The 144,179-nt window shown below is 39.3% G+C and overlaps 1 protein-coding gene across 1 annotated transcript; it reads right to left on the bottom strand.

The window, feature by feature from the left end:
• Positions 1 to 47,828: 47,828 nt before the first annotated feature.
• Positions 47,829 to 105,631, bottom strand: LOC127082172 (uncharacterized). Its single transcript, XM_051022397.1, has 6 exons — positions 105,365 to 105,631; positions 105,104 to 105,277; positions 48,386 to 48,451; positions 48,238 to 48,297; positions 48,019 to 48,133; positions 47,829 to 47,941 (listed from the first exon to the last, which is right to left on the bottom strand). The coding sequence occupies exons 1-6, from the start codon at positions 105,629 to 105,631 to the stop codon at positions 47,829 to 47,831; spliced, it is 795 nt and encodes a 264-aa protein (XP_050878354.1).
• Between the last annotated feature and the right edge of the window lie 38,548 nt (positions 105,632 to 144,179).

The following is a 144,179-nucleotide window of genomic DNA, read 5'->3' as shown; positions in this document are numbered from 1 at the left end:
GAATTGAAAGAGTTAAGGAGTTTGACATCTTATGTATTAGAGCCCTTGGAGTTTAAAGCACGCCATGGGAAGCTTCTGCCCATTCTTTCTACTCAGGTGGATGAAGGTCTGATGAGTGTGTTGGTGCAGTTCTATGATCCTCTGTATCGGTGCTTCACTTTTACGAATTTCCAATTGTTGCCTACACTTGAGGAGTATGCATATCATGTGGGTATACATATCTGTAGCGGTGTATTCGTTACCATTGGAGATATTGACTAAATCCAAGGTAAAGCATACAAAGTCGAGTCGCCACCGCACTTCTATTTATCCAAAGGAATGGTTAGAAAGCGAACAAAAACCTAAAAGTTTTATCGAATCAAAAACTAGTAAAAATGTCAGAGATCTGGGTAAGGGGGTTGGTTATGCAATGGGAAGGTGTTAGGCACCCAAAGCATCCTAGGTACTCCTAGGGAGCCCTTTTCACATTTGTTGTAAGGTTGTTGTTTTTTTTTGTTGTGAAAATTCATTTGTGCAAACATGATTGAAGGAATGAGAAAAGAATATACAAATTTATTTACATTTTGTGTTTGAATGGATGAACCCATTGCCTACGTACCATCTTAAAAAAAGATTAGGATCAAAACCTCGTAGTTCGGGGTAAAAAATTCAAAAAAAGTTGGTGAATTGATTGGTCCAAAAACCTTAAGGTCTTTTGTTATCAAAGGGAGAAAACTCAACCTAAAACCACAAATCCACCATGTGAGGATAACTTCAACATGCTAGTGAGGGGTTAACCCTATAATAAGCATGGAAGACTCATTGTCCATCACTAAGGATAAAGGTGAGTATTATATCTACCTCAAGGATAATTCAAACCTAATAGCTAATGGTTATAAAAAAAGGGTTTGATTAAGAAGGTGGCCATTGAAACCATAAAAAGTATTTGAATGGGTTATATTTACCAATTAAAAGTATTTACAAAAATATGGTTAAAGTGAATTAAAAGGTTCAATTCAAAATAAGTGTTATGAAAAATAAGTTTTAAAAATCAAAAGCATAAGGCTTAGGTTTCTAATGTTGAAAACAAAAGTTATTGTTTGCACAAAAAGTTTTGGCTTGGGTTAGAATGGGGAAAAAAAAGAAGGGAAATTCCTAAACATACAAGAGATAAGGGAAAAGAAAATAAAACCATATTAGGAGTTCCCCTCTTGAGATCATATTGATGATCCAAGTAGCTCCCATCCTTTGGAATAAGCAGTCACAAACAAATATCTCAAGCCATTAAGCACAGGTAATCGGAATAAACCTCCAGGGGGTATCCCACAAATAAAGTGGAATACCAGGCCATCTCTGCAAGAGTCATGTGAGCCCTCACAAAAAAAAAAACTCAACAAACAGGTTAGAGAAAAAAAAGGGTAATCAAGGGTTGCCCCCAAATCAAAATGTAACCACATGAATCATGCCCTTTCAATTCACAAAAAAGCTCACAAAAAGCAACCAAGGGCAAGAGGCCTAAACCTCTTGTCAAACACATACATTAAAAGGGTATCAAAAAATTTCAGGTTGAAAGTATAAAGTAGTGGAAATAGGGCATACCTGATTGGGGAGGATCGATTGAAATTGAGTTACACCCGTGAGGTTTGCAGAGCAATCTAAGGGTTTGCCTCTGGAGGTTGCTCTGAACTCTGTCAGCTCTTCTCTCACTTTCTTTTTCCTGCCAGGGTAATAGGAATGACCTCCTTTTGTTTCACTGAAACTCTGAATTTATAACCTGATTTTTGTGGACCTGTGGGCTCAAATGAGAGAGGCCCAAGTCCAAAAAATTTTGTTATATTTTATTTATTTATTTATTTATTTTCGTTTTCCTTTTTTTAGTTTTTTATTAGTTTTTTTTTTAGTTTTATTTATTTATTATTATTATTATTGTTATTATTATTTATTTATTTATTTTGTTTATTATTTTTTTTAGTAAACAAAAGTAAGGGAAACAATGATGTATAATTCAAGCATGCTTGGTGATCTCAAACCAATCACAAGGAGTCCCACCCAAAGACAAAGGGAACCAAGATGCTCATGATCCTTGAGGCTGTGCAAATGCAATGTTATGATGCTGTGAGGGATCTTAGGGTCAAAATTGGGGTCTTACAGATGCCCCTATTTAAGGTCATTCTAGCCGGAGAAGTGAAGGTTAAAATCTTCGTCTCAACGAGGTAGAATGGGCTTAAATAATAACAAAGAGACAAATTTTGGTCCCTAAGAGACCTCATGATGTGGATGTATGTATGCAAATAGTACGAACTCTGTGGGGATATGTGTCCACAAAGAAGAAAAGACATCCGGAGAAACTGACAATCCATATGAGAAATACACTCAATGGGACAGAGACTCTGGGGACTCTTATGGGGATAGGAGAGGGAATAAAATGCGTGAGCAGGTCATGACTCAACGCTTGGGGAACAGAATTCCAAAGGGAACATATCCAATGGAAAGACCCGAGCTGACTCAAAGGTGCATGTATTGGGGGATATTCCAATACAGCAAAAACTATCCACAACAGATACTTCGGATAAAAATCCGGATGAAAACAATCCATTAAGGGACTTCGCTGGGGATGCCTAAAAGGACACTCCTGGGGAAGCAGCGGGACGAGGTAATATCGGTTACTGGGTAATAAGCTCAAGGAGACATGTGATTTGATCGCCGGTATGAGGGTGAGATACAACATGTTCGGGAAGAATGAATATCTAAGACCAGTATAAGGGTGAGAGATATCAATCAACCAAATCATCTGAGGAAGACCTAAAAAGGTGTATCTCAACTCAGGAAAATCTGACTCCACAGAGGACAAAAAGTCATAATAGGGAGCAGAGAGGAGGGAACACCGGGGATACCGGTTACTGGGCATATAATAGGTGACCAACTAAGGTGTTAATTGGGGAATATTCCCAAAACACTCATCATCCAAAAGAGGGCTAAAAGCAAACTCGATGATACGATGGATATTCGACTCCGTAAAGGGGGTACGAATCTTACTCGATTGGGGAAGAACAAAAGCTTCGACCAAAGAGTGCATGAGATATACTATCTATTACCGTCAGAACGTAGATAATATACTCGCATGGACGATTATCCACAACCGGTTACTGGGTTAATAAAGGATAAATCGACCGAAAAGAAAAGGCATCGGGATACCGAAACTAGGTATATAATGATGACCAATCAAGGCGTGAATTGGGGAATATTCCCAAAACACTCATCATCCAAAAATAGGGCAAAAAGCAAACTCGATTATGGGATGGACATTCGACTCCGAAAAGGGGGTACGAATCTTACTCAACTGGGGAAGAACAAAAGGCTTCGACCAAAGAGTGCATGAGATATACTATCTATTACCGTCAGAACGTAGATAATATACTCGCATGGATGATTATCCACAACCGGTTACTGGGTTAATAAAGGATAAATCGACCGAAAAGAAAAGGCATCGGGATACCGAAACTAGATATATAATGATGACCAATTCAGGGGAGGAACAATCGTTACTAACAACAACAAGATAGACGAGAGATGACCCGCTGGGGATAAATTGCGTAATTAGAGCAATTATCCAAGAGATATATCACCTATGGATGATTATCCACAACCGGTTACTGGGTTAATAAAGGATAAATCGACCGAAAAGAAAAGGCATCGGGATACCGAAACTAGATATATAATGATGACCAATTCAGGGGAGGAACAATCGTTACTAACAACAACAAGATAGACGAGAGATGACCCGCTGGGGATAAATTGCATAATTAGAGCAATTATCCAAGAGATATATCACCGGTTACTGGGTGGTATACTAAAAAATTAAGGAATGTCAATATCGAATTTTGTATAAAGATAACCAACAAGGAGGGAATTACATCTACCGGTATGAGGGTAGAGAACCACAAAAGAGAGTACCCGTCATCGGTTAGGATGAACAACAATCAAGGTTTAACTCTGCACGGGGACAAAATGGGGTTTACAACTATCGGTTACTGGGTAGTAGACCACAGAAATATGACTTACAACTACCGGTATGAGGGTAGAGAACCACAGACTCCGCCGGGATAATAATTACTAATTATTGAGCGATTATTCAATTACCACGAGAAACAGGAAAAGAGTCTCAAGAGACCGATCTAGGATCAAACTAGATAGGCACACCAAATCAAGACTTGTCCCGGTGAGGATATAACTTAATGGGGAAAACCATCCCAATATATGTGTTGGGAAGGAACAAAAACAATCAACATCCACGAGGATATAACCCGTGGGGAATATGGAAGAAAGGATAGACGCTTTCTGCTTATGGAGCTGACTCTATATGGAGAGATCAGACACACATGTCTGCTTGGGGAAGTATATCACCAAATAGCAGGAGACAACAAACAACGATATATGGCAAAGAATGCAACATGAATACCTGAATGTTATAATTATGCATGAATATGCGTGGTTTATGTATGATGTATGCTGACAGACAGACATATCTAACACAACCAGGTCCAGGAATTAACCACTCGGTGCTACATCTCAAGAGAGAAAGCCAAGTTCACCGGAGAGTATCCAATCTATTGGGGATCAGAGATACCAGGAAGCAAAGAACTCTGCAAAGGATGAATCATCAATCATTCCAGCTGGGGACGAGAGTTATCACAGACAAGGTCCACCAGACCAATAACTCTACTGGGGAATCTATCCGAGGAGATAAAGGATTTATCGGGATCAACCACCAAATACCGCTCTTGCCCAAAGAGATCCAAGCTGTTGAGGAAGAAAGATTGCTATTCTGCCGAAGGGAAGAGAGGTGACTCTCAACAAGCAATCCACTTGGTAGGATACACCACAAGGGGTTCCGGAGGGAGGAGATACAGTCATGCCAGGAATGTGGACAAAAATCTTACCCTGTTGGGGATCGTACCACCCTTGGGAGAGCACTGAGGATCTCCTAAGTATCCTTTCGTCATTGTGAATGTTCACTTTGTTTAAAAACAAATTATAAAAAATTTGATCGTTTAAAACAATGATATTTTCTTAATCAAAACATGCAAAACATTTTTTGAATAGAAACAGATAAGAGTGCCAATAATTGGATAAAAGGCTCAAATTTATTTGATAGAATGGTAGTCTGCGAATTGCAAGACTCCATAGATCTTTACAAATTTGAAATTGGTGATATATATTGGAAAAGGGCTACATTGAACATAATGACCATTTCTCCACCAATTCTGAATCTGATGTATTTGAAGCTTTGGCTGATAATGAGCAAGGATCTCTGACGGACGACAGTTGTAGAATAAAGTCTTGTTAGGATGCAGTTACTTGCCAAATCCCTAATTTTTGCCTAGATTGCCCCAGGATGAGGTACTCAATCTAGCGGGATACATATATCATTATTATATATTTTTTGTGTCTCTAACTTTTTCCTGGACCGCCCTTTCGAGTTTTCAATCCACCGAGACGCTTATTTTTGCCTAAGCCGCCCTTTCGGGTTTTCAACTTAGCGAGCTATTCAGTTTTTTTTCTTTTTTTTATTATTATTTTTTTTAGGCGAAGTATTTCTTGACTGCATCTGAATTCACAGGACGAGTGAAATCCTCCCCATCCATAGTTGTAAGTATCAAAGCACCGCCTGAAAAGGCTCTCTTAACAACATACGGACCCTCATAGTTCGGAGTCCACTTGCCCCTGGAATCAGGCGCGAAAGACAAAACTTTCTTGAGCACAAGGTCACCTTCTCGGAACACACGAGGCTTGACCTTCTTATCAAAAGCTTTCTTCATCCTCTGCTGATATAACTGACCGTGGCACATGGCAGTCAATCTCTTTTCTTCTATCAAGTTCAGCTGGTCATAACGACTCTGAACCCATTCAGCATCAGTCAACTTGGCCTCCAGCAAGACTCTCATTGATGGGATCTCCACCTCTACAGGGAGTACAACCTCCAATCTTGACTTAGCGATCATATCATCAACGTACACCTAAATCTCCTTATGCATCATGTCATGGAACAAGGTAGTCATAGCTCGTCGATACGTGGCTCCGGCGTTCTTCAAACCGAAGGGCATCACTCGATAACAGAATGTTCCCCAAGGTGTGATGAATGTTGTCTTCTCCATATCCTCGGGTGCCATTTTAATCTGATTATATCCGGAAAATCCGTCCATAAACGAGAAGACATTGAATTTAGCTGTATTGTCTACCAACATATCAACGTGTGGTAGAGGGAAATCATCTTTCGGACTAGCTTTATTCAAGTCTCTATAGTCCACACACATCCGGACTTTTCCATCTTTCTTAGGCACGGGCACAATATTGGCCACCCATTGAGGATACATAGAAGTCACCAGGAACCTCGCATCAATTTGCTTTTGAACTTCCTCTTTGATCTTCACTGCCATATCAGGATGAGTTATTTTGAGCTTCTGCTTTACAGGCATGCACTCAGGCTTTAGAGGTAGGAAATGTTGCACAATATCAGTATCTAGACCAGGCATGTCTTCATATGACCAGGCAAAGACGTCAACATATTCTCGTAGCAACTTAATCAACCCCTTCTTAACAGATTCTTCCAGAAGTGCCCTAATCTTTACCTCTCGCACACAATCTTCAGACCCCAAGTTGACTCTTTCCAGATTCTCAAGATGCGGCTGACTGATCTTCTCTTCATGCTCAAGTAGCCGGGTGATCTCATCAGGAATCTCTTCAACATCATATTCCTCTGCCTCAAATATAGAGAATTGAAAATTGGAAGATGGTGTTGGGTCATTATGTTCAATGGGTCTAGAAATCAATCTGCATAATGATTTTGGATATGAAAAGATTTAGAATTCAAACAAGGCAAATCCTTATGCAGATGAAAAGATTGATTTTATTCTATTTTTTAGGGTTTTATGTGATCACCAATTTCATGCAAAAAGCGAAAAGGGAAAATAAATGGAAAAACAAACATTTAACATGAATTTATTGAATGAAAATATCATTGTGTTTATGCGCCATCAATGTTATCACTCCTCCTTTTGGCATGGGAGAAGGTTTTTAAACAAAGTGATTATTACGTTGACTTGTGGACAACTGTTGGAATATCCACAGCGACCCAATTGTTGCAGACCCCACCAGGGATGATGAAATTGCCAGAATCCTTTGTATCTTCTTCTAAGACGGCAACAGCCTCCTCATCTAGACCAGTGTGGGTAAAACCTCCACTCTTGAATAAACCTTGCTTGTTGAAAGTACTAGAAGAAAAACCTATGCCAGCCCGGGACTCGTTGTCTTCTAACTCAATCATTTTTTCTAAACCAGTGGTTGCACCACGCTCAATGGCCTACTTTACATCTTTGTAGGAAGCAAATGAAGGAGTTCTCTTCTCAATAGGCTCAGCTATAGATAAAGCTTGGAAAGGAGTTCCAATTTCAACCTCAGCATCTATATAAGAGAAGGAAGACAAATGGATAACCAGGAGAGCCCTTTCTCCCCCTACCACTACCAGCTTCTTGTTTTTCACGAATTTCAATTTCTGGTGTAGGGTGGACGTCACGGCGTCTGCCTCGTGAATCCATGGTCTTGAAATATTGGCTCTAGTGTAGTACCGGTGAGTCAGCTTGTCTTCAAAATAAATGAAGGACACAGAGTTAGACCACAGGGCAAGGGACCGGAAACAAAACATGTTTATGCATATGATGCATGCAATGTTTATGCATATGATTCGTTTTTTATTTCAAAGGAACTTTAGAGTTTTATTTGCAAATTTTTGAAATATTAAGCATTTTATCACATATGGAAATATCTCATCAAATAATATCAGGGAAAAGAAGTGCAGCATCGTCAATCATGTAAGACCCCAATTTTGGCCCTAAGATCCCTCATGGCCCATATCATATCATATCATGGCCTCAAGGATCATTGCATGCCCTAGCTTCCCTCCTAGTGGGTGGGTTGCCTTGTGAGTGTGGTTCTTGATCACCAAGCATGTATTGCCTTTGTATATCTTTGCTTTTCATATGTTTACTAACCAAAAAGTACAAAAATATTGTCATCTAACCATGTTACTTGCAGCTGAAGCAATCATCAGTTAAACAGTCAAACCAGCCATTAAGCAGTGGATGGTGGCCATTCTTGAAGAATTTGGGCACCATGATCAATAATCAAGAGTTCATATATGTTGTGTTATCATTTGGAATCAAGATCTCAAGGAATTAGGGTCTAGAATTCATCAGAAGGTGGTTCAGTCAAGCAAAACCCTAGAAAGTCAACCCTTGGTCAACTGTACATTTAATCAGTAATTTGATGATGGGAATTGGTCTGAGAGATCTCATTCATGTCCATATAAGCCTCATATAACATGTCAAACATCATCATGGAAGAATTTGAAGTCAAACAAGAAATTTCCAAAAATAGAAAGTTGACCTGTAATTGGAATTTGCCAAAAATGGAAACTTCTTGATCCTAAACTTACATCACGATACAAGCTTCAAATGAATTTTTTCCCAACATGAAAGTTGAAGATCTTGTTCTCCCATTTCCAAAAAGTCCAAGAACACTCAATTCCCATGTATGGTTGGCAAGTTATGATCAAATCAATCTCACAAATTTTTGAACTTCAAAAGGCCATATCCCTCAAACCATTTGGCCGAATTGGGTGGGGTTTTTTTGCAACAAGTCACATTTGATCCCCTCTTTCCAAATATGTCATCATCATTCACCAATTCATCACCAATCAAAATGGCACTTTTGGAAGTAACTTGAATTATTTTAAGTGAAGTGAAAAATTGACTTTTCAAAATAACCATTTTCAATCACTTTTACCAATTGGAATAGTTCAGGTATCATATTTAGACTTTGTTGGAAGCCCAATTTCGTGCACTTTCATGCACCCCCATGCAAATTGGTGGATTTTTAGCAAAATGGCAAAAACACTCAAAATTACCAAATTTGGATTATCACTTTCACTAATCAAACTTAGCATGTTAAACAGCATATATATTTGCCATTTTCTGCCAAACAGAACCCTAGCAGCCACACATTCAAGACAGAAAAAACTCATCTCTCTCAAAAAGCTCTTTCCTTCATTTTGCATTTTCTGCCAAAAAACCTTCAAAGAACATAAGCTTTGGTCGATGGCTTCATCATATTCCAACCATTTGGAAGCACTTTTGAGCACCAGTTTTCAACTGTAAGCAAAGCCTACCACTGTTTCATCAAGGAGCTCTCCAATGGCAGATTTGGTTTGAGGTCGTTTCAAGGGTTGCTGAGCCAAAACTCTTCATCCATTCACTTCCTGAAGCCTCCCTGTGCATCTGTTTTGAGCCAACACATCCAAACAACACCTGTTTCATCATTTTCTTCCAAATCAAGAAAGTTATCGAGCATCACCATTCGTTAAACCATGCTATGTATTAGATAGATCTCCTTGCCATGAACATGTTGAGCTTTGAAACACTGAAAATGGTGGTGTATTTTGGAAGATATGTCGACATGAAGTTTGATATCCAAACATGTTTTTGCTTATTTCTCTTATGATAACTCAAATTGATGTTAATGATTGCTGGCATGATGATGTACGTGATGAGATGAATCCATTCATATGTTGTTTGTTGATTTTGGTTGCACATTGATCTTGCTGAATTTTTAAGTGATGAACACGATGACTGTGCCCAGAAACCCTAAATTTTCCACCCAGATTTCTGTTTGATCTGAAAATCGTGTTTGTTGGTTTTGGTTTTCTATTTGCATGAAGGAACACTGTTGCATAGCCATGCACAAATCAGAGCGTGACACCTCCCTAAACCATACGCTGCGTTTCATTAAAACGTTCGGCTAATTACCATTATGCCACCGGTCACTTAATTATTTTAATTAAATCATTTGTTTCTTCAATTTTTATTTCATTTGATGCTCAATCTTACAAAATTCATAGCTCATCCATTTTTCATCCAAAATTCATGAGAATTTTTGCTAATTGTTCATCTGGATCTCTAGTTTTTAATCATGATTTTTCCTGATTTTTTGGATGAATGTTTTTTAAATGGTGCTAGGGTTTGTGATATGTGCTCATTTTTTGTACCCTTTGCCAAAACATTTGTGAAATGATGATGCTTTATCCAACGGCTTCCAAATGTTTTGTGCTTAAACTAGACACATTCATGGTGATTTTGGTGTAGAGTTTATGAATTTATCATCTCTGGTTTTTGAGTTATGATTTTTTGAATTAGGGTGTGACAATTTGTGTCACACCATTGATGTGCAACTTCATGATTTTCAATACCATGCTTCGTGAACTCCAATTGGCTTGAATTTTTGCATGATTGTACTTGTGTATGTCTAGTTTACATGTGATTTTTCTTGGAATTATTTGTGGCATTTCCCATTTGTTTGAGATTTTTCTCACCTGTTTGGTCATATGTTGACTTTTTGTGACACATCATGCCATATTGTTTGTGAAATTCTCATACTTTATTGGATGAACATGAAATTTGACATGTGATTGGTAGACATCTTAAGCTTTGTCATGGTTTTGATCCCATTCATTTCTCATATGTTATCACTGATTTATGAATTATTGAAGTTGGTACATGTTTGGTTGACTTCTTTGAGCATGCTTAAACTTACCTTGCCTTTCTGATTTTCATTTACCATCTTCCCATGATCCAATTGAGCTGAAATTTGGTGTTCTTACCATGCTATGGATTATGTTTGTTCATGATTTATTTGATGATTTTTGGAATTGTTTATGATTGGTTTTGAGTTGAGTCTTGCTGTTGACTCCTATGAGCTTCTATATACCATGCCTTGACCTAATTTGTTTATGAAATCATGATGATGAATGATATGAACATGAAACCAATTGAGTTTGTTTCTTGATTGTTTGAACTTGATTTTGGTTGACTATCACTTGCTGTTTTGACTTTCTCATCTCTTTTTGACCCTAGGCTTGTCCTAGTGGTCTTGTTGCTCATGTTTGAGTTCATGTTTTCAGGTTAAGCAACATTGCTTCAAAGAGATCATACAAATTTGATTAAGCTTGATTGTTTATCATGACTAATTTGTTGTTTTTGTAGGTTGCTTGGTTCACAAGCCTTGAGCCTTGTGCATTGCACCTTTTAATCAATTGTGTTGATTGTTGATCTTATCTCCTTTTGATTTAAACTTTGAGTTGTGTACTGATTCTGTTTGACTATTTCAGGTACCCTTAGTTGCTTAGTTCTTTAAGAACTTGCTTTGCTTTGCTTTAATAGCAATTTGCATTGAGGTATAATCCCTTTTCTTCATGTAGTCTGGAAGACCTGGCCTGTTACTTGGCCAGGCAACTGTCTGAAGTCCTCCTTAAGAGGCAATGCTTGTGTGTGTTTACATTTGTCCCAAGCAGGAAAAGTCCTTCAAATAAGGCAATTGGTAGAATCCAAGAGATATGCAACCTATCTCCTACTATTCTGTGAGTCTTCTCCTTGCTCCCATTACATGGTTGTAGCATTGAGATTCAAGCCCAAGATCTATAGAGTCTTATCTGTGGAGAGAGTTCCTACTTTCTGAACTCCCACACCTTCTGATATTTAATGCTCTCCCTGACCAGAGATAAGAGCAATGAGGCACACCCCTCATATCCTTTCATCTGTTTCACCTTAGCCCCTCAATGGCAAGGTTAAGAGCACCATTGACCCTATTCCAGTTGGCTTCAATGCCTAACCCTTTTGTATGAGCCTCATTGTTTGGTTATAGTGTGTGCTGAATGATTTCATTGATTGATTGTTTGCTTCATATGCACATGTTTGCTTGTATGCTCTATGCATTTATCATCATTGATTGCTCATTAATGCATGATCATCTCATTTGTCTTTGTGACATTATTCTTGTTGATTCCCCCATTGAGGACAATTGTAAGACCATTCATTGGCCATTGCTCCTATGATATGGAAGTGAGTATAAGACCATTTCATTGGCCACTCATTTTCTCTTTGCTTGATGCATTTGCATTTGTTGTATGTGAGGATGCAATTGTAAGTCCCTGCAAGTTGGCATTTGTATTCCTAGGACCATACTGTGGAGGTTAGAGTAAGCCCAGATAGATTGGCATCTGACATCCATGTTTTGCTTTTGTTTGTTTATGTGAGGATGCAACTGTAAGTCCCTGCAAGTTGGCATTTGCTTTCCTATGACCATACTGTGGAGGTTAGAGTAAGCCCAGATAAATTGGCATCTGACATCTAAGTGTTTGCTTCCTTTGTTGGATATTGGTATAAGTCCAGACAGATTGGCATCCGGTATCCAAGTTTCATTTTGTTTTAGGAGATTAGTGTAAGTCCATTGAGTGGCCTCTGATATCCATTTCTGTTTTAGGAGATTGGTGTAAATCCATCTATTGGTATCCGGTATCCGCTTTTTGTTTGTGAGATTGGAGTAAGACCATTGAGTGGCATCCGGTATCATTTGCTTGCTTATATTATTATTGCCCATTCCAAAGGACACACTTGAATCATCTTCTATATGATTTCAAGAGGTGAACCTTCTAAGAAGTTTTACAATCCATCTTCATCCATTCATCCCCATTATGTCCTAAACCTTTTCACACATTACTTTCAAACTTGAGATAGATATTGTGCAAACATCTTCATGCTTTTTAAACTGAAAACCTGGACCCAAGTCCTTGACTTTTTTCAAACTCCATTTTCATAACACTTCTTTCAAATCAATCTTAATCATACTTTGACCCTACTTTCATAATCACAATCAATTAACTTCACCCATTCAATTGATTTGGCTTTGCCCATTGTTAATCTTTTCACATTAGCCATAGGTTTCAATTATCATTGTGGTTGATGTAAACCTCACCCTATCCTTAGTGAGTCGACAGTAAGACTTCCGTACTGAAAACAGGGTTAACCCCTATAGTACGTCGAAGCTATCCTCGCATGGTGGATGTTGGTCTTGGTCGAGTTTTCTCCCATTGATAATGAAAAGCCTCAGTGCTATTGTTTAAAATTGAATCCACCAACCTTTGGAAATCTTTTAGCCGAACTACGGCGTTTTGATCCTTACCTTTGATGGAAGGTACGTAGGCAACGGGTTCATCCGTTCAAACCCAATAATAAATTGTACATTCTTTTCTCATCATCCCAATCATGTTTGCACAATAAATATTTCATAACAAATAACAATTTAGTACAACAAGTGTGAAAAGGGCTCCCTAGGAGTACCTAGGACGTAGTGGGTGCCTAACACCTTCCCATTGCGTAATTTACCCCTTACCCAGACTCTCTGATCTTTTTATTAGTTTTCTATGTGTAAAACTTCTTAGGCTTTTGTTCGCTTTTTAGCCAGTCCTTTGGATAAATAAAAGTGCGGTGGCGACTCGAATTCATTGTATGCTTTGCTTATGGTTTAATCGATAAATCATATAGCGACGAATACACCGCTACAGAAAAGTGGCGACTCTGCTGGGGACATAATCGATCCTTGGTGGTATTGCCTACTTTTCACCCTTGTTGTGCTATATTGTTATCTGTTATATGACATATTTTTGTACAATTTGGGATGACTGTATTGATTGTAATGTTTGAATTGCTTGATATACAATTGCTGTTTGCTTTGGTGATCTGTGAGATGAGTTCTATACCCGAACTCGAGTGCACTCTAGGATAGGAGAATGGCATAGTCTTGTTGACTGGTGTGGAGTATTCCTTAGCCAGTTGACTTGCGAGCCCATTCACTTGGTGGAGGTCATGTTGGACTAATAATGTCACACAAGTTATTTGTGGTTAGGCATTATTCTTTCAATCATGTTCCGCAGAAGCCAAGGACCGTAGTTTACCAAACCCCTCTTGGCCTATTTTTAGGACCGTAGTGCGGAGGTCGTTCAGATGTCAGTTCTGATACGATTGTTACGCGATACTACACTCATAAGAGTTTCTCTTGAGAATATTCTTGGAATACGAGTATTCGTTCCTCCGATAATATTCGAAAGATGGAACGATGATTATGGGAACCTCTGATAGAACATGTCTGGCAGGTTTAAACCCTAGTACACTCCCTTTGGGTGGTTCTTAACCGAGACTCCATGCTCGTGACTCTCAACAAACCCGTGATTCATGGTTGAGTCGTTCAGACACCGTTAATATCAATGGATCCCGGATCAGGTGTAAAACCTAAAATCCACCAAAGCGGTTGGTTGATATTAAGGATGTCCGAGCCGGTTCATGTACCGTTAATATCAATGGAACTTGGGTGTCGATAAGGTGAAAACCTAAATCCACCAAAATGGAGGATTGATATTAGGGATACATAGAGCTTTCCCATGACCTTTGTTTGGTGTGCTTTGCTTGATCCTTGAGTGTGATTGTTGCATTCATGCATTCATCTGCACTTCATGTCATCAAAAAAAAAAAAAAAAATTTCAAGGAACTTAAAAGGGTTTATTTGCAAAATTTTCAGACATGGAAAGACCAAAAAGGCATACAAAGAAGTACAGCTTTAGACAGCCCGATGTAAAAGAGTTAAGGAATCTGACATCGTATGTATTAGATCCCTTGGGTTTCAAAGCTCGTTATGGGAAGCTTCTACCTCTGCTGACTACCCAGGTGGATGAAGGCCTGATGAGTACCCTGGCTCAGTTCTACGATCCGTTGCATCACTGCTTCTTATTTTCGGACTTCCAGTTGTTGCCGACCTTGAAGGAGTATTCTCATCTCATTGGGATTCTGATTCTGGATCAAGTGCCGTTCAGTGGCCTAGAGAATATTCCATCTGCTCGAGAGATTTCCAGCTTGTTGCACATAGATGAAGATCTGATTAGAGCTAGTTTGACTACCAAAGGCGGAATTCAGGGTTTTCCTTCCGAGTTCCTCATTGATCAAGCTACCTTCTATGGGAAGGCCATGAGTGAGGATGCCTTTGAGGCTCTGTTTGTGCTGCTCATCTATGGATTAGTGCTGTTTCTCAACTTCGACAAATTCGTGGACATGAATGCTATTAGGATCTTCTCAGTTCTTAATCCAGTTCCGACTTTGTTGGGCGATGCTTATGTTTCCTTGCACTCCAGGAATGCGAAGGGCGGAGGAGTTATTGTCTGCTGTCTACCCCTGCTGTACAAGTGGTTTATTTCGCACTTGCCGCAGACAGTTGCTTTCAAGGAGAACAAGGGATGTCTACGGTGGTCTCAGAGACTCATGTCTCTCACCAATGATGATATCACCTGGTATGATCGTGTGTACGACACCGTCCAGATCATTGACTATTGTGGTGAATTCCCTAATGTGCCTCTTCTTGGCACATGTGGTGGGATCAGCTACGATCCTATTCTCGCACGTCGTCAGCTTGGGTTCCCCCTAAAGGATAAACCCCATAACATTCTGTTAGAAGGTGTATTCTTTCTGGAGGGTAAAGATCCCCAAGGCCCGAAAGCCAGATTTGTCCGTGCTTGGCGCAGTATTCGCAAGAAGGGTAGGAACGAGTTGGGTCCAAAGAACTGCATTGCTTTGGAGCCTTACACCTCTTGGGTCAGACAGAGAGCTGCTACCTACTTGATGCCGTACGATCATCCGAGACCTACACCGTTGGATGTGGCTGGGCCTTCAACCCTCCCTACCCAACGTGAAGAGGAGTTGAGAGAAGAAGACCTTTCACGTGCTTGGATCCGTGAAAGAGAAGAATTGTTGCAGCAGCTCAAGGAGAAGGACGCTATGATTGAGTTCCTCGAGCACCGAGTGATCGACGATCCAGACGACGCTTGGACTTCTCTGCTTCCTCAGTCTTCCAAATTCTGGAAGAGGAAGTATGATCGACTTGCAAAGGAGAAAGCTGACATGGAGGCGGCCTATGAGAGAGAGATCAAGAAGTTGTGCACTTCTCGTCTTCCAGCATCCCGAGCTTCTAGGGATCCATAGGATGTCATTTGCCTTTTCTCTTTGTAATAATTAAAGAATGATGTACTTCTTTGTCTCAATATTTTGAATGAAATATTTTCCATGAGTAATTAAAATGCTTTAACAATTCGAAATATTGCAAATAATACCCTAAGGGTTCCTTGAAAACAAAGCATTTGCACAAGCATTTCATGCATCATTTTTGCATAAGCAGGTACCCTTTGTTTCTGGTCTTCTTGTCCTAACCTCCTTTCTTCATTTATTTTGAAGACAAGCTGACTCACCGGTATTACACGCGAGTCAACTCTGCGAGAGTCATGGAGCAACTAGAACAAGAGAACAGAGAATTGAAGGAAGAGGTCGCCAGACTTGGCGCTTTGATGGAGCAACTCCTCGCTGCTCAGAATCAACCTACTCCGCCTCCCGCAACTCCTGCTCAAAGGACAGTCATCTCAGAAGTAGCCACTTCAACTGTGCCAGTCAGCGCTCATGCGCCCAATGCTATGCCAGCCGGGTTCCCTTGGGGGATGCCTCCAGGTTTTATGCCAAATATTCCTGCGCCAACCTTTGCTCACATGCCGGCATCTAGCCCGGTCCCTGTTCCCGCTCCTCCTGTCGTGCATACCATGCCAAGGGTAGACGACACTATCTATCACTCTGAGCCATCTGAGGGCTCAGACGTTCATGAAAAGATGGATGCCATGAACGACCAATTCCTTGAGCTGAGAAAGGAATTGAGGACTCTTCGAGGCAAAGATTTATTCGGCAAGTCTGCAGCCGAACTCTGTTTGGTTCCCGGTGTGAAAATACCGATCAAATTCAAGGTCCCTGACTTTGAAAAGTACAAGGGGAACACCTGTCCACTTGCTCACCTGGTCATGTACGCCAGGAAGATGTCTACTCAGACAGATAATGATCAGCTCCTGATTCATTATTTTCAAGACAGTCTATCCGGTGCAGCACTCAGATGGTACATGAGCCTGGACAGTGCCAACATTAGATCCTTCAACGACCTTGGCGAAGCTTTCGTCAAGCAATATAAGTACAACGTCGATATGGCACCTGACCGAGATCAACTCAGGTCCATGTCACAGAAGGACAAGGAATCTTTCAAGGAGTACGCCCAGAGATGGCGAGAGCTGGCAGCTCAAATCACTCCACCGCTAGAAGAGAAGGAAATGACCAAGATCTTTCTGAAGACTCTTGGCTCATTTTATTATGAGCGGATGGTAACGAGCGCTCCCTCTGACTTCACCGAGATGGTGAATATGGGGATGCGTCTCGAAGAAGGTGTCCGTGAAGGACGGTTGGCGAAGGATGATAGCTCTTCCTCTAAACGGTATGGGGCGTTTAAGAGGAAAGAAGGCGAAGCACACGCTGTGCAGTCTCAGCCAAAGCATAGAAGACCCTCTGTTCAGAGGAAGCCTGCACGTCGTGCCGGTCATCAGCACCAGGTGGCTCATATAGCACCTGTATTCAAAGATAATGCTCAACAACATCAACATCAACAGTATCAGCATCAGCAGCAATATCAACAACCGCAGTACCAACAACAACAGCAACGTCCACAGCAACAGGCTTACCAGCCTCGTGGAAGTACAACCAATCAAGCTAACATGAATTATGATAGGAAGAAGATCAGCTTCGATCCAATTCCTATGACATATGCAGAGCTTTATCCTTCCTTGTTGGAAAGGAAATTGGTTTCTCCCAGGGATCCTCCTGCCATTCCTGCAAATCCACAATGGTGGTATAAACCCGACCAGCATTGTGTCTACCATTCCGGTGCTCCGGGCCATGATATAGAAAATTGCTTCCAGCTGAAGACCAAGGTACAAGACCTTATGAGATCTAGGATTCTGAGTTTCGAGGACTCAAGCCCGAACGTCACCAAAAACCCATTACCTTCGCATGGGAAGTCTGTTAATATGATTCAGGAATGCCTTGGGAAGTACAAGGTCAGGTATGTGAGCCATATCAGGCAGTCGTTGGTTGAATTACATCGGATGTTGTGTCAGTACAGCTACTTGGAGCATAACCACGACAAGTGCCGCGTCTGTTCGGTTAATCGCTGGGGTTGCGATCAAGTGCGAAGAGAACTTCAAAAGATGTTGAACGAGGGTACCATTGAGATTCTGCAGAATCGCAATGTTGATAGAGTTGAGCCTGAAGTGAATGTCATCTCGCTAGTGTTCAAACTGCCTGAGCCCGTTGTTATCCGCTACAATAGCAACAAGCCTAAGGCTTCCCCTTCTTTGATCATTAGACCTGCCGGCCCTGTGCCCTATTCCTCTGACCGAGCTGTACCATTCAGATACAATCCTGTTGCTGTCCAGGATGGGGTCGAAGTGCCTTTGCCTTCCACTTCCGTGACCACTATTGCTGATGTAAGTGGGTTGACCCGAAGTGGTCGTGTATTTTCTGCGCCTCCAAAGGCTATTTCTTCTGAATCTGCTGAACGTCCGGTTGGGATCGCCGTAAATGTGCATAATCCGGCACTTGATGTCGCTAAACCATCCCCCTCCGTACAAAAGACTCCTGTTTCTTCAGTTGGCCCGAGTGGCATTGTTGATGAAGAATCTGATGAGATGCTGAGGCTCATCAGAAAGAGCGAGTACAACATTGTAGACCAGCTTCTACACACGCCATCCAAGATTTCTATTCTTTCTCTGCTGCTGAATTCAGAACCCCATAGGGAGGCTCTGCAGAAAGTCTTGGACCTGGCGTATGTTGATCATGACGTCACCATCGAGCAGTTTGATAGTATCGTTGCAAACATTACCGCTTGCAACACTTTGAGCTTTTGTGACGCTGATCTCCCTGAGGAGGGAAGAGACCACAACATGGCTTTACATATCTCCATGAATTGCCAATCTGATGCAATGTCCAATGTGCTGGTGGACACTGGATCTTCTTTAAATGTATTGCCAAAATCCACACTCTCTCGACTGTCATATCAAGGTCCTCCTATGAGGCAGAGTGGGGTTGTTGTGAAAGCATTTGATGGGTCGCGCAAGACCGTGATTGGGGAAGTTGATCTACCAATCAAGATAGGACCAAGTGATTTCCAAGTTACTTTCTAAGTAATGGATATCCACCCATCTTATAGCTGTCTCTTAGGCAGACCATGGATTCACGAGGCTGGCGCCGTGACATCCACCCTACACCAGAAGCTGAAGTTTGTCAAAAACAAGAAATTGGTTGTAGTAGGGGGAGAAAAGGCTCTCCTGGTTAGCCATCTGTCTTCTTTCTCGTACATTGACGCTGAGGATGAAGTTGGAACACCGTTCCAAGCTTTATCTATTGATGAACCAATCGAGAAGAAGACTCCTTCATTCACTTCCTACCGTGATGCAAAGCTGGCCATTGAGTGTGGTGCAGTTGCTGGTTTAGGGAAGGTGCTTGAACTTGAAGACAACAGATCCCGGGATGGCATTGGCTACTGTTCTGGGGCGTGCAATGAGCAAGGTTTGTTCACAAGTGGAGGATTCATCCATGCTGATCAACCTGAAGAAGAAGAAGCTGCTGCTATCATTGAAGAAGACGCAGAAGACATGAACAATTTTGTTATTCCTGGTGGTGTCTGCCACAATTGGGTCGCTGTGGATGTTCCTACAGTTATCCATAGATCAGAGTAAATTGCTTACTTTGTTTAAAACCCTTCTCCCATGCCAAAAGGAGAAGTGATGACATCGTTGGCAAAGCATTTAAAACAATGATGTTTTCATTCAATTAATGCATTGTCAAACATTTGTTTTTCCATTTGTTTTCACTTTTTGCTTTTTGCATGAAATCAGTGATCACAAAAAACCCTGAAAAACGATAAAACAGCATTTTTCTCATCTGCATAAATGATTTGCTTGTTTAAATTCAAAAGCCTTTCATTATCCAGAATCATTATGCAGGGACTTCTAAACCCATTGAACATAATGATCCAACGCCATCTCCCAATCTTGAATTCTTTGTATTCGGAGCAGAGGAAGATGATGTTGAAGGGGATTCCTTGATGAGATTACCCGACTTCTTGAGCAGGAAAGAAGCTCACTCAGCTGTATCATGAGAATCAGCAGAACAGTCAAGCTAGGGCATTGCAAATGCAATCAAAAAAAAAAAAAAAAAAAGAGAAGAGGGTGAAAAAATAAGAAAAAATCAAAAAATCAGAAACAAATTTCAAATTTTTTTTCCAAAAGAAAAAAGAAAAATTATACCCTCAAGTCCCTAGTTGACTGATGCTGAATGGATTCAAAGTCGTTATGACCAGTTGAATTTGATTGAAGAGAAGCGATTAACTGCCATGTGTCATGGTCAGTTATGTCAGCAGAGAATGAAGAAAGCATTCGACAAGAAGGTCAAGCCTCGTGTGTTTCGAGAAGGTGACCTCGTGCTCAAGAAAGTCTTGTCTTTCGCGCCCGATTCCAGGGGCAAGTGGACTCCAAACTACGAGGGTCCATATGTTGTTAAGAGAGCCTTTTCAGGCGGTGCTTTGATGCTTACAACAATGGATGGGGAGGATTTCACTCGTCCTGTGAATTCAGATGCAGTCAAGAAATACTTTGCCTAAAAAAAAAGTATATGCAAATGAAAAACAGAATAGCTCGCTAAGTTGAAAACCCGAAAGGGCGGCTTAGGCAAAAATGAGCGTCTCGGTGGAGAACCCGCAAGAGTAATCCAGGCAAAAATTAGAGACTTGAAAAAAAGAATATATTTGCATCCCGCTAGATTGAGTACCTCACCCTGGGACAATCTAGGCAAAAATTAGGGATTTGGCAAGTAACTGCATCCTGACAAGACTTTCTGTTTTCCAGTCGTCATTTCGTCAGAAGATTCTCGATTCGTCGTCAACTGAAGCTTTGGATACATCGAGATTCAAATTGGTAGAGAAAGGATCATTATGTTCAATGTAGCCCTCTTCCAATATATATCACTGATTTCAAATTTGTACAGATCTATGGAGTCTTGCCATTTGCAGGCTACCATTCTATCAAATCAATTTGAGCTTTTTATCCAATTATTTGCACTCTTATTTGTTTCAATTCAACAAATGTTTTGCATGTTTTTAATTGATAAAATGTCATTGTTTAAACAAAAATCTTTTCAAAATCATTTTTCAAACAAAGTGAACATTCACAAGATTGAAAGGATACTCAAGAATATCTCAGTGCTCTCCCGAGGGTGGCATGATCTTCAACAGGTAAGACATTTGTTCATATTCTTGGTTTGGTTGTATCTTCTTTCTGCAGACCTTTGTTGGGGTTGTTCCTCAAGCAGATTTGTTGTTGGGGTTGTTCCCCAGTATAGTCGCAAGCAGAGTATTGTTGAAGACTTCATTTTCTCTAGCAGCAATCTTCCCTAGCATGGGTGTTTTTCTTGTAGAAGTTTCGGCGGTTGATGGTTTGTCATCTTGGTGCCCCGTCACTTTCTCCAGTGGGTCGACATTCCCAGACCTTATTTGTCTCCTCAGCACAGTCACGAGTTAGAGCTGTTGTTGATATCCCCATCGGATTCGCGAGCAGAGTTGTTGTCACTCTTCCCAGTGCAGTTGCCAGCAGAATTGTCTGTCTCCTCAGCACGATCGCTTTCTTTTTTTTTTTTTTTTGAAGATTTGGTAAGTCAGCGGTTTGATACCCGGTACTTTACCCTTTCCCCGGCGAAGTCGTCTGTGGAATTGTTGCTATCTCTCCATCAGAGTTATTCTCTTAGCAGAACAGGATTTATTTTCCTACTCAGTGGCTGATTTGGGTTGACATCCCAGTATTGCATTCATCTTTTCCTCAGCTTAGTCTGCAGAGTGTTTGTTGAGGCAGTTTTGCCTATTGAATATTCCTTCAATCCCCAGTATGGTCGGATGACGGCTCTAGCATCCAGTGAACGGATTGATTTCCTGACTGCTTGTGATCCCCAGTAGAGTGGCTTATATCGCAGAATCTACTTGTTGTGATCAGTTTGCTATGCGTATTCTCCCCAAGTTGAGTTGGTTTGTTGCAGAATCTACTTGTTTGATCTGTCTTCCCTCAGTGGGTTGATCCCCAAGAGGGTAGCCGACAGTTTTCCCCAGTAGAGTTGCTTATGCAGTTAGATTCTATTTGGATGATTTCATTCTCCCTTAGTGGGTTGTTCCCCAGCGGAGTTATGTGGAGTTTGCTTCTACAGCAGTTCGTGCGTGTGCAATGCACCTTTTTGTTTCTCAGTTGACACTGGGATCCCCTGCAGATATCTTGGATTTTCTCTTGTTCCCCGACAGATTTGTCTTGGTGGCTGTCTTCTACCCGTTGTGACTTTCTGTACCCTAATTGGGTTGTTTCCTGATATCTCTGACCTTCTGCTTCTTCAGCAGTACTCGCAGATCTTTGCTGCTCAGCATTTAGATCTCCGCAGATTGGCTCTCCAGTTGGTTTTTCCTCTGGAAGTATAATACCGAGCGTCTGATTCCTGGACCTGTTTGTGTTAGAACTGTCTGTTTGGTCAGCATTCATCAAACATAAATCACGCATTTTCATGCATATTCATAAAACATTCAGATATTCATGTCGCATTTCTTGCCATATATCCTTTGTTTGTTGTTTCCTGCAATGGGTGATACAGATCTTCTTTATAGATCTTCCCTTAGCAGATGTCGGGTGTTATAAATCTCTCCATATAGAGTCAACCCCATAAGCAGAAAATGTTTGTCTTTCCTTCTGCAGTTCCCCACTGAGATATATCCTCGTGGATGACGGTTTCTTCCGTTTCCTCCCGACACATATAGTGGGATGGATTTTCCTATTTGAGTTATATCCTCATTAGGACGTGTCTTGATTCAGTCTGTCTTTTCGAATTATTCCCGAATTGGCTATTTGTCAAAAGTCTTGTGCTTCCCAGTGGGTTGTTCCCCAGCGGAATTTTTAGGGCCTCTACCCTAACAGCCGGTAGTTATAAGTCCTATTTCTCCTGGCTTTCTTGGCAGAATTTGTGGTTATACACCTTTTATTCCCCAGCCAGAGTTGTTGGTCTCTACCTAACAGTCGGTAGTTGTAAATCCTACTTTCCTGCTCTCCAGCAGTTTGTGGTTTGTTATAAACCCTATTTTGGTTTCCCGTGCGGATTTGTGATTTGTTCTATCCCCACACGGAGTTATTGGTTTTCTACCCCGTATTCGGTAGATGTAAACCCTAAATTTGTGGTTATCTCCATCTAGTTCTTGATGTTGAGTTTCCTTTGCTCGGATAAGTTGCTCAGATAAGCACTTATATCCCCAGCAAATCTTTTGTGGATAATTGCCGTATGCTAGCAATTTTATCCCCAGTGGGTCCTTTCACCTTTTGACAGTGATTGCGTTCCCCGGATAGTTGATTGTCATCATTGTATCCCCAGCCTGTTGTTGTGGATAATTGCTGTTTATGCAATTCCTCCCTGGATCATTGATTTTCACTAGTGAATCCTCAGCGGATCGCCTTTCATTTACCCTCTTGTTGGTAATGTCTGTTGCTCCTCTTGATTGGTCATCATTATACACCTAGTTTGGTATCCCGATGCCTTTCTTTTCGGTTGATTTATCCTTTATTAACCCAGTAACCGGTTGTGGATAATCTTCCATGAGAGTATATTATTCACGGTCTGCCGGTAATGAATAATATATCTCATGCACTCTTCAGTCGAAGCCTTTTGTGTTTTCTTTGTTGAGTAAGATTCGTTATTTCCCTTCGTGGAATCGAATATTTCTTTGTTGTCGGATAATTGCTGGATGCTTGCAATTTATCCTTTGAGTTGTCTTTCGTTTACCCGGATGCTTGGTGTCGATTGTCTCTCTTTGTTGGTTAGTCACCTATTATATACTTCGGTATCCCTGGTGTCTTCTCCTTTCGAGTATATTATTCACGGTCTGCCGGTAATGAATAATATGTCTCATGCGCTCTTTAGTTGGAATCCTTTCTTGATTTTCCCCAGCTGAGCAAGATTCGTATTCTTTGTAGAATCGAATATCCATCCTTTAACCAGTTTGTGTTCTGGATGATGAGTGTTTTGGCATATATACCAACTCACGTTTTCGGTAAATCACCTATTATATACTTCGGTATCTCTGGTGTTTCTTACCATGCGAGTTTGTTATCTACGTTCTGACGGTAATAGATAATATATCTCATGCGAGTTATTCTTATCCATGGTCTGCCGGTAATGGATATTATATCTCATGCACTCTTTGGGTTTGTGTCCCCAGTTGAGTAAGATTCGTTTTCCCTTTGTGGAGTCGAATGTCCATCCTGTAGGTCGATTTGCTTTTTGAAGCTCTCCTTTCGGATGATGAGTGTTTTGGCATATATACCAACTCACGCCTCGGTTAGTCACCTATTATATGCTTCGGTATCTCTAGTGTCTCTTCCTTTCGAGTATATTATTCACGGTCTGCCGGTAATGAATATTATATCTCTTGCGCTCTTTGGTTGGAGTCCTTTGTTGACCTTCCCCAGTCGAGTAAGATTCGTATTCCTTACAGAATCAAATATCCATCCTATAAACAAGTTTGCTTTCGCTCTCTTCAGGATGATGAGTGTTTTGGAACACAAACCAATTCACGATTTCGGATCTTATCCTATAAACAACCTACAACCCGGTTCAGGATAATCTTCCATGTGAGTATTCTATCCACGTTCTGACGGCAATGGATATTATATCTCGTTCACTCTTGGGTCAATCTCTTGATTGTTTTCTCCGCAGAGTAAGTTTCGTATTCTTTATAGAATCGAATGTCCATCCTATAAACAAGTCTGCTGTTCTAGCTTTCTTCAGGATGATGAGTGTTTTGGAACACAAACCAAATCACGATTTCGGATCTTATCCTATAAACAACCTACAACCCGGTTCAGGATAACTTTCCATGCGAGGGTATTATCTACGTTTTGACGGCTATAGATAATATATCTCATGCACTCTCTTGTCGAACACTTTGTCTGTTTCCCCAACTGAGTAAGATTTGCATTCTTTACAGAATCAAATATCCATCCTATAAACAAGTTTGCTTTCGCTCTCTACAGGATGATGAGTGTTTTGGAACACACACCAATTCACGTCTTTGGTCGGTCACCTTTTACATACCTACAACCCGGTATCTTTGGTGTTCCTTCCTTTCTGCTCCCTATTATGACCTCGGTCCCTTGTGGAGTCAGATTTTCCTGAGTTTGTTACCCTTATGCCGGTAACACCTCATTCCTTGGTGCTTCCTCAGTGGAATTTCCTTTTGCTTCTCCCCAGGAGTCAGCTTGTGTCTTTCCAATGGATTTATTTTCCTTTGGAATTCTTTTCCCCAATGAGGTCTCCAGTCAGATTTCATTCCCTAATCAGAGTCGTGTCTTGTTCACGCATTTCTTTTTCTCTTACTATCCCCAACAAGAGTCTTGTTAGAGTCTCTGTTCCTGGTGAGTGTATTACTCTGATGGATCGTCTTTTCTTCTGTGTGAATCATATCCCCACAAAATTTGTGTCTTTTGCATGCATACATTTGCATCATGAGGTCTCTTAGGGACCAAAATTTGTCTCATTACTGTTATTTAAGCCCATTCTACCGCGTCGAGATGAAGATTTCTAAACTTCACTTCTCCGGCTAGAATGACCTTAAATAGGGGCATCTGTAAGACCCCAATTTTGGCCCAAAGATCCCTCATGGCCCATATCATATCATATCATGGCCTCAAGGATCATTGCATGCCCTAGCTTCCCTCCTAGTGGGTGGGTTGCCTTGTGAGTGTGGTTCTTGATCACCAAGCATGTATTGCCTTTGTATATCTTTGCTTTTCATATGTTTACTAACCAAAAAGTACAAAAATATTGTCATCTAACCATGTTACTTGCAGCTGAAGCAATCATCAGTTAAACAGTCAAACCAGCCATTGAGCAGTTGATGGTGGCCATTCTTGAAGAATTTGGGCACCATGATCAATAATCAAGAGTTCATATATGTTGTGTTATCATTTGGAATCAAGATCTCAAGGAATTAGGGTCTAGAATTCATCAGAAGGTGGTTCAGTCAAGCAAAACCCTAGAAAGTCAACCCTTGGTCAACTGTACATTTAATAAGTAATTTGATGATGGGAATTGGTCTGAGAGATCTCATTCATGTCCATATAAGCCTCATATAACATGTCAAACATCATCATGGAAGAATTTGAAGTCAAACAAGAAATTTCCAAAAATAGAAAGTTGACCTGTAATTGGAATTTGCCAAAAATGGAAACTTCTTGATCCTAAACTTACATCACGATACAAGCTTCAAATGAATTTTTTCCCAACATGAAAGTTGAAGATCTTGTTCTCCCATTTCCAAAAAGTCCAAGAACACTCAATTCCCATGTATGGTTGGCAAGTTATGATCAAATCAATCTCACAAATTTTTGAACTTCAAAAGGCCATATCCCTCAAACCATTTGGCCGAATTGGGTGGGGTTTTTTTGCAACAAGTCACATTTGATCCCCTCTTTCCAAATATGTCATCATCATTCACCAATTCATCACCAATCAAAATGGCACTTTTGGAAGTAACTTGAATTATTTTAAGTGAAGTGAAAAATTGACTTTTCAAAATAACCATTTTCAATCACTTTTACCAATTGGAATAGTTCAGGTATCATATTTAGACTTTGTTGGAAGCCCAATTTCGTGCACTTTCATGCACCCCCATGCAAATTGGTGGATTTTTAGCAAAATGGCAAAAACACTCAAAATTACCAAATTTGGATTATCACTTTCACTAATCAAACTTAGCATGTTAAACAGCATATATATTTGCCATTTTCTGCCAAACAGAACCCTAGCAGCCACACATTCAAGACAGAAAAAACTCATCTCTCTCAAAAAGCTCTTTCCTTCATTTTGCATTTTCTGCCAAAAAACCTTCAAAGAACATAAGCTTTGGTCGATGGCTTCATCATATTCCAACCATTTGGAAGCACTTTTGAGCACCAGTTTTCAACTGTAAGCAAAGCCTACCACTGTTTCATCAAGGAGCTCTCCAATGGCAGATTTGGTTTGAGGTCGTTTCAAGGGTTGCTGAGCCAAAACTCTTCATCCATTCACTTCCTGAAGCCTCCCTGTGCATCTGTTTTGAGCCAACACATCCAAACAACACCTGTTTCATCATTTTCTTCCAAATCAAGTAAGTTTTCGAGCATCACCATTCGTTAAACCATGCTATGTATTAGATAGATCTCCTTGCCATGAACATGTTGAGCTTTGAAACACTGAAAATGGTGGTGTATTTTGGAAGATATGTCGACATGAAGTTTGATATCCAAACATGTTTTTGCTTATTTCTCTTATGATAACTCAAATTGATGTTAATGATTGCTGGCATGATGATGTACGTGATGAGATGAATCCATTCATATGTTGTTTGTTGATTTTGGTTGCACATTGATCTTGCTGAATTTTTAAGTGATGAACACGATGACTGTGCCCAGAAACCCTAAATTTTCCACCCAGATTTCTGTTTGATCTGAAAATCGTGTTTGTTGGTTTTGGTTTTCTGTTTGCATGAAGGAACACTGTTGCATAGCCATGCACAAATCAGAGCGTGACACCTCCCTAAACCATACGCTGCGTTTCATTAAAACGTTCAGCTAATTACCATTATGCCACCGGTCACTTAATTATTTTAATTAAATCATTTGTTTCTTCAATTTTTATTTCATTTGATGCTCAATCTTACAAAATTCATAGCTCATCCATTTTTCATCAAAAATTCATGAGAATTTTTGCTAATTGTTCATCTGGATCTCTAGTTTTTAATCATGATTTTTCCTGATTTTTTGGATGAATGTTTTTTAAACGGTGCTAGGGTTTGTGATATGTGCTCATTTTTTGTACCCTTTTCCAAAACATTTGTGAAATGATGATGCTTTATCCAATGGCTTCCAAATTTTTTGTGCTTAAACTAGACACATTCATGGTGATTTTGGTGTAGAGTTTATGAATTTATCATCTCTGGTTTTTGAGTTATGATTTTTTGAATTAGGGTGTGACAATTTGTGTCACACCATTGATGTGCAACTTCATGATTTTCAATACCATGCTTCTTGAACTCCAATTGGCTTGAATTTTTGCATGAATGTACTTGTGTATGTCTAGTTTACATGTGTTTTTTCTTGGAATTATTTGTGGCATTTCCCATTTGTTTGAGATTTTTCTCCCCTGTTTGGTCATATGTTGACTTTTTGTGACACATCATGCCATATTGTTTGTGAAATTCTCATACTTTATTGGATGAACATGAAATTTGACATGTGATTGGTAGACATCTTAAGCTTTGTCATGGTTTTGATCCCATTCATTTCTCATATGTTATCACTGATTTATGAATTATTGAAGTTGGTACATGTTTGGTTGACTTCTTTGAGCATGCTTAAACTTGCCTTGCCTTTCTGATTTTCATTTACCATCTTCCCATGATCCAATTGAGCTGAAATTTGGTGTTCTTACCATGCTATGGATTATGTTTGTTCATGATTTATTTGATGATTTTTGGAATTGTTTATGATTGGTTTTGAGTTGAGTCTTGCTGTTGACTCCTATGAGCTTCTATATACCATGCCTTGACCTAATTTGTTTATGAAATCATGATGATGAATGATATGAACATGAAACCAATTGAGTTTGTTTCTTGATTGTTTGAACTTGATTTTGGTTGACTATCACTTGATGTTTTGACTTTCTCATCTCTTTTTGACCCTAGGCTTGTCCTAGTGGTCTTGTTGCTCATGTTTGAGTTCATGTTTTCAGGTTAAGCAACATTGCTTCAAAGAGATCATACAAATTTGATTAAGCTTGATTGTTTATCATGACTAATTTGTTGTTTTTGTAGGTTGCTTGGTTCACAAGCCTTGAGCCTTGTGCATTGCACCTTTTAATCAATTGTGTTGATTGTTGATCTTATCTCCTTTTGATTTAAACTTTGAGTTGTGTACTGATTCTGTTTGACTATTTCAGGTACCCTTAGTTGCTTAGTTCTTTAAGAACTTGCTTTGCTTTGCTTTAATAGCAATTTGCATTGAGGTATAATCCCTTTTCTTCATGTAGTCTGGAAGACCTGGCCTGTTACTTGGCCAGGCAACTGTCTGAAGTCCTCCTTAAGAGGCAATGCTTGTGTGTGTTTACATTTGTCCCAAGCAGGAAAAGTCCTTCAAATAAGGCAATTGGTAGAATCCAAGAGATATGCAACCTATCTCCTACTATTCTGTGAGTCTTCTCCTTGCTCCCATTACATGGTTGTAGCATTGAGATTCAAGCCCAAGATCTATAGAGTCTTATCTGTGGAGAGAGTTCCTACTTTCTGAACTCCCACACCTTCTGATATTTAATGCTCTCCCTGACCAGAGATAAGAGCAATGAGGCACACCCCTCATATCCTTTCATCTGCTTCACCTTAGCCCCTCAATGGCAAGGTTAAGAGCACCATTGACCCTATTCCAGTTGGCTTCAATGCCTAACCCTTTTGTATGAGCCTCATTGTTTGGTTATAGTGTGTGCTGAATGATTTCATTGATTGATTGTTTGCTTCATATGCACATGTTTGCTTGTATGCTCTATGCATTTATCATCATTGATTGCTCATTAATGCATGATCATCTCATTTGTCTTTGTGACATTATTCTTGTTGATTCCCCCATTGAGGACAATTGTAAGACCATTCATTGGCCATTGCTCCTATGATATGGAAGTGAGTATAAGACCATTTCATTGGCCACTCATTTTCTCTTTGCTTGATGCATTTGCATTTGTTGTATGTGAGGATGCAATTGTAAGTCCCTGCAAGTTGGCATTTGTATTCCTAGGACCATACTGTGGAGGTTAGAGTAAGCCCAGATAGATTGGCATCTGACATCCATGTTTTGCTTTTGTTTGTTTATGTGAGGATGCAACTGTAAGTCCCTGCAAGTTGGCATTTGCTTTCCTATGACCATACTGTGGAGGTTAGAGTAAGCCCAGATAAATTGGCATCTGACATCCAAGTGTTTGCTTCCTTTGTTGGATATTGGTATAAGTCCAGACAGATTGGCATCCGGTATCCAAGTTTCATTTTGTTTTAGGAGATTAGTGTAAGTCCATTGAGTGGCCTCTGATATCCATTTCTGTTTTAGGAGATTGGTGTAAATCCATCTATTGGTATCCGGTATCCGCTTTTTGTTTGTGAGATTGGAATAAGACCATTGAGTGGCATCCGGTATCATTTGCTTACTTATATTATTATTGCCCATTCCAAAGGACACACTTGAATCATCTTCTATATGATTTCAAGAGGTGAACCTTCTAAGAAGTTTTACAATCCATCTTCATCCATTCATCCCCATTATGTCCTAAACCTTTTCACACATTACTTTCAAACTTGAGATAGATATTGTGCAAACATCTTCATGCTTTTTAAACTGAAAACCTGGACCCAAGTCCTTGACTTTTTTCAAACTCCATTTTCATAACACTTCTTTCAAATCAATCTTAATCATACTTTGACCCTACTTTCATAATCACAATCAATTAACTTCACCCATTCAATTGTTTTGGCTTTGCCCATTGTTAATCTTTTCACATTAGCCATAGGTTTCAATTATCATTGTGGTTGATCTAAACCTCACCCTATCCTTAGTGAGTCGACAGTAAGACTTCCGTACTGAAAACAGGGTTAACCCCTATAGTACGTCGAAGCTATCCTCGCATGGTGGATGTTGGTCTTGGTCGAGTTTTCTCCCATTGATAATGAAAAGCCTCAGTGCTATTGTTTAAAATTGAATCCACCAACCTTTGGAAATCTTTTAGCCGAACTACGGCGTTTTGATCCTTACCTTTGATGGAAGGTACGTAGGCAACGGGTTCATCCGTTCAAACCCAATAATAAATTGTACATTCTTTTCTCATCATCCCAATCATGTTTGCACAATAAATATTTCATAACAAATAACAATTTAGTACAACAAGTGTGAAAAGGGCTCCCTAGGAGTACCTAGGACGTAGTGGGTGCCTAACACCTTCCCATTGTGTAATTTACCCCTTACCCAGACTCTCTGATCTTTTTATTAGTTTTCTATGTGTAAAACTTCTTAGGCTTTTGTTCACTTTTTAGCCAGTCCTTTGGATAAATAAAAGTGCGGTGGCGACTCGAATTCATTGTATGCTTTGCTTATGGTTTAATCGATAAATCATATAGCGACGAATACACCGCTACAAATCATATACAAGAGAAAAGGAAAATAATCATCCTATGGATCCCTAGAAACAATCATCTAAAGCTCGGGACAGAGGAAGATAAGATGCGCGAAGCCTCTTCACCTCCCTCTCGTAGGCTGCCTCCATATCGACCTTCTCTTTGGCGAGTCGATCATACCTCCTCTTCCAGAACTTAGAAGACTGAGGAAGTAGAGAAGTCCATACATCATCAGGGTCATCAATAACCTGATGCTCAAGAAACTCAATCAACGCATCCTTCTCCTTAATCTGCTGAAGCAACTCTTCACGTTCACGGATCCAGGGACGTGAACGGTCTTCGTCTCTCAACTCCTCTACTCCTTGATTAGGGAGGGTTGAAGGCCCAGCCATAATCATAGGTGTAGGTCTCGGATACTCGTAAGGCATGAGATACTCAGACGCCCTCTTCCTAACCCAAACAGTGTAAGGCTCCAAAGCGATGCAATTCTTAGGACCCAAGTCTTTCCTTCCTTTCCTATGAATCTTGCGCCAAGCGCGAACCATCCTAGCTTTCAAGCCTTGAGGATCTTTACCATCCTGAAAGAATACACCCTCTAACAGAATGTTATTGGGTTTATCCTTTAAGGGGAACCCAAGCTGCCGACGTGCCAAAACAGGATTGTAGTTAATATCACCACATGTACCAAGAAGAGGTACATTGGAGAATTCGCCACAAGAGTCAATAATTTGCACACCATCATACACACGGTTATACCAAGAGATATCATCATTAGTGAGAGACATGAGTCTCGTGGACCACCGTAGACATTCCTTGTTCTCCTTGAAAGCGACCGTCTGAGGCAAGTGAGAAATAAACCACTTATACAACAGAGGCAAACAACACACAATGGCGCCACCACCCTTTGCATTCCTCATATGCAAAGAGAAGTAGGTATCGCCCAACAGAGTCGGAACGGGATTAAGAGTAGAGAAAATCCTAATAGCGTTCACATCCACAAACTTGTCGATGTTGGGGAATAACACTAGCCCATAGATGAGAAGTACAAATATGGCCTCAAAGGCGTCCTCACTCATGGCCTTCCCATACATAGTAGCTTGAGCGATGAGGAACTCAGAAGGGAGACCTTGAATTCCACCTTTGGTAGTCATATGAGCATCAACCAGAGATTCATCTATGTGTAACATGTCTGCTATCTCTTGTGAAGTAGGAATACTCTCCAAGCCACTGAACGGCAACTGATCCAGAATAGGTATACCCACAAGATAAGCATACTCCTCAAGGGTAGGCAAAAGCTGGAAATCCGGAAACGTGAAGCAATGGTACAAGGGATCATAAAACTGCACCAATACACTCATCAATCCTTCATCCACCTGAGTAGTCAGAAGAGGCAGAAGCTTCCCAAAACGAGCCTTGAAACCCAAGGGATCTAATACATAAGATGTCAAATTCCTTAACTCTTTCAAGTCTGGTTGTCTGAAACTGTACTTCTTTGTATTCCTTCTTTGTCTTTCCATGTCTGAAAATTTTGCAAATAAACCCCCTTAAGTTCCTTGAAAATTTTCTTATTATTTATGATATGAAGGCAAATGGGTGCATGAATGCATGAATGCAACAATCACACTCAAGGATCAAGCAAAGCACATCAAACAAAGGTCATTGGATGGATCATGGCATCTTTAATGTCAACCATCCATTTTGGTGGATTATGGTTTACACCTTATCAACACCCAAGTTCCATTGATATTAAGGATACCTGAACGGATCAACCATGAATCAAGGGTTTGTTGTAAGTAACGAGCATGGAGTTAGGTTAAGAACCACCCAAAGGGAGTGTACTAAGGTTTAAACCTGCCAAACATGTTCTACAAAAGGTTCCCATAGTCATCATCCCATCTTTTGGATATTATCGGAGAAACGACTACTCGTATTCCAAAAATATTCTCAAGAGAGACTCTTATGAGTGTAGTATCGTGTAACAATCGTCTCAAATCTTACACTTGAACGACCTTCGCACTACAACCTAAGCATAGGTCAAGATGGGTTTGGTAAACTAAGGTCCTTGGCTTCTAAGGTCTATATTGGAAAAGTAATGTCTAACCACAACTTACTTGTGTGATATTATTGATCCCAATATAACCTCCACCAAGTGAATGGACTTGCAAGTCAACTTGCTAAGGAATAACTCCACACAAGTAGACAAGACTATGCCATTCTCCTATCCTAAGTGCACTCGAGTTCGGGTGTAGAACTCATCTCACGAAGATCACCAAGCATACAAGGAATTAATATTCAAACAATTCAATTATTACATACAATAAAGTAATCCCAAATTGCACAAAAATATGTCACACAAAAAAATATACAATACAATACAACAAATATGAAAAGTAGGCAAAACCCACAAGGATGTTTCGATCCCCAGCATAGTCGCCATTTTTCTGTAGCGGTGTATTCGTTACCATTGGAGATATTGACTAAATCCAAGGTAAAGCATACAAAGTCGAGTCGCCACCGCACTTCTATTTATCCAAAGGAATGGTTAGAAAGCGAACAAAAACCTAAAAGTTTTATCGAATCAAAAACTAGTAAAAATATCAGAGATCTGGGTAAGGGGGTTGGTTATGCAATGGGAAGGTGTTAGGCACCCAAAGCATCCTAGGTACTCCTAGGGAGCCCTTTTCACATTTGTTGTAAGGTTGTTTTTTTTTTGTGAAAATTCATTTGTGCAAACATGATTGAAGGGATGAGAATAGAATATACAAATTTATTTACATTTTGTGTTTGAATGGATGAACCCATTGCCTACGTACCATCTTAAAAAAAGATTAGGATCAAAACCTCGTAGTTCGGGGTAAAAAAATTCAAAAAAAGTTGGTGAATTGATTGGTCCAAAAACCTTAAGGTCTTTTGTTATCAAAGGGAGAAAACTCAACCTAAAACCACAAATCCACCATGTGAGGATAACTTCAACATGCTAGTGAGGGGTTAACCCTATATTAAGCATGGAAGACTCATTGTCCATCACTAAGGATAAAGGTGAGTATTATATCTACCTCAAGGATAATTCAAACCTAATAGCTAATGGTTATAAAAAAAGGGTTTGATTAAGAAGGTGGCCATTGAAACCACAAAAAGTATTTGAATGGGTTATATTTACCAATTAAAAGTATTTACAAAAATATGGTTAAAGTGGATTAAAAGGTTCAATTCAAAATAAGTGTTACGAAAAATAAGTTTTGAAAATCAAAAGCATAAGGCTTAGGTTTCTAATGTTGAAAACAAAAGTTATTGTTTGCACAAAAAGTTTTGGCTTGGGTTAGAATGGGGAAAAAAGAAGGGTTAAATTCCTAAACATACAAGAGATAAGGGAAAAGAAAATAAAACCACATTAGGAGTTCCCCTCTTGAGATCATATTGATGATCCAAGTAGCTCCCATCCTTTGGAATAAGCAGTCACAAACAAATATCTCAAGCCATTAAGCACAGGTAATCGGAATAAACCTCCAGGGGGTATCCCACAAATAAAGTGGAACACCAGGCCATCTCTGCAAGAGTCATGTGAGCCCTCACAAAAAAAAACTCAACAAACAGGTTAGAGAAAAAAAAATAGGGTAATCAAGGGTTGCCCCCAAATCAAAATGTAACCACATGAATCATGCCCTTTCAATTCACAAAAAAGCTCACAAAAAGCAACCAAGGGCAAGAGGCCTAAACCTCTTGTCAAACACATACATTAAAAGGGTATCAAAAAATTTCAGGTTGAAAGTATAAAGTAGTGGAAATAGGGCATACCTGATTGGGGAGGATCGATTGAAATTGAGTTGCACCCGTGAGGTTTGCAGAGCAATCTGAGGGTTTGCCTCTGGAGGTTGCTCTGAACTCTGTCAGCTCTTCTCTCACTTTCTTTTTCCTTCCAGGGTAATAGGAATGACCTCCTTTTGTTTCACTGAAACTCTGAATTTATAACCTGGTTTTTGTGGACCTGTGGGCTAAAATGAGAGAGGCCCAAGTCCAAATTTTTTTGTTATATTTTATTTATTTATTTATTTAATTTTATTTTCGTTTTCCTTTTTTTTATAATTTATTTTATTTATTATTATTATTATTACTTATTTATTTATTTTGTTTATTATTTTTTTTAGTAAACAAAAGTAAGAGAAACAATGATGTATAATTCAAGCATGCTTGTTGATCTCAAACCAATCACAAGGAGTCCCACCCAAAGGCAAAGGGAACCAAGATGCTCATGATCCTTGAGGCTGTGCAAATGCAATGTTATGATGCTATGAGGGATCTTAGAATCAAAATTGGGGTCTTACAATATCTTGGATCAGTTTTCGTTCAGTGGTTTGGAGAGGGTTCCTTCTTCCCAAGAGATTGCTGACATGCTTCACATAGATGTATCTGATATTGTTGCTCATATGACTACCAAAGGTGGAATTCAAGGTCTCCCATCTAATTTCCTTATTGCCCAAGCTACTTTGTTTGGGAAGGCCATGAGTGAGGACGCCTTTGAAGCCATATTTTTACTTCTCATCTTTGGGGTAGTGTTATTCCCCAACATCGACAATTTTGTGGATGTCAACACCATTAGGATTTTTTCTACTCTTAATCCCGTTCCGACTCTGTTGGGTGACACTTATTTCTCTTTGCATATGAGGAATGAAAAGGGTGGTGGTTCCATTGTGTGGTTTTTGCCTCTGTTCTACAAGTGGTTTATTTCGCACTTGCCTCAGACGCTCGCCTTCAAGGAGAACAAGGGATGTCTATGGTGGTCTACGAGACTTATGTCTCTCACTAATGATGATATCTTTTGGTACAATCGTGTGCATGATGGCGTCCAAATTATTGATTCTTGTGGTGAATTCTCCAATGTGCCTCTTCTTGGTACATGTGGTGGGATTAACTACAACCCTGTTTTGGCTCGCCGTCAGCTTGGGTTCCCCTTAAAGGATAAACCTAACAATATTTTGTTGGAAGGTGTGTTCTTTCAAAAGGGTAAAGATCCCTAGAACTTGAAGGATAGGATGGTCCGCACCTGGCGCAAAGTTCATAGGAAGGGAAGGAAGGAGCTTGGTCCGAAGAATTGCATTGCTTTGGAACCTTATACCGCTTGGGTGAGGAATAGAGCTCTCGAGTACCGTATTCCTTATGATTATCCGAGACCTACCCCTATGGTTATGGTTGGGCCTTCAACCCTCCCTAACCAAGGAGTAGAGGAGTTGAGAGATGAAGACTGGTCGTGTGCTTGGGTTCGTGAGCGAGAGGAACTTCTTCAGCAGCTTAGAGATAAGGATGCAGTGATAGAATTTCTGGAGCACCAAGTTATTGATGAGCCTGATGATGTGGTTACTTCTCTTCTTCCTCAGTCATCCAAGTTTTGGAAGAGGAAGTATGATCGACTCGCCAAGGAGAAGGCCGACATGGAAGCAGCTTACGAGAGAGAGGTGAAGAGGCTTCGTGCAGGTTATCTTCCGATTTCGAGAGCTTTGGACGATTATTTCTAGGGCTCCATAGGATGTTTATTCTCATTTTCTCTTGTATTTTATTTGGTTACCAAAACTGTACTACTTTATTGGTGTAAAAAATTTCCAAATTTTATTGCTATGAGCATTTCATATATGTCTTAAAAGATTAATATTTTCAAATATTTGCAAATAGATCTCTATTAAGTTCCTCTGATTAAAAATAAATCATATGCACAAACATTGCATGCATCATATGCATAAACAGGTTTTGTTCTGAGCTTCTTGATCAGTGGTCTAACTCTTTGCTCTTCATTTATTTTGAAGACAAGCTGACGCACCGGTATAAAACAAGAGCTAATCTTCCGAAGATCGTGGAGCATTTAGAGCAAGAGAACCGGGATCTGAAAGAAGAGATTGCTAGGCTGACTGCCATGATGGAGTCAGTGCTAGCCGCCTAGAGCCAAGCTTCGCCTACTCCTGCAACTCCTTCCTAGAGGACGATTATTTCTGAGGTTGCTACCTCTACTGTGCCTGCTGCAATGACCCACTTTTCTCCATCTATGCCAGTCGGGTTCCTGTGGGGGATGCCCGCCAATTTTGTGCCTGAGGGTTTTGCTCCTACTCTCGCTTCCATGTCGACATCTAGCCCGGTCCTTTCTGTGCCACCTCCCGTTGTGCACACCTTACCACGAGTTGAAGACACAATCTATCATTCTGAGCCATCTAAAGGTCCAAATGTTTATGAGAAGATGGATGAGATGAAAGACCAACTCCTTGAGCTGCGCAAGGAACTGAAGACTCTGAGAGGTAAGGACCTCTTTGGTAAAAGTGTTGCTGAGTTGTGCCTTGTACCCAATGTTAAAATCCCTATTAAGTTCAAAGTACCTGACTTTCAGAAATATAAGGGAAACACATGCCCGCTCATCCATCTTGTGATGTATGCTCGCAAGATGTCAACTCAAACAGACAATGATCAACTTCTTATCCACTACTTCTAGGATAGCTTGTCTGGTGCCGCGCTTCGGTGGTACATGGGTCTGGAGAGTGCGAACATCCGCTCTTTCAACGATCTTGGCGAGGCCTTCGTCAAGCAATATAAATATAATGTGGATATGGATCCTGATAGGGACCAGTTTAGGGCAATGTCGCAGAAGGACAAGGAGACCTTCAAAGCATACGCCCAAAGGTGGCGTGAGTTGGCAGCTCAGATAGTGCCACCCCTAGAGGAGAAAGAGATGACAAAGATCATTTTGAAGACTTTGAGCTCTTTCTACTATGAGAAGATGATAGCCAGTGCTCCCTCAGACTTCACTGAAATGGTGAATATGGGAATGAGACTGGAAGAAGGGGTCCGCGAGGGACGATTGTCTAGGGATGACAGCTCTTCAGCAAAGAGATATGGGGGCTTTGCGAAGAAGAAGGAGGGAGAGGCACATGCTGTGTCTTCCCATGTTAAAAGAAGGCCCTCTGTAACGAGGAAGAACATGCGCCCTGCCGTTAACCAACACCAGGTGGCTCATATAACACCTGCCTTTCGAGAAGTTCATCATCAACAACAACATCATCCATAACAACAGGCCTACCAGCCTCGAAGCAATAATAATACCAACACTAGCTACGAGAGGAAGAGGGTAACTTTCGACCCAATTCCGATGACATATGCTGAACTCTATCCTTCTCTGATCGATAGAAAATTGATTACTCCACGAGACCCACCTGCTATACCAACCAACCCTCAATGGTGGTATAAGCCTGAACTACATTGTGTATATCATTCCGGTTCTCCCGGACATGACGTGGAAAATTGCTACCCGTTGAAGACCAAGGTGCAAGACCTTGTGAGAATCGGTATTTTGTTTTTCGAGGACGTAGGTCCTAATATGAAGAAGAGCCCATTGCCCGAGCATGTGAAAGTTGCAGTTAATATGGTCCAGGGTTGCCCTGCCAAATATAAAGTCATGTATGTCAATGATATAAGCCAGTCTTTGGTCGAGATACATAAGTTGTTGTGTGAACACAACCACTATGAGCATGACCATGATAGGTGCCAGGTGTGCACTATCAACGAGAGAGGATGCCGACAAGTTAAAATAGGACATCCAAGAGATGTTGGATCAGTGAATGATCGAAATACTTCAGAATCGTAACGAGGACGAAGTTGATGTTATATCCCTTGTATTCAGAATTCCAGAGCCTGTTGTCATCAAGTATGATGGCAGCAAGAAGAAGTTCTCTCCAGCTCTTGTAATCAAGCCAACGGGCCCTGTCCCGTATTCATCAGACAAAGTTGTTCCCTACAGGTACAACACAGTTATGCTAGGAGATGGAAAGGAGGTGTTGTTGCCCTCAACTTCCATAGTGAGCATTTCTGACGTCAGTGGTATGACCCGTAGCAGTTGTATTTTCTCGGCACAACCGAAACCCCATGAAGATGTCTTGAGAAGAACTACAGTTGTTAATCTTGACGCTCCCGTGGGGACTTCTTCTTCGAACAAGTTTGTTCCTACTGTGAAGGGCGTTGACCTTGTTGTTGTGAAGAGTAACAACACTCCTATCCTAGTGGGTCAGTCTGGCATAATGAGAGAGGATGGTGATGAGATGTTAAGGCTCATCAAAAGGAGTGAATATAACGTTGTTGATCAGCTGCTACAAACTCCATCAAAGATATCAGTGTTATCTTTGTTGATGAATTTTGAGCCACACCGCGAAGCTTTGCAGAGGGTGTTGGACGTGGCATATGTGGACCACGATGTCACAATTGAGCAGTTTGATAGCATTGTTGCAAACATAACCGCTTACAACAATTTGAGCTTTTGTGATGTTGATCTTCCCGAGGAGGGAAAAGACCACAATTTGGCCTTACACATTTCAATGAACTGTAAGGATGATGCCTTGTCCAATGTGTTGGTGGACACAGGATCATCGCTTAATGTGTTTCCAAAATCCACTCTGGCTAAACTTTCTTACCAGGGGCCTCCCATAGGCAGACTGGAGTGGTTGCTAAGGCGTTCGATGGATCGTGCAAAACCGTGATCGGCGAAGTAGAACTCCCGATAAAGATTGGACCTAGTGATTTCCAGATCACCTTCTAGGTCATGGATATCCATTCGTCTTACAGCTGTTTTCTTGGCAGGCCATGGATTCACGAGGCAGGCGCCGTGACATCCACTCTACACCAAAAGTTGAAATTTGTTAAGAATAAGAAGTTGGTGGTGATAGGGGGAGAGAAGGCTCTCTTGGTCAGCCATTTATCTTCCTTTTCCTATATTGATGCTGAGGATGAGGTTGGGACTCCGTTCCAAGCCTTGTCTATTGCTGAGCCTTCTAGGAAAGGACTTTCTTCATTTGTCTCCTACAATGATGCGAAGTTGGCCATTGAATATGGTGCAACTAGTGGTTTGGGGAAAATGATCAAGTTAGAAGATAATAAATCCCGAGTTGGCATAGGGTACTCTTTCGGTTTTTCCAATGAGCGTGGGTTGTTCCAGAGTGAAGGTTTCATCCACACTGTTGAAAATCAAGAGGCTGCTGCCATTATTGAAGATGATGAAGAGGAAGATCTTGGAAACTTTGTCATCCCTTGAGGAATCTGCAATAATTGGGTCACTGTTGATGTTCCAACAGTTGTCCACAAGTCCACGTAATATGTTCATTTTGTTTGAAAACCCTTCTCCCATGCCAAAGGGAGAAGTGATGACATTGTTGGCATATTTGATTAATACAATGATATTCATTCAATAATCACATGTTAAATGTTTGTTTTTCCAAATTATTTTCCCTTTTTGCTTTTTGCATGAAAAATGGTGATCACCATAAAACCCTAAAAAGAGAATAAAATCAATCTTTTCATCTGCATAATAATTTTCTTTGTTTGAACTCTGAAATCTCTTTTATACTCAAAATCATTATGCAGGTTGATCAAACCCATTGAACATAATGATCCAACACCATCTCCCAACTTTGAGTTCCCTGTATTTGAGGCCGAAGAAGATGATGTTGAAGAGATTCCTGATGAGATTACCCGTCTACTTGAGCACGAGGAGAAGATCATTCAGCCGCATCTTGAGAATCTAGAAACAATTAACTTGGGGTCTGAATACTGTGTTCGTGAAGTGAAGATTAGGACACTCCTTGAAGAGTCTGTTGAGAAGAGGTTGATTGAGTTGCTACGAGACTATGTCGATGTCTTTGCTTGGTCGTATGAAGACATGCCTGGTCTAGATACTGATATTGTGCAACATTTATTTCCATTGAAGCCTGAGTGTGTGCCTGTGAAGCAGAAGCTCAGAAGAACTCATCCTGATATGGCAGTGAAGATTAAAGAAGAAGTTCAGAAGCAAATTGATGCGGGGTTTCTGGTGACTTCTACATATCCTCAATGGGTGGCCAATATTGTGCCTCTGCCTAAGAAAGATGGAAAAGTCCGAATGTGTGTGGACTATCGTGACTTGAATAAAGCTAGTCCGAAAGATGATTTTCCTCTACCACACATTGATATGTTGGTAGATAATACATCTAAATTCAATGTCTTCTCATTTATGGACGGATTTTCCGGTTATAATCAGATCAAAATGGCACCTGAGGATATGGAGAAGACAACATTCATCACACCTTGGGGAACATTCTGTTATCGAGTGATGCCCTTCGGTTTGAACAACGCAAAGGCCAGATATCAACGAGCTATGACTACATTATTTCATGATATGATGCACAAGGAGATCGAGGTGTATGTCGATGATATGATTGCAAATTCGAAAATGGAAGTTGAACATGTAGAACACTTGTTAAAGCTTTTCCAGCGTTTGAGGAAGTATAAACTCCGCCTGCATCCAAACAAGTGTACATTTGGAGTCCGTTACGGCAAGTTATTGGGCTTTATTGTCAGCGAGAGAGGTATTGAAGTTGATCCTACCAAGGTCAAAGCAATACAGGAGATTCCTGCACCCAAGACTGAGAAACAAGTTCGAGGTTTTCATGGCCGCTTGAATTACATTTCTAGATTTATATCCCACATGACTGCCACATGTGCGCCTATATTCAAGCTCCTCCAGAAAGATCGGCGTCATGATTGGGCCGAGGATTGCCAGAAAGCTTTCGACAGTATCAAAGAGTATTTGTCTGAGCCTCCGATTTTATCCCCGCCTGTTGAAGGGAGACCATTGATTATGTACTTGACAATGCTTGATGATTTCATGGGTTGTGTCCTTGGTCAGCAAGATGAATTAGGGAAGAAAGAATATGCCATATACTACTTGTGTAAGAAGTTCACTGATTGTGAGTCTCGGTACTCAATGCTTGAGAAGACATGTTGTGCTTTGGCTTGGGCCGCTAAGCATTTACGCCAGTATATGCTGAATCATGCGACTTGGTTGATATCCAAAATGGATCCAATCAAGTATATCTTTGAGAAGCCTGCTTTAACTAGGAGGATTGCCCGTTGGCAGATGTTGTTATCTGAGTATGATATTGAGTATCGAGCTCATAAAGCTATTAAAGGTAGTATCTTGGCTGACCATTTGGCACATCAACCAATTGAAGATTATCAGTCTGTTCAGTACGACTTCCCAGATGAGGAGATTCTGTATTTGAAGATAAAAGATTGCGATGAGCCTACGCTCGATGAATGGCCAGAGCCAGGTTCCCGATGGGGCATGGTGTTCAATGGTACTGTTAATCAGTATGGAAATGGTATTGGGGCAGTGATTATTACTCCTCAGGGCACACATTTTCCTTTTACAGCAAGGCTAACTTTCAAATGCACGAATAATATGGCGGAATATGAGGCATGTATGATGGGTTTGGAAGAGTGTATTGATCTTAGGATAAAACATCTTGATGTTTATGGTGATTTGGCCCTCGTTGTTAATCAGATTAAGGGTGAATGGGAGACGAATCAGCCTGGCCTCATCCCATACAAAGATTATGCGAGGAGGATTTCAACTTTCTTTACTGAGGTTGACTTCCATCAGATTCCTCGAGATGAGAATCAGATGGCAGATGCTCTTGCTACGCTTGCTTCAATGATTGTGGTGAAATATTGGAATGAAGTCCCCAATATTACTGTAATGCGCTTGGATAGACCAGCTCATGTATTTGCAGTTGAAGAAGTGAAAGATGATAAGACGTGGTATTATGATATCAAGTGCTTTCTTCAAAGTCAGATTTACCCGCCTGGGGCATCTGTTAAAGATAAGAAGACTTTGAGGAGGTTATGTAGAAGTTTCTACCTTAATGGTGATGTGCTTTATAAGGGGAATTTTGACATGGTTCAGCTTAGATGCGTGCATAGACACGAAGCAGACCTGTTGATGACTGAAGTCCATGAGGTTTCATTTGGTACTCATTCCAATGGACATGCCATGGCAAAGAAGATGTTGAGAGCAGGCTACTATTGGCTGACAATGGAGTCTGACTGCTGCAAATATGTGAAGAAATGCCACAAGTGTCAGATTTATGCGTATAAGATTCATATTCCCCCCGACACTTCTGAATGTTATTTCCTCACCATGGCCTTTCTCCATGTGGGGAATTGAAATGATTGAGCCAAATGCGTCTAACGATCACTGTTTTATTCTCGTAGCTATTGATTACTTCACCAAGTGGGTTGAAGCGGCACCGTATGCGAATGTGACCAGGCAAGTGGTTGTGAAGTTTATCAAGAATTAACTCATATGCCGATATGGTGTGCCAGACAAGATCATTACTGATAATGGATCTAACTTGAACAACAAGATGATGAGAGAGTTGTGTAGCGAGTTCAAGATTGCGCATCATAATTCTTCTCCCTATAAACCCAAGATGAATGGGGTTGTTGAAGCTGCTAATAAAAACATCAAGAAGATTATTCAGAAGATGGTTGTTACGTACAAAGATTGGCATGGGATGTTGCCATTTGCTTTGCATGGCTATCGTACATATGTCCGTACTTCAACAGGCGCAACCCCTTTCTCTATTGTGTATAGCATGGAGGTTGTGCTCCCCGTGGAGGTTTAGATCCCATCAATAAGAGTCTTGATGGAAGCCAAGTTGACTGAGGCTGAATGGGTTCAGAGTCGTTAATGACCAACTGAAGTTGATTGAAGAGAAGAGATTAACTGCCATGTGCCATGGTCAGTTATATCAGCAAAGGATGAAGAAAGCCTTTGATAAGAAGGTCAAGCCTCGTGTGTTCCGAGAAGGTGACCTCGTGCTCAAGAAAGTCTTGTCTTTCGCACCCGATTCCAGGGGCAAGTGGACTCCAAACTATGAAGGTCCATATGTTGTTAAGAGAGATTTTTCAGGTGGTGCTTTGATGCTTACAACTATGGATGGGGAGGATTTCACTCGTCCTGTGAATTCAGATGCAGTCAAGAAATACTTCGCCTAAAAATAAAAACAGAATAGCTCGCTAAGTTGAAAACCCGAAAGGGCGGCTTAGGCAAAAATGAGCGTCTCGGTGGATTGAAAACCCGAAAGGGCGGTCCATGAAAAAGTTAGAGACATGAAAAAGGAATAATATATATATCCTGCTAGATTGAATACCTCACCCTGGGACAATCTAGGCAAAAATTAGGGATTTGGCAAGTAACTACATCTTGACAAGACTTTGTTTTTCAACTGTCGTCTATCAAAGATTCTCGCTCAGTCATCATCAACTAAAGCTTCAAATACATTAGATTCAGAGTTGGTGGAGAAATGGTCATTATGTTCAATTTGGCCCTTTTTCCAATATATATCACCAATTTCAAATTTTGTAAAGATCCATGGAGTCTTGCCATTTGCGGACTACCATTCTATCAAATAAATTTGAGCCTTTATCCAATTATTTGCACTCTTATTTGTTTCTGTTTAACAAATGTTTACATGTTTTAAATGATAAATATCATTGTTTTAAACGAATAAGGTTTTTATAAATTGTTTTTAAACAAAATGAACATTCACAATGACTGAAAAGATAGTTGGAATGTCTTCAGTTCTCTCCCAAGGATAGTACGATTTCCAAAAGGTAAGACATTTGTTCATTCTTATGACATGTCTGTATCCTCTTCATCAGCTTTCAGGTTGTCTCCCTAGCGAGCGTAGAAAAGATTGATATATCAACTCCCAGAGAGTCTGGAGTTTTGGCCTCGATCTTTTAGAGATGTGTATACCTCTATATCAGGCACTAGCATTTGTGTTTTATCAATTATATGGTTGTCATCCTGTAATACCCCAAAATTTACCCTTCATTTTTCCTGGAAGCATACGCTTTACACCTCATGCATGCATTCATTTTTTAGGTCATTTAGCATTTGCATTTCATCATGGCAATCAGAATCGGATCCAAGAAGCTTGAACATCATCCAGGACACTTTGTGGACTCTATTTAGATGATCAGTCAACACAAGGGAAAGACTTGAGTTACTTCCAACAGGGGTCTATTCGTCAGTCAAAACGTTAATCTTGAAGGAGCAAAGGTTTGTTCATGAGCTATCATGCTCGCTAGGCGAAGCCCACGTGTTTTGAAAAAAAAACGAAAAAAAACGAAGAAGAAAAACGAAAAAAAAAACGAAAAAAAAAACAAAAAACGAAATAAATAAATAAATAAAAGAAAAAATCTTGGACTTGGACCTCTCTCATTTGAGCCCACAGGTCCACAAAAATCAGGTTATAAATTCAGAGTTTCAGTGAAACAAAAGGCCATTTTATTCCTATTACCCTGTCTGGGAAAAAGATAGTGAGAGAAGAACCCTGGGGAAAAAGATAGTGAGAGAAGAGATAACAGAGTTTAGAGCAACCTCCAGGCAACTCTGAAAGGTTCATTCTGACTCACACACTTTCAGCTCAACCAAACCCTAACATTGGTTTGCAAATCCAGTCGTGCCATTGGATTTCAACCGATCTCTCCAATCAGGTTTGCCCTTATTCCCATTACCTTTGTGCTTTGAAGTTGAATACTCTGAATGTTTGAGGTATGATGGATGAATTTCATTAGGTTTTTGCCCACGGGTTCATAATTACGTATGAATGTATAAATAATGCCTGGAATGCTTAATCGTTTAATTTCTGAAGTGTATGCCACAGGGTTTGAGGTTTCTGAAACCATACTGTTATCCATGAAAAACCATACTGTTTTGCTCTAATCTGACTTACGTTTGTCATAGCATGTTTTCTCCTAATCCTTATCTTGTTTCACTAACCCTTTTGTTGAGTTTTTGTGAAGGCTCACATGACTTTTGCAGGGATAGCTCGCTGGATATTCCACTTTGCTTGTGGGATACCATTTGGGAGATTTATTCTGATTGCCTTGTTGGCACATTTACTTTATACATGTTTGTTTTGTATGTGTTCGTATCCCCGCAGGTACTGCGGTTCCTTCGTCAAGGACTGCCTTTTTGCATGAGCATCCCTAACCCTAACCCTTCATTGATTTTTCTTCTCCTAAACACACGTTTACTCCTTCTACTACAGGTGAGTAAGTCTCCAAAGGTCGAGCATCCGGTAGATTGCGTAGTAACGTCGTCCGGCCCCAAAACATAATCCTTAACCCCGTAGTTAGCCGAACTACGGCTTGCTCTGATTCTCATTCCAGATGAGATACGTAGGCATAAGACGCGATGTCTTAGCGAGCACACATCCCCCCAACCCATAGGTCAGCCGAGCTACGAAGACTCTGATTCTCATATTCAGATGAGATACGTATGTAGTGGATGCGACATCCGCGTGAGTCATTTTCATTTAACCCGTTTTTTAGTAAACAGCACAAGATAAACTCACACCCTTTAGACAAGAACTATAAAAGTGGATCCCGTAGAGTACTACGGATGCGTAGGGGTGCTAATACCTTCCCTTCGCATAACCGACTCCCGAATCCAAGATTTGGTTGCGAGACCTTGTCTTTTCCTTTCCTCTTTTCAGGTTTACTTCGAGCGTTTCCTTTCCCTCCTTTGGGATAAATAACGCACGGTGGCGATTCTTCTGTCATTTTCTTTCGCCGGTTGTTTTTTCGCACACTGTATTTTTCAGGTTACGACAGCTGGAGACTCTGCTGGGGACCCGGTTTCCCTAAGCGAGTCCCTCCTAGCTTTTGTAGTTTGTTTGTTTATTGGGTGTTCGTGCTTTGGTACAGTTATTTATTTACCTGCTTTACCTTATTGCATTGTGTACATATCATTGTTGTATCTGTTGGCTGGCTATGGCTGCTTGGTGATCTTTGTGAGATGAGTTCTATACCCGAACTCGAGTGCACTTAGGATAGGAGAATGTCATAGTCTTGTCGACTTGTGTGGAGTTATTCCTTAGCAAGTTGACCTGCAAGCCCATTCACTTGGTGGAGGTCATGTTGAGATCAATAATGTCACACAAGTAAGTTGTGGTTAGACATTACTTTTTCCAATATAGACCTTAGAAGTCGAGGACCTTAGTTTACCAAACCCATCTTGGCCTATTCGTAGAACGTAGTGCGAAAGTCGTTCAAGTGTAAGATTTGATACGATTGTTACGCGATACTACACTCATAAGAGTCTCTCTTGAGAATATTTTTGGAATCACTACGCCAAATAAGGGAAAAGAGGGCGCTTTTTTTGGCCTATAACAGCGCTTTAAAGCGCCCTCTAATCTGGCGCTGGCATAGGTAAAGACAGCGCTTTTTTTCCTGGTGAAAGCGCTCTCTAAAGTGGCTCTTTAAGCCCTTTAAGGGCCACTTTAGAGGGCGCTTTTTAAAGAAAGCGCCCTCTAAAGTGGAAACTTTTAAGGGTTTAGAGGGCGCTTTTACTGGAAAGCGCCCTCTAAAGTGGAAACCTTTAAGGGTTTAAAGGGCGCTTTTACTGGAAAGCGCCCTCTAAAGTGGAAATTTAAAGGGTTTAGAGGGCGCTTATTTTGGAAAGCGCCCTCTAAAGTGGGTGGTTATTTAACATTTACATGCATCACATGTCTCTGTGACCATATTCTCATTTCAGGTTATGTTGCTTCCACAAGAGGTAACCAGAAGAAAATGGCATACAGCTGCTTGTTATAATTCACAAGAGCAACTAAAGGTTCTTTTTATGCTTTTATAATATCAAAATACAAATACTGATATATGCTTATTGTTTATATGATCCTCTTGCTATTTGAAATGTCATGAACCGAAATCACTGCTACTATAATTGAAATGTATAATAACCACTCTCTTTCATTTATTTGTTTATAATCAATCAATTACAACAAAAATGCAAGTATGCTGCTAGATTAGAAAATCACACTGTTTTGGTATTTTTCATATTTAACAAGACCAAAGAGCACAAAAATGAATTGAGTTGATTCAGAAAAAAAAATATGAATGTGAATACATGAGTGAACACTAGCTGAAGTGCTACTCGAAAGGAAACTTCATCTAAAAAACTGTTGTATTTCTTCAAGAGTTTTTCCCTTTGTCTCGGGGACCCAAATGGTAACAAATCCTGCTGTGAAAACACACACTGCAGTATATATTGTGAAGGTTCCTGATAAAAACATAGGAAGCTTCTGGTTAGAAATAATAGATATTTATAGAAAATTAACATAGGCAATGCACACAAACCTCCCGAACTCCAATCCAAGAGCAAATTTGTTGTTAATGTAACCAACCAAGAAAAGAACCAATTGGCAAGTGTTGCAAAACTTCCAGCTAGGCCTTTGATGTTAATCGGAAGAATCTATTGTGTAAAATATATTCAACACATCAACTATCACATTATATTACAACAAAGGTTTGTTCATATAGGGTTGTCATGCATATTATTATTGAAGAAAATTGTACCTCAGACATTATAATCCATGGCATTGCTCCTAATCCCAGAGAGAATGCAATAACCATGACCTGAAAGAAATTGAAAGTTTATAATAATGAAGTTAGGGAAACAAACAATAGAAACCATCATTTGTGTAATAAAGTTGTATTTACACACCACAACTCCAGCCACCGATACGAGGCTCAATGTCGCATATAAATCAGAATTTGGTGATATATATTCCTGAGAGCAAATTCAACATAAAATATATTATCCATATAAAAAACCAAAAATATAAAGAAGAATTTACTGATATATAATCCTGTGAATTTGTGTTACAAATTTCTGAACATTTATGCATGAATGCATGTGTAATATCTAGTTAATGTATTATGTATATATAAAAATAAACAAAAAAAAATGTTCAAAAAATATAACAAACAAAAAAATTATTATTACCTTCAAGTAGAATGATATTGAAACAACCAAAAGACTCAAAGCCATTGCAGATGAAGAAACCTGCAATAGGAGATTTTGCAACACAATAATTATTGTTGAGAATACTCAATAAATGTATGAACCAAGAAAAATGAAACCAAAAATGAACAATAGCGAACGTCAGAAGAGAAACCAAGTAATATGAAGATTAGAAAAATACCTATGGTGTCAAAATCGAACAGCTAACAACGAATTAATAGAAGGAGGAAACGTCGTAGATCTAATAGAGGTGGAAGGAGAACGCCTTAGAAGTAGCGAAAATCGTAGCAGTGAGAACCCTAACGTGAAAAAGAACGAAAATAACAGAGAGTGAAATAACAAAATGCGCAGTATGTTATAATTTTAATGTTTACTAAAGGGGACCTTAGAGGGCGCTTGTGGAAAAAAAGCGTCCTCTAAAGGGGGCCTAAGAGGGCGCTTATGAAACCGCTCTCTAAGGCTTTAAAAAGCGCCCTGTATTGTTGTCCCTCTATCTCCTCCTTATTTTTTCGCTTCACCTTAGAGGGCGCTTTATTACAAAAGCGCCCTCTAAAGTGCGCTGTCTATTCCAGTTGTTCGCTCCTTATTTTTTCGCTTCACTTTAGAGTGCGCTTTTGTAATAAAGCGCCCTCTAAGGTGCGCTGTCTATTCCAGTTTTTGGCGTAGTGAATACGAGTAGTCGTTCCTCCGATAATATCTGAAAGATGGGATTATGACTATGGGAACCTTTTGTAGAACATGTTTGGCCGGTTAAACCTTAGTACACTCCTTTTGGGTGGTTCTTAACCTAAACTCCATGCTCATGACTTGCAACAAACCCTTGATTCATGGTTGATCCGATCAGGTATCCTTAATATCAATGAAACTTGGGTGTTCATAAGGTGTAAACCATAATCCACCAAAATGGGTGGTTGATATTAAGGATAACATGATCCATCCCATGACCTTTGTTTGGTGTGCTCTTAATTTCTCTCAAGACAGTGCAACCTGACAGATGTTCAAGCAGATACAGCGATCCTGATTCCCATGCCACTATACTGCATTCACATCATTTTGCATCACATCATTTTGCATTCATAATCATTCACACATGTTTATCCATTTCTGTGGGGTTTATATCTTCTACTTGATTCTAGTCGGAATTTTCTTGGTTCTCATCAACGACTTAGTCTTTTTTTTACATCGTTTATCTATTGAGAGACTGGAATCAAGGGGGTAGAATACCTTTGGAATTGATAAACATGTCATTGCATTTACATATTCATTAGCATGTCTTGCATAACAGGTACCGCCACAGTGTTCTCAGTTTGTTTGTTGTTCCATCGACAGGATAGTTAACCCAGGCATTCACCGGTACGGTACCTGCAGAAACCAATAGAGAGTAATGGAAAGCCTATAGGCAGAGTTCGCCGAGATGAAAATCCTCATGAATCAATTCATGGATGTGGTTCAAGGGGTGGCTAAGGGACAGCAAGAGCTCAGGCAGATGATATAGAGGAATCCCCCTGCTCAACTAGAGACGGTGACTGATCCTCCAGCTGGAGAGGCTAATGGACCCAATGGACCAGGGCCTACCCCGATCCTACTTGTCAACTCCGGTCAACAACCCGTCCATGATGACAAGGAGGATCAGTTCCCCTTGCTTCAGGAAGACTTTGGTATGGGTCATGGTATGGACCCTATGTTTCGAAGACTGGAAGAGAGGTTGAAGGCAGTGGAAGGACAGAGTCCTCTGGGAGTAGACGTTGTTGACTTGGGATTGGTCCCAGGCGTGAGGGTGCCACCGAAATTCAAGGTCCCGATATTTGACAAATACAGCTGCAACACTTGCCCGAAGATCCATGTGCAAGCCTACTTCCGTAAAATGGTTGCATACTCTGACGATGAAAAGTTGCTTATGTACTTTTTCAAGGATAGCCTAGCTGGGGCATCCCTGGAATGGTATATGAGGCTGGACAGAGCCCACATCCGCTGCTGGAGGGATTTGGCTGAGGCTTTCGTGAAGCAGTATCAGTATAATGCAGACATGGCTCCGAACAGAACTCAACCTCAAAATCTGTCTCTTAAAAGCAATGATTGCTTCAGAGAATACGCTCAACGCTGGAGGGAGACAGCTTCCCGTATTCAACCTCCTATGTTGGAGAAGGAAATGGCTAACATGTTCATGAACACTCTGCCCGAACCTTATTTGGAGCGCCTGATGGGTTGCAATGCCTCCAATTTTGCTGATGTAGTCTCTACTGGAGAGAGGGTGGAGAATTACCTGAGGACATACAAGACCCAGAGTGGAGGTGGATCCTCATCAGGGGTGAGGAAGCCATTCATTCAGGGACAGAAGAGGAGAGAAGGGGATGCAAGTGCCATATCTTCTTATCAGAACAGGGATAACCGGAGGAATAACTTTCAGAACTATCATCAACAACCGTAGGTGTAGCTTCCGGTGGGTTATCCCGTTGGTAGGCTTCCGGTGGGTTATGACGCCAAAGCTAGGTGTAGCTTCCACTCTGGGGCACCTGGCCATAATATTGAGAACTGCAAAGCTTTTAAGCACGTAGTTCAGGACCTCATTGATTCAAAGGCCATTAACTTTGCACCAGCTCCTAATGTCGTCAATAATCCCATGCCACAGCATGGTGGAGCCAACGTTAACATGGTTGAAGGAGAAGTCAAATTAGTCTTTACGGTCAACAATGAAGATGGGGATAGTGATTGCGACATCGATAACTGGGTGCGTCCGAGGATCCCGGGTGAAGTTCTCAACAATTGGTCTTCTGAGAAGATTGTCCAAGCCACTTGTCTGGAGGAGTAATTTTCTTTGTTTATTCATGCATATCCAAGTCTTACGTTCCGCCAGGGCGTAATGAATCATTGTAGGGCTCATCTATGTGACACTTGTATTTTTTTATCATAAATAAAGGACGTCTTTTTGCATTCAAATATTTCGTTCCCTGTCTTTCAATTTTTGCAGTTTTTCAAAAAAAATGGCAATGTTTTGTTTAGTTTCCACTTTTTCTTTTTTTTTTCACACTCATAAGCACATACCATCACTCATGCAGATGGACATCACCGGATCCTATTGATAACGGTTCTGCTATGGCTCGCTTCGACTTTGAAAATCCAATCTTTCAAGCTGAAGAAGAGGGTGATGAAGACTGTGAACTCCCTGAAGAACTTACCAGGTTATTAAAACAAGAGGAAAGGGTCATTCAACCGCATCAAGAGTCTGTTGAAGTGATTAATCTCGGCACCGAGGACGCCAAGAGAGAAATCAAGATAGGGGCTGCTTTGGAAGACAATGTGAAGAAGGGGTTGATTGAATTGTTGCAAGATTATGTTGACATCTTTGCTTGGTCTTATCAGGACATGCCAGGGCTTGACACAGACATCGTGGTACATCGCTTGCCGCTCAAAGAAGGTTGTCCTCCGGTCAAGCTGAAGCTCAGAAGAACAAGACCAGAGATGGCTGTCAAGATAAAGGAAGAAGTGCAAAAACAGTTGGATGCAGGGTTTCTAGCAGTCACAAATTATCCGCCATGGGTTCTAAATATCGTTCCAGTACCTAAGAAGGATGGAAAGGTACGGATGTGTGTTGACTACCGGGATCTGAACAGGGCTAGTCCTAAAGATGATTTCCCCTTACCTCACATTGACGTTTTGGTGGATAACACGACTCAGTTCTCGGTATTCTCCTTCATGGATGGCTTTTCTGGCTATAATCAAATTAAGATGGCACCAGAAGACATGGAGAAGACAACATTCATAACCCCATGGGGTACCTTCTGCTACAAGGTGATGCCGTTTGGTCTGAAAAATGCCGGAGCAACATATCAGTGAGCGATGGTGACTCTGTTCCATGATATGATTCATCATGAAATCGAGGTTTATGTTGATGATATGATTGCCAAATCTCAGACAGAAGAAGAACATTTGGTGAATTTGCAGAAACTGTTTGAGCGTTTGAGGAAATTCAAGCTGAGGCTTAATCCGAACAAGTTTACTTTTGGGGTGAGATCTGGAAAACTACTGGGTTTTGTTGTTAGCGGAAAAGGGATTGAGGTGGATCCGGCCAAAGTGAAAGCGATACAGGAAATGCCTGAGCCAAGAACAGAGAAACAAGTCTGTGGTTTCTTAGGGAGGTTGAACTACATTGCAAGGTTCATCTCTCACCTAACAGCCACGTGTGAGCCAATATTCAAATTGTTGAGAAAAGATCAGGCTATCAAGTGGAATGATGATTGTCAAAGGGCGTTCGAGAAGATACAAGAGTATTTGCAGAATCCTCATATCCTTGTGCCTCCGGTCCCAGGGAGACCGTTGATTATGTATTTGATAGTACTAGACAATTCCATGGGTTGTGTTCTCGGTCAACACGAAGAGACAGGTAGGAAAGAGCATGCCATCTACTACCTGAGTAAGAAATTCACAGATTGCGAGTCGAGATACTCAATGCTTGAAAAAACATGTTGTGCACTTGCATGGGCTGCGAAGCGATTGAGACAATACATACTGTCTCACACAACCTTACTGATCTCCAAAATGGATCCAGTCAAGTATATATTTGAGAAGCCAGCTCTCACCGGAAGAGTTGCTCGTTGGCAAATGGTACTGACAGAGTACGACATCCAATATACTTCCTAGAAAGCCATCAAGGGGAGTACTCTGTTAGACTATCTTGCTCAACAGCCGATTGAAGATTATGAGCCGATGAAGTTTGATTTTCCAGATGAAGACATCATGTTCCTCAAGATGAAAGACTACGAAGAGCTAGTTGTTGAGGAGAGACCTGATCCAGATGAAAAGTGGACTTTGTTGTTTGATGGGGCTGTCAATGCCAGAGGAAGTGGAATTGGCGCTGTCATTACTACTCCGAAAGGTGCCCACGTGCCTTTCACCGCTCGTCTGACTTTTGAGTGCACAAATAATGAAGCTGAGTATGAAGCCTGTATCTTGGGTATTGAACAAGCCATTGATTTGAGAATCAAGACTCTGGACATCTTCGGAGATTCAGCTCTAGTGATCAATCAAGTGAATGGTGATTGGAACACCCTTCAGCCCAATCTGGTCCCTTACAGAGATTACACGAGAAGACTATTGACTTTCTTCACAACAGTAAAGCTGTATCACATACCTCGTGATGAGAACTAGATGGCAGATGCTCTTGCCACTCTATCCTCCATGATTAACGTGATTCGGTGGAACCACGCTCCCAGGATCGATGTGATGCGCCTTGACAGGGCCGCGTATGTGTTTGCTGCTGAACTGGTAGTTGACGACAAGCCCTGGTATCACGACATCAAGCGCTTTCTAAAGAATCAAGAGTACCCTGCAGGGGCATCCAATAATGATAGAAAGACTTTGAGAAGATTGGCAGGCAGTTTCTTCTTGAACAAAGACGATGTGCTGTATAAGAGGAACTTCGACATGGTTTTGCTCAAATGCATGGATAGACACGAAGCAGACATGTTAATGCAGGAAGTTCATGAAGGCTCCTTCGGTACTCATGCCGGCGGACATGCAATGGCTAAGAAATTGTTGAGAGCGGGATATTACTGGATGACCATGGAATCTGATTGTTCCAAATATGCTCGGAAGTGTCATAAATACCAGATTTATGCTGATAAGGTACATGTGCCGCCAAATCCTTTGAATGTGATGTCTTCGCCGTGGCCTTTTGCTATGTGGGGCATCGATATGATTGGAAATATTGATCCGACCGCTTCCAATGGGCATCGCTTCATCCTTGTTGCCATCGACTATTTCACCAAGTGGGTCGAAGCAACATCATTTGCGAAGGTCACCAGACATGTGGTTGCCTGTTTCATCAAGAAAGAAATCATTTGTCGCTATGGAATTCCCGAAAGAATCATTACTGATAATGGTTCTAATCTCACCAACAAAATGATGAAGGAGTTGTGCCAAGACTTCAACATTCAGCATCACAATTATTCCCCTTACCGCCCTAAGATGAACGGCGCTGTTGAGGCAGCAAATAAGAACATAAAGAAGATTGTGCAGAAGATGGTCGTTACGTACAGGGATTGGCATGAGATGCTACCCTTCGCCTTGCATGGGTACCGTACTTCAGTACGTACATCGACCGGGGCAACCCCTTATTCCTTTGTGTATGGTATGGAAGCAGTCCTACCTGTTGAAGTGGAGATTCCTTCTCTAAGAGTCCTGTTGGATGTCAAGTTAGACGAAGCTGAATGGATTCGGACAAGGTTCAATGAGTTGAGTCTTATCGAAGAGAAGCGAATGGCAGCCATTTCTCATGGGCAGTTGTATCAAAGTCGGATAAAGAGAGCCTTTGATCAGAAAGTGCGTCCTCGATGCTTCCAGGTCGGAGATTTGGTGTTGAAAAGGATCCTTCCTCCTCAGACAGATCACAGGTCCAAGTGGACTCCTAACTATGATGGACCGTATATTGTCACCAAGGTTTTTGATGGTGGGGCCTTAATGCTTGCAATGATGGATGGTGAAAACTTCACTTCCCCGGTGAACTCACACGCAGTTAAAAAATACTTCGCATGAAATAGACCCGCTGGACAATAAAAAGAGTAGTCCAGGCAAAAATGGGCATCCCGGCGAACCAAGAAAAGGAAAAAGGTTCGGGCAAAAATTAGGGATTAAAAGTGAAAAGATTGTACACCCGGTAAGTTGAAAACCTGAAAAGGCAACTTAGGAAAAAATGGGTATCCCGGTGGATTGAAAACCCGAAAAGGGCGATCCAATCAAAAGTTAGGGATTAAGCGAATGACTGCGTTCTGAGTAGTTCTAAATCTCATCTCGTGTCAATGACTAGAAACTTTTGAAGGATAGGAAACAGTCCAATCACTCTTTCAGAAAGCTGATCATCTGGAGGATCTTGAAGACGAGCAAGTCATAGCAGAATTGGAACCCAATAGAAATCCATTTCACATTGCCATTAGATTAATGTCTGTTTTTATCTGTTGTGCGATTACCTCTTTCCAAGGATTGCTTCCTGATGTAAATGCCTATTCAGAGGCCGTTCAATCAATAAAATCATGTTATTCAGTATATCTCTGTTTTCATTTTCATTTTTCTGTTTTGTTTGCAAAAATGACGTCCGAATTTTTTGATAAACATTGCATCATGACACATAAGAGCTTTACAGGTACATGCTTAATAAACATTTAAAATTGCTGTAAATTTTAAGTGCTTTGGATCGTCTATTCAGAACAGGTACCCTCGGGACATTTCCTTAAAATCCCCTGCAGATGATCGTGAATGTTTTCCACCAATAGACGAATTCGGTATCTTATCCCTGCAGAGCTGATCAGAGCGTTGGATTCTTCAATCCCCAGCAGGTTCTCATCACTGTACCTCCCCCCCAAGCGGTGGTTTCAGATTATACACTCCCTAGTAGAGTTGACAGTGTCAGACTATATACCCCCAGCGGAGTTGACAGTGCCAGACTGTATCTTCCCAGCAGAAGCGGCTGCTCCTCAGAGTTCGAGGCCAAATCGATAATCCCAATGCCAGATCTATGGTTTCTTTCCTTGAAGCAGAACCTCGGCACCGTATCGGTGTTTGCTTCCCCTACTGAGTCATCTCTCGCAGATCGTGGTTTCCAGAACCACTATCGCTTTCCCCAACAGCAGGTTTTCAGTGTCGTTCTCTCCCCAGTCAGAATCTCGGTATTTCGTCATTGCTAGAACACCGTGTGACGGGTCATTTCCCCACAGAATTCTTTACGCTGTGCATCTCCAACAGCCTTGCCAGGGTCCAGAAGATGGTGATCATTTCCCTAGCAGATCCCCTTGCCTTAGCTTGGCATTCTACCTAGCATTTCGCATCCCTGCATGTAGAATCATATTGCATTGCATCCTCCCAAATCACGTAGCATTTCCATTTTCATGGAGCATTACGCCATTGAAAAATTTAAACATACGCATGTAAGCATAAAACATTCTCGGTATCCCAAGTGATAAGCCAGAAGTTGTTTCCAGTACTTAGACTAAAGATTGTTCATGACTTACCTTTGTTATCCCTAGCAAGTGTCATTGGCCCATGCGTCGCCTCTATTATCGTTCCCTATTTCTGTCGATGCTGATAGGCATGAAGTTTCCGGTATTCAGACCAAAGTGGCGTTCAGGCTAGCTTTCCGATGTTCAGATCGAAGAAGTTTCCGACGTTCAAGTCAATGCAACTTGTGGCGTTCAGGCTAGTTTTCCGATGTTCAGATCGAAGAAGTTTCCGACGTTCAGGTCGATGCAACTTGTGGCGTTCAGGCCAGTTTTCCAAAGTTCAGATCGAAGAAGTTTCCGACATTCAGGTCGATGCAACTTGTGGCATTCAGGCCAATTTTTCGACGTTCAGATCGAAGAAGTTTCTGACGTTCAGGTCGACGCAACTTATGGCATTCAGGCCAGCCTCACGGTGTTCAGACCGATATTAATAATCTCATATCTCCCAATGTTCAGATCGAAGTCATTTCCAGTATTTAGACAGATGAGTGGCATTCAGGCCATGGTTATTTCTGTGTTACCATTTATTTTGGTATCCAGGTTAACATTCTTTTTCGGTATTCAGACTGATGAGCGGCATTCAGGCCATGGTTATTTCTGTGTTACCATTTATTTTGGTATCCAGGTTAACATTCTTTTTCGGTATTCAGACTGATGAGCGGCATTCAAGCCATGGTTATTTCTGTGTTACCATTTATTTTGGTACCCAGGTTAACATTCTTTTTCGGTATTCAGACTAACTCTCACCGTACCAGACGGATTCTTCTTTCAAGACCACCTCTTTGCCGATTCTGACAGGCATTGTTACTTCACTTCACTTCATTGCAAATTTTCGGGCTTTTATTGTATTCAATCCCTTGATACCTCGAAAGTACGAAAGCCGCTGCTATCTTCTTTCCAGGTCTCCTGGAAGCATACACTTTACACCTCATGCATGCATTCATTTTTTAGGTCATTTAGCATTTGCATTTCATCATGGCAATCGGAATCGGATCCAAGAAGCTTGAACATCATCCAGGACGCTTTGTGGGCTCTATTTAGATGATCAGTCAACACAAGGGAAAGACTTAAGTTACTTCCAACAGGGGTCTATTCGTCAATCAAAACGTTAAGCTTGAAGGAGCAAAGGTTTGTTCATGAGCTTTCATGCTCGCTAGGCGAAGCCCACGTGTTTTGAAAAAAAAAACGAAAAAAAGTTGAGAGACCTTGTCTTTTTCTTTCCTTCGCATAACCGACTCCCGAACCCAAGATTTGGTTGCGAGACCTTGTCTTTTCCTTTCCTCTTTTCAGGTTTACTTCGAGCGTTTCCTTTCCCTCCTTTGGGATAATGAACGCACGGTGGCGACTCTTCTGTCATTTACTTTCGCCGGTTGTTTTTTCGCACATTGTATTTTTCAGGTTGCGACACATCCCTTGTGTGGACTGACCTAAAATCCCTTATAGATTGATAAAAGTTGATATGCTATCTATTCACGAGGAAGTTTGTCTTTCCCCATTATGAGTAGAAGTCTCCAGCGGAGTAAGCATGTGTTCCCTGCATAACTTCTTTTCCAGAAGACTATCTCCTCAGCAGTAGTTGCCTAGAGCAGTTTGTGAAGGGTTTATTTCCCTTTTCATCCTCAGCAGTTTACTCCAGGAACACTTGCAGTTCATCCCCAACAGGGTTATTGACAGTTTATCCCTAGTATGGTCGCTTACAGTCCATCCCTAGTGGATTTGCCTAATCTGAGTTTGATAATTTGTATCCCCTCCATGGTTGAAGATTTCTTCCATATTGACGGCGTGGAAGAAGATGTGTTATTTCCTTCCCCAGCGAAGCAATGGTTCTCTCTCCCCTAGCAGAGCTGTCTCTCCAGCAGTTATAAGGGAGTGTTTAGATTGATGTGTATCTGTGTGGTGGTTGTTCCCTATAGAGTTTCACATCATTTCTCGCTAAGATCCCAGTAGAGTTCTTCTGTGACAGATCTTATTGACACCTCTGCATGTTCCCCAACTGAGACTCAACCTATCCCCAACGGTGGTCTAAGACTTTTGGTATTTGATGCATCCCCACCAGAATTGATTTCTCCTGTGGGCCTGGCTCTTCTCTTTTGAGATGTTATACTGGATGTCCGTCCATTGATTCTCGGACCTGTTTGTGTTAGATATGTCTGTCTGTCAGCATTAATCATACATAAACCATGCATATACATGCACAACTATAGCATTCAGATATTCATGTTGAATTCTTTGCCATATATCTTTCCTTATTATCTCCTTCTATTGGTGAAATATTCTTCCCTAAGCAGATGTTTGTGTCTGATCTCTCCATTTAGAGTCAGCCTCATAGGCAGAAACTGTCTACCTTTCCTTCTTTATTTCCCACTGAGTTATGTCCTCGTGGATGATTATTGTTTCAGTTTCCGCCCCAATTATGTATTGGGATGGAATTACTCCCCTGAGTTATATTCTCATCGGGTTGAGTCTTGATTAATTGTGTCTTTCTAGTTTGTTCCTAGATTGACTCCTTTCTTGTTATTCCCTTGTAGTTCCCTTGTGGTTTAGATGTTCAATTGCTCAGTAACCAGTAATTGTTCATCTTTTCCCTAGTGAACTTTATGGCCTTCTACCCAGTAACCGGTAGCTGTAAGTCCTATTTCTGTGGTTTTCTACCCAGTAACCGGTAGATGTAATCCCCTCTTTGTTGGTTATCTTTATCCAATATTCGGTACTAATATTCCTTCATTTTTGAGTATATCACCCAGTAACCGGTGATATATCTCTTGGATAATTGCTTTTATCAGGAAATTTATCCCCGCCAAGTCATCTTTCACTTACCCTTGTTTGGTAATGATTGTTTCTCCTTTTGATTGGTCATCATTTTATACCCAGTAACTGGTATCCCAATGTCCTTTCCTTTAGGTCGATTTATCCTTTATTAACCCAGTAACCGGTTGTGGATAATCTTCCATGCGAGTGTGTTATCTATGTTCTGACGGTAATAGATAATATATCTCATGCGCTCTTCAGTTGAAGTCTTTTTCTTCTCCAGTTGAGTAAGATTCGTATTTCCTTGTGGAATCGAATGCCCATCCTGTAAGACGAGTTTTCTTTTTTAGCCCTCCTTTCGGATGATGAGTGTCTTGGATTTGTTCCTAATTCACGCCTGGTTGGTCACCTATTATATGCCCAGTAACCGGTATCCCTGGTGCTCCTTCCTTCTGCTCCCTATTATGACTTTTTGTCCCCTGTGGAGTCAGATTTTCCTGAGTTGAGATGTGCCTTTTTAGGTCCTCCTCAGATGTTACGGATGATTGATATCTCTCACTCTTATACCGGTCTTAGATATTCTTTCTCCCTGAGCGTGTTGTTTTCTCACCCAGTAGCCGGTGATTTGACAATATGTCTTCCTTTTGAGCTTATTACCCGGTAGCCGATAATATCTCGTGGTTTCTTCCTCAGCTGGTTCCTTTATGGATTTCCCCCATCTGAGTCTGGATTTTTATCCGAAGTATCCTTTCTGGATAGTTTTGTTGTATTGGTATATTCCCCAATACATGCATCTTTGCGTCAGCTCGAGTCTTTCCATTAATTTATTTTCATGGAATTCCTTCGTGCCTTCCAGCAAGTTTTCAAGTCGTGACCTGCTCACGCATTCTTACCGTATTTTCCCTAGAGTCTCTGTTTCTCTAGCGAGTGTGTTACTCCTACGAATTCTTCAATTTCTCCTGATATCTTTTCCCTCGTGGCAATTATTCACCACGAAGGTTTTATTTTGCATGCATACATTTGCATCATGAGGTCTCTTAGGGACCAAAGTTCATCTCTTTGTTATTATTTAAGCCCATTCTACCTCGTCGAGACGAAGATTTTAACCTTCATATCTCCGGCTAGAATGAACTTAAATAGGGGCATCTGTAAGACCCTAATTTTGACCCTAAGATCCCTCATGGCATCATATCATTTGCTCATTGCCTTAAGGATCATAGCATGGTTGGCTCCTTTACCCTAGGGTTGGGACTTGTGTGAGTGGTTTGAGACCACCAAGCATGCTTGAATTGTATATTATTGCTTTTCTTATTTTGACTACTAACAAAAAGCACAAAAATATGTCACTAACTCTTTTTGTTTTGAAGCTCAAGTGATCATGTGTGCCCTTGCTCCTAGGAGGCTCCTAAGCTCAATGTAGTGGCTAGATGAAGATGAAAGCAAGCATGAAAATGGTCCACAAAGCTCTTAATCATCATATATCTATCCCAAGTATCTCAATTTGCCAATTTGATCAAGATAACCCAAAGGGCTTGAGGATTGTTTCCCAAGGAAACCCTAATTCAACTGTGCATTGATTGTGCCTTGCTCATGAAGCAACCTCAATCTATGATCAAATTTAAACAAGGGAAGTTCTTTTATTCTTTATTTTATGCATATATGATCCTATGTGAGTATCCTCAATCATTCATTCATCAATATTTGAAGTTTGGCCTTGAGAAGTTGACCAATCAAGTCATCTGACTAAACTGAGGATCACTGAGATACAACTTTTGATGTGTTTATCAAGTGAATATGACCCCAAGAGAAGAAATGTTCTTAAGAACCATATTAACAACTTTCATGTTCATCAAAAATTCATTTGAATTTTGGAAGGTCATCATTCATTTCAAAACATTATAGGTCATTTTCAAAAAAACCCTAATTTTGGGTCAACTTCCCAAGGACCTAACTTCCTTATTTTTTATGATTTTGAGCTGAGACCAATTGAATTGTAAATCTTAGGATGTCTACTTCAAATGTTATGTTGGACAAAATTTCATAATCCTAAAAGAAACACATGTGATAATACAAAGCATTATAGGTCACTTTGGACCAAAGTCATTGAATGTGAAAAATGTCCAATTTCAAGTGCCCATAACTCTCTAATTAAAAATCCATATAATGCAAAATTTAAGTTCAAATTGTTCATCTTGAAAATATCTACAACTTTTATGTTGGAGGTTTTTCCATTGGAGGCTTTCATCACTGAAACAAAAGGGCTTGAAGTTGCTTGTTTTTGGCAAATTTTTCAAAGACATGCTTTGTACCAAAAACTTCAAAGCTAGTTTTCATAAATTTCCAAACTCCATATGGATTTTTTCCCAACATGACTTTTTTTCCTTATTTCAAGAGCTTTCCAACCATTACTCACATGACCATTTTTGGATTTTCCATGTGGGAGTTTCGAAGAGCTGAATGTTTACGTTCAATTTTGCAATTCACATTATAACTTAACGTACAAGCTAATGCCAAGCCAGCTGCACGTCCAAACCATTTGCATTTGATTTTAGCTTTCATTTTCATCCACTTTTGGGCCTCACATGCGCCTGTACAGGCCCATGTATGACGGATCCAAAATTCATGCACACGAGCAAATCACCTCATTGCATCAAGCACATCTATAAATAAAATCTCTTCCTCATTCAAAAACCAACCTGAAGGGGATCTGAAACTCTGCTGGATTGAAACCTCACCCTCACTCAAAGGAATTTCAGTTTTCATTTCTCAATTTCAAGCTTGAATTTCAACATCCTTAGTTGATATTCAAGTCTTAATTCCTTAGCCTTGCATCATCATCACATCTCTAGATCAAAATTGGATCAAGAACTTGAGCAAATCGTGTTGTTCAAAGCTGCATTTTAGAGGTATATCATTAAATTATTTGGATCTAGATCTTACTATACAATGTGAATTGCTTGAGTTTGAACTGTTTTTTGAAGTCCTCGAGCAAGAGGCAGGCCAATGGTGGTCTTAACTTCATGAATCATGACATTTCAGATCAAACACCATGATCTTAAACCTCTTGTTTCTCTCTAAATAGAAACATTGAGGAAGATCCAAGGTTACAGGGGTGATGTACATCACCCCAGCTTCATTTGGATACCATTGTTTTGCATTTTCATTGAGGTTGAAAACCCTGCGCATGGTGGCCGAAAATTGTTAGCTGGCCGAAGAAGATGGTGATTTCCACCACCATCCCCACGTGGATGCTTCAGGTCCCTCAGATTTGGTTCAAATGTTATAATCGTGGCCATTGATTTGTTTGACTTGTTTTAATTCCAAATGTGATACGCTTGACTTGAGAACATGGTATGACCGCACCTCTGGACCGTGTGATGATGCCACGTCAATTAATGAGACGGATCCAATGGCAACACTTTTTTTTCTATTTTCTATTTTTTTGTTTTAATTTCATTAATTCCTTTTATTTTCAAAAATTCATAAATATTTTATTTGAAGTCACAAAAATATGAGACCAATGGCAAACTTTTTCTTGAAAAATCTAGTTTCATATTCTGATTTTTAATTATTTTTGTGACTTCATTTAATATTTTTTTTGTGAATTATTTGGTTTTTAATAGTGTTTAATTCATTTTAAATACTTTTTGATATCTAAAAAATCCAAAAATATTTTCTTAACACATATGGATCATGATAAGTCAATGAAAAATAGTCTCATTAATTTCTTAATTGATTTGAGATTTTAATTCATTTGTGTTATTTTTCATTGTTTTTAATTGTTTTAAAATAGTTTCTGATTTCAAAAATTATTGGAAAAATTTGTCAGACCTTTTTTGACCATGTTAGACCTATGAGAATTTAATTGGACTTGTTTAAGTTGATTTGAATTGAATTTGAGGTTTGACCTTATTTTGTTCATTTTATTTTATATTTTATTTTAATTCCAAAAATACCAAAAAAATATGTTTGACTTGTTGACTTCTAATCTTCATTTCTCTTCTGTTTAACATTGGTTGATGATGATTTGATTCATTTTTGACCAATTGTATTTGACATTTGAATTCTCCTTTTATTCATTTCATCTTCATCTCATTTTCTTTTTTCTTTTTGGCCAATGAGTTAATGACTTATGGTTGGTCTTGACATATGAGGGGTTTAAACTTCTTTGATCCAAATCAAACTCAACTTGATCCAAGATCAAGTGAGTTGCTTTGTGTCCAAGATAGGTTGCTTCTTGGTCAAGCAAAAAACCTAAAGTCCATACAAGGCTTTCTTCTTTTCTTTTGGCATGGCAAGTTGTAGGAGCTCGGCTTACTAGTCATGATCTCTAACTTGTGTTTATTTTCCTATAGTTTTATGGACCGGACTCAGATAGGTGTGACTACTACATTAGTCCACTTACGATTGCTTAACATAGCGCTAAATTGTCTTATGACACACTAACATAACCACTAATTACTAACTTTAATTTGAGCATTTAATTTCTTGCAATTTACTTTAATGCAATTTATTTTCTTGTTTATTTATTCATATTGCTTTTCCCTTTACTCACTTGAGCTCAGATTTTATGTTTATGTCATTTTCCTTTTGCTTATTTGAGCTCATTATTGTATATAAATATATTGTTGTCTTGTGTTGGTTTTGCTTTTGTTTGTGTGAACCCAGTGCAAAAAGGAGAAAGGACTTAGAATTAGGACCTTACCTATACTTAAAGGAGTTCAAGAGCAACTAGGCCTCATGCCTTTAGAATGCTAAACTTGTTGAAGAGAAACTAGGCCTCATGCCTTTAGAATGCTAAATCTTAAAGTTGACTTCAAAGGATCCCTAATCTAAACTCTTTCTTTGTCCATTCCTCTTATTGTGCTGTGAACTTTTTGATGTTGGCTCTTGTGTGATAGGGATTCCATCTTGAGATAGTAAGAAGGACCATTGTCATGAGTAGCCAAGTTAAGAGAGACAAGCCAAATGGAGATCCTAGGAGCTTGAATCTAATATTTGATTGATTTGCATGATTTGTTTGCTAAGTCCAAAGGAAATGAGCATCTTGAATCATCTCTATGATTTCAAGAAAAGGAACTCCAAGGGTTTTATCTCTTTCTCTTGTCTTTGTATGCTTTAGGACTAGCCCTTCTCTTCTTCTCCTCACTCTAACCCAAGCCAAACTCTGTAAGTGCAAACTTTGACTTTGTTTCAAACTAGAAACCTAGGCCTTATGCCTTTAAATTTTCAAAATCCTTTTCATTAATACTCATTGTGAATGAATCTTAATTCAACTTTGACTTCATTTTGTATATAAACTTAACTTGTAAATACAACTCACTTCAAGTTGATTTTGTGGTTCCAATGGCCACCTTTTATAAACCTTTTCATAAACATTAGTCATAGGTTTGAGTTATCATAGTGGTTGATGTAAACCTCACCTTATCCTTAGTGGTTGGATTATAAGTCTTCCATACTTATTATAGGGTTAATCCCTCACTAGTATGTTGAAGCTCTCCTCACATTGTGGATTGTTGGTTTAGGTTGAGTTTTCTCCCTTTGATAACAAAAGACCTTAAGGCTTTTGATCAAATCAATTCACCAACCTTTATGATTTTTACCCCGAACTATGAGGTTTTGATCCTACCTTTATGATGGTACGTAGGCAATGGGTTCATCCATTCAAACAACAAAATTATAAATATAATATATTCTTTTCTCATCCCCCCAATCTTTTGCACATATTTTCACAAATACCAACCTACAATACACATTTGCAAAAAGAGGTTCCCTTAGAGTACTAAGGATGTTTTGGGTGCGTAAAACCTTCCCATTTCATAACCAACCCCCTTACCTAGATCTCTGACATTTTTATTAGTTTTTGATTTGATAAAACTTCTTACTTGGCTTTTGTTCGCTTTTTATCCGTTCCTTTGGACAAATAAAAGTGTGGTGGAGACTTAAATTGTATGTTTACTTTTCGTTTAGTCAATAAACCATAAGGTAACGAATACCCCGCTATAAAGAGCAACAAATTATTTGAGCCAGATTGGATCAACAGGACACTGTCAACTTCGGTATTCAGAACCTACTGACTCAGCTACTGCAGAAGATGCCGCCTCCTCCAAACCCTTAGGACCTTAGGATTTATGTTACTTTTCTCTAAGTGTTTTATCTTTTGTGCTTTTCCTCTCAGTACTTTTCTGTTTTTTACATGTTTTCCTTATCAATGAAGTTTTGTCTTGCTTTAACTGTTTTTGACTATGTCTTTTTGAGTCTGAAAAAAAGGGGGAGAAACAATTCAACAGCCTTCTGATGAAATAAATATCTAAGCCTCATAATGCACTACTTACATTACAAAAATATCTTTTTTCTCTAATTTTTTGCAGGATAGATCTGAGCAAAGCATTCGAGAAACAAACTAAGCAACATAAGAAGATCTGGTAAGAATGTCCAAATCCCTGTATCAGATTCAGGGAGAGATTTTTTATCTCAAGGGGAGTCACAATACATCTGACATTATAACTAACTTCCCTTTATTATTATAATGTATCATTGTTTCATCAACAGTGTGTAGTTTTATCTTCATCAAAAAGGGGGAGATTGTTAGAACAAGATTTTGATTCTACAATTAATCCTTAAGTTTTGATGATAACAAATGATGAAACATTTTGGTACCCTAACAAAATTCTCTAAGTGTACAGGGCTCTAACGATCAATGTATCTGAAGAAACACAGTTTAAGCATTAAGCAAATCCAGAATAGCTGAATTTACAGTTGAATATGTCGCTCTGATGACTCAAGGCTCTGACCTTCTGTATCTAAAAGATCTCTCCTATGAAGTCTCTAAGGCTCACTACATCTGAGGAACGTAAAGTCTAAGGCTACTCAAGAGCTTCTAATGAACACATCAGGCAACCATCTGAAGAATACGATATATGAGTAAAGTATCTGAACTCCGTGCACTCTGATTCTCACCTATAAGAATAAATCAAGACTTAACAACTAAGTATTCCAAATACAGTATAAATCTATATATGGAGAAAATTAAGTACTCTCCTAAACTACCGTGGAAAGGACAACAAACTTAATGACAATTAAGTTTCATCATTGGCAAATATATCAACATCAATGCATCATCCAACGGTATCATCTCCAAGCACTATATAAAGGTCTAACCTTTATCATAACAAGACACGAAAAATACTCAACAAGAACTCTGCTCATCACAAATTCAAATACTCACTAATTCTTGCTTCATTCTATCACACGAGTTTTTGCTCATCAGTGTGAGATTTAATTGTTCTTACTGTGTTCATTCTGCTTATCTAGAAGCATTAAAACACCTCTTGTAATTCTTTAACATCTGTTGTAATATTTCCACAAGTGACTTGTGATGTCTGTAAACTTGAAAGGGCTAAGAGATCTTCAGACTCTTAGACGTTTTTGTAATCTATCAAGATTAGTGGATTAATTCCTTTATGAAGGCGAAATCACCTTGGTCGGGTGGACTGGAGTAGCTTTAAATTTCAAGCGAACCAAGATAAACTTTTGTGTTGTTTGCTTTGGTTTTTCGTGTAAGTGGTGTTTGCAAAAAAAATTGTTTGGGAAAACAATTCAAACCCCCCTTTATTGTTTTTCTCCACCTTCATCTTTATCTTTTCGGAACATAGCACATAGTTGATCTTTGTCCGGTGCCATGTCGATGTTATACTTGTACTGGAGAACGATCGCCTCACCTAGGGCATTGAACATTCGGATTCGAGTGCTATCGAGTCCCATATACCATTTTAATGCAACACCGGTAAAACTTTCTTAAAAGTAGTGGATCAACAATTGATGGTTGTCAGTCTGAGTCGACATCTTACAAGCGTACATCACCAGATGACTCAAAGGACAAGAGTTGCCTTTATACTTTTAGAAATCCGGACATTGAACTTGTGCAAAATCTTCACATTAGGAACCAAACACAGATCATGAACATTCCTCCCGAATAGATCTTTCCCCCTTATAGCTTGAATTTCTTTCTACATAGTCTGAAACTGATCTTGGAACTCATCCATTCTCTCATAAACACTAACAGTCTCTCTCGGGTCAGCATGAAAGACAAGTTCTTCAACATAAGGAACAACATGAACCACAGGAGGTGGTTTTGACATCACAGGTTGAGCCATAGGTACTTCAACAACAGGTTCATACCCCTCAGGCACAAAGTTGGGAGGCATGCCCTAGGGAGACCAGGAGGAATATGGTGTGGTGGAGCACTAGAGGGAGCCACAGAGATGGTCGTAGAGACAATTTCGGAAATCACGATCCTCTGAAGTGGAGTCTGAGGAGGAGGAGGCGGAGGTTGATTATGAGTACCCACTGAAGCATTCATCATAGCACTAAGTCTTTCGTACCCGTCCCTCAAAGTTGTCACCTCTACACAGAGTTCACGATTCTCTTGCTCTATGTCGCGGCCTAAAAAATATAGTATGCGAAAAAACAACCGGCGAAGAAGAAAATGACAGGAGAGTCGCCACCGTGCGTTATTTATCCCAAAGAAGGGAAAGGAAACACTCGAAGTAAACTTGGAAAAAGGAGAGGAACAGACAAGGTCTCGCAACCAAATCTTGGGTTCGGGAGCCGATTATGCAAAGGGAAGGTATTAGCACCCCTACGCATCCGTAGTACTCTACGGGATCCACTTTTGTTGTTCTTGTCTAAAGGGTGTGGGTTTATCTAATGTACTATTTACTAAAAGAGGGGTTAAAAGAAAATGACTCGCACGAATGTCGCATCCACTGCATACGTATCTCATATGAATATGAGAATCAGAGTCTTCGTAGCTCGGCTACCTATGGGTTAAAGAGGAGTGTGCTCGCTAAGACATCGCGTCTTATGCCTACATATCTCATCTGGAATGAGAATCAGAGCAAGCCGTAGTTCGTCTAACAATGGGTTAAAGGTCGTGTTTTTCAGGTGAACGACGTTACTACGCAATCTACCGGATGCTCGACCTTTGGAGACTTACTCGCCTGTAGTAGAAGGAGTTAACGTATTCTTTGGAGAAGAAACATCAATGAGTTTGTGTGTGCTTTAGGAATGCTCATGCAAAAAGGAAGTCCTAGACAAAGGAACCGTGCTACCTTAATTGACATGCAAACGAGAGACTATACGAAGCCTGGCAATCCTATGGGGAGACGATCACACCATACAAAACAAACATGCATAAAGTAAACACGCCAACGAGGGGGCTCAAACATACATGGGTAGGGCTTTAGTCAAGAGGGGTCATATGAACCTCGACAAACAAGCCATGGAAGGGTAATCAAACGGGCTCTTAACCACTGACATTGACTGTCAGAGTGAGGAGATCAAAAGGGTAATGAGGATAAGACCTCATGGCTCTTAACCCTAGATAGGGTGAGCTCATGACAAAAAGTGGGGATTTAGAAAGGTGGAACCCTCTCCACTGATTGACCAGACAAAAGATCTTGGGCTTTTGTTCTGAAGCATCGGCACTTAGTGCGAGCTTAAAGAACGACATACTGAATAACGGGGGATTGACTACTAATCCCTTTTATCCGTCAATTGCCTCTTCATGGAGGTCTTTAGCACTGATGCCTCTTCTTGGAGGTCTTTAGGCACAAAAGTAAACACACAAAAGAAAACATTGCCCCCTATCGAGGTCTTCCAGCTAAGAAAGCGGTAAAATGCGGGAAAGATAAAGGGATCAAGAGATCTACCACATGGATAAAGATCCGAAGTAACGACAACTAAAGGAACGAGAAACCCGGAGATCTCTCAAGCTAGCACCATCAAGGAAAGCAAGTCAGTACAAGTAATCAGAATAAATCTCCAAGTGGTATCCCACAAGTAAAGTGGAATACCAAGCTATCTCCTCAGGAGTCATGTGAGCCCTCACAAAAACTCAACAAACAGGTTAGAGAAACAAGATAGGGTGCAATCAAGAGTTGCACCAAACACAAGAATCATAACAACAATAGTGTTAGGTAAACGGCGCACGGATGCAAGAGAAAGCATGTCATAACAAACATCCAACAAATTAGGGAAAATTGAAAAAAGCGACTACTGTCACGCTCGCTACTGCTTCGCCTAGCGAAGGCTTAGCGAAGCGTCGCTGCAGGCTCGCCTAGCGACGCGGCTAGCGAATGCCTGCGTGTTCTGGATTTCCCATGGATAACAATACGATTTTAGAAATTAAGTGGTCAAACATTCAAGGCATTGTTCTACACATTCATGCATATCTAAACCCGTGGGCAAAACCGAACGATACCCACTCTTTCAAATTCACCTTAATACCTCATACATTTAGAAATTTCAAATTGAAGGCATAAAATAATGGGAATAAGGCAAACCTGATTGGAGAGATCGAATGAAATTGAATTGCACCGTTGGGTTTGCAGAACAATCTTAGGGTTTATATGAGGTAGAATAGGTTCTTTGCAGATGAGTTCCCTTCAGAGTCCGGAGGCTGCTCTGAATCCTGTTAGCTCTTCCCTTCTTCTCTCTTTCTGCTCTTTCTTGGGAGATGGAAGTCTAGAATTTATAACCTGATTTTCGTGGCTTTGTGGGCTCAAAATGAGAGAGGTCCAAGCCCAAGATTTTCTATTATATTTTGAAAACGCGTGAGCTTCACCTAGCGAGCATGACCGTTCAGCTTCGCTAAGCGAACCACGCTGCTCGCCTAGCGAGCATGACAGCTCAGGCTCTGCTTTTTGCTCCTTCAAGATTTAGCATTTTAACTGATGAATAGACCCCATCTGATGAATAGACCCCATTTGAACATGTTGGAAGTAACTCAAGCCATTCCCTTGTGTTGACTAATCACCCAGATAAAACCCACAAAACGTCTTGGATGATACTCAAGCTTCTTTGTTCTAATTTTGATTGACATGAGGAAATGCAATATGAAATGTTAAATGACCTAAAAATGAATGCATGAATGAGGGGGGCAAATTTTGGCGTATTAGAGCTGCCCCTATTCAATCAATTGGAGACTCGAAAAGAAGATGGCAGCGGCTTTCGCACTTTCGGGGTATCAAGGGATTGAATACAATAAAAGCCTGAAAATTTGCACTGAAGTGAAGTGAAGTAACAATGCCTGTCAGAATCGGCAAAGAGGTGGTCTTGAAAGAAGAATCCGTCTGGTACGGTGAGAGTCGGTTTGAATACCGAAAAAGAATGTTAACCTGGATACCAAAATAAATGGTAACACAGAAATAACCCTGGCCTGAATGCCGCTCATCAGTATGACTTCGATCTGAGCATCAGAAGATATGAGATTACTAATATCGGTCTGAACACCGAGAGATTGGCCTGAATGCCACTTTGGTCTGGATACCGGGAAATTGGCCTGGATGCCACAAGTTGCTTCAACCTGAAAGTCGGAAACTTCTTCGATCTGGACATCGGAAAATTGGCATGAATGCCACTTCGGTCTGGATACCGGAAAATTGGCCTGGATGCCACAAGTTGCGTCGACCTGAACGTCAGAAACTTCTTCGATCTGAACATCAGAAAATTGGCCTGAATGCCACTTCGGTCTGGATACCGGAAAATTGGCCTGAATGCCACTTCGGTCTGAATACCGGAAAACTGGCCTGAATGCCACTTCGGTTTGAATACCGGAAACCTGGCCTGAATGCCACTTCGGTCTGAATAACGGAAACCTAGCCTGAATGCCACTTCGGTCTGAATACCGGAAACCTGGCCTGAATGCCACTTCGGTCTGAATACCGGAAAACTTTCGTGCCTGTCAGCATCGGCAGGAATAAGGAAAATGATAATTGAGGCGGCACGTGGGCCAACGACCTATTCTGGGGATAATAAGTCATGAAGAACCTTCAGTCTAGGTACTGGAAACAACTTTTGGCTTATCACTTGGGATACCGAGAATGCCTTATGCTTTACATGCGTATGTTTGAATTTTTCAATGGCGTAATGCTCCATGAAAATGGAAATGCTACGCAATTTGGGAGGATGCAATGCAATATGATTCTACATGCAGGGATATGAAATGCTTGATTAGAGAGAACGCCAAGCCGAGGGAAGGAATTCTGCTGGGGAAATAATCACAATCTTCTGGACCCTGGCAATGCTGTTGGAGATACACAGCACCATGAACTCTATGGGGAAATGACCCACCACACGGTGTTCTGGCAAATAACAGAATACCGAGGCTCTGACTGAGGAGAGGACGGCACTGAAGACTTGCTGCTGAGGAAAGCGACAGTGGTTCTGGCAACCACAATCTGCGAGAGAGATAACTTGGTAGGGGAAGCAAACACCGATACGGTATCAAGATTCTGCTTCAAGGAAAGAGACCATGAGTCTGGCATTGGGATTATTGATCTGGCATCGAACTCTGAGGAGCAGCCGCTTCTGTTGGGAAGATACAGTCTATCACTGTCAACTCCGCTGGGGATATACAGTCTGGCACTGTCAACTCCGTTGGGGATATTCAGTCTGGCACTGTCAACTCTACTGGGGAGCGTATAATCTGAAGCACCTGCTTGGGGAAGTACAGTAGTGATAACCTGCTGGGGATTGAAGAATCCAATGCTCTGACCAGCTCTGCATGGATAAGATACTAAATTCCAACTGTTTGGGAAAAACATATGCGATCATCTGCTAGGTACCTTAAAGAGAGGCCCCGAGTGTACCTTTTCTGAATAGACGATCCAAAGCACTTAAAATTTACAGCAATTTTAAAGGCTTATTAAGCATGTACCTGTAAAGCTCTTATGTTTCATGATGCAATGTTTATCAAAAATTCGGACGTCATTTTTGCAAACAAAACAGTAAAAATGAAAATGAACACAGTGATGTACTGAATAACATGATTTTATTGATTGAATGGCCCCTGAATGGGCATTTACATCAGGAAGCAATCCCTGGAAAGAGGTAATCGCACAAAAGATAAAAAAAACAGAAATTAATCTAACGGCAATGTGAAATGGATTTCTATCGGGTTCCAATTCTGCTATGACTCGCTCGTCTTCAAGATCCTCTAGATGATCAGCTTTCTGAAAAAGGTGATTGGACTGTTTCCTACCCTTCGAAAATTTCCAGTTATCGTCACGAAATGAGATTCAGAACTACTCAGAACGCAGTCATTCGCTTAATCCCTAACTTTTGCCTGGATCTCCCTTTTCGGGTTTTCAATCCACCGGGATACCCATTTTTGCCTAAGTTGCCCTTTCAGGTTTTCAACTTACCGGGTGTACAATCTTTTCATTTTTTAATCCCTAATTTTTGCCCGCACCTTTTCATTTTCTTGGTTCGTCGGGATGCCCATTTTTTGCCTGGACTATTCTTTTTATTGTCCAGCGGGTCTATTTTATGCGAAGTATCTTTTAACTGCGTCTGAGTTCACAGGGGAAGTGAGGTTTTCACCATCCATAGTTGCAAGCATTAAGGCCCCACCATCGAAAACCTTCGTGACAATATACGGTCCATCATAGTTAGGAGTCCACTTGCCCCTATGATCTATTTGAGGAGGAAGGATCCTTTTCAATAATAAATCTCCGACTTGGAAGCATCGAGGATGCACTCTCCGATCAAAGGCTCTCTTCATCCGACTCTGATACAACTGCCCATGACAAATGGCTGCCATTCGCTTCTCTTTGATAAGACTCAACTCATTGAACCTTGTCCAGATCCATTCAGCTTCGTCTAACTTGACATCCAACAGGACTCTTAGAGAAGGAATCTCCACTTCAACAGGTAGGACTGCTTCCATACCATACACGAGGGAGTAAGGGGTTGCCCCGGTCGATGTACGCACTGAAGTACGGTACCCATGCAAGGCGAAGGGTAGCATCTCATGCCAATCTCTGTACGTAATGACCATCTTCTGCACATTCTTCTTTATGTTCTTATTTGCTGCCTCAACAACACCGTTCATCTTAGGGCGATAAGGGGAAGAATTGTGATGCTGAATGTTGAAGTTCTTGCACAACTCTTTCATCATTTTGTTATTTAGATTAGAACCATTATCAGTAATGATTCTTTCGGGAATCCCATAACGACAAATGATTTCTTTCTTAATGAATCGGGCAACCACATGTCTGGTGACATTCGCGAATGACGCTGCTTCGACCAACTTGGTGAAATAGTTGATGGCAACAAGGATGAAGCGATGCCCATTGGAGGCGGTCGGCTCAATCTTTCCAATCATATCAATGCCCCACATAGCAAAAGGCCACGGCGAAGACATCACATTCAGAGGATTTGGCGGCACATGTACCTTATCAGCATAAATCTGGCATTTATGACACTTCCGAGCATATTTGAAACAATCAGATTCCATGGTCATCTAGTAGTAACCCGCTTTCAACAATTTCTTAGCCATTTCATGTCCGCCGGCATGAGTACCGAAGGAGCCTTCATGAACTTCCTGCATTAACATGTCTGCTTCGTGTCTATCCACGCATCTGAGCAAAACCATGTCGAAGTTCCTTTTATACAGAACATCGTCTTTGTTCAAAAAGAAACTGCCTGCCAATCTTCTCAAAGTCTTTCTATCATTGTTGGATGCCCCTGCAGGGTACTCTTGATTCTTCAGAAAGCACTTGATGTCGTGATACCAAGGCTTGTCATCAACTACCAGTTCAGTAGCAAACACATACGCGGCCCGGTCAAGGCGCATAACATCAATCCTGGGAACATGGTTCCACCGAATCACCTTGATCATGAAGGATAGAGTAGCAAGAGCATCTGCCATCTGGTTCTCGTCACGAGGTATATGATACAACTTTACTGTTGTGAAGAAATTCAACAATCTTCTCGTGTAATCTCTGTAGGGGACCAGATTAGGCTGGAGAGTGTTCCAATCACCATTCACTTGATTGATTACTAGAGTTGAATCTCCGAAGATGTCCAGAGTCTTGATTCTCAAATCAATGGCTTGCTCAATACCCAAGATACAGGCTTCATACTCAGCTTCATTATTGGTGCACTCAAAAGTCAGACGAGCGGTGAAAGGCATGTGGGCACCTTTCAGAGTGGTAATGATAGCACCAATTCCACTTCCTTTAGCATTGACGGCCCCATCAAACATTAAAGTCCACTTTTCGTCTGGATCAGGTCCCTCCTCAACAACTGGCTCTTCGCAGTCTTTCATCTTTTGGAACATGATGTCTTCATCTGGAAAATCAAACTTCATCGGCTCATAATCTTCAACCGGCTGTTGGGCAAGATAGTCTGACAGAATACTCCCCTTGATGGCTTTCCGGGATGTATACTGGATATCATACTCTGTCAGTACCATTTGCCAACGAGCAACCCTTCCGATGAGAGCTGGCTTCTCGAATGTATACTTGACTGGATCCATCTTGGAAATCAATCAGGTTGTGTGAGTCAGCATGTATTGTCTCAATCGCTTAGCAGCCCATGCAAGTGCACAACATGTCTTTTCAAGCATTGAGTATCTCGACTCGCAATCTGTGAATTTTTTACTCAGGTAGTAGATGGCATGCTCTTTCTTACCTGTCTCGTCGTGTTGACCGAGAACACAACCCATGGAATTATCGAGTACTGTCAAATACATAATCAGCGGTCTTCCTGGAACCGGAAGCATAAGGATAGGAGGATTCTGTAAATACTCCTTTATCTTTTCAAAAGCCCTTTGACAATTATCATTCCACCTGATGGCCTGATCTTTTCTTAGCAATTTGAAAATTGGCTCACACGTGGCTGTTAGGTGAGAGATGAACCTTGCAATGTAGTTCAACCTTCCTAAGAAACCACAGACTTGTTTCTCTGTTCTTGGCTCAGGCATTTCCTGTATCGCTTTTACTTTGGCCGGATCCACCTCAATCCCTTTTTCGCTAACAATGAAACCCATCAATTTTCCAGATCTTACCACGAAAGTACACTTGTTCGGATTAAGCCTCAGCTTGAATTTTCTCAAACGCTCAAATAGCTTCTGCAGATTCACCAAATGTTCTCCTTCTGTCTGAGATTTGGCAATCATATCGTCAACATAAACCTCGATTTCATGATGAATCATATCATGGAAAAGAGTCACCATAGCTCGTTGATATGTTGCTCTGGCATATTTTAGACCAAACGGCATCACCTTGTAGCAGAAGGTGCCCCATGGGGTTATGAATGTTGCCTTCTCCATGTCTTCTGGTGCCATCTTAATTTGATTGTAGCTAGAAAAGCCATCCATGAAGGAGAATACCGAGAACTGAGCCGTGTTATCCACCAAAACGTCAATGTGAGGTAATGGGAAATCATCTTTAGGGATAGCTCTGTTCAGATCCCGGTAGTCAACACACATCCGTACCTTTCCATCCTTCATAGGTACTGGAACTATATTTGCAACCCATGGCGGATAATTTGTAACCGCTAGAAACCCTGCATCCAACTGTTTTTGCACTTCTTCCTTTATCTTAACAGCCATCTCTGGTCTTGTTCTTCTGAGCTTCTGCTTGACCGGAGGACAACCTTCTTTGAGAGGCAAGCGGTGTACCAAGATGTCTGTGTCAAGCCCTGGCATGTCCTGATAAGACCAGGCGAAGATGTCAACATACTTTTCCAGCAATTCAATCAGCCCCTTCTTCGCATTATCTCCCAAAGCAGCCCCTATCTTGATTTCTCTCTTGACGTCCTCAGTGCCAAGATTAATCACTTAAGTAGACTCTTGATGCGGTTGAATGACCCTTTCCTCTTGCTTTAATAGTCTGGCAAGCTCTTTAGGGAGTTCACAGTCTTCATCACCCTCTTCTTCAGCTTGAAAGATCGGATTTTCAAAGTCAAAGCGAGCCATAGCAGAACCGTTATCAATAGGATTCGGTGACGTGCATCTGCATGAGTGACGGTATGTGCTTATGAGTGTGAAGAAGGAGTGAAAACTAAAAAAAACATTACCAAATGTATTTTTTTATATTTAAAAACTGCAAAAATAGAAAGACAGGGAACGAAATATTTGAATGCAAAAAGACGTCCTTTATTTATGATAAAAAATGCAGGTATCCACATAGATGAGCCCTACAATGAGTCATTACGCCTTGGGCGGAACGTAAGACTTAGACATGCATGAATAAACAAGAAAAATTACTCCTCCAGAAAGGTGACTTGGACAATCTCCTCAGAAGACCAATTGTTGATGACTTCACCCGGGATCCTCGGACACACCCAGTTATCGATGTCGCAATCACTATCCCCATCTTCATCATTGATTGCAGAGAACTGGCCATACTGAATGATGCCAGCACTGGAGAAAGTAATCGGCCCCTGACGAGTCTGAAGTGTTGAAGTTGTAGAAGTCGGGGCTGGCTGATACCCAATCCCGAACTTGTCTTCTTTCATTGGTAACACCAACAGATGTCCCCAGCCGGGAGCAACGCCCGAATCTACCAAGGCATGTGCCTGCTTGAAGGACGAGATAGAGGCACCCGCTTTAACTTCTTCCATCGGAGCTGCGTCCTTGACCTGAACTGCCTCAAAGGCCTGACATAGAGTCCCATGAAATTCACCTTCTACCTCTACATACTTGAATGTAGACAGGTTACTGACCAGAATATCCTCCTCACCACAGACGGTGATAATCCTTCCATTGACTGGGAATTTAATCTTCTGATGTAAAGTTGAAGAGACTGCCCCGGCGTTGTGGATCCAAGGACGACCCAACAGACAGCTATAGGAAGGACTGATATCCATCACATAGAAGACGGTGTTGAAGTTTTGTGATCCAATCTGAATTGTCAATTCTACCTCTCCGAACACCGATCTCTTAGAACCATCAAAGGCTCTCACAATAAGATCTGAAGGCTTCAGGACCAAACCCTCTACTTCTAACCTCGACAGGGCTCTCTTGGGTAGCACGTTGAGAGAGGAACCCGTATCCACCAGAACATGAGATAACACGGTGTCTCTGCATTCCATTGAGATGTGCAAAGCCTTGTTATGGTTGCGTCCAGCTGGCGTCAAGTCAGAATCAGTAAAACCCAACTCGTTGCTTGCATGAACATTTGCAACGATCCCTTCCAAATGGTTCACTGAGATCTCCTGAGGCACATATGCGGCATTTAGGACTTTCAGCAGTGCCTCCCTGTGCGCCTCCGAACACAATAGGAGTGAGAGAATGGATATCTTGGACGGAGTCTGAATCAACTGATCGACTACCGTGTAATCGCTTCTCTTTATAATTCTCAAAAGCTCGTCCACATCCTTCGCAAAAGTGGGCTTAGAACCGGCCTGGGGTGTAGAGGCACCCTCGCTCATGACCTGCTTGCCTTTGGCTTTTGCCACAGCATCAGCACTATCAGTTTGCGTAACGGGTGGTGAGAACAGTCTACCACTCATGGTGAATCGCCCGATTCCACCAACATTGTCCACTGCGGGACCTTCAACTTCAAACTCAGACTTCTGACCCTCTTCTACCTTCAGTGGCCGTTCTACCCCATGATCGTGCGTGTACACACTCCCCCCATAATGCCAAGGAATGGCCCTTTCGCTGGCGAAAGGTAAAGGACCAGGGGTCGTGATAGTCATAGTGGACAGTCGCGCTGGTGGCACCGGATGCGCTTCTGGTACATTGATCTGATTAGTTGGGTAGAAAATGGTGATAGTAGCAACATCATAGTCATACTCTGAAATCTCATTCGTTGAAATGAAAGCATCCGAAACACCGGAATCAAGTTCAATTACATCAGAATCAACCCTATTGGAAAAATTAACTACATCATCATGGATTACAGAATCAGTAGGAACAACATCTGCGAATTCATCGGTAGCATCTTCAAACACCTCTCCCTCAACCCCTTCCACAGACTCTTGGACAGACAAATCTTAAACCTGGAGGATACCTTTGTCGAGCAAGGTCTGGATACCCTGCTGCAGCTTCAAACAACCTCCACTCTGAGTAGCACAATCCACACAACCTTTCCCACAACCGAGGAAAACATCAGCCTTCAACAAGTAGCCCTTGATATCCAACAACGGAGTCTTCAGCTTCAACACATATTTGACGGATCTGGCTTCCCCTTCCATCATATTAACATTTGCACCACCATGCCGGGGCATGGGATTCTTGACGACATTAGGAGCCAGTGCAAGGTCGATGGCCTTTGAATCTATGAGGTCCTGAACTACGTGCTTAAAAGCTTTGCACTTCTCAATATTGTGGCCAGGTGCCCCAGAGTGGAAGTTACACCTAGCGTTGGCGTCAAATCCCACTAGAAGCCTACCAACAGGAGGAGCCAGAGGGCGTAACTGTACCAGTTGTAATTGTTGAAGACTAGAAAGCAACTGAGCGTACGACATTGGAAGAGTGTCGAAACGCCGGTCCATCATCCTCTGCCTCTATTGGTAGGCGGGTCTGTTACCCGGTTGTTGTTGCTGGTACTGAGTTTGTTGACGTTGTGGTTGTTGTTGTTATAGTGGTGCTGCAGCCGGAATGGTCACAGCCGTAACATACGGTTGCTGATAATAGTTCTGAAAGTTATTCCTCCGGTTATCCCTGTTCTGATAAGAAGATATGGCATTTGCATCCCCTTCTCTCCTCTTCTGTCCCTGAATGAACGGCTTCTTCACGCCTGATGAAGTTCCAACTCCACTCTGGATCTTGCATGTCCTCAGGTAATTCTCCAGCCTCTCTCCGGTAGAGACTACATTAGCAAAGTTGGAGGCGTTGCAACCCACCAGGCGCTCCAAATAAGGTCCGGGCAGAGTGTTCATGAACATGTTAGCCATTTCCTTCTCCAACATAGGGGGTTGAACACGGGAAGTTGTCTCCCTCCAACGTTGAGCGTATTCCCTGAAGCACTCATTGCTTTTAAGAGACAGATTTTGAAGTTGAGTTCTTTCTTGAGCCATGTCTGCATTATACTGATACTGCTTCACGAAAGCTTTAGCCAAATCCCTCCAGCAGCGGATGTGGGCTCTGTCCAGCCTCATATACCATTCCAGGGATGCCCCAGCTAGCCTATCCTGAAAAAAGTACATAAGCAACTTTTCATCGTCAGAGTATGCAACCATTTTACGGAAGCAGGCTTGCACATGGGTCTTCGGGCAAGAGTTGCCATTGTATTTGTCAGATATCGGGACCTTGAATTTCGGTGGCACCCTCACGCCTGGGACCAATCCCAAGTCAGCAACATCCACACCAAGAGCATTCTGCCCTTCCATAGCTTTCAGCCTCTCCTCTAATCTTCTAAACATGGGGTCCATGCCATGGCCCATGCCAAAGTCTTCCTGCAGTAGGGGAAACCGATCGTCCTGATAATCATGAACGGGCTGCTGACCAGGGTTGCCATGTGGGATTGGGATAGGCCCCGGTCCATTGAGTCCGTTAGCCTCTCCAGCTGGGGGATCGGTCAACGTCTCTGGTTGAGTAGTGGCGGGATTCCTCTGCATCATCTGCCTGAGCTCTTGATGTCCCTGAGCCACCCCTTGAACCACATCCATGAACTGATACATGCGAATCTTCATCTCGGCGAGCTCTGCTTGTAGGCTTTCCATTACTCTCTTTTGGTTTCCGCGGGTACCGCACCGGTGAATGCCTGAGTCAGCTATCCTGCTAGTGGAACATTGTTGCACCCCAAAATTTGCCCTCTATTTTTAACTATAACCAATTTTTTGTTTCACATTCATTTGCATCATCTTCATCGCATAACATTTTTTTCTGTCTTAATATTAGCAGGAATAATTTCTCAGAATTTACAAACAGACTGGTCAAATTAACTTTTTAACTGTGCCTAAAATTAGTCAACGAAAAAATGTCAAGTTTAAGTTTGCAAATGTCGGTAACATTAATCTGCGGTTCACGTGGTTTAATTTGACATGCTAAAAATATTTTTACGACTATTTTTGGTCATATGTTGATCAGTCTGAGCAGTTTAAACGGTCATAATTTTTATTTCCGACCAAACGCTGTATTTTTCCGAGTCATTTATTTCGCGCTGATTATTTTGACGTGTTCATTTTATTTTTTCGAGCATTTTGGTGCCCGACTTTTATTTTTTTTGAGTCTATTTATTTTTATATTGGGTCTAGAATAAATAAATAGGTTAATTAGTTTTTATTTTAATTTTAACTATTTTAATTATTTAACTTTATTCAGTTTTTAATTTAAATAGGTTAATTAGTTTTTATTTTAATTTTAACTATTTTAATTATTTAACTTTATTCAGTTTTTAATTTAAATAGGTTAATTAGTTTTTATTTTAATTTTAACTATTTGAATTATTTAACTTTATTCAGTTTTTAATTTAATTAGGTTAATTAGTTTTTATTTTAATTTTAACTATTTTAATTATTTAACTTTATTCAGTTTTTAATTTAAATAGGTTAATTAGTTTTTATTTTAATTTTAACTATTTTAATTATTTAACTTTATTCAGTTTTTAATTTAATTAGGTTAATTAGTTTTTATTTTAATTTTAACTATTTTGATTATTTAACTTTATTCAGTTTTTAATTTAATATTGGGTTTCAAAATAAACTTAGGCCCATTATCATTAACCTAATTTGTTCCTATATATATTCACTAGCATGACTGATCGAGGGGGCAAAAAAGACAGAACAGAAAAGGGAAACTGAAAGTGGCTGATCTATACTATCGTACACACAGTTTGGTAATAGTTTATATATGATATATACTTTATCTATTTTGTTGATATACTTGTTACTGTGTTTCAAATACATGTTCATATGTTTTTTTTTATACATATATTTAGATCTGCACATTTTTTTCATAACTAACTACCCTGATTTTTCCTAAACCCTGACAATTTCGCCACAAACTCTAAATTTCAAACCTAAAACTTTAACCGTGTTGTTTCCTCTAAACCATAAACCTTTTCGTAAACCTTAACAAACCTTATTATTATGTCCCATTTTCGCTCATTTTTATGTTATTCATACACTGTAACTGCTTCGCCCTTGTAATATTTTAAGTTTTAACTTGTAATATTTTCAGTTTTACTTTTCGCCATCTTTATTATGTAACTGCACCAAAGCGTTGTAATAATTAGGGTTTTATTTTCTGCCATTTATTTTCTGCCATTTTATTTTTCTCCCATTTATTTTTCTGCCATTTAAATTCCTGCCATTGATCCTATATTAACTGCGTGGTTTAGTAATGTAGGGCGTGAAAACCTACTAAATTAATTATTTAATATTTTTCTATAACCTTTATATTTTTTGTAAATAAATAATAAATACTAACTATTTTAATAACTCTTTTTTATTACTTACTTATAATAATAAATCCTTATAAATTTTGTAAATAAAATCTAATTGACCATTTTTCTAATTGAATAATAATAATAAACCTATTAATCTAATAATTTGATATTTTCTATAATCTTTATTTATTTTGTAAATAACTAACTTAATATTTTTCATATAACTCTTTTATTTTATAATTTGTACATTAATTTATTTTAAATTCCTTTATTATTACTAATTTATTTTAAACTCATATTTTTCTAATAACTTCTAAAAAAAAATCTAACTTGTTTAACCTAAAATAATTTCTTTTAAAATTCTAACCTTTTTATTATCACTTTATTATTATTGTTATTTTATTATTATCATTGTTTATTTATTATTTTATTATTATTTGCTTTTATCTATTCTATTTTTGCTTCATTATTTTCCTTATTTTAATTTTGTTTTATTTATAATATTAGGAACAAATGTATAGGTTGCAAATTTATTTTTTCTCGCCTGATTATTATGTATCTGTCCCATAGCCATGTAATAGTTTAGGAATTTATTTTTCTTGCTTTTATTTTTGTAAATATTTATTGCGTGGTTAGTAATTTAGGGAGTGCAAAAAACTAACTGTAAATAATTGAACTTAGAAAATTAAATTCAAGACAAATATCTGAAAAATAACACTCACACACGTAAGTCGATCTTTGATCGCCATCTGTACTTCCTAGGGTATTCCTCTTGGTTGCCTTCTTTAAATGGTCAAGTCCCTCGAAAATAGGGGTATCTTAAGCAAAGTCCCTTCAAACAGAAAAATCATCAAGTCCCTATAAACTTAAAAGATCAAGTCCCTACGAGGTTGCCTACGATATAATGATCTTGTCCCTTCGGTAAATATGATGATAGTCCCTACGAGTTGCTAAAGACACCCCTTATGTTGCCTTCATTGACCATACGATGACCTTACGCCCGTCCCTTAAACACATCCAAGGTAATGACTACCTATTCCTTAATAATAGGGATAGTCTTACCATTGAAAGAATATACGAGAACACGAAAGACTTAATCTAGGGTAGGTATCTCATAGTTACTTGCTCACACTTTTCAAAATTACTTTTGCACCTCACAATTTCTAAACTAGGCTTTGTATACACCCATACGAGGGTCATTACAAAGTACTTAAAGAAATTTTTCTTATCACACACTACACTCTTGCAAACAAACAAAGTGAGCTAAGTAACTAAGAGCCCATGGATAACCATGGATATAAAGGGTGCTAATACCTTCCCTTTGTATAACCTACCCCCCGAACTCAAAATATTTTTAAGGTCTTTCCTGTTCTTTTATGTCCTTTCCTTTTGGATAAAATAAAAGTCGGTGGCGACTCTTGCTATCCGCAACATTTAACTAAAGTCAGTTCTCCCACCGTGTTACAGAACTGGCGACTCTGCTGGGGATTTAATAAAAGAGGGGTACCCTTAGGAATTAGATCACTTTAAAATTGTTTGCCTTGTTTGCTTTATACTTATCTGTTGGGTTCTCTTATGTGTGAAAGACCCTAACCCGGATCTAGTGTACCTTAGGTAAATGGCAATAGACCAAGGAAATTGTACGGCGTATATCGATATGGTTGATCTGGTGGCCATAGTTAGTGTGACTTCTTGGTTGGTGCTTATGTTCCTTAAGCAAGTTGAGGATAATATGAGGCTGCCATATGTTGTCAATACACTAACTGACTTTTAGAACCCTAGTCATCCCATCTTGGCCTTTAGAAAGTAGTGAGATAACCGGCTTTGGTGAAGACTGAAGTTGGTTGATACTCGATACTACACTCATTGAGATCCTAAACTTGGATGGTTTTGGTTGGAAAGTAAGTTGCCTACTGAACAACCACCCTTGTGAAGGATCAATGATTTTGAGATCCCTTAGAACCTGGTTACTTTTGTAGGACAGGATGAATCAACTAAACTTCAGGGGAGGGTACTTACCTTTAAACCTCATGCAAGCCTTCAAACCTAGGGCTATTGTGTGACTTGTTTGTGTGTGCCACATGTTTGTGATTGAGCATAACATCATAGCATCATCATGCATCATAAGCATAGCATTTTCACTAACCATTTCAAGGACCAAAGGATTTATCTTTGTTCTTTGTTGCAGGTCATGGCTTCTGCTCGTAGGAATACTATCCGGATCAACTTTGTAGGAATACCTCCTAAGCTTAAGGAATTGGTCTCTCAAGTTTCTGAAAACTCCCAGTTCATCAAGAGGCATGGTCACCTACTGGATCTAGTCACTTCAGGGTTCAATGAAGACATGATGAGTGTCCTGTTTCAGTTCTTTGACCCTAAACATCATTGCTTCACATTTCCCGACTATCAGCTGGTTCCTACAATGGAAGAGTTCTCCAAGCTTCTGGGTATACCTATTCTTGATCAGAAACCCTTCACAGGCTTGGAAAAAGAGCCTAAACCTAAAGTCATTGTTGCAGCCTTACATTTAAAGAAATCAGACCTTGTCCTAGAAACAAGGAGTGGAGTTAAGGGTATTCTTGCTAAGGTATTGGTGGAGAAAGCTCAAGTATTCCTGAAGGCTATGAGTTATGATGCTTTTGAGGAGATCTTAGCCCTATTGATTTATGGCTTAGTACTGTTCCCCAATCCAGACCAGTTCATAGACGTACACGCCATCAACATATTTCTGACTCGCAATCCAGTGCCTACATTACTTGGAGACATCTTACACTCTCTTCATACCCGTACTACGAAGGCACGAGGAACTCTGATGTGTTGCATACCTCTATTATCTAGGTGGTTTATTTCTCACCTTCCTCGATCAGTGATGAAGAATGAACAAGGGTTCAGGTGGTCCAAGAGGATTATGTCACTTTCTCATTCAGATATTCATTGGTGCTCCAGATCTATGGAGAATGTTACCATCATTGACCGTTGTGGGGAGTTCCCTAATGTGCCACTCCTTGGCATAAGAGGGGGCATTACCTACAACCCTTCTTTAGCTCTACGTCAGTTTGGTTACGCTCGGACTGATGGTCCTCATGACATGCTTATTCAGGGTATTGTGTTCGACTACGACAACGATCTTCAAGGTTACCGTCAAAGGTTCATACGAGCATGGGGTAAAGTGAACAAGGTTGATAGCAAGACTCTGGAACCCAAGTACACTATTCCTATGGAACCATATCTCAGATGGGTACGATCTCGTGCTCAGACTCTTATGATGCCATATCCTGCTATCCTGCCAGTTACCATGGAGCCTGTTGCTGAAGGAGATACTTCTTACATCATTCTTCATCCATACATGCCCACTAACATGGAAGAGTTACAGAGGTCCTGGATCCAGTTGAAGGAGCAAAGAGATACTTTTGAGACTCATTACAAGGCAAGTCAGGAAAGAATCCTGGAGCTAACAAAACAACTTCACGAGGAGCGGAATCTCAACACATACCTCAACACAAAGAGGAAACGTCCATGGGAGACTTAAAACCCCATTTTTTGTATTCATTTCATTTTTATTGTAAGCCCAAGGGGCAAACAAGTTTATTACTAATAAAAGTTTACTTTTTGGTGGTTTAAACAAATTTAAATCCTACGGTCCTTGAAAACATTGCATAAGCATCTACATACCATATTATTGCATCACAGGTTTCTTATGAACAGGTATCTTATCTTCTCGCTGTTTATTTCAGCAGAAATGGCTCTTGAACAGACTGTCAAAGATCTCCAGGCTCAGAATGCACAATTCCAAGAGTTGATTCTGAAGTTGTCCAAGGGGCAAGATGAGTTGAAGACATTGCTGGCTAAGAAGAAGAAGAAGACTAGAAGATCAGGAGGCCTTATCAATCTGGGAAGAAGATTCAGAGGCCCTATCAAGATAAAGGAACAGGTTGATGATTATGAGTCTGAAAATTCTGAGAAAGAGGGAGGTAGTCCCCATGATACTGTGGGAGATTCTGATTCTGAAGCAAATTATTATCATGATCCTAATGAAGATAAGTACAAGATGCTGGTGGATAGAATGAATGCTATGGAGTTACAAAAATCTTCTAGGCTGGATTTTGAAGATCTGAGTTTAATATCTGGAGTGGTTATACCTATTGGTTTCAAGGTTCCTGCTTTTGTGGTGTATGATGGTGTCTCATGTCCCAAGCTGCATTTAAGATCCTATGTCCGGAGGATTTAACCACATACTGCTGATAAGAAGTTATGGATTCATTTCTTCCAAGAGAGCTTGTCTGGAGCTCAATTGGAATGGTACTATCAATTGGAGAGTGTCAATATCCGTGATTGGAATGATCTTGCTGAGGCCTTCTGCAGGCAATACCAATACAATGTTGATTTAGCACCTACTCGCATGCAGCTACAAAGCATGTCAATGGGTGCTAAGAAGAATTTCAAGGAGTATGCCCAGAAATGGAGAGACCTGGCTGGCAGAGTTCAACCTCCTCTGACTGACAGGGAGCTAGTGGATATGTTTATGAGTACGCTGAATAGTCCTTTCTATAGACACCTCATTGGAAGCTCATCATCTGGTTTCACTGAGCTGATAATGACTGGAGAGCGTGTGGAAAGTGGTATAGGAAGTGGTAAGATACAGGTGGGTGCCTCTTCATCAAGCACTGCAAAGAAGCCCCTAGTGGAAAGAAGGAGTCTAATGCTGTGTATGGTCAACCTGGCCGTAACAGAAGTCACCAATCCGTAGGAGCAGTTCACATTTCTAATCCTACTCCTGCAACACCAGAGCTACCACAGAGCAATCAACAGAAGCCTAGAAGACAATTCACCAAGATCAACATGTCACTGGCCCAAGCCTTGCAACACATGTTGAAAGGGGAACTCATTACTTTGAAGGACCCTCCTCAGAATCCTAATACTTCCTCTCCTCGGTACAATCCTAATGCATGATGTGCCTATCATTCTAATTGTCCGGGACATGACACCAACAATTGCTGGGTGCTGAAAAATAAGATTCAAGATATGATTGAAGCTAGGGAGATTGAATTTGACCCTCCTGGGACTCCAAATGTGATTACTGCTCCCATGCCCAATCATGAGAAGACTGTTAATATTGTTGATGAAGTTTCATATGTTTCCTCAGTAGCAGATGTGACTACTCCCTTATCTATTATCAAGAAGAAGCTGGTGCAGGCTGGATTCTTTCCAGGTTGCAACGAAGACTGTTTTTATTGTGCCTACAAACCTGATAGCTGCTGGAAGTTGAAAGATGGTATTCAACGCCTCATGGACAATTACACTATATTGTTTGAGAGAACTCCTTCTGTGGAAAGTATGTGTGGACACCTAACTCGAGGTAAGAAGTTTGAAGATGTGGATATGGTTGATAAAGTGCCAGTGAAGATTACCTCCAAAGGCCCTGTCAAGATCACTTCCAAGGGTCCTATCAAAATTACTGCTGAAGGCCTGGTGAAGACTGTTGCTGAAGTTAGAGTGCCTCCCATGATTATTACCACTCCTGGCCCTATTCCTTATACTTCGGATAAAGCTATACCCTGGAATTACGGTTCTGATGTTTATATCCATGGTGTTAAGCAGGAACCTTTGACTGATACACCTGTTACTCATGATAACCTTGATGTTGATAATATTGCTGGATCTAGTAAGATCACCAGAAGTGGAAGAATTTTCTCTCCTCCAGCTACCTCAAAAAATACAGTTCCTCCAACTACTACCTCCACTTCTGAGCCAAGTACTGATGCTCGAGGCAAAGGTCCTGTGGTTGAACCTGTGCAAGCTGAAGCACCGACTGCTGAAAATCTCTCTAAACAGATGGAAGAAGTGCTGAAGATCATTCGTAAGAGTGATTATGATATTGTTAACCAGTTGGGGCATACTCCCTCCAAAATTTCCATGTTGTCTTTGTTGCTGTGTTCTGAGGCTCATGCTAAAGCCTTGATCAAATTCTTAAGGACTGCTCATGTACCAAATGAAATTTCTGTGGATCAATTTGAAAATTGTGTTGCACATCTGACTTATGATAATGGGTTAGGTTTTTCTGATGCTGACTTGACTCCTGCCAAAAGAAACCATAACAGAGCTTTACATATCTCCATTGAATGTAGGGGCACTACCTTGTCTCATGTGTTGATAGACAATGGCTCTTCATTGAATGTACTTCCCAAAGAGGTTCTGAACAAGCTCAGTCCTGAAGATGCTGTGTTAAGATCAAGTAATATAGTGGTGAGGGCCTTTGATGGTTCAAGAAGAGTGGTGCATGGAGAAATAGATCTCCCGATCAAAGTAGGCTCTCAAGTCTTCGATTCTACCTTCTATGTAATGGATATTCGTCCTGCGTACTCTTGTTTGCTTGGGCGCCCCTGGATCCACGGGGCAGGTGCTGTGACCTCCACTCTACATCAGAAGTTGAGATATCCAGTGAAGGGAAAGATCGTAACTGTTTATGGAGAGGAAGAATATATGGTCAGTCATGTGAATACATTTAAGTATGTTGAAGTGGAAGGTGAATATGTTGAGACTCCTTGCCAGACATTTGAAGTAGTTCCTTGGGTCGTTCCCGCTACTGAAGCTCCTCCTGTGGTTAAAAGAGTTCCTGTGGTTACCAGAGTACCTCCTACAATGGCTTCCCTCAGAGATGCTAGAGCTGTGGTTGAAGAAGGTGGTTGTACTATTTGGGGTCAGCTTCCCGACATTCCTTACAAGTCTGACAAGTTTGGTTTGGGTTTCACTGCAGAGTCCCAGAAGGTTGTTCGTCGTGCTCGTGTTGTTCGTATCACCAATCCAGGGAACATGAAAGATCAAATCAATGCTGTGGGTGACTATAATGAAGACTACAATCTGGATAACTGGATTTTTCCTACTGTGGGTGATGGGCTCAACAATTGTAAGACTGAAGACGTTATTCATATCTCCTTTAGTCAGGAGTAAATACTATTACTGTGTTGTTATTTTTAAGTTTGTAATTAAACTTTTAAGCCTTGTGCCTTACCCGGGGCACAATGGTATGCTTGTTTCGGGATGTCATTTCATTTGCATACTTCATTCAATAAAAATCAATGGACGTTTCGTTTTCGTAAATATTGGGCTCTTTGTTTTTCTTTTATTTTATTTTCATCAGCTATGTGTTCTTACACACACCCACATCACTAAAATGCAGATCCTCATCCACTCTGGATCCTGTTGATAACAGTTCTACTATTGCCAATTATAATTTCGAGAATCCGATCTATCAAGCTGAAGATGGAAAGGATGAAGATTGTGAAGTACCTGTAGAGCTTGCTAGGTTATTACAACAAGAAGAGAAAGTTACACAGCCGCATGAGGAATCAATTGAGGTTGTAAATCTGGGTACTGAAGTAGACAAGAAAGAAGTCAAAACAGGGGCAGGCTTGGAAAACAGTGTCAAAGATTGAGTCGGATGTTACGTGACTATGTAGAGGTTTTCGCTGGAAAAATCAAGAGATGATATGGAATGATGAATGTCAAGAAGCTTTTGACAAAATCAAGAAGTATCTCCAAGAACCTATAAATCTGATGCCACCAGTTGAAGGAAGACCTCTAATCATGTATTTGACCGTGTTAGAAAATTCAATAGGGTGTGTGTTGGGGCAACATGACGAGTCTGATCGAAAAGAGCATGCAATATACTACCTTAGCAAAAGGTACCGACTGTGAAACAAGATACTCCCAGCTCGAGAAAGCTTGCTATGCTTTGGCTTAGGCTGCTCGCCGACTAAGACAGTATATGTTGAATCATACCACTTTATTGATTTCTAAGATGGATCTTATCAAATATACATCTGAGAAACCTGCTCTCTCCGGAAGAACAACAAGATGATTGCTGAACTCTGCACGCAGTTCAAAATAAAACATCACAACTCTTCTCCGTATCGTCCGAAGATGAATGGGGCAGTAGAAGCTGCTAATAAGAACATTAAGAAGATTCTACAGAAGATGACTGTTACTTACAAGGATTGGCACGAGATGTTACCATTTGCTCTTCATGGTTATCGTACTACAATACGTACTTCAACAGGGGCAACCCCATTCTCCTTAGTCTATGGTATGGAAGCAGTTCTGCCCATTGAAGTTCAGATCCCTTCCTTAAGAATCATGAAGGATGCAGGCTTGGATGAAGATGAGTGGATTCAGACTCGACTCGACCAGATAAATTTGATTGATGAGAAGAGGTTGGCAGCTGTTTGTCATGGTCAGATGTACCAGAAACGGATGATCAAAGCTTTCAATAAGAAGGTTAAGCCAAAGGTATATCAGGCTGGTGACTTGGTAATCAAGCGTATCATACTACAGGGTGATCCTAGGGGCAAGTGGACTCCTACATATGAAGGACCATTTGTGGTCAAAAGAGTATTCTCAGGAGGAGCCATGATGCTTGCTACAATGGATGACGAAGACTTCCCACATCCCGTGAACGCAGACATAGTCAAAAAAATACTACGCATAAAAGAGACCCACTAGGTCGACGTATCTAGGCAAAAGTAAGGGCATCCCGGCGAACCAAAAGGGTTCGGGCAAAAATTAGGGATATATATAAAAAAAATGTACACCCGGCAAGTCGAAAACCCAAAAAGGCGGCTTGGGCAAAAAAGGGTATCTCGGTGGATTGAAAACCTGAAAGGGCAATCCAGGCAAAAGTTAGGGATTAAAGTGTATGACTATGTCTCGTTTGGATCACTCATGTAACTTCAACTGATGGTGCTACCTAAATCAAGTTCAAACAGATAAAGATCAATCCAATCGTTTCTGTCTCAACAGCAGAAGATGATATATTTGAAGATAATGGCAATAGTAGAATTGAAACTCAATAGGATCATTTTTCACATAGCTGTTTTCTTTGTTTTATAAAAAATTTACGACGAATTCCTCTTACTAGGATTTCTGTCTCCTTGTACAAACTTGCCTCTGTATAGGTCACTTTGTGATATAAATAAAATTTCATCTTTGAATCCACATTTACTTTTACTCTATTTACATAAGCGAAAACGTCCATTGGTTGTGTTTGAATGTATGTATGCTTTTGAATACGATTGATGTTTACCAGATATGCATAAAATGCAGTAATAGTATTTACTAAGGACGAACGAGGGTAGTAGTTCAACGAAGCTTCGTCGGTTCATCCCCACTACAAATCCCCAGTAGAGCAAATCTATCTTTATAGATGCTTCGAATTATGTCTCCCCTTGAATTTATGTCCATCTCTTTTATCCTCAGTCGGGACACTCAGGAACTTATTCCTTCAATAGAAGTACGACGAACGAATACGGGAAGTGACAAATACTATACTATCAAACAAGACGGGAACGAGTTCCTCATATTCTTCAGCAACGAATCGGGATTTATTTTCCCTAGCAAGCAGTTGTTATACAAAGATATCCGGACGCTTCAGGCCGCATGATTCATACATACATCATTTACATCATACCATAGCATATCCATAAGTGCATAATACATTTACTTAGATGCACCATGCCATGCATGCATACATATTGCATAAACTAACCTTTTCCTTGCAGGATGGTTATATACAGATAAAATACTATCAACAAATCACAACAGGTCAGAAACGATCTATACGAAGATCTAGTGCTGATACTTAATCATTACTCAAGGTGTCCTTGGATAGTAGGCAAACGGTCTATACGAAGATCTATTCCCTAGTCCAGGATGTTTTCAGGAGATTTCATCCTGATATTCTTTTGTTCTTGGATAGTAGGCAAACGATCTATACGAAGATCTATTCCCTAGTCCAGGATATTTTCAGGAGATTTCATCCTGACACTCTTTTGTTCTTGGATATTAGGCAAACGGTCTATACGAAGATCTATTCCCTAGTCCAGGATATTTTCAGAAGATTTAATCCTGATATTCTTTTGTTCTTGGATAGTAGGCAAACGGTCTATACGAAGATCTATTCCCTAATCCAGGATATTTCCAGAAGAGATAATCATCACGAAGATTTATTTCTGCTGGTCTATTCAACAATTCAAAACAGTTCAGAGACGATCTATACGAAGGTCTAGTGCTGATACTTAATTCAGAAAGAAATCGCCACGAAGATTTGGTTCTGACACTTAAATTAAAAGTATGTTCTTAGATACGATTCAGAGACGGCCTATACGAAGACCTAGTACTGATATCCAGTATCAACATCAAGATATTATCAGCTCCTGATATTATGGATGGCATCTATAAGCCCATCTCCAGTTCTTCCAAGTGGCATCTTCAAGCCCACTTAAGCATATACAACCAGTCATCAGTGATACTTTACGCACCGACGAGTACAAATTTTTGGGCTTTTGTGTTCAATCCCCTTCAACCTTCCAAGTCACGAATGGCACACGGGCCAATCTAACTCCTCAGGTTTCAGAAAATTGAACAGGGGCAGCTGTTGCACCCCAAAATTTGCCCTCTATTTTTAACTATAACCAATTTTTTGTTTCACATTCATTTGCATCATCTTCATAGCATAACATTTTTTTCTATCTTAATATTAGCCGGAATAATTTCTCGGAATTTACAAACAGACTGGTCAAATTAACTTTTTAACTGTGCCTAAAATTAGTCAACGAAAAAATGTCAAGTTTAAGTTTGCAAATGTCGGTAACATTAATCTGCGGTTCATATGGTTTAATTTGACATGCTAAAAATATTTTTACGACTATTTTTGGTCATATGTTGATCAGTCTGAGCAGTTTAAACGGTCATAATTTTTATTTCAAAATCCGACCAAACGCTGTATTTTTCCGAGTCATTTATTTCGCGCTGATTATTTTGACGTGTTCATTTTATTTTTTCGAGCATTTTGGTGCCCGACTTTTATTTTTTTTGAGTCTATTTATTTTTATATTGGGTCTAGAATAAATAAATAGGTTAATTAGTTTTTATTTTAATTTTAACTATTTTAATTATTTAACTTTATTCAGTTTTTAATTTAAATAGGTTAATTAGTTTTTATTTTAATTTTAACTATTTTAATTATTTAACTTTATTCAGTTTTTAATTTAAATAGGTTAATTAGTTTTATTTTAATTTTAACTATTTTAATTATTTAACTTTATTCAGTTTTTAATTTAATTAGGTTAATTAGTTTTTATTTTAATTTTAACTATTTTAATTATTTAACTTTATTCAGTTTTTAATTTAAATAGGTTAATTAGTTTTTATTTTAATTTTAACTATTTTAATTATTTAACTTTATTCAGTTTTTTATTTAATTAGGTTAATTAATTTTTATTTTAATTTTAACTATTTTGATTATTTAACTTTATTCAGTTTTTAATTTAATATTGGGTTTCAAAATAAACTTAGGCCCATTATCATTAACCTAATTTGTTCCTATATATATTCACTAGCATGACTGATAGAGGGGGCAAAAAAGACAGAACAGAAAAGAGAAATTGAGAGTGGCTGATCTATACTATCGTACACACAGTTTGGTAATAGTTTATATATGATATATACTTTATCTATTTTGTTGATATACTTGTTACTGTGTTTCAAATACATGTTCATATGTTTTTTTTATACATATATTTAGATCTGCACATTTTTTTCATAACTAACTACCCTGATTTTTCCTAAACCCTGACAATTTCGCCACAAACTCTAAATTTCAAACCTAAAACTTTAACCGTGTTGTTTCCTCTAAACCATAAACCTTTTCGTAAACCTTAACAAACCTTATTATTATTTCCCATTTTCGCTCATTTTTATGTTATTCATACACTGTAACTGCTTCGCCCTTGTAATATTTTAAGTTTTACTTGTAATATTTTCAGTTTTACTTTTCGCCATCTTTATTATGTAACTGCACCAAAGCGTTGTAATAATTAGGGTTTTATTTTCTGCCATTTATTTTCTGCCATTTTATTTTTCTCCCATTTATTTTTCTGCCATTTAAATTCCTGCCATTCATCCTATATTAACTGCGTGGTTTAGTAATGTAGGGCGTGAAAACCTACTAAATTAATTATTTAATATTTTTCTATAACCTTTATATTTTTTGTAAATAAATAATAAATACTAACTATTTTAATAACTTTTTTTATTACTTACTTATAATAATAAATCCTTATATATATTTTGTTTATAAAATCTAATTGACCATTTTTCTAATTGAATAATAATAATAAACCTATTAATCTAATAATTTGATATTTTCTATAATCTTTATTTATTTTGTAAATAACTAACTTAATATTTTTCATATAACTCTTTTATTTTATAATTTGTATATTAGTGTACATTAAATTCCTTTATTATTACTAATTTATTTTAAACTCATATTTTTCTAATAACTTCTAAAAAAAAATCTAACTTGTTTAACCTAAAATAATTTCTTTTAAATTCTAACCTTTTAATTATCACTTTATTATTATTGTTATTTTATTATTATCATTGTTTATTTATTATTTTATTATTATTTGCTTTTATCTATTCTATTTTTGCTTCATTATTTTCCTTATTTTAATTTTGTTTTATTTATAATATTAGGAACAAATGTATAGGTTGCAAATTTATTTTTTCTCGCCTGATTATTATGTATCTGTCCCATAGCCATGTAATAGTTTAGGAATTTATTTTTCTTGCTTTTATTTTTGTAAATATTTATTGCGTGGTTAGTAATTTAGGGAGTGCAAAAAAATAACTGTAAATAATTGAACTTAGAAAATTAAATTCAAGACAAATATCTGAAAAATAACACTCACACACGTAAGTCGATCTTTGATCGCCATCTGTACTTCCTAGGGTATTCCTCTTGGTTGCCTTCTTTAAATGGTCAAGTCCCTCGAAAATAGGGGTGTCTTAAGCAAAGTCCCTTCAAACAGAAAAATCATCAAGTCCCTATAAACTTAAAAGATCAAGTCCCTACGAGGTTGCCTACGATATAATGATCTTGTCCCTTCGGTAAATATGATGATAGTCCCTACGAGTTGCTAAAGACACCCCTTATGTTGCCTTCATTGACCATACGATGACCCTACGCCCGTCCCTTAAACACATCCAAGGTAATGACTACCTATTCCTTAATAATAGGGACAGTCTTACCATTGAAAGAATATATGAGAACACGAAAGACTTAATCTAGGGTAGGTATCTCATAGTTACTTGCTCACACTTTTCAAAATTACTTTTACACCTCACAATTTTTAAACTAGGCTTTGTATACACCCATACGAGGGTCATTACAAAGTACTTAAAGAAATTTTTCTAATCACACACTACACTCTTGCAAACAAACAAAGTGAGCTAAGTAACTAAGAGCCCATGGATAACCATGGATATAAAGGGTGCTAATACCTTCCCTTTGTATAACCTACCCCCCGAACTCGAAATCTTTTTAAGGTCTTTCCTGTTCTTTTATGTCCTTTCCTTTTGGATAAAATAAAAGTCGGTGGCGACTCTTGCTATCCGCAACATTTAACTAAAGTCAGTTCTCCCACCGTGTTACAAACATCAAACAATATAAGAACACCGCAGCGATACCTGTTATGCAAGATATGCAAATGAACATGTAAATGCAATGACACGTTTATCGATTCCAAAGGGTATTCTCCCCCCTTGATTCTAGTCTCCAAGAAGATTGAGCCATAAATAAACTTCGAAGATCAAGATGCAATAAGGAAAACCATCATATAAATGAGTTCGCGAAGGGAAAGGCCTTAGCCAACAGTACATCAAAAAGGGTCTCCACAACAAGCCTGTGGATCATCACTACAATACAATAAGTAAAGAGGGGAACAAAAATCAGGGATCAGCCTCCTGTATACAACCCATAAGGACTGCTGCTCACTTCAGCCAGTAGTACCACTGTGTCAGGATGATCTGGAGATTCTGTCAAACGCCGGATAAGCAGATTCCTCTTGTGAATCACTCCATCCAACTCGTTGATGTGCTCTATGTAGTAATTCCCATCATCTTTTCCGAATATCTCTTCAAGTCTAGGTTTCTTCAAATCTGCCAACACTTTGAGTTCCTCAATCTGTCCTTGAGCTTCGTTGAACTGATCTGTGATATAACCATTGGTTGAACGGGCGCATAGAAGTTCATTGTTCTTCTCCTTCAGCAAAATCTTCAACTTCTCCATCTGACCGGTCAATTCGGCCACCATCTCCTCTTCCTTTACCTTCTTAGAAGCTGAAAATGTATCCCATTGCTCTTGCCAACCAGCTAGCTTACCAAGAGCATCTGTTAACAGCCGTTTGACTCGCCTCAACTCAGAACTGGATGATCTCAGGGCTTCGTCTGTCTTCCTAAAGAAATCCACCTCCACAACCAATTTCCTCTCTGCTTCCCCTTGCAATCTGACGACTTCCCTCTTTTGATATTCCGCCTCATGGAATTGATGCATACAGTCTTGCAGCTTTACACTTAACTCTGAGTTTTTAGTTTGAAGCTCCTCCATGGCATTTTTCAATTTGTCATACTCCTCTCGGCTCACCATTGTTGACTGCTCAGGAGTAGGTGGATACAAAGGTTCTTCAATAGGAAACGGCAAACCAAACTCCTCGACTCTTCCTTGAAGCCACTCTTCATACTGAGGGTAAGTCCTACAATCTCCTTTTCCAAGCACAGTCCTTCCTTTCTTGATCACCTTGAGCCAAGCCTCAGTTGCCTTACGGGGTATAGTCAAATCAGATGAAGAATGGAAAAACAGAGATTCTTCCATATCCTTTTCCAAAGGCGGAGTTCTTAAAGCATATCCAAACTGTCTGACTGCTAGAGAAGGATTGTAGTTGATACCTCCTCTTCTTCCTACCAACGGTACATTCGGGAAGTTCCCACAACTGTGAATAATATCCGCCCCAAGCAAGCTCCGGTCTGACCACCAAGAAATATCTTTAGCTCTTATCCCCATTAATCTCTTCGACCAATTCAGCGAGTCCTTGACATCAACGAACGCTCCTGACTTGGGCAGGTGGGAACTGAACCACTTATAAAACAAAGGCGCACAACAATTCACCAATCCTCCCCTTCTATTCTCATTCCTGTGATGCACTAAATGAAAGAAATCTCCCAACAAAGTCGGCACTGGATTTCCCAACACGAAGAGGCGTATGGCGTCTACGTCCACAAATTTCGCCACATTAGGAAACAGGACAATCCCATACACACAAAGAGCCAACACAACATTGAAACCCCTCTGGTCACCATCTTCAAGCTTCTTTGCTTCTCCCAGTAAGAAACTCAGATGAAAACCATTAACTTCTCCCTTCTGGCACATATTAGCCTTCAAGACTGATTCCCCCAAATATGTGGTTGAAGCAACCATGCTGAGATTGGGCAGAAACTCGGAACTGTAGAATGGCAACCACGGCTTGATAGGAATTCTGAGAAAACTAGCAACCTCCTCCAAAGCAGGGACCAGAATGTAATCCGGGAATGTGAAACATCTCAATGGAGGGTCATAAAACTGTAACAGTGTGATGAGAGCATCATGTTGATCTTTGGAGAGAACCGTAACGAAACTTAGAATCAAACCATAATCCTTCCGGAATCCTTCTAGAGAATCATGATCCATTAACTTCATCAGGTGTTGAATAGGCTCCAAACAAACCACAGGAAATTTGTAGGCGACATGTCTTTTCCGGCCAATATCCATCTTAAGAGAACCAGAAAAACCCGACCGGAATCAACAGGAAGATGTAAACCCCTAGAAATAGATAAACATGTGTTAAATGATATGAATGCAAATGATGTGATGCAATGCAGTGACATGGGAATGCAGTGATATGTATCTGCTTGAACATCTGTCATGTTGCACTATCTGAAGAGAAAACCCACTGAAGAATATAATACAAGATCAAAACTCTGCTCCATAAAACCGGGTTGGTTGGAGGTTAAGGTTTCCTGAATTTAGCCCACCCCTCACTGGTAGGTTCTAAGAACAGAAGTTCGTCAGCTTCGGCCCTTCAGTCGAGAATAATACGTTTACCACTGAAGGTTTGGTATTATTACGAGACAAAAGACCTCCACTGACTCCCTTCAACAGGGTATCCTAATAGCAAGTTCTCAGTCTCGGGGTCCTCGGATTGATCGGCGAGAATGCGCCCACCAGAGCTAACATAATCACGTCTCGGAGGAGAGGCCTCGACTGAGTTCTCGGGAAATATTCACCAGAGTCGACGATTTCTAGAGGAACATCATGTCGTTATGGAACACCCATAGGACAAAATACATCCAAAAGAAACCTCGTCTGGGTGTGGGTCTTCATAAACGACTTAACGTAGCAACACGCCACGCAAGCCTCATGACTATCCACTCTAAAACCTGTGTGTACACTCAAGCTTGGGTAATGGGCTTATCTCTCATAGAACATCCCATCCCAATAAACAAACAAACCAACAACAGAGCCAACAGATACAACAATGATATGTACACAATGCAATAAAGTAGGTAAATGCTGAAAAATAAATAACTGTACAAAAGAATGAACACCCAACAAACAAACAACCTACAAAAGCTAGGAGGGACTCACTTAGGGAGATCATAAGGTCCCCAGCAGAGTCGCCAGCTGTCGCGGCCTAAAAAATATAGTATGTGAAAAAACAACCGGCGAAGAAGAAAATGACAGGAGAGTCGCCACCGTGCGTTATTTATCCCAAAGGAGGGAAAGGAAACGCTCTAAGTAAACCTGGAAAAAGGAGAGGAACAGACAAGGTCTCGCAACCAAATCTTGGGTTCGAGAGCCGATTATGCGAAGGGAAGGTATTAGTACCCCTACGCATCCGTAGTACTCTACGGGATCCACTTTTGTTGTTCTTGTCTAAAAGGTGTGGGTTTATCTAATGTACTATTTACTAAAAGAGGGGTTAAAAGAAAATGACTCGCACAGATGTCGCATCCACTGCATACGTATCTCATATGAATATGAGAATCAGAGTCTTCGTAGCTCGGCTACCTATGGGTTAAAGAGGAGTGTGCTCGCTAAGACATCGCGTCTTATGCCTACGTATCCCATTTGGAATGAGAATCAGAGCAAGCCATAGTTCGGCTAACTATGGTTTAAGGGTTGTGTTTTTCAGGTGAACGACGTTACTACGCAATCTACCGGATGCTCGACCTTTGGAGACTTACTCTCCCGTAGTAGAAGGAGTTAACGTATTCTTAGGAGAAGAAACATCAATGAGTTTGTGTGTGCTTTAGGAATGCTCATGCAAAAAGGAAGTCCTAGACGAAGGAACCGTGCTACCTTAATTGACATGCAAACGAGAGACTATACGAAGCCTAGCAATCCTATGGGGAGACGATCACACCATACAAAACAAACATACATAAAGTAAACACGCCAACGAGGGGGCTCAAACATACATGGGTATGGCTTTAGTCAAGAGGGGTCATATCAACCTCGACAAACAAGCCATGGAAGTGTAATCAAACGGGCTCTTAACCACTTACATTGACCGTCAGGGTGAGCAGATCAAATGGGTAATGAGGATAAGACCTCATGGCTCTTAACCCTGGACAGGGTGAGCTCATGACAAAAAGTGGGGATTCAGAAAGGTGGAACCCTCTCCACTGACTGACCGGACAAAAGATCTTGGGCTTTTGTTCTGAAGCATCGGCACTTAGTGCGAGCTTAAAGAACGCACACTGAATAACAGGGGATTGACTACTAATCCCTTTTATCCATCAATTGCCTCTTCATGGAGGTCTTTAGCACTGATGCCTCTTCTTGGAGGTCTTTAGGCACAAAAGTAAACACACAAAAGAAAACATTGCCCCCTATCTAGGTCTTCCAGCTAAGAAAGCGGTAAAATGCGGGAAAGATAAAGGGATCAAGAGATCTACCACACGGATAAAGATCCGAAGTAACGGAAACTAAAGGAACGAGAAACCCGAAGATCTCTCAAGCTAGCACCATCAAGGAAAGCAAGTCAGTACAAGTAATCAGAATAAATCTCCAAGTGGTACCCACAAATAAAGTGGAATACCAAGCTATCTCCTCAAGAGTCATGTGAGCCCTCACAAAAACTCAACAAACAGGTTAGACAAACAAGATAGGATGCAATCAAGAGTCGCACCAAACAGAAGAATCATAACAACAATAGTGTCAGGTAAACGACGCACAGATGCAAGAGAAAGCATGTCATAACAAACATCCAACAGATTATGGCAAATTGAAAAAAGCGACTACTGTCACGCTCGCTACTGCTTCGCCTAGCGAAGGCTTAGCGAAGCGTCGCTGCAGGCTCGCCTAGCGACACGGCTAGCGAATGCCTGCGTGTTCTGGATTTCCCATGGATAACAGTACGACTTCAGAAATTAAGTGGTCAAACATTCAAGGCATTGTTCTACACATTCATGCATATCTAAACCCGTGGGCAAAACCGAACGATACCCACTCTTTCAAATTCACCTTAATACCTCATACATTTAGAAATTTCAAATTGAAGGCATAAAATAATGGGAATAAGGAAAACCTGATTGGAGAGATCGAATGAAATTGAATTGCACCGTTGGGTTTGCAGAACAATCTTAGGGTTTATATGAGGTAGAATAGGTTCTTTGCAGATGAGTTCCCTTCAGCGTCCGGAGGCTGCTCTGAATCCTGTTAGCTCTTCCCTTCTTCTCTCTTTCTGCTCTTTCTTGGGAGATGAAGTCTAGAATTTATAACCTGATTTTCGTGGCTTTGTGGGCTCAAAATGAGAGAGGTCCAAGCCCAAGATTTTCTGTTATATTTTGAAAACGCGTGAGCTTCGCCTAGCGAAGGATTTGCTCGCCTAGAGTGCATGACCGTTCAGCTTCGCTAAGCGAACCACGCTGCTCGCCTAGAGAGCATGACAGCTCAGGCTCTGCTTTTTGCTCCTTCAAGATTTAGCATTTTGACTGATGAATAGACCCCATCTGATGAATAGACCCCATTTGAACATGTTGGAAGTAACTCAAGCCATTCACTTGTGTTGACTAATCACCCAGATAGAACCCACAAAGCGTCTTGGATGATACTCAAGCTTCTTTGTTCTAATTCTGATTGACATGAGGAAATGCAATATGAAATGTTAAATGACCTAAAAATGAATGCATGAATGAGGGGGGCAAATTTTGGGGTATTACACTCTAGGCGGTCCATCTTCTTCAACTGACTTGCTCAAGTATTATATCGGTGAGACAACTTGTCTGGATGAAGACCAAGAAATAAATAAGACATCTGGTGAATTTTATCAAAGAAAGACCAAGATGAAACATGATGCATGATATGCAAAAGCAAATGTGAATGTTATTATTGTTATTTTCCAAGGAACTTTAAGACATAAGTTGCAAACATTATAATAAGAATGACACATTTTGATGTACTAAAATTCTTATTTTATTAATAGTGTAAAGGATTACAATCAGAAATACAGTTTCAATGGTCATAAACGGAAAGAAACTAGATCTATGGAATCATGTCTGATGACGACCCAACTCTAAGCTAATACTTCTTGTAAAGCCTTTTGATATCTCCTTTGTAGCTGTTTTTCATATCATCCTTCTCTATTGCAAGCTGGTCTACAATGCCTTTCCAACCGCTAAAAGTAGGAAGATCAGTAGATGATGGACTGTTAGAGGAAAATAAATCCTCTTGGTCTCTTTATCTCTTCACAACATGTTTCTTAAGAAATTCTATCAAGTCGTCCTTCTCCTTTAGCCGCTTCTGCATATCTACTTTCTCAAGGTATGAGGTGTGAAATTTGTCTTCCTAATCATCCCTCTCTTGCTTCAACCTATCCAAAGCCTCTTGCAACTCCTATATTCTTTTAATAGTGGGAAATTTGACCACTACTAAGGACATAGGTCTTTGATAAGCGTATGGCATCTTGAATTCCTTTGCTCTCTTCTTCACCCAATTAGTGTATGGCTCCAAAGATATACAATTCTTCAATCCAAGCTCACATTTTTATTTCCTATGAATATTGTACCAAGCATGTATCATTCTAGCTTTTAACCCTTGAGTGTATTTCCCTTCATAGAAAAGTAAACCGTCTAACAAAGTGTTATTAGGTTTGTCATTCATAGCGAACCCAAGTTGACGTCTTGCCAAAGTTGGATTGTAGTTAATTCCTCCTTGTGTACCAACAAGAGGCACATTAGAGAACTCTCTATAACTATCAATAATATCAACATCATTGTAACCATAAGAATACCAAGCTATGTCATCATTAGTGAGAAACATAAGTCTCTAAGACCACCTTAAATAACCCTTATTTTCTTTGAAGATGGGAGACTGCGGCAAGTGAGAAATAAACCACTTATACAGTAAAGGCGCACAACATACAATAATTCCACCCCCTTTAGAAGTCATATGATGAATGGAGAAATAAGTGTCGTCGAGCAAAGTTGGGACCGGATTCCTAATCAAGAAGATCCTCATAGCATTAACATCAACAAAATTGTCAATGTTGGGAAACAAGACCAAAGCGTAGATGAGTAAGGCAACAATAGTTTCAAAGACCACCATGCCACCAATATTAGCAAAAGAAAAAGCTTTCTTAAATAGAAACTTTGAAGTTAACCCTCTAATACCCCCTTTGACAATGATATTGGCATTTGTGTCAGACTTCCTTAGATGAATGGCTTCGGTAATAACTTGAGATTCAAGAATTCCTTCCACTGCACTAAAAGGAACTCTATCAAAAACTAGTATACCCAAAAGATAAGCATACTCATCCATGGTGGAAAACAATTGATAATCGGGAAAAATGAAACACCGGTAAACAGGATCATAGAAGTGAACCAAAGTACAAAGAAGACCATCCTCGACATTAGTAGATAGGATAGATAAAAGTCTTCCAAAATGGTATCTGAACCCCTTAGGATCATCCACAAAAGAAACTAGCTTCCTTAATTCCATGAGATTTGGACATCTGAAACTGTATTTCCGAGTATTCGTCCTTCTAGTATCCATGATCAAATACACTCCACAAATTACAGTCTTTTTCACCTAATCTCTACCCGTATGATTTCTACCTAAGAACTCTTAGATATGAGATCCCACTCACTCCCCCTCAATCACACTAGTGATTTTAAACAACAATTACTTATGAAAATAAGACACTCTTCAAATACACACACTTGATCTTACTTAGCAGCTTCAATCAAGTAGAGACACACTTGATCTTACTTAACAACTTCAATCAAGTAGACACACGCTCATGCTTAAAAGCGTTGAGTGACAAATTACAACTCACAAATCAGACCAATTCAATCATCTATGGATGAATATAATGGCTTACAACCATACAAGACACAAACCCTTATTCTCTCTCAATATTTTGCTCAGTATTTCTTGTGTATCAAATCAGGTTTTCCATGTCCTTTTTATAGAAGCTTTCAGCTGGGCTTGGACATCCTAAAGCCCTAAAACTATTTTCCATTCAAATCTTCTCATGACAGCTGATTAGATCTCTTTGGAAAATAAGTAAATCTGGTTGTAATTAATGATTGAATGCGTTTGTAAATCAGATCTTCAATCATACATAGATTACCATTAAAAGCGCAATCACATAAGACATAACATTCACCCTGAATGTTCTGTGTACATATGTCATTACATCGGGTCTGACATCCTGGAACAATCCTACATAATTCCATTTTACATATCCAGCAGGTACTTAATATCAGATGTTATGACAGCGTGTATAACATCCTGAAACAATCCTACATAATTATATTTTTAAACTCCAGCAGGTACAAGATATCTTATGTTAAGACATCACATGCAACCTCTTGTGAACACTCTTTGTTTTACCAAAATTTATGCCAACACTTAGAACCTACAAACTCCCCATTTGGCAAATTTCTGCTAAAACATGTATCTGTCCATTTTGTTCACAAGACAAACACATCAGTAGTTAAACAGCATAACAACAGTTTAAGCAGCAGCAGAAGCAAACAAACAGAATTACTAGCTATAATAGCAACTAGTAAAACACACAAATGCACATGGGTACTTCTTCTCCCCCTAAGTCTGTTCAATACAAACATCTCCTTTAACAATAACAACACCTATAATAACAGCACCTGTAACAATCAGAGTCACCCTCTGACATCTGCTTCAACATCACCTGTGCACCATATTAGACATCTCCTCCAACATCTATAAACAGAACAACATTCTGTCTTACATCAAACATCTCCTTCAACTTCAGTTGTTCACCTGTTTAGCCTAGCTAGCCACAACAACACTACAGATTTCCATAATCCACCCATTTAACTGCAACTCTCCACAAAATCATTTCTCCCCCTTTTTCGTCAAAATAGACCAAAGGTGACCAATTAGACAAAATAAATGTCAATCAGCCTAGCAGAGAATGTCACAACAGATGTTATAACATATAAAATGTTAAAACATAAATGTTAGGAGATACAAACCATAATTATACACAGGTGCAATAGCTGAGATAATTAGAAATCCATGGAAATCATAAAGAGCCCAAATATTACATCAAGGCATCAGTAAGGACTGCCACAAAATACAAACATTTCAACAGAAACACAACAAAACATCCAAGCTTCCAAAACAACCATAACATCATCCGGACAACATCCAGAACAGCCAAACCAACAGGGGGACCAGTCTTCATAATAGCACACATCACACACAATCTTCATAATAGGGGGACCTTCACAACTCAGTATGAGGAAGTAGCTTCTTCTTCACCTTCAGATTCAGAACTGCCACTAGATTGAGAATTGGACCTCTCACTTGAGGTATGGGCATCTGACTCCTTGGCTGTACCAACCTTATCCATCTCTTCCTGCTCCAAGCTACTAATGAGAACCTCTAAAGCCTCCTTCCTAGCCTTGGAAACCCTAATACCAGTATCCAGCTCCTTACAAGTTTCCTTCAATTGATCAATCAAACCACCTTGAGAGGCAAGCTCCTTCCTTGCAGATGTCATGACAACATCATTGACATGGCTTCCTTCAAACAACTTGTAGTGAATGGTCAGTGGAGGCTTCCTTCTGCTGGGAATATCACTTGTGTTGAGAATGCCTGGTTGTTGGCTTAAGATAATTCCACAAATAATAGATGGAAAGGTAATAGGCAGCTTTACTGCATTAGTGGAGGCATGTCTAACAATCTGTTCAAACATAAACCTTCCAAAATCAAAGTTTAGCCTGGTTCCAATAGCATAGATGATTCTTCCAAGACCATTAGAGATGGTTGAGATATGGTTTGTTGGCACCCAGTTGGTTGAACCAATCTTGTGCAAGATGGCATATTTAACAGTTAACTTGCCAGCTGATAGATGCTTCTTACTAGGCCATTCCTTGACTTGGCCAGCAGTAATAGTCCTACAGACTTCATTGTCTGTAGCCTCTAACTCCACACCTCCTTCAGTTCCTCTCCCTAGGAACTTATTGATTATGGTTGGGGAGAACCTTACACATATCCCTCTCACAAAGACCTTGCAGAATTCCTTGCTACTCTTTTCAGAAATATCCTCTAGGATATTCACAATGAACTCTTTTACTAACCCTTCAAAACATTGGGGCAAAGAAACAACAGTTTTCATCAGACCAACATTCTTGATCAATTCCATCACTTCCTTCACTTCTACAGCCTCCTTTCCTAGCTCCCTTTCAACAACAACTCTCGTTTGAATGACAAACTTCCACTTGGCAGCACCATCTTCCAGATGGAAAGAGATGTTGTCTAAGTGCACAGCTGCAACCTTGGCTGGAGACTTTTTAATAGTCTGCCTTTTAACATGAGAGATGTCTGGGACATCGTCTTAGACATCATCTTCAGAGTTAGAACTCTCTTTGACCTTCCTCTTCCTAACCTCTACATTACTCCAAGATTTGGAGGGTCCTACACCAACAACCTTTTTACATTTTCTTGTTGTCATCATTTCAACCACAGTCTTCCCTTTTATAGTCTTCAATTTCCTAGCAACACTTGGTTTTACATGATGAACCAAGGTGTCAACTTCTTCTTCTGAACTCGCTTCCTCCATATTAATAACATTCTCAGCAGTCTCATGAGAAACATCTACTGGTTTCTTACTAGGCAAGGTTTTACCTAGAGAGCATACTCCCTCAGCAACCATGTTTTTATCTGATCTAGATGAATCATCATCTTTCTCAGTTTGGGGTTCCACCTCATGTGAGGGGTCCCTTCTAGACAGAGGGGTAGAAACACCCTTGACTGCACGCCCTTCGTTTAGAATCCTAGTTACTAGGTTCCTAATGGCACGATCTGTAAAGTGCATGTTATCCTTATGAGGAGATTTATCAGGAATGTTACCTTGATTACTTCCAGCCGTGGAAGAAGGGCCAGGGACGTCGCCTGGAATAACAGAGAGGGGAATAACCTCCAGAATATCTTCATCCAAAAACTCCATGGAGGGAGTCCTTGCTTTGTTAGTGGGTTTTGATCCTGAGGATGAGGGATGTTGAGACATTTTGTTGAACTTTTGAGAAAAATCTTTTTGCCCTAGCAGAGGTTGTCTGAGAAGTTGGATGAAGATGGAAATGGTTGTGTTGAGGTAGCTTGTGGAAATGGCATAGATACTAGTTCCAATACTAGGTAATGATTTATCATAAATGTGGCACTTTCTTTTAAGCGGGCAGACAACATTTTTATTTCCTTTTCCACTCCTCTTTAATTGCTATAACTTCACATGAATACAAATCCCCAATTTCCCTCTTAAACATTCAAACTGATTATCATCAAAAACCCTTGCAAATTTGTCAGCTAATTGCATTTCATGTTTTAGTGCTATGATTTTGTCTTCCACAAATTCTGTAATGAAGTGATAACAAAAATCAATGTGCTTAGTCCAGCTGTGCTGACTAGGATTTTTGGACATAGTTGTAGCACTCAGGTTGTCATTGTACAATGTCATGACATCGTGTGTGACATTTTATTCAGTCAACATTAGTTTCAACCAACCCTGTTGAGAACAGCTACTTCCAGCTGCTATATATTCAGCTTGATATATAGCACAAACACCATTTTCATCTTTCAAAGGAGTAGGTGTCCTTTCACTCTCCATCTCAGTCATCTTAACATTGTTCTTGGCACATTTACTTTGAAATAGACACATAGACCCTTCTATCTGCTTGACTTGTAGACCAAGTCCGAAAAGTTCTTTCCAACTTCAGACTGCATTTTACTAGCCACATGTTTTACCATCTGGTCTAACCTCCTACCAACCCCAATACTATCTATTTGAGCCACCATGAGCTTTTCTCCTGAAGGTTTCACACAAAAATCTTTGAAGATTTCAACCACATCAGATTTGTTTTTGGTCCAGGTGTATCTGGAGAAGTTATCCACCACTGCATACTTCTTTCCACCAAGGCTTTCCACCTGCATGGGTCCCATCAAATCCATATGGAGGAGTTTCAAACCTTTGGAAGTGATGTCATGTCTGAGTTTCTGGTGTGACATCCTTGTCTGACATTTCCCACAGACTTTTCTTTCAACAATCTTCAATTTGGGAGTTCTTCTAGCAGATATAATCATCTCTTTAAGATGCAGATGGCTCAAACATTTATGCCATGTCTTCACTTCTTCTTCTTTGACTAAGGTACATTTTAAGGAATAACCAATTTGAGAGCTCCATATGTAACATTTGTCTTTGGTCCTGACTCCTTTCAAGATCACTTCACTTTCTTTGTTAGTAATCAGACATTCAGTCTTAGTGAAGTTAACATTTAGACCTTGGTCACATAGATGACTGATGCTTATTAGATTTTCAGTCAAGCCCTTAACAAGTAGGACATTGTCAAGGTCAGGAACTCCAAGGCAAGCAAGCTTACCAATCCCCTTGATCTCACCCTTTGCTCCATCACCAAAGGTTACATAACTCATGGCATGAGGATGAAGGCTAGTTAGCAGGTCTTTTTTTCCAGTCATATGTCTGGAGCACCCACAGTCAAAATACCAATCTTCTTTGCCTGAAACTCTAAAGGAAGTGTGAGCTATTAGACTTGTAACATTAGTCTTAGGAACCCATTGCTTCTGGTTGACAGGCCTGTGATGTTTGGGTCTTGGTTGATAGTGAGTCTGATGATGAACATGGCTAGGATAACCATACAGCTTATAGCAGAACGACTCAGGTGGCCAAATTTTCCACAGTAATGGCATCTCCATCTTTGGTGTTTTCCTTTTTGATGTCTTCCCTTCTGATGTTGTGACATATGATGTGACATCTCAAGTTTGCTTTTAATATGGCTGTACTTAGGTTTGGATTTAGGTTTGCCACTAGTGTAACTGCACTCAGGCTTAGATTCATTAAACCCAATGCCAGATTTGTCTCCTGTTATTTGTCCAGTCTGGAGAATCTTGTGTAAGGAGTCAGAACAATTGTTTAACATTCTTACATACTTGGTCATCTCTTCCAGTTTAGAGTTCAAGAACGTAACTTCAGCTTTTAACTTGGAGATGGTTTCCACATGTTCTGCCTTCTCATACTCAAGTTTTACTATCAATTTCTTCTGGCTTTCAACTTGTTGACTTTCATCTAGCTTGGCATTCAGAACCACTGCTTCTATTTTTAATTTGGAGATTGTTTCCAAGTGTTCTACCTTCTCATTCTCAAGTTGAGTTATTACCTTCTTCTGGCTTTCAACCTGTTTACACACCTCTGCACTTTTGTGACACAACTTTCTGTAGGTAGTGGCTGTAACACCCCGATAATAAGATGTATTTATTTAAATTAAATTAATAATATGTTTATTAATTTAATTAGAATATTTGAATTATTATTATTATTATTTTGGAATAATAATTATTGGGATAATTATTTAGTGGAATAATATTATTGGAGTATATAAGTTGGAATAATAAAAAGTCCCAATTTTTTTGGAAAAAGGTTTTCACGTGAAAGGGGAAAAGAGGCAGAAAGGGCAAAAAGAGAACCAGAGAACGAAGGTTGAAGGAAGGAGAAACTTGGAGCTCAGAGGCTGCCGGATTAACTCAGGTAAGGGGGGTTTATCATCAATTAACGGGTATTATGGGATGATATGTACTGGGTAGTGATAGACCATTGTTTTACCTATGATTGGATGATATATGTTGAATTTGTGAACTGTTGAGATGAACGAAAATTGGAATATAATTGAAGAATTCGTAGGAATTTAGTGTGGAAATGTTAGACCTTGTGGAATCGAATAGGATCTGTTCTGAGTTAGACAATAGGAAGGAATTTTGTGTGAAAATTGGATTGTAGAAGGTTGAATTGGGTAGATCTCGTAGCAGAGAAAGCCATTGCAGATCTGAGAACTCTGGTCTCTGGTCATACGCGTATGGCACTAGGCAATACGCGTATGAGATGTTGGTACGCGTATGGGGGGAAGCCTTACGCGTATGGGTGGAAAAGATGGCATTTTGAACGTGAATTGGTCTCTGTTGGTACGCGTAATGGGAAGTTGTTACGCGTAGCGTACGCGTATGGGATAGGTGGTACGCGTATGAGTTGGGCGAGGAAATGCGCAATACGCGTAAGAGAGTAGGCATTACGCGTATGGAGTTGGCCAGGTTTGGGCAATACGCGTATGGCATGGACAGTACGCGTATGGGCAGAGTTGGGATTTTCATGAACTGTTGTTGTGCAGTTTTTGGTTGTTTAGGCTGAGTGATGTACTTAGCTGAGATATGATGTTGTAGGGATCGTTTCCCGTTGTTTTGAGTGGTATAGGTATTAGTAGAGCGGGCTAATACTGTGTTTGATTATGTGGCATGATATGATATGCTTTTGTGATTAATTATGTTGATAATGTGTGAGGGTATACATGATGATGTGAATGTATACGTTTGTGAATAGACTGTATTATGGCTTAGAGTGTGAGCATGTGTCTATTCTTGATTGTTGTTGATGTTGCATTGCTAGGTGATTAGCATGCATGTTGTGGCCCATTTGGGGTGGTAGCTAATTCCCATGGTGAGGAATTAGTGAGTATATCATTTGATTGTTGTTGTTGATGTTTGCATGCTAGGTGATTAGCGTGCATTTCATGGCCCATTTGGGGTGGTAGCTAATTCCCATGGTGAGGAATTAGTGAGTGAGTCACTATGTCTCAAATGAGTGGGACTAGTGAGCTTGGTAGCCGTGCCTGGATTTGGACGGTGAGGTTGAACTATATGTTCACAAATAGTCGGTACCGCATGCATAGAGTCTCATTGCATAATGAATGTATGGCATATGATATGAATGGATGTATTCCAGTATCATATGTGTGTTGTGTTGTTAATGATTGAATATGATGGAGATTTGTACTGTTGATTATGATGTTTGAATGGATATTACTGTTGCTGAATGCGTAGTCTAATTAGGGTGAATTAATGTGTTAATTACTTGGCATTACATGTTGTTCTATAATGCTTATTATATTGATTGAGGAACTCACCCTTACGCCTATTTTTCAGGTAACGAGAAATGAGTTGAGTAGAAGCTTATGCTTGGAGTCTAGGGTAGTTCTTATGGGTCATGCTCTGATAGATGTAACATCGGGAGGGGATGTCTTAATTGATTTGATATTGGTTGTTGATGATTTACATGTAGTGTGTTACATGTTTTACATGGAGTTGAATTTTAGTCCGTTGCGAATTATGCAAAGAACCTTATTTTGATTAAATAAATGAGCATGACAGGATATTTTAATGATTTTTGTGAAATGATTGTGTGACACCCTTCGGGGCATAATTACTCTGATGAATATATTGTTATTTTAATTATAATAATTTGGGGTATTTAGAAGGGTGTTACATTAGTGGTATCAGAGCATAGTCGGTCGTGTCGAGTCGTAGTTATTCTGTTTCCCCTGTACGGGATAGGTGTTGTGTAACCCTATCAGTACTTATTTATTTAGCTTGTTTGGGTTTTCAGAATAGAGATGGCTGGAAGAGGTAGAGATGATGCTGCAATTGCTGAGGCTCTGGGTATGCTAGCTGGAGTACTTGGAGGAAATCCGAATGTTGTGGGAATGGGAGCTGCTCGTCAGTTGAGTGAGTTCCAGAAGAACAATCCTCCAATGTTTAAGGGAGCATACGATCCAGATGGTGCTCAGAAGTGGTTGAAGGAGATAGAGAGGATCTTCAGAGTAACTGAGTGTGCTGATAACCAGAAGGTCAGGTTCGGTACACATATGCTGTCGGAGGAAGCTGATGATTGATGGGTTGCTACCCGCACTGAGTTGGAAAATGCTAGAGATGCTGAGATTTCTTGGGCTGTGTTCAGAGAGAGATTTCTGAGGAAGTATTTTCCCGAGGATGTCAGAGGAAAGAAGGAGATAGAGTTCTTGGAATTGAAGCAGGGTAACAGGTCCGTTACGGAGTATGCTGCTAAGTTCACAGAGCTGTCGAAGTATTATACTCCCTATGCTGAGGCTGCTGGGGAATTTTCCAAATGTGTGAAGTTTGAGAACGGGTTGCGTCCCGAGATCAAGCAAGCGATTGGATATCAGAGGATTAGAGTGTTTTCTGATTTGGTTGACTGTTGCAGGATTTTTGAGCAGGATTCCAAGGCTAGAGTTGAGAGTTATCAGCAGAGGGTTGATAGGAAGGGCAAGAATCAGATTGATCGTGGAAAACCGTATGCTGCTGGCAAAGGTTTTCAGAGGCAGAGTGGGATGAAGAGGCCTAGTGGGGGAGACTCTAGTGCTCCTGCCAAGTGTTACAGATGTGGTCAGGCTGGACATCGTATCCATGAGTGTACCAGTAATGAGAAGAAGTGTTTCAAATGTGGGAAAGGTGGTCATTTGGCTGCAGATTGCCGGTTGAAGACTGTGACTTGCTTCAACTGTGGAGAGGTGGGTCATATCAGTCCACAGTGTCCTAAGCCAAAGAAAGAGAATCAGTCGGGAGGCAAGGTTTTTGCTTTATCAGGTTCTGAGACTTTTGCAGATGAGCGTTTGATCCGAGGTACGTGTTATATTAATGGCTTTCCTCTTGTAGCTATTATTGACATAGGTGCGACTCATTCCTTTATATCTTTGGATTGTGCTGTGAAACTTAAGTTAGAGATATCTAAGATGCTTGGAAGTATGGTGATTGATACTCCTGCGAAGGGTTCAGTAACTACTACTTCAGTTTGTTTAAGTTGCCCTTTGAGTATTTTTGGTAGGGATTTTAGGATAGACCTTGTGTGTCTTCCATTAGTGCAGATTGATGTTATCTTGGGTATGAACTGGTTGGTGTTTAACCGGGTTTCTATCAACTGTTTTGATAAGACTGTGATTTTTTCTGAGATTGAGGAAGGAAAGAGTTTGTTTCTATCAGCAAGGCAGGTGAATGAGGAAGTGGCAGATGGGGCGGAGTTGTTTATGTTATTAGCGACTTTGGAGGCTAAAGATAAACTGATGATTGGCGATCTAGCTGTGGTGTGTGATTTTCCTGATGTGTTTCCGGAAGAGGTGAATGAATTACCGCCAGAGCGTGAAGTTGAGTTCTCGATTGAATTGGTACCTGGTACTAGGCCGATATCGATGGCTCCGTACCGTATGTCTGCTGTTGAGTTAACTGAATTGAAGAGTCAGTTGGAAGATTTGTTGGATAAGAAATTTATTCGTCCGAGTGTGTCACCGTGGGGTGCACCAGTGTTGTTGGTTAAAAAGAAAGAAGGTACTATGAGGTTGTGTGTGGACTACAGACAACTGAATAAAGTGACGATCAAGAATCGGTATCCTTTACCGAGGATTGATGATTTGATGGATCAGTTGGTTGGTGCAAGTGTGTTCAGCAAGATAGACTTGAGATCTGGGTATCATCAGATACGTGTGAAAACTGAAGATATTCAGAAGACTGCTTTCAGAACAAGGTATGGACATTATGAGTATTCTGTGATGCCTTTTGGTGTGACTAATGCACCTGGAGTATTTATGGAGTATATGAATAGGATTTTTCATCCGTACCTAGATCAGTTTGTTGTGGTGTTTATTGATGACATTTTGGTGTATTCGAAATCTGAAGAAGAGCATGCTGAGCATTTGAGAGTGGTTTTGGGAGTTCTACGAGAAAAGAAGTTATTTGCTAAACTGTCGAAGTGTGAATTTTGGTTAGAAGAAGTTAGTTTTCTTGGCCATGTGATTTCCAGAGGTGGTGTTGCCGTTGATCCTTCTAAGATAGAAGCGGTATCTAAGTGGGAAGCTCCGAAGTCAGTTTCTGAAATAAGAAGTTTTCTTGGACTGGCAGGTTACTATAGGAAGTTTATTGAGGGATTCTCTAAGTTGGCGTTACCGTTGACAATGTTGACTAGAAAGGGGCAAGCGTTTGTTTGGGATTCAAAATGTGAAGAAGGTTTCCAAGAGTTAAAGAGAAGGTTAACTACTGCTCCTATTCTGATATTACCGAGTTCGTCGGAATTATTCGAGGTTTATTGTGATGCTTCATTGTTGGGTTTAGGTGGTGTGTTGATGCAGAATAAGCAGGTTATAGCTTATGCTTCGAGACAGCTAAGGGTTCATGAGAGGAACTATCCGACACATGATTTAGAGTTGGCAGCCGTGGTATTTGTTTTGAAGTTGTGGAGGCATTATTTGTATGGATCAAGATTTGAGGTTTTCAGTGACCATAAGAGTTTAAAGTATTTGTTTGATCAGAAAGAGCTGAATATGAGACAGAGGAGATGGTTAGAGTTTCTGAAGGATTATGACTTTGGTTTGAATTACCATCCGGGTAAAGCAAATGTAGTGGCTGATGCGTTGAGTCGGAAATCATTGCATATGTCTATGTTAATGGTTAAGGAATTGGATTTAATTGAGCAGTTTAGAGACTTGAGTTTGGTGTGTGAGAGTACTCACAATAGTGTTAAATTGGGAATGCTGAAGTTAACAAGTGGTATTCTGGATGAGATCAGAGAGGGTCAGAAATCCGATATGCTTTTGGTTGATAAGTTGACTTTAGTGAATCAAGGTCAAGGTGGTGAATTCAAAGTTGATGAGAATGGTGTTTTGAAATTTGGTAGTCGGGTGTGTATTCCGGATGTTACTGAGCTTAAGAAGAGTATTCTTGAAGAAGGACATCGTAGTGGTTTGAGTATTCATCCTGGAGCTACGAAAATGTATTATGATTTTAAAAAGTTGTTTTGGTGGCCGGGAATGAAGAAAGAAATTGCGAGTTTTGTTTATTCCTGTTTGACTTGTCAGAAGTCAAAGATTGAGCATCAGAAGCCGTCTGGGCTAATGCAACCGTTGGCTATTCCTGAGTGGAAGTGGGATAGTATCAGTATGGATTTTGTTTCTGGTTTGCCGAGGACAAGTAAGAGTTTTAAGGCTATTTGGGTGATTGTTGATAGGTTGACGAAGTCGGCTCATTTCATTCCGATGAGAATGGATTATCCATTAGAGAGATTAGCCGAGTTGTATATTGAGAAGATTGTAAGTTTGCATGGTATTCCGTCGAGTATTGTTTCGGACAGAGATCCTAGATTTACATCGAAGTTTTGGGAAGGGTTGCAGAGAGCTTTGGGAACTAAGCTGAGATTGAGCTCTGCATATCATCCGCAGACTGATGGTCAGACTGAGAGGACGATTCAGTCATTAGAGGATCTTTTGAGAGCTTGTGTTTTGGAAAAAAGAGGTGCTTGGGATTGTTATTTGCCTTTGATTGAGTTCACCTACAACAATAGTTTTCATTCGAGTATTGGTATGGCACCGTTTGAAGCTTTGTATGGTAGGAGATGTCGGACGCCTTTATGTTGGTATGAGTCCGGTGAGAGTGCGGTGGTTGGACCGGAAATTGTTCAACAGACTACAGAAAAGATTAAGATGATTCAGGAGAAGATGAGAATTGCTCAGAGTCGGCAGAAGAGTTATCATGATAAGAGGAGGAAGTCACTTGAGTTTCAAGAGGGAGACCATGTGTTTCTTCGTGTTACTCCGATAACTGGTGTTGGTCGAGCTTTGAAGTCGAAGAAGTTGACACCTCGATTTATTGGTCCTTATCAGATTTTGGAGAGGATAGGAGAGGTAGCCTATCGTATCGCTTTACCGCCGTCGCTTGCGAATTTGCATGATGTTTTTCATGTGTCTCAGTTGAGGAGATACGTTCATGATCCGTCGCATGTAGTCCAAGTAGATGATGTACAGGTGAGGGATAACCTGACTGTCGAAACATCACCTATGAGGATCGAGGATCGAGAGTTGAAGCAGTTGCGGGGTAAAGAGATTGCCTTGGTGAAGGTAGCTTGGGGAGGACCAGCAGGTGGCAATGTGACTTGGGAACTGGAGAGCCAGATGAAGGAGTCTTACCCGGAGTTGTTCGCTTGAGGTATGTTTTCGAGGACGAAAACTCTTTTAGTGGGGGAGAGTTGTAACACCCCGATAATAAGATGTATTTATTTAAATTAAATTAATAATATGTTTATTAATTTAATTAGAATATTTGAATTATTATTATTATTATTTTGGAATAATAATTATTGGGATAATTATTTAGTGGAATAATATTATTGGAGTATATAAGTTGGAATAATAAAAAGTCCCAATTTTTTTGGAAAAAGGTTTTCACGTGAAAGGGGAAAAGAGGCAGAAAGGGCAAAAAGAGAACCAGAGAACGAAGGTTGAAGGAAGGAGAAACTTGGAGCTCAGAGGCTGCCGGATTAACTCAGGTAAGGGGGGTTTATCATCAATTAACGGGTATTATGGGATGATATGTACTGGGTAGTGATAGACCATTGTTTTACCTATGATTGGATGATATATGTTGAATTTGTGAACTGTTGAGATGAACGAAAATTGGAATATAATTGAAGAATTCGTAGGAATTTAGTGTGGAAATGTTAGACCTTGTGGAATCGAATAGGATCTGTTCTGAGTTAGACAATAGGAAGGAATTTTGTGTGAAAATTGGATTGTAGAAGGTTGAATTGGGTAGATCTCGTAGCAGAGAAAGCCATTGCAGATCTGAGAACTCTGGTCTCTGGTCATACGCGTATGGCACTAGGCAATACGCGTATGAGATGTTGGTACGCGTATGGGGGGAAGCCTTACGCGTATGGGTGGAAAAGATGGCATTTTGAACGTGAATTGGTCTCTGTTGGTACGCGTAATGGGAAGTTGTTACGCGTAGCGTACGCGTATGGGATAGGTGGTACGCGTATGAGTTGGGCGAGGAAATGCGCAATACGCGTAAGAGAGTAGGCATTACGCGTATGGAGTTGGCCAGGTTTGGGCAATACGCGTATGGCATGGACAGTACGCGTATGGGCAGAGTTGGGATTTTCATGAACTGTTGTTGTGCAGTTTTTGGTTGTTTAGGCTGAGTGATGTACTTAGCTGAGATATGATGTTGTAGGGATCGTTTCCCGTTGTTTTGAGTGGTATAGGTATTAGTAGAGCGGGCTAATACTGTGTTTGATTATGTGGCATGATATGATATGCTTTTGTGATTAATTATGTTGATAATGTGTGAGGGTATACATGATGATGTGAATGTATACGTTTGTGAATAGACTGTATTATGGCTTAGAGTGTGAGCATGTGTCTATTCTTGATTGTTGTTGATGTTGCATTGCTAGGTGATTAGCATGCATGTTGTGGCCCATTTGGGGTGGTAGCTAATTCCCATGGTGAGGAATTAGTGAGTATATCATTTGATTGTTGTTGTTGATGTTTGCATGCTAGGTGATTAGCGTGCATTTCATGGCCCATTTGGGGTGGTAGCTAATTCCCATGGTGAGGAATTAGTGAGTGAGTCACTATGTCTCAAATGAGTGGGACTAGTGAGCTTGGTAGCCGTGCCTGGATTTGGACGGTGAGGTTGAACTATATGTTCACAAATAGTCGGTACCGCATGCATAGAGTCTCATTGCATAATGAATGTATGGCATATGATATGAATGGATGTATTCCAGTATCATATGTGTGTTGTGTTGTTAATGATTGAATATGATGGAGATTTGTACTGTTGATTATGATGTTTGAATGGATATTACTGTTGTTGAATGCGTAGTCTAATTAGGGTGAATTAATGTGTTAATTACTTGGCATTACATGTTGTTCTATAATGCTTATTATATTGATTGAGGAACTCACCCTTACGCCTATTTTTCAGGTAACGAGAAATGAGTTGAGTAGAAGCTTATGCTTGGAGTCTAGGGTAGTTCTTATGGGTCATGCTCTGATAGATGTAACATCGGGAGGGGATGTCTTAATTGATTTGATATTGGTTGTTGATGATTTACATGTAGTGTGTTACATGTTTTACATGGAGTTGAATTTTAGTCCGTTGCGAATTATGCAAAGAACCTTATTTTGATTAAATAAATGAGCATGACAGGATATTTTAATGATTTTTGTGAAATGATTGTGTGACACCCTTCGGGGCATAATTACTCTGATGAATATATTGTTATTTTAATTATAATAATTTGGGGTATTTAGAAGGGTGTTACAGTGGCCAACTCTTGAAAGGTTACTTCATCATCACTTGAGTCTTCATCTGAACCCTATCTTCCAGTCAAGGCAGTCACCAGATTTACAGATTCTTCTATTTCACTCTCATCAGACCAAGTGGCAGCAAGACTCATCTTTTGTTTCTTGAGGTAGGTTCCACATTCAGTTCTAATGTGTCCATACCCATCATATTCATAGCACTGGACTTCTTTTCCTTCTTTGGGCTTATCATCTGACTTTGTTCTTCTTCCAGCATTGTTGGATTTACTGATGTCAGATGAGATGTTCTTGACATTAGCCTTAGATCTTACATCCATATTTTTCAATAGTCTGTTGAACTGTCTTCCCAGCATTGCTACATCATTTTCCAGATCTTCATCAACATCCTGACCATTTTCCTCCTTTATGTTTGACATGAAGGCTATGCTTTTGGTTTTCTTTTCAGATCCATCACTCATTCCCATCTCAAATGTTTGGAGGGAACCAATTAGCTCATCAACTCTCATATTAGAGATGTCTTGAGACTCTTCTATGGCTGTCACCTTCATAACAAATCTCTTAGGGAGTGACCTAAGTATTTTACTTACTAATTTTTCATCTGACATCTTCTCTCCCATGGCTCCTGAGGCATTAGCAATTTCAAGGATACTCATATGAATTTCATGAATATTTTCATCTTCTTTCATCCTTAAATTTTCAAACTTGGTGGTGAGCAGCTATAGTCTAGACATCTTTACTCTAGAGGTGCCTTCGTGAGTGGTTTTGAAAATGTCCCAAACATCTTTAGCCACCTCACAGTCGTTTACCAATCTGAAGATATTCTTGTCTACTCCATTGAATATGGCATTCAATGCTTTAGAATTTCTAAGGGCTAGATCCTCCTCCTCCTTGGACCATTGTTCTTCAGGCTTCTTGTCAGTTGAGGCTTCTCCTTCCTTAGTAATTACTGGATGTACCCAGCCTGTTAACACAACCTTCCAAGCCTTATTATCCAGAGATTTTAAGAAAGCTACCATTCGAGGTTTCCAATAGTCATAGTTAGATCGATCCAAAATTGGTGGCCTGTGAACAGATCCTCCATCTCTCTCCATAGTACCAGAAAGTATTGTCCCTAGATCTCACCCAGAACTAGAGCAGGATGCCTGCTCTGATACCAATTGAAATTCTGGTATCAGATATGAGATGTCGAAGGTAATGTCACGACACTAATATCTGAATAATGCAAACAGGATAAAGATAAAGAATAATAATGCAAGACACATAAGAAATTGTTAACCCAGTTCAGTGCAACTCACCTACGTCTGAGGCTACCAAGCCAGGAAGGAAATCCACTAAATAGAATTAGTTCAAAGACTCTCAGTACACTCCACAAGTTACAGTCTTTTTCACCTAATCTCTACCCGTATGATTTCTACCTAAGAACTCTTAGATATGAGATCCCACTCACTCCCCCTCAATCACACCAGCGATTTTAAACAACAATTACTTATGAACAGAAGACACTCTTCAAAGACACACACTTAATCTTACTTAGCAGCTTCAATCAAGTAGACACACACTTGATCTTAATTAACAACTTCAATCAAGTAGACACACACTCATGCTTAAAAGCTTTGACTGACAAATTACAACTCACAAATCAGACCAATTCAATCATCTATAGATGAATTGAATGCCTTACAACCACACAAGACACAAACCCTTATTCTCTCTCAATATTTCGCTCAGTATTTCTTGTGTATCAAACCAGGTTTTCCATGTCCTTTTTATAGAAGCTTTCAGCTGGGCTTGGACATCCTAAAACCCTAAAACTATTTTCCATTCAAATCTTCTCATGACAGTTGATTAGATCTCTTTAGAAAATAAGTAAATCTGGTTGTAATTAATGATTGAATGCGTTTGTAAATCAGATCTTCAATCATACATAGATTGCCATTAAAAGCGCAATCACATAACAGATAACATTCACCCTAAATGTTCTGTGTACAGATGTCATGACATCGGGTCTGACATCCTGGAACAATCCTATATAATTCCATTTTAGATATCCAGCAGCTACATAATATCACATTTTATGACATCGTGTATAACATCCTGAAACAATCCTGCATAATTATGTTTTTAAACTCCAGCAGGTACAAGATATCTTATGTTAAGATATCACATGCAACATCTTGTGAACACTCTTAGTTTTACCAAAATTTCTGCCAACACTTAGAACCAACAATCCACAAAAGATACTAGTTTCCTTAATTCCATGAGATTGGGACATCTGAAACTGTATTTCCGAGTATTCGTCCTTCCAATATCCATGATCAAAATATCTTCTTGCAATAAGAGTCTCTAAGTTACTTGAAAATTGGGGAAAATTTCTTATGAATGCAATGAGTGCATGATGCAACAACCACAAATAAGATCACATAAAGCACACAAACAAGGTACAAAGGTTCAGGGTCACGAGCATGGAGCCAAGGGTAAGAACCAAACCATAATGTGTGTACTAAGGGTATAATCACCTATAAAACAAGGTTCTAAAAAGTTTCTAGAGTCATAATTCCATCTTTTGGATATTATCGGCTTAAACGACTACTAGTCAACCAGTAATATTCTCAATAGAATCTTGTCTGAGTGTAGTATCGTGTAACAAATAATTCAAGTATACACCTAAATAGCCACCATACTATATCCTAAAAGGCCAATATAGGTTAAGGGTTCTAAGGTATTCACCTTCTCGGGCTCCTAGGTCGGAAAAAGTAATACCAACTACGAATACTTGTGCGACATTAGTAGTCCCAAAGGGGCGTCCACTGAGTGGGGATCTCAAGTCAGCTTATTAAGGATTAACTCCATGCAATCCAAACGTGACTATACCACCCTCCTATCATAAGAGCTCTCAAGTCTGGGTATAGGACTTATCTCACCACACAGAGATCACCAAGCACCAGACAGAATAACCAATAACAAACAACATCAAACATAATATATACAAAAAAACAAAGATGGGTTTAAGCCACTAGGAACTACTCCTCAGTAGATTCTCCACTTTTCTGTAGTGGTAAAAATTTCTGAGATTAAGCTATCAATTAACTTAACTCATAAGGAGAATACTCAACTAGTCACCCACGAGTATGAGAACTTTTCATCATCATGAGAAGGGATCCAACTTGGATAAAGATCAACTAGTATGCCACTAACTCTCTTAGATGGAAACTAATTATCATCAATACTATGAGGATAGGAGAATTATATCTCAACTATCGAAATGACTCATGTCTAAAATTTGAGAAAAGTTTTTAAAAAGGAAAAGTGCATAAAAGGGCACAAAAACAATTTGAATGAGTTTTGCATTTTTTAAGTCTTTTGAAATTGGTCTGAATATACTTAAGATGAATTAAAATTTATTAGGAAAAGGTTTTTAAAATCACTTGACAAAAGTCAAGGTTTATTGAGAAAATAATTTATATTGGAAAGCAAGAAGGTTTCGAAAAAGAGAGAAGATTTTGAAAATTAAATAAGGGGAGGAGAAGAAGAGACTATCCTAGATTATATATTAAAAGCTAAGGAGGATATATCTAACCAAGAGATAGCAAGCTCTATGACATTAGTCAAGCAAGAATTCCCTCCTTAGGATTAAGCCTCAAGCAAGCCAAGATAAGCAAATAACAATCCATGTATCAGATGAAACCAGAGTAACTCAACCAAGTCTCCAAAAGAAGTCCAAAGTCAAAGGTACCAGATGGATTCTAAGGTCTCAAATCACAAGTCCTAAAGCAAAGGTTAAGATCCTAATTATAAGTCCATAACTCCACATTGATGCCAAGGATAGTAACCACAAGTCCATGAATAAGGATAACCAAGTTTCTTTTTAGGTTTTTTCTTATTAGTGTTTTATACCATGAAATGAAAATCCAAATGGACAAAGAACAAATAATAAAATCACAAATAATATGATACAGGATGTTAAACATAAATTATAAAGTAAATGGCATAAAGTAAAAGAGCATAAAGTAAATTACATTGAAGTAAAAGTTAATACAAGTAAAATGTTAGTAAATGATATTAGTAATCAAAAATGAAGGATGGTTTGGTCATTTTTTTGGAGAACACTCATCTATTCACCCACAAGCATAAAACATGAACCTATACATCATTATGAGAAGGGCTCCAACTTGAGTAAAATGAATAAGTATGCCACTAGCTCTCACAAATGGAAAATGAGCAATATTTTCACACAATACCATGAGGAGTAGGAGACTTACAATCTCTCCTATAAAAATGTCTTTGCTTTTGGGATAAATTAAGAATTATGTTAAGAAATCATAATTGGACTTATGTAGAAGTCACAACTATCTGAGGCCGCTCAATAATAATGTTAGTGTTAATACATACTAGAGAAATGATATGTAAATCATTCTCCTAAAGTCATGCCACACAAAAATAAAATAAGGAATGATCAAGCACAAAGGCTAAGAGGATGCTCCATTACTTTAATCAACACTTCATGACACTTAGGACAAACTTATGCATCAATCCAAAGTACCTTAAATGATCTATGATCAATTATGAGGTAGATTTGAAATGATGAAAGTTCATCAAGCACCAATCCACACATCATGAACAAGATGGACACAAGCCATACAATTGATCAAAGGAAAAAGAAAGAGATGAAGAAGAAGGGGACAAGAGATGTCATGCCCAAATTGGACCAAAAGTTTGATCAAGTCATCATCAAAATCAATCATCTATTTTGGTGGATGAGGGTTTTCACCCCATTAACACTTTAAGATCCATTGAGTTTGATGAGACTTAAAGTCCAAACCATCATGATCCAAGGCCAACAGAAGTGCACAAAGGTCACACAAATATAAAATGCAATTAAATGAAATAAAAATGCACGAAAAGCATTTTTAAATGAATTTTAAAATAGAATAAAATGAAAAATCCATAAAGTCCTTCAAAACACCAAATAAACGGCCAAGAAAATTATGGAAGATAGGAAATAAAATAGGAAGCATATAATAAAATTTTCAGAATTTTTAAATGCAGAAAAGTATTTTTAAACCAACTAAAACAAAGGAGAAAAGAGAAAATTCATGAAAAACAAAAAATCAATGAAATAAAATGTAAAAAAATAAAAATCACATGAAGAAAAGTAAAAGAGAATTTTAGAAATTATTTTGGGATTTTTGGATAAAAAATGAAATTACTATGAATTTTAAAAGAAAAATCAATTAAAAATAATAAAAGAAAAAGAATTAAAATAAAAAAAAACATAGAGCACTGGATCACGCCTCATTATTGACGTGACAGATCCAACACTCCATATGTTAGAGTACACGATGGAATGCGCTGCAAGCCAAACACAGGATCCAGTTTAAATTCAATCAATCAAATGTCCAACGTGTTTGGCCAAACTCATACCACCTAAGAAAAACTTTTATCATCATCTCCGGTGAGCTTTCACCATTTAGATCCTCTTCTCATCCCAAATTTAACCTAGTGCCTCAAATTCATTTATCTAAATTAAGCAAAGGGAACTTCAAAGAAGTTTCAGAAATAAGCAAGCCATGGAAAATAAAATTAAATGATGAACACGATCGATCAACACTAGATAAGTTAGGGGAAAGAATTAGGGAGTGAAGGACTACATTGTGGTAACTTGTTTGAGTTTAAATGATGCTTAGAACTACCTTGTCCAAATGGTCATCATAAGTTTATGAAACTTGATCAAGTTAGAGCACTTCATAAGGTCTCAGAGCTTGGGAATTTTGTGAAAGTTTCAGAGGATGCCGACGATGCTAATGGAATCAACAAATTGGATTAAAATAATCTATAACTCAAAACACCATAGTTGAATTTTATGAACAATTTCAAGTTGCAGTGGGGTTTTCTTGGCTCTTTAAAGCTTGGAAATGAAGGAAATAGCTTCCTCTATTTATAGGGAATGTGTTTGCATCCAAATGCGTGTGAAATGATGCAGAATTCGTATAAAATGAATTTGATCCGAATGTGAGAAAAGTGTGACTTGAAACTCATCAAAACTCATCCAAATGATGTGTTTCAAGGGTCAATTAACTTCTGGAGACTTGTATAAACATGTTTAAGTTCAAAATACATGCTAATTTGGCTTGGAATTGAGATTAATAATGTTCAAATTTTGGGAATGGTGATTTCTTTAGTTATAAGTCACCATGTTTAAACCAATGGGGTATCCTGCTCATGAGGCTTTTTAATACCATTCTTTTTACAATGTTTTGAAATCATGGCAAAGATTAAAATGTGCCAGGAAAGGTTTCATTTCGATGCTTGAGCACAAAGTTATGTCATATTGAAGTTGGCATGAAAAACTGATCACATATTCTAACCTATAAGGTCTCAATGAATTCCATGGCCTTCCAAGCATATTCTGACCTTGGTCCTTGAAGAAAACATGTAGAGGGTATCATAAATGTCATTATTCAAAAAGCATCAGCCTCATATGTTGAAAGTTGAAGAAGTTATAATCTTTGAAAGTTGGGAAAGAGTCACTTGAAAATAGGTCAAATTTCACTAAGTCCACAAATGACTTATAATCTCTCCAAACTTTTGATGATCCTCCAAGCATAATTTGCTATTGTAATTTAATGATAAGTTGTATAGGGTGTTGAGAAGATTGATATGCAAAAAGAGGAATTCAAAAATATTGAGAATTGAAGGAGTGGTGATCCTTGGAACCTTGACTTCAAAATGTTGAGTTTTTGGTCAAACCCCTTAGAACAAACTTGTGTACTTGGACTTTCCTTGAATTTAAAAGCACATGGATGATCATATGAACTCAAAATAAGGTGTCCTTGATTATCTCTGGATTAAATTGCTCAAGTCTTGAAGTTGCTTATTGAAGAAGGCATGGAAATAAACACATGAACCTTTGACTTTTCTTGGGAAGTAATCCACAAAACTTTGATTTAGTTTTCATCAAAATGAGATTGAAAGGTGCTTTAGAACCTTTGAAATCATGAATTATAAGATATCCCCCTTGATAATCAATGGTTGACCATACTTTGACTTGAGGAAACAATACAAACCCTAGCTAAGGAAACATGTTTGATGCTCTTGATGAAAAGCCCTACCTTGCAAAATAAATTTAGGAATGCAAAACATATTTTTTCTATTTTGATTACTGGTAAGATAAGCAATGAACATGTAAACACAAAGGTTAAACAAACCAACAAAAAAGTGCTTGGTGATCCCTGCAAAAGCAAACTCAAAGATGGATAAGGGGCAGAAGGACCAAAATGTGACCTTATTTGTGTGCAATGATGTAAATGAGATGTAGGATTTTAGGGTTTAAAATTAGGGTATGATAACTACCAGGTGGGAACTGGATTCCAATATTAACTTCCAGACAAGAATTGGATTTAATTTAACCGTCAAATAAGAACTGACTACCAGACGGGAGCTGGATTTCAATATTAACTTTAAGACAAAAATTGTATTTGATTTAACCGTCACACGAGAAGTGACTACCAGACGGGAACTAGTTTTGAAAACTTAACTAACAAATGAGAACTGGCTACTAGACGGGAACTGGATTTGAAAAGTGATTGCCAGACGAGAACCGGACTTTGAGGTACTAAACAAGGTTGGATTTTTGATATATGGGTGATGCCATAATGCACAAGATAAAATGCATGATCTGATACAAGAGAAATGTTAGTGCATGCAAACATGATTGATGCCAATGCATGAAGATGATCTGGTTGTTTGAATTGGTAAGACCAAGAAGTATACTTGCAACAAGTTCTTCATAAAGAGGATGTTGTGATAACATGATTCCTCAACACTCGTTTTGAACTCGATAGTTGCTGATGTACGGTAGAATTTTTCTTGAGCAACTTGAAGATATAGAGATAACTCAAACATTTGTATCCTACCTTACCCTAGTTTGTTGGGTCTCTTGAGAGATTTGCTTGTAAAGGACGTTTGGAAGCAGTCTTTCCAAAATATGACTTTAATATGGCTTTCCGTAGTATTTTGAATCCCAAAGTAGTGCCCCTGGTTAATCAATTCTTAGAGATTTTCCCTAGATTGAATGGATCTTGGAATAGCTTTGCCCTTGGTCAATGGAGTGCTCATAATATTTTCTCCATATTGGGTCTTGCAGATGATCTGCTTCCCCGTTGATTAATCATTGTTGGAACTTCCTCAATACTAAGTGTTGATATGACCAGATTGTAGAAAGGCTAAAATAAAACTACATTAACACAATTTAGTAGAAGAATATAACATGGTTAAGTAGCATTGCAACCAGAAACCTTAATTAAACTTGTTTAATATGGAGAGGCAGATTATAGTGTAGTTCTTCGCAGAGTCATTACAGAGTTATACAACATACTAAAACTGTAATGGACAAAGTTTTAAAACAAAAAATGGTTCATTATAGAGTCATTACATAGAACATTAGACCTTGCATACATTACATAGTGATTAAAACATAGTCATTGCATGAAAACCATAACCTTGTAGTCATTACATAGTCATTAAAAATTTAATCTAAAGTCAAAACATAGTACATAAACCAGCACACAGTAAGTACACAAAAACCAATATATAGAACCTTGAAGACCTAACTTAGTACATAAACCAGTACATAGAACCCTGTAGTACATAACAAAAACCAGTACACAAAAGCCTAATCTAAAGTCATAACTTAGAAGCCAATCTTGTATTGGTTGTGGCGCTTGTGACCCTCCTTCTATCACCGCTTCTACAGCCCTTTTCTTAGACTTGTTACACTTTTTTTTAATTTTTATTGCAACCCTTTGGAATTTCTCTCTCATCATCTCTCTTCCATTTACATGTTCGCTTGTTATATCCCACACTCCCTCATTTCTTGTACTTGGTAGTTTTAAGATTTCATATCAATGTATTTCTATTTTTCAGCTCATCACTTGCCTTGTTGCAATTCTTATTTGAGCAACCAATAGATATTTTCATGGCTGGAGGGTTGATTGGGTGACTAACATTAGTGGGCTATAGTTATGGGCTATTGGTTGACATAATGATATGGCTATAAATAGACATCATATTAGACCTCATATACACACAAAGAAATGACGCATTAGTAATTTAACATAATATATCTCAGTAAGTAAATTAGCATAATATGAGAAGGTGTTACCTATAGTATGATGAAACATAATCTTCTAGCTCCTTCTTGTTAAACCATATGCATGCGATAGGATGACAACATGGTATTCCAGTTAAATCCCACCACATATAAGCATATTTCTTTTGCAATAAGTTAACATCATATGTCTCGACACCATTTGAAACCCCAAAAATAGAAAACTCGTTATTGAAATTCCATTTTACACTTCATCCTTCTGCTGCCCTCTTTGTTTTTTCCACGACTTGATGGATTTTTAGAACTATAACACCTTTGTACCTACCTAATATCTCCTTTTGAGTAAAAATTCTCGTTGTTATGTAATGATTGATTCCTTCCACCTGTGTGATGATTGGCTTGTCTCTATACTCCAAGATTTCTCGATTAAAAGCCTCACACATATTGTTAACTTGCAAGTCGCATTATGTGTTTGTCTAGAAATGAGATCTACCTCAACATGCAACAACTACATCTATCCTGTCTTTCTAAGTGTTGACATTAAACTCCTTCATCTGATTCATTTCTTTCTCCCATATGATTGGAAACTAACACATAATAATAAACTAATATGCAACTGATATAAAATTCCCAAAACTTATAAAAACCTATGAGGATCAACAACAAATACATGGCAGCAAATATAACAAATAAAGGCACACAAGAGCACCGATATTTTAATGTGGAAAACCCACAATGTGAGAGTAAAAAACCACGGTTCATCCAAACCAAAGAAATAGCTCCACTATAATCAAATAAGGGTACAAGAGAGTCTCAAAGTGATTCACAAACTAATGATAACAACAGAAAAATCATAAAGCAAACTAGCTTAGAAATAAGAAACAAAAAGTTAAAAATACCAAAATCTTCAGCTTTAGTGTGAAGCCAATATCTATCAGCTCAGACTTTGTTTTGAAGATCCTAACAGTCAAAAGGTAGACATAGGTGTTGCAAACCCGACATCTAAAAATGATTTTGATTCAACAGTTAGAGAATTTGGAATCGCCGATTTACCAAGACTGGTCGTAGTACAATGGGAAAAGGTTTATCTTATCTTTTACTGCCTTCGTTTCTTTTTAAGTGTCATTTTTTTACTTTTTACACATACCTAGAAAATTAATCATTATTGTTACTTTTTAAACAATAATTCTCCTTTTACCTATAATACCCTTAATTATTTATTACATTCATTTTATTTTTTCTCTCTCTGTAATAATGATCTAAGGGTAATTTTGACAAAAGGGCATCTAATACTACCTTGAACTTTGCAAGTGACAATTAAAAAGAAACAAAAACTTATCCAGAAAGTGACACTTAAAAAGGAACAGAGGGAGTATAAGTATATATTTTAAAGCTGGTTTTGATGCCTTATTTTATCTCTCTATCAACCGTAAATTGAATCTATCCACTTAAATAAGTGAGACACAAATACGCTGACATATTTAGGCCTTTCTCCGCAAAGGAAGATAGCCCAAATCCAACAAATCTCCCCATCACAAATATGTGGAGGAAATCGTCAAAACGACGATATAACAACAAGCTTCAAACTTATATCTTGGTAACACTTTAGTCATCATATCAGAACCATTATTATTTGTATGGACTTTAGCTAACTCCAATAACTTAGCATCCAAAACATCACATATCTAATGATATCTCACATCAGATTCTTACCAAGATGAATATCGCTTTGACTATCAACAAATAACACATATTTTTCTTGAACAAACCCAAGTTATTGCAAACATTTCTTCAAACATAGAAACTCTTTGCATTCTTCAGTAATCGCAATGAATACTTCCTTTGTAGTAGACAATGCTACATACTTTTAGAATCTAGATTGCCAAGCCATAACCCCCTGCAAATTTAATCATGTAGCCCAAAGTGGAATTTTTGGAATCAATGTATCCAGCCATATCAGATTCAGAGTACCCCTCTAGAATAAGCTTATCTCTTCCACATAAAAGCCTCACACAAGTAGTACCTCAAAAATACCTTAAAATCCATTTTACAACATTTCAATGTTTTCTACCTGGATTTGACAAAAATATATTGACTATACTAACAACATCTGTTATATCTGGTCTTATACACACCATTTCATACATCAAACTACCCAAGATATACATATAAGGAACACATTTCATATCAAATGTTTCATCTTCACTTGAAGGACTTTGATTCGAACTCAACTTGAACTATGTAGCAAGTGGTGCTTACCACCTTAGAAATTTCCATTTGGAATCTTTGCAAAATTCTTTGAATATAATGTTCCCTTGAAATCCAAAGTTTCTTCTACTTTCTGTCACACATGATTCTAATGCCAAGAATTTCTTTAGCTACTCTCATGTCTTTCAAGGCAAATGACTCGTCCAACTTCTTCTTTAACTCGTCAAAGTTGAAATATTTCCCCTACAATAAGCATATCACCAACATATAACAACATGATAATTAAGCCATAGTTATAAAATTTTATAACAAGGACACCATGATCTGAAGTAGACTTCTGGTGTCCTTGATCACACATAACAGACTCAAACTTCTTGTACAACTGCCATGGAGCTTGCTTCAACCCATATAAACTTTTTCTAAATATACACACATGATCTTCTTTTCCTTTAACTTGAAAACCATCAATTTGTTTCATGTAGATCTCTTCCTCCAAATCACCATGAAGGAAAGACGTTTTCACATTCATTTGCCCAACCTCTAAATCAAGAGTAGAAGCTAAACTCAACACGGTTCTGATTGATGATATCTTTATAGCCTATGAAAAAATCTCATTAAAATTAACAACCTTTTTTTGAGTGAAACCTTTTTCCACTAATTTGGATTTATACTTTGGAGACTTAGATTTTCTATCATTTTTAAATCTATAAATCCACTTATTTTCCAAAGCTTTTTTACCTCCAGGAAACTTCATTAAACCATAAGTGTGATTATCAAGTAATTATTTCATCTCATCATGGATTTCATCCAACCACTTTTGGCTTTTATCACTTTCCATGGCCTCTTGAAAACACTCAGGTTCACCCTCATCAATCAAGGTTAATAGTTGAGGATATGTACAACAATTGTGTAAGGCTAACAAAACAAACAAGAAAGGGGTGAGAATACACCTTACAAATGATAATAGTGAAAAATAATAGTAGGATGGTAAATATCGATAATCACAAACACATAATTCACATAAAACACACTTAAGATTAAATTAATAATTCAAATGTGAATGCCACCCACTCTTTCATAAAAAATTCTTCTGGTATCGGGTTTTCAGGGTCAGATGTATGTTACTGATTGTCCATGTCTCCGGTTCCTTTTGAATTGTGTCCCTTTCTGGACGAGAGACCGCCATAGTCCCTCTCTGAACTATGTTATCACTGGACGGAAGTCCTACCTAACTCCGAAATATATGCATGCATGTGTATGTATAAAAGCAGCATGCAACTTATCAATCATCAAAACATCATCATCATCAAAAATATTATCATTATCATCATAAAAAAACATCATGATCATAATGGTAATAAAGGTAACACAATAAAGTGCACCACTAAAATATTTTACCTTTAATGAACCATAAACTTCATAATGTACCAATTGAAGTTTGCAACAACAGTGTCTACATTTAAGCTAGTTTGCTTTGTGATTTCTTTTGAAGATCCGAAACTTCAATATGCAGACATTATTGTTGCAAACTTCAATTGGTACATTATGATGTTTATGTTTCATTAAAGGTAAAATCTTTTAGTGGTGCACTTTATTTTGTTACCTTTATTACCATTATGATGATGATGTTTTTTATGATGATAATGATGATGTTTTTGATGATGATGATGTTTTGATGATTGATAAGTTGCATGTTGCTTTTATACATGAAAATGCATGCATATATTTCGGGTTTAGGTAGAATTTAGGTCCAGTGATGGCCTGGTTCAGAGAGGGACTATGGCGGTCTCACGTCTAGAGAGTGACATAGTTCAAGAGGAACCAGAGATATGGATAATCAGCAACATACATCTGACCCCAATTACCCGGTACCACAAGCATTTTTGATGAAAGAGTGGGTGGAATTCGCATTTGAATTACTAATTGAGTCTTAAGTGTGTTTTATGTGAATTATGTGTTTGTGATTATCGATATTTACCATCTTGCTATTATTTTTCACTGTTATCATTTATAAGGTGTAGTCTCACCCCTTTCTTGTTTATTTTGTTGGCCTTATGCAATTGTTGTATAAATCCTCAGCAGGAGAAGCGCTTGAAAGTTGGAAGATGGTCTGTAACATCGGGAACGAGGCATAATATGTGTTTTAGAGTTATTGTTTGGAGTTATAGTGATAAATTCATGATCATCAAGCTATGGATAAGCAAGACACCAAATAACAAGAGTCGCCACCGCGCTTTTATTATTTCCAAGGGAAAAGGGAAAAGAACGAACAAAACCCATAAAATAAGAAGTTTTCAAATCAAAACTAATAAAATGCCAGAGATTACAAGTAAGGGGGTTGGTTACACAGAGGGAAGGTGTTAGCATCCAAAGTGTCCTAGGTACTCCTAGGGAGCCTTTTCTTGTGTGCATATGTATTTTGTACAAAATGATGTTTACAAACAAATAGAATGGGGGGATGAGAAAAGAATTCATTAATTATATTTTTTGTGTTTGACAAGACCTTCGGACTTGTGCCTACGTACCAACATAAAAATGAGGGATCAAAACCTCGTAGTTCGTGATACAAATTTCAAAATGGATGCTTTGCTTTTAATAAAAATTAGGTTTGAAAGGCACAAAGGCCTAGAAAGTGGTTTTAAGTCAAGTATGGTTAAGTTTATTTACATATTTATTTAAGAAAAGAAGTTTAAAATTACAATGGCATAAGGCCAAAGTTTCTAGTTCGCAAAATGGTCTAAGTTTTAAAAAAAAGACAAGTACAAACAAAGAAGTTTTTAAAAGGAGGGAGAGATTTTGAAATTAAAGAGACGGGGAGGAGATGAAGAGACTAATCCTAAGCATAAATTTAAAAGTTAAGAGTTGAAAAGATCTGACCAATGGGCTGCAATCCAATAGACAAGAATGTCATATAGAAACCCAAATTCCCTTGGACATTAGAATCAAGCAACAAACAATGTATAATATAACAACTTGAAGAGTAAGGCATCAAATAAAGATAGCCACATCTAAACTTATCCATTCCATGATCTTCTCCAAATTTACCCATGTAGCAGATGAATTCCACAATGCTACAAGTCACAGGTTCAAAATAACAACTTCACAATGATCATGTTGCAGATAAACTCAAATATTTCTTTAATGATGTATCAGATGAAGTTTCAGATTACAAGCACTTGGTTACATGAAACTTGTCATTGGCCAAGTCCTTTGCATAGGGAGTGATGCCTAAATTCTAAGTCCAATCGTCTTAGATCAAACCAACAGTCCACACAAGATGTTTTTTTAGGGTTTTTGTTCTTATTATGTACATTAATGGCCAAAGACCACACAAGTAAACACAATATCCACAAGCAAAATATATCACAAAATATGGTCCAAATGGACAAAGTGAAAATGACTTTAACATAAACAATTAGAATGGTATGAATAATGGCAAATGGATAAGGCTTAAAAATAAAGTGCATTAAAGTAAATAACTTGAAATTAAATGTTAGTTGTTAATGAGTTAGAAGTTAGTATTGCTTTTGCTTTTTTTTAATTCATTCTTTGGAGAACACTCAACCCACTTATCACAAGCATGGATCCTTGAACCAAGAAATCTTCCAAAGGAAGGAAAAAAAGGCCAAGTTTCCACACAATACCATGAAAGAGGGAAGACTTACAATCTCAGTAACTAGAATGCTATGCCTTTTGTGTCAAAAATTTAGCGTTATGTTAAGCAATCGTAATTGGACTTATGTAGAAGTCACAACTATTTGAGGTCGGGCAATAGAATTTTGGTGTTAATGCATGTTAGAGACATAGTATAATGAACTATGCTCATGAAACATACCACACACAAAAAATAATATGCAAAAGAGGTGACATAATCTCATCCATACTTATGTTGATATTTCAATCAACTATCCTTAGGATATTGAGATATCATAGGTCCATGATATGAATGCATAAATAAGGGGAATAAGATGAAGAGGGAGGGGAATGGATCAAAACTCAAATTGGACAAAGGAGGACTTTTACCAAATTAAGATCATTCATTCATTTTGGGAGATGGAATGTACATTCCATCAATCCCTTAAATCCAATGATCTTAACCTAGAAAAGTCAAATCAACCTTGACCCAGGCCCAACAAGACAAGTCAAACTCATACAAACAATCAAAATGGCTCAACACAATTATTTGGCATTTATTCAATTTAAAAAATACTAAAAATAATGCATTAAATTAAATATGGTTTGTCAAATTTCTAAAACCTCATCAAAACACCAAAGAAATGGTCATGAGATTTATCATAGGTCAAACAAGGTTAAAGGACCTTGGAGAAAAAAATTCAGAATTTTTAGAGACTTAAAAGTATTTTAAAATAATTAAAAATATTCACAAAATCAATTAAATCATGAAAAATGTTAATAATGATCCAAAAAATAATTTAAATTCAAAATATGAAAGAGGATTTTTTTTTTGGTGAAACTCTCATATTTTTTGGATCAATATTAAAATTAGTATAAATTAATGAAAATCAGAAAATACAAAAAAACGTGGACCACTTGATCTCCCTCATTAATTGAGGTGGCAGATCAAGTGGTCATCAGCGTGCTTTCCACCATAGACTTAAGTCAACGCGCCACAAGGATGGTAATCAAAACCAACGCGTGAGCTTAAAACATTTTGAATTGATCATGTGGCTCAGAACCTGTCCCACACATCACCGACGCTAAACCTTCGGTCACCTTCTCAGGCGAACCTCGCCGGACTGGTTCCGTCATCACCATCACATAAATGAAAAAGGAGGACATGATCTGAAAGAAAAAATGGCATAAAGCACGAATTTGACCTCAATTTTAACTAACTCCACATATATAGAAAGATATAAGGAGTTTAATTTTGAGGTGTGACAACTGAGTTGCTTCGAATTGACCTCAAAGCAACTCAATCTTCTTGCCTATATTGGTAAGACTTCACACAACCAAAGATCCAAGAGAATTGATGAGAATTGAGTGAGAATCGAAGAGGAGAAAATTTCTGGAAAATACCTTCAATGTTGTGCAGAACTTGATCTTTCTTGCTTCAATCCTTGCTTGATCACACTCAGGGAACTTGCAGAAGTGGTTTGGAAATGGAACAAAGCTTTGGATCCTGGAGTTTTTGAATCTCCAAATAGTGAGATTCAAACTCAATTTTCAAATTGAAAATTCTCAGGTTTTCCTTTGAATTGTGAGGGTTTGAAAAGAGGGGGCAAAGTTGGCGCACAAGGGATCCTTCAAATGAGCTCAGAGGGCTTGTATTTATAGCAATTGGGAATGTTATTTGCACACTTGAATTTGCTTCCAATTTTGGCAATGTCACGCACATGCTTGCATGGGCGTGTACAGGCCCATGAAGCAATCCATTTTGGTCCAAATGCATCTGAAATGAAGTTGAAATGAAGCTTTAATGGAAAGGCAATGATATGTGATGTTTTGAACATTTGATCTTTCCACTTGATGCAAACATGTTAAGACCATGCGCAGCCCTAGAAAATCTTGTCCAAAATGGATGAAATAGGACTCTTTGGAAAGCTTAGATCAAGAGGAACAACTCTTATGTTGGACACTTTTTTCATTTGGAACTTGAATCATGGTGAATTTTGAGGTGGAAGTTTGGAAATTTCAACATGTTGAAAAATTTTCTAAGTGTCAAGTCATATACCTCAACGTTCCACCTTACTTAACTTTTCATGTGAGCTCCAAATGAGAAAAGTGTATTCATCAAAGTTGTATCCCTTTCAAGTACCTTCAAAATGGTCACATATTTCATATCATTTGTGTAGATGTTTGATTGGCTGCATTGTATGGTAAAACACTAGCTGGATTCTAATGTCTTGACTAATGTCATGACATGCTGTGGAGATGACTGTTTGAATGCATTGTATGTTAGAACATCTAACTGTACTCTGATGTCTTGACTGATGTCATGACATACTTGAGTTGTATGCTGCAGGATTAGCTAATACAGGATTTACTGAATGTCAACCTGGATAGTATGACATTCATCCCTTACAGCAGATACTGAGGTATAGAATAGTTGGTTGGCTGTTATGACTCAGTATGTAGTTTAGTCTGTTTATCAAGGGAATAACAGACCTAGCATAAGGCCTACTGTCTGAATGTCAAACTGGATGTTGTGACATTCATCAGTGACAGCATATACTGAATAATATGCAGGTTGGTATTTCTGCTTCAGTTCAGTATTTAATTCAGTCTGGTCTTCAGGAGAATAACAGACCTGGCATAAGGCCCATTGTGAAAATGTCAAACTGGATGTCTTGACATTTATTACTGTAAGCTGATACTGAAGTATAGACTGGTTAGTCTTTTACAGTACAACATTTAGCACAGTCTGTTTTCAGGAAAATAACATACTTAGCATATGGTCTATGTTATGGACGTCAAACTGAATGTTGTGACATTCATTCCTGACAGCATATGCTAAATTGTTAGCACCCTAATATGTGGAAATTAGTTAGAATCCTATGTGGCGTTATTTGTGGAGGTCTTGAAGACTCAATCAGAATAAACAGTTTCTAAATATGGAGATATTTTAGGAACTAAATATGGAGATATTTTAGGAACTAAATATGGAGATATTTTAGGAACTAAATATGGAGATATTTTAGGAACTAAAAGATTGAATACCTTATTTGTAGCAGAAATTTTCTGCTGGCTTTGTAACAGCAAAGGAGAAGTTTGCTGCGATTTCTGAAGGCCCAAATCCAGTTGGGTGCTTAGGTTATAAATAGCATAGTGTAACCTAGGTTTTGTAAGCCTCAAATAATGTAAAATTAGGGGTGTGTGTGAGGTAAACCTCCCAACATGTGGGAAGGTTACCATGTGTTTCTCAGTGCTTGAAAGCATGAGATTATTTGTAACTCAAAGCCTGTAGGCAAGAGTTGTTATGTTCTTGAACGAAGCTGTGAAGCATGTTCAAGTTGTCTAAGCATTACATGATAATTGTAGTGATAGGAATGGAAACTGGAGGTTTCTATCTAGGAGTTCCTAGGTATAGATTGCATTGGGTAGGGATTAAGTGAAGAGTTGTAAACGGGGGAGTTTAACTCTGAATTAATACTGCTGATAGTGGATCTTCTTCCTGGCTTGGTATGCCCCCAGAGTAGGTGATGTTGCACCGAACTGGGTTAACAATTACCTGTGTTTTTACCTTCTGCACGTTATAATTTTGTCTGTTATAAAATAAGGTAAACCTGTAATGCTGTAACAGGTGATGCTCAAATCAATGTTGAGACATCATGCTGATAACTGTGCAGGCTCAACAGAAGTAAGTGTTGTGGTTGATCTCTGCTGTGTCTTTGTACCAGATGGACAGAACTGGGTGTTCTTCCATACTATGGTGATATAGTAACAGATGTCGTGACATCTGTGAAAGTGTACATATCAGTACTGGAATTTAATTTGTATAAATACCTTGTTGTATTAGTAATATTGTTGGATCAGATGTCATGACTTTGTGTAGAACATCTGAACTCTGACTATACCAGAATTTCAAATGGTATCAGAGCAGGCATCTTGTGCTGCTTCTGGATGAGATCCATGGGTGATACTTTCTGGTATCTTGCAAGGAGTTATGTTAGTACTGATGTTGGAACATGTGGAAGGTTCTGTGATGTACCTGAATGGTCCCTTGATGTAGGTGGATGGACTATTCATGACAGGAACTGTGTGTACCTGTCTCTGGAGATTGGCAATTGGCCTCTGTGTGGGACAGCTGTGCTAGTATTGAATCATATTCAAAATTGGTATGTTCTTGGAGGCTGATCTGGTGAAGTGTGTGTTCATAGGTTGAGTTGTATTATGATTTCCGCTGCATAATACCTGGCAAAACTCAAACTCTTATGTAGTTTCCCCTCATGTGGATGAAAGGTTGCTGTATTCAAGATTTTATCAGAATCTACTGAAGATGTCAAAGATACTTGAGTCTCCTCAAGTCCACTCATCATGGTAAGAATCACCTGATCACTGATTCTTTTACTCTCTTGGGTAGTGCATATGAAGACCTTGAAGACTTTCAAGGAGGGTTTGTTCCAAGCAGGTGGAACTAATGTTCTATGTGATGTAAGAACATGTTGTTCAACAAGTATGCACCTACTGGTTGAAGAGAAGATGTTTTTAGGCATCAAACAAAGAGATACTTTTGTTTGGAACCTACTCCTGACCTGGAAGAGGAGACATCTGTGTGTGCTAAGTTGACAAGGGTAGGGTCAACTGTGTGTATGCTCAAGAAGGTCACTTTTAGAAGTCTGATCTCTAGAAGTGGAGCTGGTTGAGATGTGACATTGTGCAATCCCTGCTGTGTGCCTTATTCCTGTAGATTGATCAGGGTTGGATAATTGTTCCCTGAAGTACTAGGTTGTGTTGGAAGACAAGTACCCTGGATGTTAGAAGTCAATAATGGGGTAACTTGACTGCTATTTCATTTAAGAGGATTGGGACCATGAATCTTGTTATTCAAACACCACGCTCAGAAGTTGCAGTTCTTTCAAGGAGTGAGAATATGAAGATTCAGTGGTTGGTTGAGGTAGTATGCTCTGGGAATGCATATCTACTATTAACTGGTGTTGTTTTGTTGTCACTAGTACTTATGGTCAGTTGGAGTCTGATTGGTGTGATTGAAGTATGTATAGGTTTAACTCATAGAGTTAGTTGCCACTGGTAGGGATGGTGTATGTCATGTTGAGACATTTGTGTACAATGCATGGATATTGGTGTGGAGTTTCCATGATTGTTAGTTTGAGGGAGAGTTTTGGTTAACCTCCTCACGTTTGGTCAGCCTAGGGTTTGGTTGGCTGTTGACCTGTGTCATATGGGTTCTAGTTGTTGTGTGACACATTTGCAAGGAAGGATTCATCTCTCTCATTCCTAAGGGTGAATCTAATCTGGAAAGATTCTCAAAACTATTGAGGTGCTTGCAAGAAGAAGATGTTGACACAAGAAGAGTATTTTCAAAGTATTCATATGGTGGAAGTATCTGAAAGGATAATTGGGAAAGGATTTAAGATCAATGTCTACTTGTGCCAAGTATAAGTATTTAATTGATTATCCTTGGAGCTCCAGATAACTGATGTTCTTAAAGATGTTGGAACATCTCTTCTTCAAGACCCTGTGCAGAATCACAGGAAGCATAGTACATTGGTTTATGATCTATCTCTTTGGTGGCAGCAAAAGCATATGATCTCTGAAAAGGTTTCCTGGCAAGAAACATGTTCAGCCTTGGTGTGTACAAGAAGAAGAAGACATCATAGTCTTGATGGTGGTTACTTGGATCAGTTTATTTCTGATCTAGGTAAGGAAGTGCATTGGCTAATGCATACAGTGGAGTTAAGAACAAGTGGCAACATTCTTGACATCATGGAAACAGCCTTGCTTTAGGAAGTGGAATCCTTGGTATAGCTGAAGGGTTAGTCTCTAACTGGTCCTTCTGAAGACTCATGCATTAGAGTGTCTGATGTCTTTGGAGAAGAAGCAGGGATTCATCAAGGTGTGAGCCTGGATGACTTAACTGCAAACCTGTAGGATGGAGGTTGTTTACTCAAACTTGGTTCCACAATAAAGTCTATGAGAGCATTGAACTCTTGTTCTGTGTAGGGAGGAAGTTCTTTCAAGTGGCAGAAGAAGGAGCTGAATTCAACAACTAGATGTTAAAACACAATGTTGTGACATTTGGTTCAACATCAGAATCTTAGTTGGTGAAGTGGCACATCAACTTAAGATAGAAGGGTCTACAGAGTTGTAGATTGGGTACTTTAAAAAGATCGTTCTCATTGCAGTTCTTTGGAGTTGCTGGATGGTGAAGATGTTACATGTTCATGTCTTAGAGAATCTAAGTTTTGTTTAACATGTAGCTTGAAGTTCAAATCTCACTTGGAAGGTCAGAATATCTTTGGGAGAAGTCTGATAAGCTTGGAGAGGTCAAAAAGTGGCATTTGACTTTTTCATATGAGGATTCATGAAGGAGGTAATCAACCAGTGGCATTTGGTCTATCACAAAAGTGAGTTCGAAGAATCAAGATAATCAACATATGGCAGCTGATTATTCTTGAGGAGAGTCTGAGACAAATTACTTTTGAGCAGAAAAGTAGTAAGTTGAAGACAAAAGGAGGTGTTTTCTATTCATCTCTTGGAGATTGTGGTAGGAGTTCTGAGCTATCTATGGAATATTATCTCTTGTAATGGGATGAGAATGTATATGTCCCAATTTGTGTCTGGTTTCTTTTGGATCAAGCTGGTGACTCAGTGATATCTGAAGATTATCAGATGGTGTTCTTTGTTATGTTGTGAAGGATGTCCTAACTAATGTTAGAACATTTTGTGAAGTGGTTTTCTGTTCTGGTTAAAAGAGAGATTGACATAGAGTGTGGATGTGTTCAGCCAAGAGGGTTGAACAGAGGGTGTGCTCTTGAAGACATGAAGATGCGTCTCATGTTTTCCATTCATCAAGTGGTCTGGGTTCTCTTTGAATCAGGAAGTATGTGAAGGTCCAACTTTAGGGTGTTGGATATGTTCATGTGTGATCTCCAAGTTTCAAGAGGAGAGTCGGTTGTTCATGACAGGGGGAGTTCTGTCTTTGTGCTGCAAGTAATCATCAAGCTTGTGGTCTATGTGTTCTCAGATAACAAGGTATGGCATCTTGTTAGTTATTGGGATGATGTGGTGTGTGTCAAGGCTGAGTGAGCAGAAGAATGTCTGGCCGCATGTCATGACATTTCCTTGGACAATATTGTTATTTCCTTCTGAAACTTACAGTCATAAGGAAATATGGATGTGGTGTGTCTCATTATGATATATTAGAATGAGCCTGTGTGTCACAGTTGTGTGGTACAGGGGGAGTAACCATCTACTGTTGTTTGTGATTTTGGTTGTAGTGGTGCTAGATGTCAAGCTACCACTGGAGGTAAGAAAGTGGTTTAGGAAATGGTGATAGGGAGAATACATGAAGAATGCAGACAAAAGCCGTGTTGAATGTTAAGACATCGCTTGCAACGTGTCTGATAGCATATATGGAATAGTCTACATGCATTGGAACTGTTGTTTCTGAAAAGAAATAGTCAAGAGCTATTCAAAGATAGTCTGGGATATTGTTGGTGATTCTCTGACAGATTCTCAGCAAATATTTATGGATCTTGACCAAGTATTTACTCCTACCGTTAATTCCTAAGCACGGTCTGGCCTATTTAAAGGATATACCAGCACTCCTCTTCTCACAAGAGCGACATTCTTTTCCCTCTAAACCATGGGGTTTGTTAAGATTTGGGCATACTGCGCCTGGATCTGGTTTGTTAAGAGTGTGGGTCTACTTGATCAAAGCTGTGAAGCAAGATCAAGTGGGTGTAGTCTTGATCAAAGTTGTTAAGCAAGACCAAGAGTGTGTATTCTTGATTGAAACTGTGAAGTAAAATCAAATATGTGTTTCTGAAATTTACTTGTAATTTTGTCAGTTTTGTTCTGTAATATTAAGTTGCTTTGGCAACATTTTTGACAAAAAGGGGGAGTAACACCTGTACCCCAGGACAACAAATGTCTGTGAAGATGAATGTCCTCTAAAACAAAAGGTTATGCTGCTGTTTGCTATCTTCTATGTGCTGCTGATGTGTGAAGTTTATCTTCTATGTGTCAGTGTGCTGCTACTCTGAGTGTATTAGCTAGGTCAATTTCCTGCTAGATGTGTGTTTTCCGCTGCTGTGGACTCTGTTGTGAGGCCAAAGTGTTTTAGCCAAAAATTTGCCAAAGGGGGAGTTTGTAGATGTTTGATTGGCTACATTGTATGGTAAAACACTAGCTGGATTCTAATGTCTTGACTGATGTCATGACATGCTGTGGAGATGACTGTTTGACTGCATTGTATGTTAGAACATCTAACTGTACTCTGATGTCTTGACTGATGTCATGACATACTTGAGTTGTATGCTGCAGGTTTAGCTAATATAGGATTTACTGAATGTCAACCTGGATAGTATGACATTCATCCCTTACAGCAGATACTGAGGCATAGAATAGTTGGTTGGCTGTTATGACTCAGTATGTAGTTCAGTCTGTTTATCAAGGGAATAACAGACCTGGCATAAGGCCTACTGTCTGAATGTCAAACTGGATGTTGTGACATTCATCAGTGACAGCATATACTGAATAATAGGCAGGTTGGTTTTTCTGCTTCAGTTCAATATTTAATTCAGTCTGGTCTTCAGGAGAATAACAGACCTGGCATAAGGCCCATTGTGAAAATGTCAAACTGGATGTCTTGACATTTATTATTGTAAGCTGATACTGAAGTATAGACTGGTTGGTCTTTTACAGTACAACATTTAGCACAGTCTGTTTTCAGGAAAATAACATACTTAGCATATGGTCTATGTTCTAGACGTCAAACTGAATGTTGTGACATTCATTCCTGACAGCATATGCTAAATTGTAGGATGGGTAGTTTTTCTGTTTCAGGATTTTTCTCAGGCTATTCTTCAGGAATCCAACAGCTGATCTAAAATCCAGGAAACTAACAACTGAGCTACAATTAATGAACCTAACAAATAGCCTATTTGTTAGCACCCTAATATGTGGAAATTAGTTAGAATCCTATGTGGCGTTATTTGTGGAGGTCTTGAAGACTCAATCAGAATAAACAGTTTCTAAATATGGAGATATTTTAGGAACTAAATATGGAGATATTTTAGGAACTAAATATGGAGATATTTTAGGAACTAAATATGGAGATATTTTAGGAACTAAAAGATTGAAGACCTTATTTGTAGCAGAAATGTTCTGCTGGCTTTGTAACAGCAAAGGAGAAGTTTGCTGCGATTTCTGAAGGCCCAAATCCAGTTGGGTGCTTAGGTTGAAAAAAGCATAGTGTAACCTAGGTTTTGTAAGCCTCAAATAATGTAAAATTAGGGGTGTGTGTGAGGTAAACCTCCCAACCTGTGGGAAGGTTACCATATGTTTCTCAGTGCTTGAAAGCATGAGATTATTTGTAACTCAAAGCCTGTAGACAAGAGTTGTTATGTTCTTGAACGAAGTTGTGAAGCATGTTCAAGGTGTCTAAGCATTACATGGTAATTGTAGTGATAGGAATGGAAACTGGAAGTTTCTATCTAGGAGTTCCTAGGTATAGATTGCATTGGGTAGGGATTAAGTGAAGAGTTGTAAACGGGGGAGTTTAACTCTGAATTAATACTGCTGATAGTGGATCTTCTTCCTGGCTTGGTATGCCCCTAGAGTAGGTGATGTTGCACCGAACTGGGTTAACAATTACCTGTGTTTTTACCTTCTGCATGTTATAATTCTGTCTGTTATAAAATAAGGTAAACCTGTAATGCTGTAACAGGTGATGCTCAAATCAATGTTGAGACATCATGCTAATAACTGTGCAGGCTCAACAGAAGTAAGTGTTGTGGTTGATCTCTGCTGTGTCTTTGTACCAGATGGACAGAACTGGGTGTTCTTGCATACTATGGTGATATAGTAACAGATGTCGTGACATCTGTGAAAGTGTACATATCAGTACTGGAATTTAATTTGTATAAATACCTTGTTGTATTAGTAATATTGTTGGATCAGATGTCATGACTTCGTGTAGAACATCTGAACTCTGACGATACCAGAATTTCAATTTAGAGTAACGCTTCTCTTGGGATCATTTTCATATCGTGAAAATTATAGGAGATAGGGTCCAGGGGGACCCATTTTTGATCAGATGAACTCATCTGGCAAACCACCATCAACCAACTTCCTATCATGCAATTATCTTGACCTTTTAGGCTCATGGTAGATCATGTATGCATAAGATGATGAATTTGGAAGTGCCCCTTGAGAAATTTGATCAATTGGTGAGGAAGCTTGTTGAAGAAGTTACTCAAGATACCCAGACAAACTACCTCCAAACTCGAGACATTGTGGATTATTCCTTGGTTGTGCTCTTAGCCATGAGGGTCTTAAACCCTAGATATGAACTTGATGGATCAAATGGGGATCATGCCCTACCTACAAAAGAGTTGGGTAAATGCAAAGACATATTTTTGGTATTTTGGTTAGTAAAAATGATAATATACAAGTATGATACAATCACATTGTGCTTGGTGATCTCTCCCAAAACAACCCCAATGAAGGAGGGGTAAGGAGGATGCCAAAGTGTGATCCTAATGCTAATGCATATGATGAGATTGCATGAGGGATCTTAGGGTCAAAATTGGGGCCTTACCAGAGTTACTTTCGTTGAGTGTTTTCTTTACGTAATTATTGTATGTTTTGAGATATTTTGAATTCCGCTACGAAGTTTTTTGAAAAATACTTTTAAGGTTGCATGTATTATATTGAGTAGCATTCTAAGTTGTGAAAATTATTTTTTATTTGAAAAGTCGGGGTTTAGGTTGTTAAATAGTGGTATCAGAGCAGGTCGGTCGGTTCGAATAGGTTTTGTAATTTTTATCTGTTACCTGACATGTGTCATATGTGTGAAACATTGTCGGTGCTCATTTATTTTATTACCTCTTTCCACCAAAAGCGGGATTGAAACAAGTGGGGGGGATAAGTTTCTTCTTCTCTGATATGTTTCAGTTGTGGAGGGTTGGTTCAGCGTGCCGCCAATTCCAATAGTGCGGGTTTTTGGATGAGGTTGTGTTGTTTCCCGAATCCAAAGAGAGTACAAATTCGAGATTAATGTTTGTTGGTCCAGTTGTGTTATCTTAAGGGAGAAGGATTAGGTATTTGTGATGTTCATTTATCTAGAATGGAGAACTATGTGGCGGCTAGTTATATGCCGATGGTGTTTGAATTTCCTGATGTTTTCCCTGAAGATATTTATGATTTTCCTCTAGAAAGTGAAGTTGGGTTTGCCCTAGTTTTAGTACCTTGTACTAGACCAATGTTGATGGCTCCATATAGGGTGTATGCGTTAGAGTTGGATGAGTTGAAGAGTTAATTAGAAGACACGCTTGAGAAGAAATTCTTTAGACCAAGTGTATCACCTTGGGGAGCTCCAGTGTTGTTAGTGGAAAAAAAGATGACAATATGAGATTGTGTGTTGACTAGAGCCAGTTGTACAAGGTTACTATTATGAATAAGTATCCTCTTCCCAAAATCGACGAAATTATGGATCAATTAGTAGGGGCTTGCATATTCAGTAAGATTGACTTGAGGTCGGGAAATCATCATATTCGAGTGAAGGATGAAGATATCCCGAAGATTGCGGTTAAGACACGATACAATCACTATGAGTACTCAGTGGTGTCGTTCGGTGTGTCTAATGCCCCTAGTGTGTTTAAGGAGTATATGAATAGGATCTTCCATCTTTAATTGGATAGTTTATGGTAGTATTTATTAAAGATACTCTAGTATGTTCTAAATCAGACAAAGATCATGTAAGATATATTCGTATTATACTTTAGGTTTTAAAGAGAAAAAATTATATGCCAATTTATCCAAATACGAGTCATGATTGCGAGAAGTGAGTTTTCTTGGTAATGTGATTTCTAGTGGTGGTATATTGGATGATCCTTATAAAGTAGATACATTGCTACAATGGGAAGCTCCTAAGTAATTACAGAGACCAGAAGTTTTATGGGGTTGGTTGGTTACTATAGAATATTTATCAAAGGTTTTTTGAACATAGCTCTGCCCTTAACTCAGTTGACTAGAAAGGGTCAAGCTTTTGTATGGGATGTCCAGTGCGTATAAAGTTTTCGAGAACTGAAGAAGAAGTTGACGACGACGCCAGTTCTAATTTTACGAGATGCGAAGGAACCTTTTGTGGTATATTATGATGTGTCCAAGATGGGCTTAGGTGGTGTATTTATGCAAGATTGTAAAGTGGTAGCTTATGCTTCGAGACAACTGAAGATTCATGAGAAGAATTATCCTACCCATGATTTAAAGTTGGAAACTTTGGTATTTGTGTTAAA

This window comes from Lathyrus oleraceus, chromosome 5, assembly GCF_024323335.1.
Source record: "Lathyrus oleraceus cultivar Zhongwan6 chromosome 5, CAAS_Psat_ZW6_1.0, whole genome shotgun sequence".
NCBI classification, from domain to species: domain Eukaryota; kingdom Viridiplantae; phylum Streptophyta; class Magnoliopsida; order Fabales; family Fabaceae; genus Lathyrus; species Lathyrus oleraceus.
Note: the sequence above shows the minus strand (reverse complement) of the source record. Positions and strands in the feature narration are given on the sequence as shown.

Excerpts from the sequence above, each read along its gene's own strand:
- LOC127082172 (XM_051022397.1), bottom strand. The coding sequence starts at position 105,631 with ATGGTTGCTGAGGGAGTATGCTCTCTAGGTAAAACCTTGCCTAGTAAG. Across the intron at positions 48,452-105,103 it reads TGATGGAATTGATCAAGAAT|GAATATATATCACCAAATTC; the intron begins GTTGGTCTGATG and ends ATTTGCTCTCAG. Across the intron at positions 47,942-48,018 it reads CTTGGATTGGAGTTCGGGAG|GAACCTTCACAATATATACT; the intron begins GTTTGTGTGCAT and ends TGTTTTTATCAG.